The 141,745-nt window shown below is 38.9% G+C and overlaps 13 protein-coding genes and 1 long non-coding RNA gene across 35 annotated transcripts in view; 7 read left to right on the top strand and 7 right to left on the bottom strand.

Moving 5' to 3' along the window:
* LOC124407871 overlaps positions 1-10,060 on the top strand; it is a 12,704-nt gene extending 2,644 nt beyond the window's left edge. The window contains exons 2-3 of the long non-coding RNA XR_006929371.1: positions 8,836-8,866; positions 9,994-10,060. This is a non-coding gene — a long non-coding RNA (uncharacterized LOC124407871). The remainder of the gene's footprint in view (positions 1-8,835; positions 8,867-9,993) is intronic.
* The window catches only part of LOC124407870 (TOX high mobility group box family member 4-like), a 137,108-nt gene extending 99,230 nt beyond the window's left edge, over positions 1-37,878 (bottom strand). For 2 of the 4 annotated variants that reach the window (XM_046884424.1, XM_046884425.1), the window contains exon 1: positions 37,552-37,878. In XM_046884424.1, coding sequence (XP_046740380.1) covers positions 37,552-37,623 — 72 coding nt within the window. In that variant the 5' untranslated portion in view covers positions 37,624-37,878. The remainder of the gene's footprint in view (positions 1-37,551) is intronic. The other 2 variants (XM_046884426.1, XM_046884430.1) reach the window with 1 other exon arrangement.
* Positions 37,879-47,429: 9,551 nt separating this feature from the next.
* On the top strand, positions 47,430-50,021 carry LOC124408277 (organic cation transporter protein-like). The gene is made up of 4 exons (XM_046885115.1): positions 47,430-47,560; positions 47,994-48,219; positions 48,492-48,728; positions 48,798-50,021. The coding sequence occupies exons 1-4, from the start codon at positions 47,430-47,432 to the stop codon at positions 50,019-50,021; spliced, it is 1,818 nt and encodes a 605-aa protein (XP_046741071.1).
* A 19,826-nt stretch (positions 50,022-69,847) lies between these two features.
* Positions 69,848-73,226, bottom strand: LOC124408159 (FAD synthase-like). Of its 4 annotated transcripts, none has more exons than XM_046884896.1 (12): positions 73,049-73,226; positions 72,666-72,863; positions 72,483-72,577; positions 72,284-72,407; positions 72,094-72,206; positions 71,846-71,989; positions 71,635-71,777; positions 71,351-71,554; positions 71,100-71,285; positions 70,740-71,000; positions 70,438-70,627; positions 69,848-70,275 (listed from the first exon to the last, which is right to left on the bottom strand). In XM_046884896.1, the coding sequence occupies exons 2-11, from the start codon at positions 72,784-72,786 to the stop codon at positions 70,462-70,464; spliced, it is 1,557 nt and encodes a 518-aa protein (XP_046740852.1). In that variant the 5' UTR covers positions 72,787-72,863; positions 73,049-73,226; the 3' UTR covers positions 69,848-70,275; positions 70,438-70,461. The 4 variants fall into 4 exon arrangements, with proteins under 4 accessions (XP_046740852.1, XP_046740853.1, XP_046740851.1 ...); XM_046884897.1 differs by having other exon boundaries at positions 70,269-70,287; positions 70,450-70,627; XM_046884895.1 differs by lacking the exon at positions 69,848-70,275 and having other exon boundaries at positions 70,329-70,627.
* Positions 73,227-73,324: 98 nt separating this feature from the next.
* On the bottom strand, positions 73,325-74,947 carry LOC124408160 (probable glucosamine 6-phosphate N-acetyltransferase). The gene is made up of 5 exons (XM_046884899.1): positions 74,643-74,947; positions 74,282-74,402; positions 74,119-74,181; positions 73,826-73,953; positions 73,325-73,704 (listed from the first exon to the last, which is right to left on the bottom strand). Exons 1-5 carry the CDS (start codon positions 74,658-74,660, stop codon positions 73,468-73,470), a joined length of 567 nt encoding a protein of 188 aa, XP_046740855.1. The 5' UTR covers positions 74,661-74,947; the 3' UTR covers positions 73,325-73,467.
* Positions 74,948-75,575: 628 nt separating this feature from the next.
* LOC124407851 (voltage-dependent T-type calcium channel subunit alpha-1G-like) lies at positions 75,576-92,905 on the bottom strand. 3 transcript variants are annotated; one of them, XM_046884387.1, is made up of 34 exons: positions 92,471-92,905; positions 90,650-90,760; positions 90,407-90,540; positions 90,190-90,287; positions 89,449-89,620; positions 89,227-89,330; positions 88,987-89,162; positions 88,782-88,874; positions 88,489-88,667; positions 88,243-88,400; positions 87,869-88,122; positions 87,589-87,795; positions 87,332-87,461; positions 86,918-87,213; positions 86,676-86,827; positions 86,360-86,563; positions 85,028-85,148; positions 81,650-81,805; positions 81,428-81,562; positions 81,023-81,301; positions 80,767-80,906; positions 80,474-80,611; positions 80,159-80,333; positions 79,748-80,076; positions 79,450-79,642; positions 79,195-79,344; positions 78,693-79,073; positions 78,414-78,606; positions 78,029-78,290; positions 77,799-77,929; positions 77,567-77,716; positions 77,184-77,476; positions 76,929-77,115; positions 75,576-76,835 (listed from the first exon to the last, which is right to left on the bottom strand). In XM_046884387.1, the coding sequence occupies exons 1-34, from the start codon at positions 92,780-92,782 to the stop codon at positions 75,910-75,912; spliced, it is 7,119 nt and encodes a 2,372-aa protein (XP_046740343.1). In that variant the 5' UTR covers positions 92,783-92,905; the 3' UTR covers positions 75,576-75,909. The 3 variants fall into 3 exon arrangements, with proteins under 3 accessions (XP_046740343.1, XP_046740341.1, XP_046740342.1); XM_046884385.1 differs by lacking the exon at positions 85,028-85,148 and adding an exon at positions 82,133-82,289 and having other exon boundaries at positions 78,393-78,606; XM_046884386.1 differs by lacking the exon at positions 85,028-85,148 and adding an exon at positions 82,133-82,289.
* Positions 92,906-94,963: 2,058 nt separating this feature from the next.
* Positions 94,964-103,732, bottom strand: LOC124407854 (spermatogenesis-associated protein 20). 6 transcript variants are annotated; one of them, XM_046884398.1, is made up of 14 exons: positions 103,599-103,732; positions 98,899-99,037; positions 98,428-98,800; positions 98,186-98,329; positions 98,011-98,100; positions 97,703-97,945; positions 97,430-97,609; positions 97,139-97,348; positions 96,859-97,051; positions 96,626-96,794; positions 96,341-96,549; positions 96,077-96,276; positions 95,709-95,976; positions 94,964-95,572 (listed from the first exon to the last, which is right to left on the bottom strand). In XM_046884398.1, exons 2-13 carry the CDS (start codon positions 99,033-99,035, stop codon positions 95,716-95,718), a joined length of 2,409 nt encoding a protein of 802 aa, XP_046740354.1. In that variant the 5' UTR covers positions 99,036-99,037; positions 103,599-103,732; the 3' UTR covers positions 94,964-95,572; positions 95,709-95,715. The 6 variants fall into 6 exon arrangements, with proteins under 6 accessions (XP_046740354.1, XP_046740353.1, XP_046740357.1 ...); XM_046884397.1 differs by having other exon boundaries at positions 94,964-95,976; XM_046884401.1 differs by lacking the exon at positions 103,599-103,732 and adding an exon at positions 99,331-99,348 and having other exon boundaries at positions 94,964-95,976; positions 98,899-99,012.
* On the top strand, positions 99,726-101,547 carry LOC124407861 (SUMO-conjugating enzyme UBC9-B). Of its 2 annotated transcripts, XM_046884414.1 has the most exons (5): positions 99,726-99,857; positions 99,956-100,025; positions 100,462-100,545; positions 100,616-100,878; positions 100,965-101,547. In XM_046884414.1, exons 2-5 carry the CDS (start codon positions 99,960-99,962, stop codon positions 101,029-101,031), a joined length of 480 nt encoding a protein of 159 aa, XP_046740370.1. In that variant the 5' UTR covers positions 99,726-99,857; positions 99,956-99,959; the 3' UTR covers positions 101,032-101,547. The 2 variants fall into 2 exon arrangements, with proteins under 2 accessions (XP_046740370.1, XP_046740369.1); XM_046884413.1 differs by having other exon boundaries at positions 99,735-100,025.
* On the top strand, positions 102,105-104,028 carry LOC124407860 (vitamin K epoxide reductase complex subunit 1-like protein 1). Its single transcript, XM_046884411.1, has 3 exons — positions 102,105-102,377; positions 102,830-102,927; positions 103,052-104,028. The coding sequence occupies exons 1-3, from the start codon at positions 102,202-102,204 to the stop codon at positions 103,267-103,269; spliced, it is 492 nt and encodes a 163-aa protein (XP_046740367.1). The 5' UTR covers positions 102,105-102,201; the 3' UTR covers positions 103,270-104,028.
* Positions 103,338-114,445, bottom strand: LOC124407853. 5 transcript variants are annotated; one of them, XM_046884396.1, is made up of 12 exons: positions 114,414-114,445; positions 111,233-111,339; positions 110,489-110,525; positions 109,808-109,977; positions 109,528-109,713; positions 107,075-107,290; positions 106,740-106,989; positions 106,258-106,659; positions 105,962-106,182; positions 105,641-105,890; positions 105,145-105,550; positions 103,338-105,041 (listed from the first exon to the last, which is right to left on the bottom strand). In XM_046884396.1, exons 2-12 carry the CDS (start codon positions 111,296-111,298, stop codon positions 104,510-104,512), a joined length of 2,736 nt encoding a protein of 911 aa, XP_046740352.1. In that variant the 5' UTR covers positions 111,299-111,339; positions 114,414-114,445; the 3' UTR covers positions 103,338-104,509. The 5 variants fall into 5 exon arrangements, with proteins under 5 accessions (XP_046740352.1, XP_046740349.1, XP_046740348.1 ...); XM_046884393.1 differs by lacking the exon at positions 114,414-114,445 and adding an exon at positions 113,487-114,030; XM_046884392.1 differs by lacking the exon at positions 114,414-114,445 and adding an exon at positions 113,492-114,030.
* A 1,592-nt stretch (positions 114,446-116,037) lies between these two features.
* On the top strand, positions 116,038-126,863 carry LOC124407852 (atrophin-1). 3 transcript variants are annotated; one of them, XM_046884389.1, is made up of 16 exons: positions 116,038-117,230; positions 121,358-121,546; positions 121,659-121,772; positions 121,892-121,927; positions 122,023-122,049; positions 122,240-122,300; positions 122,427-122,629; positions 122,778-123,152; positions 123,265-123,503; positions 123,871-123,981; positions 124,090-124,310; positions 124,402-124,622; positions 124,721-124,885; positions 125,054-125,345; positions 125,455-125,599; positions 125,694-126,863. In XM_046884389.1, exons 1-16 carry the CDS (start codon positions 116,853-116,855, stop codon positions 126,652-126,654), a joined length of 3,738 nt encoding a protein of 1,245 aa, XP_046740345.1. In that variant the 5' UTR covers positions 116,038-116,852; the 3' UTR covers positions 126,655-126,863. The 3 variants fall into 3 exon arrangements, with proteins under 3 accessions (XP_046740345.1, XP_046740346.1, XP_046740344.1); XM_046884390.1 differs by having other exon boundaries at positions 123,868-123,981; positions 125,069-125,345; XM_046884388.1 differs by having other exon boundaries at positions 123,868-123,981.
* LOC124407857 (RNA-binding protein cabeza-like) lies at positions 118,300-140,849 on the top strand. Of its 2 annotated transcripts, none has more exons than XM_046884408.1 (9): positions 118,300-118,310; positions 134,316-134,397; positions 135,213-135,611; positions 135,764-135,872; positions 137,496-137,524; positions 139,490-139,623; positions 139,747-140,108; positions 140,218-140,475; positions 140,608-140,849. In XM_046884408.1, exons 2-9 carry the CDS (start codon positions 134,385-134,387, stop codon positions 140,645-140,647), a joined length of 1,344 nt encoding a protein of 447 aa, XP_046740364.1. In that variant the 5' UTR covers positions 118,300-118,310; positions 134,316-134,384; the 3' UTR covers positions 140,648-140,849. The 2 variants fall into 2 exon arrangements, with proteins under 2 accessions (XP_046740364.1, XP_046740363.1); XM_046884407.1 differs by having other exon boundaries at positions 137,493-137,524.
* Positions 128,854-130,921, bottom strand: LOC124407858 (RNA-binding protein with serine-rich domain 1-B-like). The gene is made up of 5 exons (XM_046884409.1): positions 130,622-130,921; positions 130,119-130,241; positions 129,777-130,043; positions 129,441-129,688; positions 128,854-129,347 (listed from the first exon to the last, which is right to left on the bottom strand). Coding segments are annotated over exons 1-5 (930 nt in total). The 5' UTR covers positions 130,624-130,921; the 3' UTR covers positions 128,854-129,057.
* Positions 131,101-133,509, top strand: LOC124407859 (mediator of RNA polymerase II transcription subunit 19). The gene is made up of 4 exons (XM_046884410.1): positions 131,101-131,716; positions 131,828-131,984; positions 132,067-132,166; positions 132,266-133,509. Exons 1-4 carry the CDS (start codon positions 131,530-131,532, stop codon positions 132,545-132,547), a joined length of 726 nt encoding a protein of 241 aa, XP_046740366.1. The 5' UTR covers positions 131,101-131,529; the 3' UTR covers positions 132,548-133,509.
* Positions 140,850-141,745: the final 896 nt, after the last annotated feature.

The following is a 141,745-nucleotide window of genomic DNA, read 5'->3' as shown; positions in this document are numbered from 1 at the left end:
GTGTTATAAGGAAAGAGAGAAAAAGAGAGAACGAAAAAGTGGAAGAATATTTATTACGGATCGACACGCTGTACTTAACTCGAAATCCCCCTCCGAAAAGAATTGAGGCCATAGCCACGTCGGATGTAGTGTCGTAATTTTAAAACACTTAACAACTACAACACAGAGCCAGCTTAACACTGGCCTCATGTATACGTTATTAAAGAAGAAGAAGAAGAAGAAGAAGGAGAAAAAAAAACCTGTTCGTAAGATGTTTACTTACACAGGTAAACATGCGCACACACGCACACACGCACACACACGTGAAGGTAGGTAGACAGAAATCTCTACACAATTATAAAATCTAAAACGGAAAACAGTTTCACCATCGAATTGTTGGTTGTACTGTTTAAAATATTATCGTGATAAAGAAAGTATTTTACGTAAAAATAAAAAAAAATGGTCGTTATGTTATTTACGCTGTGCGTTGTACCTGCGATACTTGAAATCAAAAGAAAAAGTAGAAAGTTCAATAGAACAAATTCTCGGTGTATAGCAAAAAGCTTACAACAACATACAAAGTTATAATAACTGTATACATATATAGGTAGCTATGTATAGTGTATTGAATACGAGAAATTAGAATTTATTTCACATTCCTCGCGTATAAAGCATTAAATTGCGCAAAAACACGTTCTATCGTGTATATACAATTTATTACCGAAATGATTAATCGTGCAATTTGTAAGGAAACAAAGAGAAGGGGGGCGGGAAAAAATATTTCCCCCGTTTTATCACTGTCTCTCTGATATTGCTTAACCGTATTACATTATAATGTTCCTATAGTTTTATGCATGTAAATGATTACTATCGTTGTTGTTAATATATCGTTATTATTATCGACGGATTTCAAACAGTCATCACTCAACAACAAATTATACCCGCGTAGAGAACATGACGTGCGGTTCTCGAGGCTTTGGTATTATGAAAATATAATCGCGAGATTATAATTCACGATTCAATCTCGTATGGCTTCAAATAGTTACCTCGAATCTATTGGCCGCAGAGACTTTGTTAATATTAAACTGTGCGATATGACCCAGTGCCATTAAGTCTCACGAATGCTCCAATTATATTCCTGTCGAAATAGGTCGGAATTTATGATATTCGAAATATGGCTACGATTTTGTTCACAAGGCTGTTCTCGATCATCGGAAACTCAAATCTGAACTCATTTTTTAACTGCATAACCGGCGTTTCGAAAAAATAGCAAAAAGTTTGACGTTTTTTTTTTTTTTTTTGCGTTTTCCTAAAGGAAAAACTGCTATCGATAAGTGAAAAATGACTTGTCCATCGTGCAGAGCGGAAAATTCTACATCGAATTATGTCCTCGTATGTTAGAAACGGAGTCGAATTAACAAATGAAGAGAAGAAAAAAAAATAAAATTCTACTTATCGACGTGATCTGGAGAATTTTTATGAAATAAATTCTTTTTCCGCTCTACACGATGGTCAAGTTATTTTCGATCCATCGATAGCAGTTTTTCTTAAGGAGAACGCTAAAAAAAAAAGGGTTGAAAACCCTTGTCGACACAAAACTGCAGCCACATCCGGAATATTTTAAACTCAAACCAACTTCAACTGGATCAATTAGGGTCCTTCGAAGAAGTGCATCGTCCCCGCATCACCCTGCACCAGGACCCTTAAATCCAAGTGCCCTTTTCACCCTTGACAGAGCTCTAGGAATATCGGATTTATCCGACCCCTTCAGGCATGGGGTAAGAAGCCGAAGGTGGAGTGTCTAATCGGCACGAGACTCCTTTGTTCAGCTAAGTGAAACGAGAATATCGAGAGCTGCTGATCGTCTTTCGGTTATATAGGTACATATAAGGTTTCGCGGCTGCAGAGAGCGTATGCATCGCTGTTAAATCGCATGGAAAATTGAAGCGATGCGCACAGGGAAATGCAATGCCAAGAAACTGGCGTCGAATGATCTCAGGTGACATCGCGTTGGCGTTCTAATAACGCGGTTCGGTGTTCCTTCTGCAGTCTGAATTCCTTAGAAATTTTTCTCGGTGTCACATAAAGTCAAAAATAAGAAGAAAAAGTGAACGTAAATCGACGTTTCGGCTCTAATGGGGAAGGGGGAAGGGGGGGGGGGGGGGGAGAATTTATAAAATATGCATCGAAGTACAACGAAAGTTCAAAATTAGCGCTGGCTCGTCATCTTGTTTAAAATTCTGATGGTGACGAAACGGCGCTCATTTTAATGGTTCTAGTTCTGAGGATCCCCCCCCCCCCCCCCCCCCCCCCACCCCGCTCCACGTCTTTAGGGTCGAAACGGCAGTTTACATTTAATTAGTCTTCTTTTTGACCACATATGACATCCAGAAGATTTTCTAAATACATTCTAAGATGTCTGTAAAGGTCCATTTTTTTAGTCTGAATTCTGACGTAGCCATTATATATGATTATCGGCATTTCGAAGGCACGTAACGAGAGGTGAACCACCATATCGCAGGTGCAGCATAGAAAAAGACTCCTTACTCCTTCAAGTCTGAGTGTGCGGATCGATAATGATTTTAATTGGCAAGTAACGTCCAATTAAAGAGATCAAAGATGGTAGAATGGGACTCCGCGAAACAGATCGCTGCACGTACTTTCACCGATTCATCATCATCGTTGGGCAATTTATAATACCTACACTATTTACATACATACGTACAAACACACACACACACATGCATCGGAAGTCTTGGTCGCGATACAGCATCGTTAATGTATAATCGTGAAAAATGATGAAAGTTTTTTGTACCTATAATAAGCGATATGCAGAAAAAAAAATGTCGGATGAAATGATGGAGGTTTTTTCATTTCTTATTTCTCAATTCCGATAAATTTGTGTCCATCGTGCATAAAATGTATGTATGTACAGTAAAATGCTTCAATACCTTCAACCTTCCAACCGTCTAACTTGTTTTCAATCCGAAACAAACTGCGAGTTCAATTCTATAGAAATTATGTGAAAATGACTGGCGATGCATTAGAAATGGGATCCATTATCGCCATGCATATTCCGTATAATAGAATTAAAAAGTCGCATTTTATTTCGGACTGAAAAACAAGTTAACCGTAAGCAAAATGCATTAAATTAACATTACACAGTACATAGATTTGTATCGTTACGGTACGGCGGCAGTAGAAACTGTATAGCAATTGCATTGATTGCAATTGCCTTTCGTTAGCTTAGCTTAACGATAAATCTGACTCCTCGAGAGTCAATGCTCGATTATATTGCTGTTGCTGTTACCTGATCTTCGATCGGTGGGAATAACAAATAGATCTTTAACACCACGCGCAGCGATAAATGGTTTTCAATAGTATAAATAAATAAATGACACATGGGAACGCAACGAAAAGTAACTCAACGCTAGAATGCTGTTCGATTAATTAAACAACCGTTTATCCCTCGGCTGTACCTTAAAATCGAGTATTTTACAACAACGAGAGATAAGAAAAGCGTACTAAAACGCATCGAGGAAAGCTCACTGTACGAGATAAGCTTTGGGGATGAATGAGAGTAAGTGCGAAGGGCTGCAGGATAGGAGGATGGTGATTCACTCTGCAGAGCGACACACGAAGGGATGAGAAGGTCGACTACAAAGGGTGCAGTATCGAACCCTCATTTTCCCTCGAGCCCCTTGGCGCACTTGGCGACTTTTCTACCACCATTACAGGTTATACACCCGAGTATTATTTATCATCGACAAATTGATCCACGTTTGGTGCGAAGCTAAGGTTTTGGGCGAGGGATGAAATCGAGGAAATGACATCGGTTACAAGGGTCGTGAAATTCTACAAAAAACAAGAACAACAACACACAATTGAAAGGACGATTGTGACGATTTGATGTGAAGAATTGCATACCTATACCTATATAGTGAAATATAATTTTCGCACCGAAGGTTCTTAGCTCCTCGTCTTGTCGATTTCCTTACACGGAACCGAGAGCTGTAGATTACTTTCCGAGGCTTAGGGTGGAGGTCGAGGTTGGTTAACGACGCTGCTGACCCACACCTTCTACATACATAGATACCTACATGCATACCTTGTATTCTGACGAACGACCATTTCTCAAGGCATGCCTGCGCAGACGCATTAATCAAGTTAATTGTTTTACCAGGAATCATGCGCTAATGTAGCACGTACGGCACGGATTGTTGAAAAAATTTAACTTTTAAAATCCGCGTAGGTATTTCGGGGTTTCATTTCTCAAACCTCACATGTACAAAGAATGCAGATTGAACAAGACCCTCATGCGTTAATAAAAGTCGAGTTTCGTAAGTTCAGCATCCGTTTCGTAAAATTTCTTTCAACTGCTTTTTCCGATTATATATTTTTCCGAAGTTATAATCAAAACTCGTTTGATTCCTGGTCTAACCACTTGCTTCTCATCAGAAGCTTAAAAATCAATATTTTAGTCTAGACAGTGGTCTCTAAATTTGAAATGAGAAAATACATAACATTACAATTAAGTTTTTAAAACAAGCCCATTTTGTAAAAAGAATGTATATTTTTCAATCCAATATTTTTTTGAAAGATGACCGTTCATACCCACGAATCTTTATTTTCCATTACAAAGAACATTTTCTATACTAAAATATGAATCAACTTAAAAACAATGAAAATTTTTTTTTTCTACCATTTAAAAACGGTTTACAAAAAATTCGCCTGTTCAACGCCCCCAAAAAAAAATCAAACATCGAACACATTTTACGTCGTTCGGTCCTACACGTTTAGCACAGTATTAGGTATAGTGAAAATCGGTGTAGTGGATATTATATCGGGCTCTAAATCATATTATGCGCTGGTGTTCCTGACAGGTGAAAGTTTCCCGAAGCAGTTTAAATGTGTATATAATAAATAAATACACACAAGCATAAGTACGATTGTGTACAACACACATACACACACCTCAAACAAAATCTATATCTTATCTCCCACTGCACTGTGTGCACCGCAGCAGCAGCAACAGCAGCTGCAAAATTTTACCTACTACTCAATTTATCTGCATTATCTTGGGTTCGATATTATTTAGCCATAGAATATACCGCGTGAATACCTGCAAGTATACCTTATCCGAAGCTAAAAGCAGGAGCCAAAGTGATCAGTCAAAACCTTGGAAACTTTTTTGACTTAGAAAAAAGCAGTTCTGATTTCTGTCCTCTTAATTCTATAAAAGTATTCAATGAAGTTCGAAGTACTTAAAAAAATTTTGATGTTCGTACTTAACTATATACCTCATCCGAGTGAAGATTAGAACGTATTATTGCATATCTGAAACAAATTGGTATTTAAATATTTGCTCAACAATAGCGTACGTAATAATTTTCCCACGGTAGATATCACACAGCGCGTTCTTTACGTCGAAGGAGGTGAAGGAGGTGGACGATGACGCGTGTACGACCCTCCAGGGCACGCGTGTACTTGGCCACATACGCACGGCACGGTGCAACAACATTTACATAGGCACACACATCGGAGGACGGAGCCGGAAATAAGCAGAGAAGGTTTCGAAGTTCAACGGTTGTACTTATACCGTTAGAGTCGCGGCTGGTGAAAGAGTTATTCGTTGCATGAGATAAGTAGGTACTCGCAGTGCACCTACTATTGGAATTGTCACTTTGCGATGCGTCGTCTGGCGGGAAAAGATCAAACTATTCCAACAAGGCTGACAAGCAGCTGACCGTATATTATCGATGATGTTTAATTAATTTATCCGCGTGACACGAGTAGTTTAAAAGATAAAGAATTACGATTTGCCTCCATTGAAAGTAAAAACTTATAGGTTATGTGGTGATAAAATGGCGCCGACGTTATTAGGCTCTGACGTCAAGAGGACATTTTTTACAGTATTTCGGGAATATCAGGCTTCACGTCCGTGAGTGGATACATAATATGGCTATACTGTCGAATCATCTGTAGAGTTTTTATTTCCGTGGTTACACCGAATGGGAAATGGAATAGTTAGAAGATCAGACGCTTCCGTCTTTCGTATCAAGGATGCAGACTGCATGCGGAGTAACAACGCAGTCCTGAAAGATCGAAAGAACGGAAAGAGCATCGATCAATAGTGGCAAAGGAGAGTTAGACGAGAATTGAACAACTCTTATTTTATTCCTGTTTTCCCTTCTCGTTTCTCTCTCTCTCTCTCTTCCACTCTCTTCGCAGCAGCCGAGAGAGCGAGTTCCTCCATCCAAGCATCCTGTGCCCCCCTCTTTCTCTTTCTCCTTCTCCTCCTCCACCTCTGGTCCCTTGATTTACGAGCATAATTTATAATATTTTCGCTACTATTGTATGGTAATACGAAAGGCAGCAAAAAATATGTTAATGGTCTCCATAAAGGAGATATACAGGCACGTATATACTTCATTCCGCTCCACGTACCCGGTGGCCTCGGAGAATTCAAGACTTACGACTTTTCGTCTGATGCCAATGCTTTCCAAGGCTGCGTACATTGCAGACATATTCGGTTTTAGAATTCTCATATATATACCTACTATACCGTGATACTGCAAAATACTATGTTTTTAACCATAGAATTAAAAAGAATGTAGGTAAGTGTACGAGTTATCGACCAGTTTAGATCCAATCATTAACCTTCTTTGATTGTGTCTGTTTGACTCTTAGTCCTAAAATTTCAAAAAAGTAAATTTCTAACGAAGTTCACAATTTGTACCGTAAATTTAATAATTTTGTAAATAAAAGGGTCAATAATTGGGTCGATAACTGGTCCACTTACCTTATAATTGTCCAAATCGTAAAAGAAATTTTCAACAAGGTTAGAATTATTGAGCTCCGAATTAGCCAGCGTCAAACACAGCTTCGCATGCCAGTTGGCAGAGCAACCCCTAGAGATTCTAGGGGGGTGGGGGGGAGGGGGGGGGGGGGGGGGGGGTATTGTGGAAATAAAACAAGAGCGACAGATGCTGGTTCGATTTATATCCACCCCCTAGGACTCTCCGAATGCTTCTGAAACGTTGATTGATAATTGGAAACACTAGATACTAATTTTGAATGGTAAGAATTTTCGAGAAGATGTTCAAATTTTTCTAACCCTTGTAAAAAATAGGTTATAAAAATAAAAAAAGTATGCAGAGTTTAGTTTCTGAGACAAAGTTGCGAGACCGGGATTCCGTTTCCATGCAGGGCCGAAAATGAAATCTCGCATTTGGTTGGTATCCACGAGTTCCCCAGGCACGGGCTATTAAACCTGAACGCGATGAAAACTTGATCAATAAATAGCGAACGAGGACAGGAAGAGAGAAGGTGTGGTGGGCGTACTGGAGCTGTATTATAGGATACAGTAACTGTTACAGAGTCGAAGGATATCGCAGCGATTGGATTGATTTACATCCGCGAGAAAATTCCACAATTTGTATTCACATCGTCGATAAACCGTAAATTGAAAGGACAATCTCGTCTCTCTCTCTCGAGAGAGAGAGAGAGAGAGAGTGTGTGTCTTTATACGAACTTCAAGTTATTGTTCCCTTTTACTTCTCCAAGTCAAGGTTGACGATTAGACTGTACCTCGCTCCATCGGAATCCACAACTCGATTGTTCCAAACCGGAATCAACTATTGCCTCACAGAGACCTAAATGGAATATGCGTTCAACAATATCCACATTATTTAGAGTATTGAAGTTATTAATGTCAACTAAAACTCGTTAATTTACTACCATTATCGAACGATTTTTTAAAAGTTAAGTCTGCACAATATGAGTATAAAGTTTTAAAAAAAATTTTTAATTATGAATCACCGAATTTCATACAATCCTATAAAATTGCAAAGTAATATTGTTGTTTTTGTCCTTTCGTTTTTTCTTCTTCTTAAATATGTATCGTTATATTATCATTACGAACTTCAATCTAGTTCTAGTAAACGCGGTGTAATTTTCATTTGATTTTGCGACTACAAGTATGTACAAGAATGAAGAAGGAATCACGCATCGAAGCACGCAAGTAAATGAAATTAAACTATGACATAGCTACGCCATCAATACCAACGCAGGTAGGCACTTTCTCGTCATTACTTATTTCGGTAAACTCTCTTTACATCCATGCACACGTGTGCGGTGTAGGTGTACATATATAGTATCATAATTATGCAGGTAAATGAAAAGTGGGAATAAGAGGACAGGACGGTCAATCAATTCGAAACACAAGCGACCTGCCTGCAGCCTGCAACCAACCAACCAACCAACCATCCAACCCACCAACCAGTCAGTCCCGTATTAGCAGAGTTATTGGAGCGTGGCTTGCAGCTGGTACAAGTAGGCCATCCCCTGAACCAGATCCCGGAGCCCATGGCAGTCACATCGAGTAGAGAGAAAGAGAGAGAGAGTTGAGCTCTTCTCTGCTTTGCTTTGGTCTCTCATCTTCCAGCAGATTCGCTAATTTTTTAAGTCACACCTTACCTGCCGACCTGGGTCAAGAAACGTTGGGTTAGGTGAAAATCTCAACAGAGGAAACCCGGGCGCAAGCTTCTAGCGCGTTTTTTAACCGCAGGTTCAACGTGGCCAGAATTTAACATCAGTTTTGTATAAGAGCCCAGAGTAAATCAGAGCGCACGTGCGTGCAGCTCTTCAATATATCCCCTAAGGGTATCGGATTGAGACGAAAGAACGTTTTAACGGAGGAGTGTTTTTACTTTTTCTTGCTTTTTTTTTTTTTATTCATTCTTTTTTGTTTCTTCCTTTCTTTTTCTTTAGGAGAATCTGTTCGAAGGTATGATTTTATTCGCGAAAAAGGATGCGTTGGATTTCACTGCACGAATTTTTTTTTACCGGGGTAAGATATTAGGTTTATATATATATATATATATTAGTAAGACTTTAGCCAATTGCGATATTACGTGATAATATTGAAAACTGTTGTTTGCAAAGGGTTGAAAATTTTTTTTTTATTTTTCTAAATGAAGAAATGAATAAATTAAAAAAAAAAAAAAGAAGAAAAAAAGTGGGAGAACGCTGAGTAATATTAACGTGCAGTAATGCCTGAATACCGAATCTAGTTTTAATATATACCTAAGGTATAAAAATCTGACGACACTTTCGTAATATTTGATTACCCGAATATTGTTGGTAGTTTCTTACTGTTCAGTTTATGCAATAAATTGTTACTACATGATGAAACATGAATAAAGGTCTTGGAAAAAAGAAGAAAAAAAAAAAAAAACGGATGGTGAAAATGTTTTTTATATCTTTTTTATCCAACTTCGAAAAATGTGACTAAAATTTAGACCTCTAGACCAGAATACCCCCCGCAAAAACGTCGAGCTATAAGTCCCTTTTCTTTCAGGAATTTATTTATGTATACCCTACTATTAACGTGTCTGAGACGAATATTGCACGATAAGTTGAAGAATATATATATATATATATATATATATATATATATATATCAGCAATAGTCGTTAATCTGTCTAAAAGTCTTGATATAAAAAAATTAAAAAAAAAGTTGCAGTTACTTGAGAGCAAAGTATTTCTTACACTATACGTTGTGCACCCATACAATAACACATTAAGCAACAAAGTTTCTTCTTCAAGATTACGCGTTTGTATATAGAAAATCTATTTCACGAGTAATTGTGTGATATGTAGTGTGTACGTAGGCGTATACGTGTGTGTGTGTGTGTCTGTAAGTTAAATAAACTTGTTTGGTTCGAAGGAAACTTTCCTCGGCCATTGTATTCCACTGAAGCAGCAGAGTTTACTGAAAGTTGAGAATATACGCGAAGAGTAGGTGGAGAGGAGGATAAGGAGGAGAAAGAGAAGAGACTACGTTCCCCATTACGCTTTATTCGCTTGTTTAGCACTTTCCTCATTCGGTTTTCAAGACTTTCAAAATTGCTCGTCATATATACATATACATATATACATGCACACTGCGATATAACGTATAAGGTTTAATGCTATGTATACATATATATATATATATATAATATATATTAGGGGTAGTTCTTAATAGGGTTGTTTTTGAACTTTTATGCTCCCAGGGGCTTAAACGCTTTTAAATTGACGAAACAAGAAGAAGAAGACTAAGAGAAGGAAAAAAAAAAAAAAAAAAATTCCCTCAAAATTTGACTTTTCTACATCAAGTCTCAAGATGGTTTGCTTTTCGCACATCGAAGTATTCTTTTATAGGAAAATGATACATGGGTAAAAACTTTTTTTTTTTCTTTATATAATTTTTGTAAATCGTTGACGAATATATCGAAAATAATGTGAAATACATACAATTTTAGTAGTAGTAGTAGTAGCATTAGTCAATTTTTTTGGCCCACCCCAAATACATTATACATATATTCAAGATGCACTGGCGTCACTATATTGATCGACAAATTACTACCAACGATGTACCGTTTGGCAGTAAATTATAATAATTTATTACCAAATGTATAAAAATCTTAACTTGAATTTACGATTAAAACTGCAGGCTATATATGTATATACGAATATAACAAGCGTATATAATTTTTCTCGTCAAGCATTGGTCATACTGACAATATAATAACGTAATATAATATAATATATTTAACAAAACCATTACACGGTAGGTAGAAACAAAAGGAGACTTTTTAATATTATTTTTATAATATCTTTTTTGTTCTCCTGAGAAACAGGAAGTCACCGCAGCACCGCGTGACACGATCATAATTAATAATTATCGTCGGCTGACTTTCGTTTCGACGAAATCAATGTTTTGCCTCTGCTTACACACATACATATACATAGCTGTTATATATATATATGTATGTATAATATACAGGTATACGTATACATATACATTAAAGCGCGCTAAGCGGAACCGTTGTTTTGTAATATTGCCTGACTTTTTTATTACACTCTGTTGCGAAGCCGGTGAAGAAATAAACCCGCCCGTCTAATTCAACCGAGAGCTGTGAGAAAAGAGATTGAGAGGGGGGGGGGGGGCAGGGGGGGAGGGGGGGAGGGAGAGCTCTGAGCTAAGAAACGAAGAAAAATCGAAATACCAGTTTCGTGCAGGTATTTGTTATATATACGCTCCGGATTCTTACAATCATCCGTACAATAATAATAAAGATAATAATAGTAACAATATTAGTTTGAAAAGAAAGCAAAATGAATCAGGAAATGGAGGAAAAAAAAAAAAAATTAAAATTTTTAATAAACACTGTGTGAGAAAATAGAAATTTTTAATGAAAAACTTTGATACCTGTATAGTACCTTTTATAGATTGTATAATAAGTGGTAAATAAAATTAAATAATTATTCGTTATAATATATGTAAATATTATTATAAGAATCGATGATCAGTTAATTTAGATAATTTTTATTTCAGGTTTATCAATCGTGACGCAGATGTGTGTGTGTGTGTGTGTGTGTGTGTGTATAAAATTACTCGCTCGGATGTAGATATTTTGTGTGTGCATACGACAAATAATAGGTCGGATGTAATAATTAAAGGCAAACAGGAACTAGAATTTCGATCCTGATCCGAAAGTCGTGAATTTCCGTCACTTTTATTGCATCAAGGTATAAAACCTGTAACCCGTGTCGTACCTACGTACGAACGTACGTATCTACATATATATATATATATATATATATATATATATATATATATATATCTGTACGGCACGTATGCGACACCGCAATGTTTCCAAGTATATAAATAAAGTTTAATATTTCAAGAAACGTTTTATTGCCGCGGCAGTTAATTTACGATCGACAGATAACATCCTCGATTATACCTGCGCATGCCTGCGGATGTAACAGCCATACACGTGTAAAACGTATATACACCCCCCATCCCCACCCCCGCCACCACCCTTTGCCGTTTTTAGTTATAAATATCTACGTTCGTGTACTGAATCACTGAGAAAAGAGAATTTATTCACTTTTAAAAAACGTACGTCTTGTCGATATTGAGAAATAAGTGTTTCCTTATTATTATGAAATTTTTTTTTGAGTTAAATATGATTTTTTAATTATTGAACAAAAAATTTTTATCGATCATTATTCGGTTCGATTAAAATTTTATATAATAATAACGAAATATTTATTTCACACATGTAATTTAAATATATATATATATATATATATACGTTTTTTAACGATAAATAAATTCTTTTCACAGAGAGAGAGAGAGAGAGAGAGAGAGAAATGAAGGAAAAATTTTCAGTTGATATATAATACACTTAAAAAAATTTACAGCATCGTGTAGATATAATTACCTAACGCCTCTATATAGTAACAAGCACATTATAACCTGCGAGAAACGCAGCTGATCATACTACTCGGCAAAGAAACAGCCCGTTTTTTTCCTTATCTAAACGTATCGCTTGTTTATGCGGAAGATAACACGCGGTAATATTATAAATATTGTTGTTGTTATTATTATTATTACTATTATTATTATAAAATAATTTTAGCTTTCAATTTTATCGCAAAACAATATCAAATATAACAGAATCGTGCTGAAAATCGTCTTTCGAATAATATTATTTACACAGTTTCGCGATGCTAAGGGTTGTTTACCTGCGTGTATTCATTTATAGAGAAACAAAAATAATTGAATCTATATATATATATATATATATATACATACAAGCCTGTGTGCTTGTATAAGTTTGTTTTTCTGCACATCGTTAGCAGACTTTGGAATGTACGGAAAAAATTTGCCAACTCGAAAAGCCGCGATTTTGCTCTCAAACAAATTCCGGCATGCAGTAGGTATACATATATATATATATATAAATATATATATGTATATACTATGTACGTATAATACGTACACACGAACGTGCAACATATATCGAGTAGTTGTACGGTGTTTTTTAATTATGCAATGTAAATATGCAACCGCGTTTCTGTTATTACGAATAGCGAATTGCACGCCGTCGCGCCGAGGGAGTAAATAAAAAGCGTGAATTTTTATGCGGGGATAAAAAAACAGTGAAAAATTACTTTTTTTCCTCCCTCTTGATTCTCTCCGATTCTACTCTACCCGAAAGACAAATATAAAGAACACCCAATCAATTCGCTATACACATATAAAATTTCGAGTTCATACATACAAGATAAACACGAATATTCGAGATAGATTGGAAATCGAATTTGCGTAAAAATTGCAGTGCAAAACCGATGGACGATCGCTATCCGATTTTTTTGCTAGTGGGCATTCCTGAAGTCACAATTTTTATCTTTAATCATTATTATTATTATTATTTTTTATTTTTTTTTTATTTGCGTTAACAACATATTTCCTTATAATGATTACAGATAAAAATTGTGACTTCAGGAATGCCCATTAGCAAAAAAATCGGATGGCGATCGTTCATGGACAGTATAGCTTCTAGCTCCAGTATTTTCGGCGGAAATGACTTGAAAAAATTACAAAGTAAACTTCCAAACATGAATAAAATATCCTCCAAGTTTCAACAAACTCGAATTATTCCTTCCCTGTTTAAAAAAAAAAGTCACGAAAAACACTAAAATTTCGCCCCCCCCCCCCAAAAAAAAAGCTGCCCGTTTATATAGGCGAGAAAAAGCACCGCCGGCCAAAACAATTTGCTCCACTTGAACGTTGCAGATCGTTGCAGACTGCTGACTGGCTATACCCTCAAGGCGCGTGTTGCGTATAATAATGCGCGTTTAAATTTTCTCGCATCACCATTTATTTTGCGCATGGATTTGACGAGGACTCGCGGCGCTTCCGTTGTTTGGTCCGAAAGTTAAAATTGCGGTTCGTTGATTAGGGGGAAAAAAAATTTGCGCCATTATTAAGAAAGTTATAAAGAAAAAAGCAAAAAAAGGAGTGATTTTTTTGAAAACTTGATATTTTTTCAATAAGTAATTAAAAAAATATCAAAATTTACCAGAAAGATTTTTTTGAGAGGTACTAGAAAATATCACAAGATTAAGGAAATCAAAATTTTTTAAGTCGTCGGATTTAGCGTGGAACGCCCCATAAACAGAAATACGAAATACACTGAATTTCATAATAAACACTATTTTTTTTTTTTTTCATTATCATATTGACGGGGTTAAATATAAAATTATTTCATCGATATTGATTGTATAATCAACAAACGTCGATACTGAATTGACTACTGAAAAAAAAAAATATATATTTAAATAAAAATCGTTCAAGTAAATTTGTCGAAAATAATCTTCTCAATAATATTACCGGAGATTTTCAACAATTTTGAAGTGTATACGACTGCCGTATTATATTACGTAGGTACCTATATATATACATAGTAATTGTTACGGAATAAAGAATCAAAGGGAAGGTAGATAGAGAGCGAGATTAAAAAGAGGAGAAAGGGCTTAATTGTGTTTTAACTTGCCTAATTGCACTCCTTCGATATTAATTATCCTCCATTTTCTCTCCACCGTCTAGCCTCCGCAAGCAAGCGCTTCCTCTTCGAAATAATGTTAAATTGTATTTTCATTTAATTACTTTGGGGACGTGAATTAATTAATTAATTGCAAATTTCGCATTACTGTTATTGTTGTTGTTGTTATTATTATTATCATTATTGTCATACGGGTGGGACGGAAATTGTTCATCGAGAAAATAGGCAAACTTTGAGGGATACATATGCATAATAATAATAATAATAATAATAATAGCTGTCATCCATTTGTACCAGGTGTATAGCTACAAAAATTTTTGCACGATTCTATTAGAATTCTTCGACAAAAAATAAATAGAGAAAAATATAATAACAGTACGCGAGTATTATATTATATCAGCTATATATTGTATAGTAAAGCTGATTATATTCGTGAACAGGAAGTCTTTCTTAGGTTGTTCTACTTTCGCCTATCTCAGGAGATTGCATAATAACAATAATTGTACAGTCATTTTGAATTTGCGATTGTATGCACATATATATTGTAAAGGTATACATACATAAATAAGTATTTATACATACAAGTATGCGCATAACAGGAAACACGTATCTCAACCGGAAGTAAGTAAAATATCAGCATCGTAGGTATACAAGACTTGGTTTGGCCAACATTTTCCCTCCCCGAGTAATCTTATCTTGCATTATATACATTATATATATATATATATATATATATATACATATACAATATACGTTTCGCTTTGCATTTTAAGTTTATGCGGCAGTGTTATTTTTTGTTATTACTACTAGATATACGTTTATAAATAAAAACTCGTCAAAGAACTTGAAGTTAATTTTATACTCACACAGATACACACACACGTTTTTAATGTAATTATGTTTCAGCGTGCCAGGAAGTGTGGTTTTTTTTTTTTTTTTTTTTTTTGTTTTTTTATCTTGCTTTTCTCCTCCTCAGAAAGTAAATAGCGACTTGAAAAAAAATTTCACCGAATTATACACCGTAGTTAATAACAAACGGAAAAATATCTTGGTTGTATAAATATTCCATACCGGATCAAGGAATCCCACGCATTACTTAAATATGATATAGGTTACGAGAACAGCTTTTACTTTGATCGTTGAAACGATATAAAGAGAGATCAGAATTTGTCCGATATTTGGTATTACTTGAAAAGAATATAATAATATTAACAATAATAATAATTGGGCACGTCAGAATATTTATTTAGTCCTATATTTATATTGTATGTATGTGTGGTTATGAGAAAGAAGAAAAGCATTAATTCTGTAAATACCCTGAAGCAATGAACAATCCTTTTTTATACGACGGGCATAAATGAGAAGAAGAGTAAAGAGAAGAAGTGAGACGATGAGGGGAGTGAGGAGTGAGGAGTGTAAAAGCGTGATCTTCGCGCCGTGTTCCTTGGGATGTCTACTTAACTTAGTTAGCAACGGTTTGGTGGATAGCGAGGCACGAAGAGCTGGACGAGGAGGAGAGCATAGGCGTGTAGCCGCCGTCTCTACAACAATGAGAAACGTTGGTGGTGAAGGAGTGACCTTGGTAGTCAGGAATCCGGTCTGGCAACATGAATCGACATGGCGCAGTGGCGTAAGTAGCGCCCTTTTCTACACGCGGCGACGTTTATTCATTCGGCTCTGCTTTGCTTGTGTGTAGTCGCGAGGGATAAGAAGAAGAAGAAGAAGAAGAAGAAGAAGAAGAAGAAGAAGACGAAGGACTGCATCGAGCTTTTTTAACCCAACGACGGGACATCGGATCGCAGGACCTTCTTTCTTGTGGGGCACGTGCAGGATACGCGTTGGATGCTTGAAATGCTCAGACAGAAAACGTATTTGGTACGATGATGTGAATATAGTTGAATTGTGAATTCCGGGGGTGCACTTTTATCACACATCGTAACCTGCGATCTGCACCCTTCCACTGAAGCGTTAAGGTGCTTATAAAGACCCGTTGTACACCTCGAAAACGCGGGGATGCAAAACTCCTTTACCGCTCAAACGATCAGAGTGAAACTTGGGCAGTCAATGCCTTAATCTGGCAAAAAGTGGAGCGTCTTTTTACTTTTTCAAAATTTTGAAACAAATTTTACAGATTGGTTATCACTCACAGAAATTGGCCAAATTATCACAGTTGCACTGAATGGATCCACCTATCCGGTATGATGCCACTCGGTGGTGATGAAGCACACATTTTGAGCCCAGTCCCATGAGATTTGATGGTGAGATAACGAAATGGCAGCTGATCTGGTTTTCGATTACGAAGTACACCAAAATCTCATTTTGGCGACATTTGTTACCGACATTACGCGTATGCCGGTAATGTATGCATGTAATGTCGGTAAAAAATTACCGGCAGGCATGAAAGGTCGGTAACAAATGTCGCCAAAATGAGATTTCAGTGTACTTCGTAATCGAAAACCAGATCAGCTGCCATTTCGTCATTTCACCATCAAATCTCATGGGACTGGGCTCAAAATGTGTGTTTTATCACCGCCGAGTGGCATCATACCGGATAGTTCGATCCATTGCGTGCAACTGTAAAAATTTGGCGAATTTCTGAGGGTGGTAACGAATCTGTAAATTTGTTTTTCAAATTTTGAAAAAGTAAAAAGACGCTTCACCTTTTGCCAAAATAAGGCATCAATTGCCCAAGTATCACTCTGATCGCTTGAGCGGTATAAGAGTTTTGCTTCGCCGCGTTTTTGAGGTGTACAACGCTTCTTTATAAGCACCTTAAAACATGTTTGCCGACCCAAGGCGTTAGTTATTCAACGCATCGAACCGGCAGTCAAGGTCGCGTAATACGACGACCTGTGGATAGGATGAGGTTCCGTCGCTTCCGGTTTCCTCTCGAATCTTCATCGTAGTTACAACTTGAAATCCTGATCCTCATTTTCTTCACACGGACGGTGAATGGGTCCAGTCAACTTTGCCATGCATGCCCGCTGGCAGAAAGCAGCGAGTCAATTTCATTCCGAAGAAGTGATTGGCTCTAGTCCAGCGATACAGCGACCCTCTTGATTAGGGCCATCAATTAGAATTCCGTAATGGGTTATTATGGTTGGTTTTTAGCCTCTGATTATAAATAATGGAACTGACTCATCCCGTGAGTGTGTGTTTGTGTGTACACAATACGGACATTACAGGTATAATATGATGTATCCCGTGATCTTTTAAGGCACTCCTAGAGCCGAGAACCGGAAAACAAATCGAAACTATTCTCGGTTCTCGTATAAATTACAAACCATTACTGTACGATTGTGAGCTAATGGAAGCGTCTTAATCAGCGCCAGGGGCCATTCGAATACCTGCATGGCATGCATGGAATCGTGCGTTGCGTCTGAGCTCACCATTAACCACTTTACAAATAAATTACACGTGCTTGTCCCGTAGAGTTGTTAAGAAAGATGATCACCGTCGATGATGATCCTCCTTCCTCTCCTCTTGGAATGCAAAGCCGTTCATACTTCACAGACCAAACTCGGCCGTCTCTCTCCTCCTCCTCCTATCTATACAATTTCCATTTTCAACTGAAAATGAAATTCATTTCGAGTGAAATGACGAAATGGCAGCTGATCTGGTTTTCGATTACGAAGATCACTGAAATCTCATTTTGGCGACATTTGTTACCGACATTACGCGCATGCCGTTAATGTACGCGTGTAATGTCGGTAAAAAATTACCATCAGACGTGAAAGATTGGTAAAAAGTGTCGCCAAAATGAGATTTCGGTGTACTTCGTAATCGAAAACCAGATCAGCTGCCATTTCGTCATTTCACCATCAAATCTCATGGGACTGGGCTTAAAATGTGTGTTTCATCACCGCCGAGTGGCATCATACCGGATAGTTCGATCCATTCAGTGCAACTGTGAAAATTTGGCCAATTTCTGTGGGTGGTAACGAATCTGTAAATTTTTTTTTCAAATTTTGAAAAAGTAAAAAGGCGCTCCACTTTTTGCTAAAATAAGGCATTAATTGCCCAAGTTTCACTCTGATCGCTTGAGCGGTATATGAGTTTTGCTTCCCCGCGTTTTCGAGGTGTAAAACGCTTCTTTATAAGCACCTTAACAAGAATTTGCGTCCCGTAAACGATTATCATCGTGTCTCTTGATAACAGTAACGAGAAAGAATTTCCTGCGGTTCGATGAGCTTCCCGCGGTTATAGGTAGGCCGACCATCGAACATTCCATCGCGTCATCCGATTCTCACATCGTCTGCATCATACCTCGAGAAGTTGGCAGGCTCTCGTGGTTCATGTTTTACGATCAAGCGTGAGTAAAGATCCGTGAATATCACTACAGCAGTCGCAGATTACAAGTTAGTGTTGGAAGGGGGGATGGATTGCGTCCCAAGTGCACATTCGCACACCGTTACTATACTACCCGGGGGAAGTAGAAGCTCGACCCTCGCCTCCGGCGGCGGTCCTCCAACCACATCATGTTTTTCGCACCGCACGTGCCTGGCGTCGATTCACACTCGGCGTGAGTTTCAATAGTACAAAAACTGAAAATGATCCTAAATCTATGGAATTCGAAGCTGAAGGTGTTCACGTTATGACGTAGATGCAGAACCACAATATGTTGTCACCTTCAAGACTGATAGATGAGACCCATATACTAGATAGAAAAGGGAAGAGCAGTTGAAGCAAATCTGTGCACACACCTGCCAAGTGCACCTGAGTCCCTCAGTCTCGAGGCCATTCAACCTGCGTTGGTCAGAGAAGAGGGGAAGAAGAGGATGGAAGAGGGGGAGGAGAACACGCACGAGTGTACGAGGATAGAAGGTGCAGGCAGTAGGTATTATGACGTACGACTCGCGTCTATAGATACTAGATATTACGTGGAGGATAGACCAAGACTAGATACCTCCTGTGATGGAGTATCGGAATGGAATGCTTATCTATAGGAAATTAGGGATGAAGTGTTGTGTGTTTGAGTCCACTCGCGTATTCGTGCGATAGATACCTAGACGCATCCCCCTATTTTTATGACCAATAGTTATTCCAACTTATGGACGAGATCACTGTACAGCCATAAGCATAATTCTCTCGACTTTGTATTCCGTCTATCTACTTCTCCTATTTCTTGGGGTGGAAAGATAAAGAAAATATTAAAAGGTCGCTAGCTCACCTACTTTTCACTTGTCGCATCCCACCTCCTCCAACATACCTTATACGTCTGGCTATACCTACCTACTTTGAAAGACAATATTTGGACAATCGTAAGAGAGCGGAAAGGTGCGAGCGAGTGCTGTTTTAGAAGTGAAGAATAAAAATGAGAAGAAACAAATTACTCAAAATGGTAAAATTCTCTCTTCCGATTCCCCTTCTATAGGCTATACTTTTGGTGAGTAAGCTTTTTCCCACCTCAAGTTCATTTTTTTTTCATTTTTCGTATCCGCTATCTTAACCTCATTTCATTTGTGATACTATATACTCATGTCAAAACTTGAAAGGATCAATATTACATTTGGAATGGCTGATATATCGAAATGTCAAACATGCGAAAATGGAATAACGAAAGATTAATTGCTCAAAATCTTGATCAGTGACACTTTCGGGAATCAAGATTCCGAACAATTAGTCTTATAATATTAATCTACCCAATTTTTTACCCTCATCCGTATTTGATCGACGAACAAAATAATGTTTTGCCCGATTTCGCCCCGTCTCTGTATCTCAATTTTTGGCTCTTTGACCAATTCTAACGTCTCGATTAGTTAGTTCACAAGTTTCTTATTGCCAAGCAGGGTGTATCGGGTATGATGGAAGTTCGCGCGGAAGTGTTTATAGCAGGTTCTCCTGCAGGTATAAGGTACCTGTGTGAAGTTAACCCCTTAACATTTGCGCTCGGTTGATTTGCGTTTACAACGAGTCATAAATCTGAAGGTACACTATAAACGACCGACGTGTTCGACCTGAGGTTTTCTCAAATCTTACCAGCATGCAATTTATATGCACGGAGGAATACGTTCTACTGAAACAAGAAATATTGTCAGGTGTATAAGGTGTATCTGCGCGTGTGTGTGTGCAGATCATATACACCTGATCATTCCTCCGAGGTAATTTAATTCAATCCTTACTTGAGACTCTGGGGTACAAACGACCCCACGCCTTTTCTTCGTTAACTTTAAAGTACCGAAATGTAAAAAAAATCTGGGATTACGATATTTTGTTATACAATAATCTATATAGTAAATCAAAAAGCATTCTTTTAGGAAGTTGCAAAAAAACATTCAAGTGAAAATATTCAATAATTCATTTATCTTAAATGTTTTTGTCACTGGATCGTACAAACAAACGATTCCGGTCTGTCAACTATGCATGGGATTCTACAAAAGTATGTCAAGCAAAGGTTAAGGTTCAAAATACAAAGAAGAAAAAAAATAAGATCGACAAAACAACCGTCAACGATTTGGTAAAAAAATAATATCTCACCTCGCGATGTTCGACAAGATTGTTTAAACAGAGGTTCACGGTGGTGAAAAAAAAAAAAAAAAATCTCACCAACGCATCTCATCATCACCATCTTCGTTACGTGAAAAGAAAATCCAAAGTTTATCCATGCATAAAATGAGCGAAAATTACAGACTAGAGTTCACTGCAGTGTTGCATAGCATGAAGAACGGCGAAAGAAGAACGATCGCGAAGCGTAAAGTGAGAGCATAAAAGTAAATTGGTGCGTAAAGATAATACGGTGATGAAAATTCAAAGAATCTAGGGAATAGAGCCTGGCCCTGAATTCCGAAGTATGCCAAGACGCGAAACGGTACCTCGAAACGATACGTGTGTAAAATATATTTCCGCGTATATACAGGTAAGATTTCCTCACTTTCATAACATCGAAGCTATATACTATAGGTGGAGCGAATTCGTCTGCTCGTATCGCGAGTTGCCATGGACTGTGACCCAGATACTCTAAGTAGTGACGTTTTTCGCATGACTGAACGAGTTACTCGGCTGATCCTCGAAGGTTGAAGATGCCCTGATAAGAAAAATATTACATACCTTGCGTAAAGCCTATGAATATAGAGATTTTCGTCCATCATCATCATTATGTTGAAAAATACATATTTTGTCAAACAACCTGAGTGACTTTATTGCCATCAGTGAGTTTGATTTACATAAAAAAAAAAAAAAAAAATTCGTAACGTTAATTGTAAGTAAGAAAGATCCAGAAAGGGGGACGGTGGGGGGGGGGGGTTCAGAGCCATAGAACAACGGCGAATACCTCGTGTATATATATATATATACGTATATATATATATATATATGTATGATAAGTTTTGCATTTAGTGTTGTATAGGTATAGTGTGTATCATAAAATATATGGTACATGTATGACAATACACTATAACGTTGCGATAATAACTCAGAGCAAGATTATTCTAGCAAACAGTGTAATAATTTTCTCTACGGTACCAACATTCACGTACTATTGTATGTATGTAACAAACTCTACCTACCTATCTACCTTATGCATATATATGTATATATACACACAGACTTAACTGACGGCGGTGACACAAGTGTAACGACAAGTGCTCTTAACTGGGATCAGCTTCAACCATTTGTCGCCATTAAAACCAATAAAACACGGTCACGGTCGCGAAGCGTTCATTTGTTTATTGCCAAATTAAGGTCACGTAGCGTATATAGTTTTAGTTTTATTACCGCATCTTAAAACGACACGTAATTAAAAACTTTAATAAAGAAAATTTATTTCAAATAATTCACGAACATACATATGTATATATATATATAATAGCTAAGTATGTAGATATTTGAGTGTAAATTGCGAGCTCCGCGAACCTCGGAAAAACGAACGAACGAATCCACGAAGCGTGAAAAGTGTTAAAAGTTGAAAGAAAAAAAAGTAATAAAAAAAAAAAAAAAAAAAAAAAAAAAAACCAACAAGAACAAGACCCGCAGATTTTCAATCGCTGTTTTTAAACATACAAGTGTATTCATCCGCGTGAGAATTCTCGCACCTATACCTATAAGTGCGGCTTCGACCTCTCAACCTTTCACCTCAGACCTCGGAGGCCCTTCGATCTTTCACTCTTGGAACAACAATCTCACCCTGCAGATCGAGGAAAATATAAAACAACGTGCATATATCTATGAATTTATGTAGGTATGTATACGTCAATACGTGTATAATTTAAAGATGAGTATAACAAGTTTTATATAAAAAAAAAAAAAGAAATTCACCGGCAAAGTTGTTAGGAAAATTACAAGCCATTTAAACACGTCAAAAGTTGAATAACAATCAATTCCGAACGAACCTCGGCGCGTGCTCCGAGCTCTTTCCTTGACCCCAACAATTGTTACACAATCACATTGTCCGCGATAGGAATGAAAGAGGAATAATCAAAATATCTAAAAAAACAAAAATAACAAAAAAGAAAGAGATACAGGTTCCCTCTTTTATTTTGACTGTATAACGAGGTGTTAACATGCGAACTGATATGTTCCTTATTTCCCTTGTACATTCCGAATGAATTTTATTTACACACGACACGTAGGTATACATATAAGGAACTTACGTACTTACCGAAGAAAAAAATATTCGAGTATCTCGGAAAAAAACGTTAACCAAAGGAAATGACTTGCATATGTGACAAAGAAACAATTAGACGAAAGATATAAATATACAAAATTCTTCGTGAAATATATTATATATATATATATATATATATATATATATATATTTATAAATCAGTTATTATGTGAACGACTAATTTCAGGTGCAGCATATAGTGTATAATTATCTTTACGACAGGATGTCGACGAAGGATTATAACAGGAAATATATTGGAAATTCCAATTTCTATAATCTTTACGACACGGCGGAGAGAAGACCGTTATTATGGGTCAGTCATGTTCACAATCAGCCACACTTAATGCATATATACATGCATACAGGCACGTAATAAGCTCGGTGAATGACAAAGACCCACGTAAATAGAAAGTGTGGAATAATACAGGCAGCTCACGGTGTTTGAGGAATGACATATAAAATAAAGAATGAATAAAGCACGATTTAGTGAGTATAGACACATCTATGCATTCATTATATACATGGAATATACGACGAAGCGTGGAAATTTCCGTCAACTGTGGATACATGGAAAGGAATGATTGAGAAAAATTAATCCCACCCCCCGGGAAAGATTCAAGTTAACGAAATAGCGAAAAACTTTTGTTTGCACTTCAAGGTAAGATGGAAAAATGAGAGAGAAATTTCGATGAAATTCATAAAATCAGAGAACTCGATTAAACGAACGAATACAACTCGAATCCTGTGTAACAGTAACGCGCGACAATCCTTCGATCTTAAATCCCCCGGGAAAATATAATGCCGACGGGTAAGAGGATTACGCCTGAGCTGTTACATATACACGTGTAAGCCGCGGACGATGGCGTGAATTTTTAACCCCCTTCTCCGTGTATAAAATTAAGGATTAATGCGGGACACACAGATGTTTGGATAAAAATTTTCAGGAGAAAAGGAAGGAGAAACGTTAGAAAATGAAAATTCTCCAGCAATTTTACACATTCGACATTCGAATAACGCGAATTCAGATTCATTGAGATGCTGTGCGATTAATCGATCAATCGTTTCATTTAATTGTTCGATTAATCATTTTTTCACTCGATCGATAAGTCGACCGTGTCGATTCACGTGTCGATTGGTTTGCAGAATTATCACAAGGTAAGTTCGATTAATCGAAGCTACCGTTCGATCGATTAATCGCACAGCACTAATTCGTATCAACAATTTTTGAGAATGAAGATTTTTTATTTATTCCTAATCGGATATCAAGGCTCGTTTTCTCATCCAACTTTCAATTCGATCCCCGTTAATCCTAAATCTAACCTACAAAGTGTCGAATCACCGTTGCGGAAAGTTATGCTCCGAGAATAAAAGAAAACCTCGTTGATAGTTCGCGATGACAATAAGCGAATCGCCCGAGGGTAAAAAATGTGAGACGGGCACTTTCCTCTCTCGCCGGGGGGCCGGAAGTGAACGTCGCGTGCCGGGTGCGCCGACCCTCGCGAAACCCGGATGGCGGATTACGTCACTCCGGGGAATCCCCTCGGCATTTGAGCCTGGTATAGGTATACATATATGTAGAAGTGCGATACCTACACGGAATTTGCTCTTGTCCTGGCACGCGCGAAGCTGCAGGATTACGCGTTTACACGATGATTGGAGAAAAGTGTCGATTAGTTAGGTGCTTCGTGATTTTTGGATTAATTTTTTTTTTTTTTTTTTTTTTTTTTTTCCCCAGCCAGCACGGGGATGATCGATGCGATAGAAAAAAGCTTGAAATTACAGGGAACTTGTAGGATTTTTTTTTACTACAGCTGTACTGAGAAAATAAGGGGTGAATGAATTTGCTTCGTAATATCGAAGCTACAGGAAAATTGAAGGATCAATCTATAAATGGTGACTAAATATATTTTAATCTCTTTCTATTTTTTCTACACTACATCACGCGGATTTTGAAAAATGTATAATAATAATAATAATAGCATGGGTTGAACAAAGTTTTAAACTACAAGGTGTAAGTTATAAGTTAAAGGTCAACGTAACGAATCGTCATCGGGATAAAAAATAATTATTCTTCAATTTCTGAATGATTATAGCAAATAGTTAAATTTTTCGAAATATATGAGTACGCTTTGTTTATCATGATTTATTAACTTCCATATAATCCTAAATCTGCGTAGTAACGCGATATGTTAACGTTACTAATTTAATCCTAATTTAAAACTAAGCGAAAACACATTAACAAATTCTAACAGCTATGGATAGATACCACATCGGACCGAGGCTGTAATCTACGTGGCGAGTCTAATTGAATACCAAAGTTATTACCTCGGCATATTCAGTATCAGTATATTAAATATCTCGGGGTTTGTGTTTTAGGCATGGTATAATACCCGTCGAAGCGATGTGTGTACAAGTTATTCGAAACGCGAGTGTATCATACGTGTAATAATACCAAAGTAGCCAGGCAGCCACTCCATAACCAACAATTTGCATAAATAGTCCAGTAATATGGCGGACGAAAGTTTTACATCCTTTGGTTGGATAATTAGTGATAATTACAAGGACAGGTACGTACAATAATGTATAAATGCATGTACATGCGTATATAAATATATACATATATACATATATATATATCGAAACTCATTGACAGAGCTGAAATTGTCTTTTGAATTATACTCGTATTAAACAGTTTATATTATAGGTATTATATAATATATATATAGGTAGGCTGATACGTGATCGTCGCACGGTATTATTCGGCTACATCGACACTCCGGCTATATATGTATAGATAATATCCACTAGGTGTAATCTTCAATTTGAAAAAAATTTCAATTCCATTACACGGATATCAATTATTGTACTTATAATAACCTATAGATGGTATATCTTCACGTATATCGTATACTAAGTATAAAATCTGTATCCACTTTGATAAAAACGTAATTAAAAAACATTTATTTTATAACCAGTCGGTATCTAATTTTCACCAATAATTATCACGAGAGTAATTAAATTTAAGTTTGTTAAATCGTTTAAGTTTGAAACAACTACCTCCCCCTCCTCCCCCTCTCCACGCGAAGATTTTTTAAACTCGTGTTTAATCTATCGTTCCTTCTCTCCGTATATCGCGATGTGTATAATAAAACAAAAAAAAAAAAACAAAAAAAAATCTCAAGGAAGACAACAACAACAAAAACAATAATAATAATAATAATAGAATGCCTGTCCGGCGGAATGGTAAGAAGGTAAAAAGGTAAAAAGGTAAGTATAGAAGCAATGCTATTATATACCTCATATACACACGCATATACCGGACCGTATAGATCGAGAGATATATTTATTCGTTTATAATTATAGGTCCTTCCTTTTTTCCTTCCTTCCTTCCTTCTTTCCCCCTGGTTTATCCCTAGTCCCGATCTTATTTTTACCTCTGCAGGTTTATACCTGTTAGACCTATTATACCTATACGTAGAGTGAGTCGTGTAAGAGACTTAAAGCGGGTATTTGATTGAGCGTTTCACTAGATATAGAAACATGAATCGTACTGTACTGTAATTAGAGAAATCATGGTAATTTGTGTGTGCGGTAGAAGCAAATATTTGCTACGACTAACGCTGAGGCATGCGTGCAAGCTGTGTGGGGAAATAAAAAACTACCTCACCGTTGTTAGAAAAAAAAAAAAAAAAAAAAGAAAGAAAAATTCTCCCGCGCAGACAGCGAAATTTTATTTCAAATATAACTTCCATTATTTTTGCACAACTTTTTCATTCCGCGATAAAGAAAAATATAGAAATAAGAACAAACTTTACGCGAACATTCAGAATGCAAATTGGTGTCAAACTTTTTCCTCTAACTCGAGACACAAAGAAGAAAAAAAGGAAATAAGAAGGAGAAATATATAAACACAAGGTACTTGCAAAAGTGTATTGCACGTATACACATACACATACACATATATATAACACATAAAATCAAGTAATTTATTTAGTATTTTTTAGCTCCGGAAACGCGTCACGCGTCGATGCACAGAGATAGGGAAATCTAGTTTCATGTATGTAACATATATATATGTAAATTGAATGTAAATTTATGCAAAAACGAACACATAAAATATCGGCAACAAGATTGAAAAGGAGTATAAAAAAATACCTGGACGCTTGTCGGGGGGGGGAGAAGGGGGGGGGGATGCTAAAACTAATGATAGTGCAAAAATTGAAATCCAGGTATACTTATACATAATATATATACATATAGAATGTACAAACCGCAGAATCTACTCTCCTGCGGCAACTTCTTAATATTAATAATAATTATAATGATAATGATAATGATAATGCTGCAGCTGCATTAGTTTCTGCTGATTGCACTGCTGCACCGTGTAGTGATTATAGTACAAACATACGGATTGCATGCAAGTACAGGTACATATATATAATAATTATATATGTATATTATATATGTATAACGTATTTTCCTGTAAAACGTATGCATATAATTGCTAACCAGCTTGAGCTTCGAGGATCAATCGGCGATGCATGTTGGAGGCAAATAAGAAGGAGACGAGGACAAGGGGAAGGGGGGGGGGGGGGGGAGGGGGGGGGGAGGGTATCGTTCGTTAACTTTCTAACAGCTTAAACGTATAATATACGTTCTACGGTTAATTAATGAAACGTCAAGATTTCTCGACGTCGAACAGGAATATACACAACGTATAATAATTAATGTATAATATGCGCACATATCACAGGTGTCCATTATAATTTATGTAAATGAAAGCCGATATCATATAAATATGCAAGGCCTGCAAATGCATGCAGCATTGCGGCACCGTGAAGATAAGAGAAACGGTTTTTAAAAATTTGTAAAACACGAAGATAAAAGAAGAGAAAAAAAAAAAAGGAAGAAAAAAACTTGACGCTCCAACTTGAAAAATCTTGAGTTCACGTTGAGAGTAAAAAAAAATAATAAATAAATAAATAAATCTGGGATGAAAAATACTTTCGAAAAATTGAAAATAAAAAATTGATAACACTTGAATGAAAAGTATTTTTAATTCCAGATTTATTATTTATATAACCTTTATTCATTTATCCATTTTTTTTTCCTCCCTCAAAAAGCTATTGTGAAAAATATATATACTGGACCTGAATCGAGCTGAATGATGAAGTAACCAAAGTTTAGTAGAACTTTTAAATTCTTCCCCCACGTTTGTTGGTAACACAATTTGCGCGCAGCGCATTCTCCAGATGGAAAAGCAGCCAAATTTCCATTGTTTGTTATTGTTATTATAATCAATGCTGCCACTCTTGTTAGTCAATTTTCTTTACTCAACAAACATATACTTTTGTCGCTGTGCTAATAGAATCTCATTCAAGTTCTCAAATCAGAAAATGGAAGTGGAAACTTGTGTCATCCCGACGAAACACTCGAAAGATGTTGGCAAACCTGATTATACAGTTAAAGTTTGATACTTAATTGTGTTTAAAAAAAAAAGTCTATCATATGAATCGATGATCTTCAAGAAGAAAAGAAGTCGATAAATCCGGCGCGAAAGAAAATACAAATTTTACGTATTTGTAAGAAAAAAAAATTTCCGTTCATTCTGCGACCGGATTATTTTTTTTTTTTCTTTTCTTTTCTCGAAATATACACAATATCAACAATTGTCGTTTGTTTTTCTTTGCTTTTTTTTTTTTAACTTTTCTTCTCGTTCGAATTCGCGTCGCAAATCGTCGTCGGGAAAACAAAAAAAAAAAAAAAAAAAAAAAAGAAAAAAGAAAAGAAAAGGAAAGAAAAAAACTGGCAAATATCCGACGTTGAGAAAAAAGTGTCCAAACATCAATGAATCGAATGGTAAAAAACATGGAGAGAAAATGATCGATTAATCGTTAGAAAAAATCGGTGTTTTCGATCAAACGGAAAAGTGTCAGTTGTGCCTATAAAGTGGAAGGGAGGATTACCGGGGGAGACTTTGGAAAAGCGGGATCATCGTGTTGGAACGACGACTCAACAAGTGGCGGCCACCCCTTGTGATTTTGTCAGCGGACAGCCGGCCGCCCCTCTCGGCCTGCCTGCCTATAAAGCCGACCTGCAACGGCTAACCCGACCCACCGCTAAAACAACCCTCGGTCAACCAGCCCGCAAGCTTAAGCTCAACCTTCGTCCACGTTTGTCTCTCGTTTTTAGGTTGGGGCTGTGACGGCTTGAAGCAGCAAAAATTGGGAAGCTATATATGTAGGTAGAAGCCGTTTGTGAATTTTTTGAAGTTGTCAATTTAAAATTTGGAAATAAAATTGAAAAGACAGGTGAAAAAGTGTAACGGGAATTACGTGACGGTGGCGTCGAGGAAATCGTTTAATTCCTTAGTTTTCACAGTTTATTTTCATTTTTATTCCGTCGAATAATTTGCAATGATTTTCCCCGGGAATGCGAAGCATGTGATATTGGAATTAGTGTAAATTAATCGGTTAAGGGTGAAAATTAATGGAAATCGTATGGTAAGGTAGGAATCAATATAAATTAATACGAGAAATTATTCATTTGTTCTTCGAGTGAAGATCCGTTCAATGATAAGCTATAGCCTAATTCCAGTGTCTATACTATGAGGCCCGAGTGTACTCTCCATTCCTTACGGAAAAACCCTCAACTTGGGTGTTAATTCGCACCCTCAACTTTTTTTTCTTATAGGAATTTAGCATTATCTATGAGTTAGGGATACGAATATACATCAAAGTTGAAGGTTTTTTGAAAGTGGGGGACACATTTTGTAGGTACGCGATTGATTTTGTTATTAAAAATGATATTATTGATTACTTATATTGCTTAAATTGCATCATCAAAATACAGGAACTAAGTGAGGCTGTTGAAACGTTTACTAAAACACTGGAGGTGAAAATATCGTCACGTTAAACACTGCGTGAATCACGCGAGGTCATCGAGCAACAAGTGTCATGATCAGCGAGGGCCGTTTGCTCGTGTGGCAGGACACAAAAACAAGGAGAGAAAGAGAGAGAGAGAGAGAGAAAGCTGGATTGCCTGCGTTTGCAGGTGGTGGGCTAATAACGAATTGCTCGTCGATAACAGAAAGCGAAGGGGCCGGAATCATTGAGAGTGAAAATCCGCGAGGCGCGAAGTGATTTTCGATTTTCCACCACCGCAGTACTTCCTAAAAAGTTTGTTAGGTTGAAAAAAGATTGCGTGTAAAAGTGAGCGAAATGATAATTATTTCATGAGATTAAATTAATAGCGATAAAGTCGTCAGATCCACTGAAATTACGAGTCTGGGTTTTCTTTGAGGGTAAATTGATTTTGTGATTGACGTGAGGAATGACAAAAAAAAAATATTCACGCTACTTTTTAAATTTGAAAAAAAAATTTATAAAAGTGTAAAATCACCTGAACGCGATCTTCCACGTAACCTGGAACACCAATCTTTTCACGAAACCTTTCTTTTAGTCTAAAAAAAAAAAATACTTTTTAGGGGATGCGACGATGGAAAATCTCAAATTATTTTCTTCTCAAACATCCTAGTACAGTATATAGATATCTAATTACTAGGTACTACATAACGTCGTGGGGGATAAAAAAAAATTCTCATTAAACCAGTAACGAAGAGCCACAGAGATCTTCCGGGAATCGAGTACATTATACGTTGATTGAAATTTTAATTATACTCACAAGGAGCAAAGGACTCACCCAATGTAACACAGATTTTGATGAAATTGAAGGAGGGTGGGTGGCTCGGGGTGATGTCAGAAGAAATTTAGCCCCGAGACTCGAAAACAAGGCTCAAGTGGCGCATGTTTGGGGGTCTAAAATTCTTCCGACATCACCCCGAGCCACCCACCCTCCTTCAATTTCATCAAAATCCATGTTACACTGGGTGAGTCCTTTGCTCCTTGACAGATGGCTGCCGCGTTTAGTCGTGTTCGACGACACCCTTTGTCGCGAATGCTTATTACAAGCAACACCTTTAAGGTGCTTATAAAGAAGCGTTGTACACCTCGAAAACGCGGGGAAGCAAAACTCCTATATCGTTCAAGCGATCAGAGTGAAACTTGGGCAATTAATGCCTTATTTTGGCAAAAAGTGGAGCGTCTTTTTACTTTTTCAAAATTTGGAAAAAAAATTTACAGATTCGTTACCACCCACAGAAATTGGCCAAATTTTCACAATTGCACTGAATGGATCGACCTATCAGGTATGATGCCACTCGGCGGTGATGAAACACACATTTTGAGCCCAGTCCCATGAGATTTGATGGTGAAATGACGAAATGGCAGCTGATCTAGTTTCCGATTACAAAGTACACCGAAATCTCATTTTGGCGACATTTGTTACCGACATTACGCGCATGCCGGTAATGTATGCGTGTAATGTCGGTAAAAAATTACCGGCATGCATGAAAAGTCGGTAACAAATGTCGACAAAATGAGATTTCGGTGTACTTTGTAATCGGAAACTAGATCAGCTGCCATTTCGTAATTTCACCATCAAATCTCATGGGACTGGGCTCAAAATGTGTGTTTCATCACCGCCGAGTGGCATCATACCTGATAGGTCGATCCATTCAGTGCAATTGTGAAAATTTGGCTAATTTCTGTGGGTGGTAACGAATCTGTAAATTTTTTTTCCAAATTTTGAAAAAGTAAAAAGACGCTCCAACGTCCGTGTACTTACGCGACTTCGACAGCTGAGATTCTGCACCTGAAGCGAGAAAATCTATCCAACGATATATACATATATTTAAAGGATTCCATTCATCTTTCCTCTCCCCTTGACGCGGAATGGCGTTACCTTAACTCCGTCTTTTCTTCTTCCCTTTCCCTCAAGAAATAGTTGGCTCCAAAGTTTAATGCAGGACTGACAAAGTTTCAAACTTTCCACCATATATCACCCCTCGGAGTGTACCCACTACATTATGTGCCTGAGTGTGATATATAGCGCTACGCTACGCTATGCTATACACACACACACACACACACACACGCGCACACACACACCAACTTGCAATCGGTATTCTCTGAACACTTCTGTAAATAAATTAATAACTTTCCCACATATTTTTTACAATTTTTATAATTCAACAATTTCCTTCCACCTCGCGTTATAATTAATTAATGCATGTTGAATTAATCCGATACAGCTGATCGACGACGAGGAACGATAAAAGATCGAACTAGATAGATAAAGTATATTTTTAATAATATCTGCATCTATTATATCCGCAGTGACGGATGAACTTGCAAAAATATTATTATATCGTGCAAACTAATTGAACTTTCTTGTCGAAGGAGGAGTTGCTCTATATAATTTACCTTACGCCGCAGGTGGATACATATACATTATACATCTATAGCTGTGTGCGTGTATATATATATATATGTATACATGTATAAACATACACACGTAAATCGGCAGCAAACGAGACACGGGTTTTGCGTAATCTGGGTTAATATCAGTCCGGAATTTTATACAACTTCCATCGTGGGAATTCATTCGACGTTATTTCTACATTTAGCATCGAGTTACAAAGTATATATTACATATATACATACATACATATACCGACTATAATCGTACGAAGAAAAACCTGTTTAAATCCGTATATTTTCGTTTATTTTCCATCGTTTATATATAATTTGTGCGATTAATTTCTCGAACAGATATTATGAATAACGTTAAATTATAAACTTTGATTAGAAAAAAAAAAAAAAAAAAAAAAAAAAGAACGGTTCGAAAAAGACGAAAACACTGAAATTTATGTGTAATAATACGAACAGAGTAAAAAAAGATTCGTGGCATCATCATCGTGATCATCATGATAATAATAATAATAATAATAATAATAATAATAATAATCATCTATCGACTAACATGTGAATTATGAAGATAGATAAAAATAGAGATGACGCAGCCTGGCACCATTTCTGTTTTATTGTACGGTAAATAATGTTAGCTCAGCATTTACACACACCTTGGCTTGCACAGGAAGACTTATCAGTTATACGATCGGCGATGTTGCCACGGCAACAGTTCTGCACCGCCATCACCTGCCGGATTATATAGTCTATAACTCATGGGTATAAAATACCCAGGAACAACCTATGACGTTGCCTACAATTCACATAGTATTAAATACAAGATACGCGTGTACGTATATAGGTATATATAGACACACGCGTAAAACGTCCTAGCAGGTTAAAAATCGATTTCAATTTCACCTATAATCACAGCGAGTACGTATATAATCACGATAATAAATGTCAAGTGCATTAAAACAACGTGTCGACAGTAACGAATTTATACGATCCATTTTAACACGAGATTATCATTGTTTTCATTCAAATCTTACCAACAGTTCCAAATTTACACAATAATAATTGCTTGTATGCCGCTTCGTTATCGTTTACATATTCTTTATTAGCATCGAAAGAAATTAAATTTAATTTAAAAGAAAGGAAAAAAAAAACAAATTCTTTTTTTAAACAACTGAAACGAGAGAGAATAAATAATAGGTATGGATATACGTCATCGCGAGTGAAAATAAATTCTTTCAACTTTAGCCGGGTAAGATACGTGGGAGGGTGGGGGGGGGGGGGGGGGGGGGGAGACCTCCTCTCCCCTCCCCTCCCCTCTTCTCCTATATAACCTGGAAGTTGGTCTTGCTTGCTACTTTCCTCACCGCCGTCGTCTCAACCTCCATTTCTCAGACGAAAAGTTGAAATGAATTTCAAGATTTAATCATAATAAAAACTTTTCGGAAAGTAAAATATATGTTATACATTATATATATACATATATATTTTATATATATATATGTATAGTATATAGATATACATTTCCCTTACACACACATTCACCGCTCTCCTATATATATGTATTATTGTTCCTCGACAACTTTTTATTTTTTTCATCTTTGCTGATACTTTACGGTGTTTTATTTTATCCTCCCCCCCCTCCCCCCTGCGCGGTGCCATTTTTACAACACAATATCCGAGCAATACTTACTAGGCGAATTCCGTAATATCTTTGTTGGATAGATACCGGCAAAGGGAATGATAAAAAAAAAAAAAAAAATGAATGAATTATATAAATCTGTGATATATACGTTGCATGATACAAATAATATTATATATGTATATACGTATGTACATATTCTATATAATATGAGAAGAAACGGGTCTCCTATAATATACAACGTCACGTTGATAAAACGTTAAATTTATGAATTGCCAAGATATGGATATTCCCTTGTTTTATACACATACTTGCGTATACATACATATACGAATATATATATATGTATATATGTATATATATATATATACGTTCAGCGTTATCGTGTATGTATCCGGCGGTTTATAACGAATCGTCGACAGTCAGGTTGAGCGATGTGCGGGAGAGAGACATGACCAGATATGTACATACATACATGTGTACATGGACATGTGCAGGAGTTGGTATACCTGACACATGTGTACCTACGTAAAATCTCCACCTTATACGTATATATATATATATATATATATATATATGGGGTATGATATTCATACATGTGATATATACATATATAATATAAGAACATCGGACGATATGTATTATATGTGTGTATATATATGTAGGTGAATCCGTGTTATTTATTACCACATCTGTTATCCTTATCTGTTTGCACTGATTTAACCGTCAGTCCTAACGATTGATCTATGTACTCCATATACATAGATATACGTATGATAAAGAAGGGAAAAGAATAAAAATGAAAGAGAAGGGAATAAAAAGAAGAAGAAAAAACATGAGAACAATGAAATGTTACGTTTACAGATAACCATTGCCGGGATTTGTAACATTTTACGATTGAAAATCTATCGCAAGCGTTGACTTTCGTTTAATAAAAATCGAATCGAAATCTGAATTGTTACTTAACGATTTGCACAACCCGCGTGATAAATAGAATTTGATTTTTACTTGAAATAAAAAAAAAAAAAAAACGAAACCCGTGGCTTTCGACATATTTTTGTTTCTCTTTCTATTTTCATTAAAACTATAGGTGTTATTGTTGTTATTATCAACACCATTATTATTCAATACGCGAGATATGCATGCAAGATCAAAATTTGTACGTAATCAACATTTTCAAGCAGTGCGATGATGAAAAAAAAAAATGTCGAAACAACCAGTACTGAAAACGGTGAAATTTCATAATACAACAAACGATGTATTTTAACTATAGTAGATACGCGCGTAATAATCAACAATTATATAATTGTAAAAATTCACTTTGAATTTCCTTTCTGCAAACTCATTCGCAATAAATGGATTAGAGATTAAAAAATATAGTATACAGACGATCCTTGATATTATATTACATAATTTCTTTCTACACTTTCAATTTGTTTGTTTTTTTTTTATTTCTTTTTTTTATTTCTTTTTTTTATCCTTTTCTTTCACGAGTGCAACGGGATGAAGGAAGGAGGCAGGGAGGAAGGGAAAAAGTGTGGGAGGGGGGGAGAGAGCATCGGGCTTTCATTTTGCTTCAACGAAAGGTACGAGGAGAGTAAAAAGCGTATTATTATTATACACGTGTGTACCGTGCCTAGGATGAATGGCTTCGTGTTACACACGTTCTCATCCCGTGTATGCATGTATACAACGGTCGACCGAGTGCAGAGGACAAAAGAAGCGAGAGAGAGAGAGAGGAAATAAACCTGAAGAAATGCATTAGGGAGGCAATATTACGTACTGCTGCAGCGTGTAAATGTTGGTTGGTTGGTTGGTTGGTTGGTTGGTACGTGTACAGAAATATTAGAGGGACCAAAATCTCGGGTAAAAACTCGTCTCTCTATCTCTCTCTCTTGTTCTCTTTCTCTCTTTATCTATCTCTCTATCACTCAGTTTCTCTATTTGCTTCTCCTTTTATCTCATCCTCCCTCACCTCGCGACGACGAGTCTACGACAAATCGATATTGCAATGCTGCTTCAGGCGGGCCAAGTAGGTATATACCTACATATATATGTATACAATATCTAGTCAGATATGCGCGACGATGCAAGATCAGTCATAGTGCTTGACACAAAACCGAAATGTTCCATGAAGTGATCGTTTGAATAATAATGATAATAATTTTAATAATAATCATAACAACAACAACAACAACAACAACGATGATGATCACTGGCGTGAAGAGAGAGAATTAAGAATACGATGATACGGCGATCTATCTCGTTTGTCGGAGAAAAATTAGAAAAAAAAGAAGATGGAAAAAAAAAACAGCAAAAATGGGGAAAAAAAAGAACAAAAACTGGAGGAAGAGGACGAGAAAGAAATTTGAAAATCGTACAACGAGGCGCGAATAAGTAGTAAGTCAGTAAGTAAGTAAGTAAGTAAGTTTTATATAGAAATCTGTATAATCCAAAGCACGTGTATAATAACATCCGTATAGTTTTAAAACATCAATTCGTGTATGTTTGCCCGCTGACAAACTTGCGTTCCTCGCGAGGGGCTTTGAAGTTATAAATATGACTCGGAGGAAGAATTTCAATTTATACACCGGGCAGCTAGAGAGCTGTTGCTGCTGCTGCTGCTGCTGTTGGTGGTGGTGGTGGTGGTGGTGGTGGTGGTGGTAGTACTGTCATAGTATCAGTATCGTAAGCATGACGATGTGTGCGAGCTGACACAGCGACTAACAGTATAGTGAGCAGAGTATAAGCAAGCAAAGAGAGATATTATACGTACGTGTGATACTCCACAATACATAAGACAGAGACGAGAGGTAGAAATTCCAATTCGCTGCCAAGATAATTAAATTACTGTTACTGTTACAGTCTTATTGGCAGCTGTTGCTGCAGTAAGCAGCGCTACTTCAACGAAATACGGAGATAAATAGAAGAAGAAGAAGAAGAAGAAGAGAAGGAAGAACGAAACGCGGGGGGTGGGAGGGGAGGGGGAGGATGAGGAGGGCGCCTTTAATTCTAATAATTAATTCTGAGGCCAGGAAATTGCAAATTTCCTTTTGCGAAGAAGCGGACGTCGCTACGTGTATATATATATATATATATATATATACACACAACTACACTAGGCATACGTATATGTATACCTGAAATTCCTGGAACAGCGGAGAGATTTCTCCGTGTATAGGCACGCAGCAGCCAACACTAATTTTGAATTTGATCCAAGCATTAGTCTCTCTAATTCGTGTAATAAAACCAGTGGCGCGGAACTACATACACATACATTTCGAACCATTCAAAGTAGACGACAACAACAACAACAAACAACGCAATTACTCATCAACGACTACTATAATAAAACCTCTTCTTCTTCCCTCAGATCCATATACATGTAAAACGAGTACCTACATAATATGTAGGAATCTACAAAAACTTGAACAAGTTCCCGATCAGCATGTAAAGTATATCGTAGAAGGGACTTAAAGAGCAGTACAATTAAACCATAGACCTTGTAACGATATATTGCAAACTCGAAAACAATCCAAAGATCAATGATCGATAGTGGCTTATCGGATCGGATTCGGATAACAGGGTCGACTTACTAACCTTGTACAAGTACTGGTCGAACATTCGGCAAACGTCGAGGTCGGTGCTTAGCATGGAGTATCCAGCCTCCATCTCGCTCCCTCCTCGTCTTCTGCAATGGGTATATATCCTGGTATCGGGCAGGCAGGGAGGCAGGATCAAGTCCCGCGATAAATACTCGCCTGGCACACTGCACCGAGACGCTACACTGCTTGAACGCGAAGATACTCTTCTACACTTGTATCTAATTCACGTCCGCACTGCTGCAGATTGATCGCGGCTTCAGCACCTGTGACACAGTCGTTCATCTTATGCCAAGATTGCCGAGAGTGCTTTCTCTCTCTCTTTCTCTCTCCCGCCACTCACTGATATAATATATTAGTATACTAGTATTATACTGTCGTTATACAACTATGTATTCACGTGTAAATATTTTACCGTAATAAAAGCAAGTGTTCCCTAAAACATCGGATCGCGTTTAATAATCTCACTAGGATTAATTCACGCACAAACCCCACATGCGAAAAAGAAACTTCTTAGCGTGCAGTTCATTCATTTGATCACAAGGATTATTCTGATCTATAACCTACGATCTATCCACTCGTCGTTTGTGAGGATAACGACGACACGTATCCTAGAATTCTTTTCGCGAATGCACGTGTACGCGGACAGTGCAATACTGCCAAGTAGTCAATGAAACGAGTGTTACGTGTCAATGGAAACGCGAAAGCTCTACACAAGTACACCAACTTCTCACTTTCGCGACGACGATATAAATTTGAAGAATTTATTCGAGCACGTTGAGTAAACCCGAGTCGAAAGTCACAAGTGTACAATCAAGCCGACGACGTGCAATGGTCACCTTGAACTGTTCCAAGCTCGAGGGTTCGACACAATCTAAGTTTTCTCTACAAAACCACGCAACGAGTACCACTTGAGCTCCTCCGTAGTCCTCATACAATACGGAACAATCAGGCGTTTATCGTCGCAGAGGAATCTCACTCGCACGTATATAATAATAACATCATCAGCGAGAAACGAGAATCCAAAATGAGGAACGGAAGCGATCTTCGCTTCTTCCGGAATCTTTTTTTATTTTTTTTTTCCTTCTTTCTTTCTTTCTTTTTTATCGTCTCCTTCCTTCCCTCGTCACTGTTAATTCTCACTGAACCGAGAACGCGGATCTGTGGTGGGTGGTTGGGTGGGTGGAAAGGGGGGTGGAAAGGGGGGCCGGCAAGGTCAGGATCGCGATAACAACGTTACACCTCCTACACCTCTACACATCCGGCGTATGCAGGGCTGATCGGTTGTGCGCGATGCGTGCTGCCGCGATAGTCGCCGACGGTGCAGTGCAGCGGCGCCGGCGGGTGGATGCTCGTCCTCGTCCCCCCCCCACCCTCCTCCCCCCCCCCCCCCCCCACCCCCCTTGAGAAGTTCCCTTCTCCACCTGCCACGACGCCCGCCAACCCCCACCCCGCCCCCGGCCCGGCGCAGCGCTCGCCCTCGGCTTCAGGTTCCTCGTGCGCAGTCGGCGAACCAACTTGTCCGTCCCGCGTCGATCTGGCTGCTTGTACTTTACTTATGGTATGATCGACGGCTAACTCGCAACCAACATTTTGGGGTTACACTGTAGCTGGAATATTGGCGAATTTGGAAGTGGAAGTGGGATGATTTTCTTTATTTTTTTTTTCTTTTTTTTTACTAGGCAGGAATGGATCTAGAGGGGGGAGGATGCTCAAGGATCACCGAAATGGCACTTGTACTTTGAAAGAAAAAAAATTATGATTTGAAGGATCTTTTAAAACGCGTTATAATTGTATATGAGCTTGATTTTTTTAAATCGCTTGTGAAAGCGAAACCGTTTTTTTGTGGAACATAGATTTTTGTTGAGATAATTTATTTGAGAATGATAATCGATAAGGATTTGATATCTCTTTTTTTAAAGCGTTTATTACTCTTAAGATTATATTTGTAAAATTTTTCATTGAAAATTGTAAATTCGGAATTTTCATTTTCGAAAATCGGTTTTATGAAAAATAAATGCAGAGCTTGATGACGGAATGATAGACTATTGAGACTATTTATTTACTGCATCGAAAGTGCTGTTCTATCAGAACAGTATCAATCACGCTCAAAATCGTTGTGAAATTTGTCAAAGAAAAAATTCAGAAGAAAATCTTGTAGGCAACTAATTTTTAATTTTCCTAACAGTGGTGGATAGTTTTATCGTTATTTTTATAATCTTTGGGTTCACTCGAATACTATTATATATAATACAAAGTAATGTATAAATAAACATGCGTGAATAGTACTATCTAACAAATACTTTCCATCCTTTCAATGTTTATCGTACCATGTTTAATTCTTACATGACGTTGAAAACGTCGAGTTTTTCAAATGAAGCTTCTTTAGCGGGGGTAACGTTAGAATGTTGCAAAACGTTCCGTTACGAACCTCAATATTATTATAGAACCCCCAAACGACTTCTATTATCAGTATTTCGTATACCATGTAAGAATAAAATTTATTCAATATTTCAAATATAATAATAAAAAAATTTCTAATTCTCCCTATCCTTCGTTGCCTTACTCTCGTCCTTCTTTTCTTATTCCCTCAGCCTCGGGGTTTGAATATATATAAACTATTCAGAGAGGCATTTTTTTGAGTGGTAAAAATCACGGTAAATCACTCGTATTATAAATTCAAAAACTTCACTTTTGTCCTGCATGATTCCCAAGAGACGCAATTACTTTTTTTCAAACATACGAGTACCTACAATCCGTTTCACTTTGTTTTCACGATTTATCAAATTTTCGACAATCTTATCAGATCAACGTTAAAATAACTTCTACCTCCTACGTTACAGGTACATCAGAATATACCTACATGACAAACGCACACGCGTCATAACTTACAGCTAATCGCGTGTGGTTTCCATACCGACACTCGAAATTGACGCGGGTCAAGTGCGGAGCTGTGCAGCCGCTTGAGGCAAACGTACCTCGTGAGAGGCTGTCCGAGATGGATGAGATGAGACGAGACGAGCATCGCGACTCCTCGTCGGCACACTTGGCGGTCCGTAGTTGATACATGTATATAGACTCGTAGACACGGTGCACGTTAATGCGTGCAAGTGTGAGTTGGGTGTATCTTGGAAAGGCGGGAGGTTGCGTGGATCAGCTCTGCACGTGGCCGGCACGTGGGTTCCGCGTTCATTCATAGACACGTGGGTGAGGAGGAGGAGGAGGAGGAAAGGAAGGAAGGAAGGAAGGAAGGAAGGAAGGAAGGAAGCAACGAAGGGAGTTAGAAAAGGGGCTTGGTGAGGGTGGGAAGAGAAGGCAGCCGGGCGGCCGGCTTTGCCCCGAGGAAACGGCGTCGAGCGACCGCGAGGTCAGGCGTGATATCTAAATTGGACGTCTTCGTCCTACTCGCAGATTCCCTCCGTCTACACCCTGCTTCTCTTTCTCGCACCAACGCGGCGAAACACCATCCTTGTTTCTCTCATTCTCGTACAGTCGACAAGGCCAACGACGCTGCTCAATGACCTTCTTCAACGACCCTCTGACGCCCCCCAAAATACCCGTTTGACCTTCCGGCTTCGGACAACCGCTGTCATTTCCTTTTATCACGATGGTTCTCTGCACTAGGTATAACAGATCATCGAAATTCCGAGCGATCGGCTCGTTTGGGGTAGAAGAGTTTCTCCCTCCATCCATCCTAAAATTGTATAATCTATTTGCAAATTTTATGATACGTTTTCGTCGATGATCGTTGCGAGGAGCAAAAACTATTCATTGACAAGGAGGAATAAAATCCCAGGTCGATGTCTCCGATTTGATTTTTTTTTAATACCTTATAGTAGACTGAAAACTAAGCGAAACAAATTTTTCTTTTTTTGTCTAGAGTGAGGCATGTCAAGGAACGATTTAGCAGTTTCACCCACAAGAACGTAATATTTTTCAACCAATCCAACTGGAAAAGTTTTCTCATAACGAGAAATGAAAAATGTTATTTTCTCAATTACCAAAAAAAAAAAAAAAAAACTGTCTCATCGCTCCTTGACATGCCTTACCTGCTAGGGTGGTTTCACCCTCTCAAACTCTTTAACGGCAGATAAAAAAGAGAAAATACGTGTCATTGGTTTTTAGTCTACTTAATTATACTAAAACATATTACAAAAGAAATGAAATCCGAGAGATCGACCTAGGCTTATACCTTCCTTGTGAGACATCATCATCCTCCGCGACATTCGGAGGATCATCGCACGCGTAACCGACCAACACCCCCGCAATTCCCGACCGAAAGTGTCACCAGATTTAACACCTACAGGAGCGTGCGGTGAACCGCCAAGTGCCAGCCGACAGCGCACGCCGTGCCGTCCGGACTATTCCGACCTCGCTGCAGGCGCGGTGGCGACTCTAGAATTTCAGTCATTATCAAAATTTCGGATAAAGTTGATTTGCTTTACCGTTGCGTTTGGGAATTCAGCACAGTTCACCCCAATGCTTCGGACTCCTGGACGGTCATCATTCGAATATCCTTTCTGGATCAACTTTCGGGTCAGATTATACCAGGAGAAGAAATCCCGAACCGCGCCCTAATCCTGGAGCGAAACGAGCGCCGGCGGGGAATCCCCTGGCAATAGAATTCCGAGGCAGCACAGTAGTAACGGCACTGTGAGGTCAGCCGACCACCACCGCATAGACGACCCGAGTGTAAAGAGCTGCGCACTGATCTCCGACCACTTGTGGCAGAGTGCAGCGAAAGGGTTTTTCTTACTAAAAGTAGGAAAGGTAAGTCTGAGACACGAGGTTACTTGAGTATGTAAAGTGAACGCCATTTTATTGTAAAGGTATGATGTAAACGCGTTTTGGGAGTCAGTCAGGAATACGATAACTGCCAATAATGGGTGGCATCATGTGATGGCAACTCATTGCACCGAGGTTTGATTATTTTTTCCCCCAAAATCTCTCGGAACACCGGCAACAAAGCAAATGTTACTTTATGATTATGTTACGAAAATTAAGACAATTTTGAAAATAACGAAGGCTTAAGAAGGGTGGAGATGAGGGAAACGCTCCGACTCGCGTATTTCATAAACGTATCCGCGTTATAACTCTCTGCCTAACGACCCGGACTTGACGTTTTTATTTCACTACGGTAAACAACGGAAATTACGCAAATCACATTACCAGACAAGACGCTGAAGTATGACGAAGACATTGAGAGCAGACACGGAACAGACTTAGCTGACTGGATTACGTGAGACCAAAATGCGGAGCCCATTAGTTGCGGAAAGGAGCTTTGAAGAATTTTCGAATCAGCAGTAAACTGTGAGTAAAACAAGTCCGTTCTCTCGTCCTCGGCCTTAAAGGTCACAGGAATTAAACGCCATTATACTACCCCCAGTTCACGATCATCGCTTTGCTTAAAGTACGATATCGAACGAGAGGGATTTACATGTAAATTTGAAAATTTCATGCCTACAGTCTTCAAGTACGAGGCAGGCAGCTCTCAAAGCTATGCTTTTAGCCCTGAGGAACGAGCCATTGATTTGAAGAACGCCTGCCTCCCAGACCTGCAACGAAGAGGCTAGAGACTGAAACGGAGTACGGAAAGAGAGACTTTGAGAAATCCGCAAAGAGGCCCGACTTCCGATCGCCATACATCGAAAGAACGCTTGCGCGCCCTTCTCTGTGCAGTTTCTCATGTAAAAAAGAGGAAAAATGGTGGGATGTGTAACTGTAGATGGTATACAACATTCAAAATGGATTCCATAAGACTTTAGAATGGCTTATAGTTATTACAGATGAATTTTAGTAGAGAAAGAGAAGAAGAAGGAAATCCGGTTCCAACTTTTCTCGATGCTTATTCAAGCTTCCAAGTACAAGTTGAACCGTAACATTGGTGCTTAAGCTCTTCCGGGTGCATGACTCGAGCTCGATAGAACATATCTTCAGACCCAACCGGGTTGAATTCTTGCTGAGGGTTGCTAACAGACGTAGATATTATACACCCTCCAGGTGTAACACCATCGCGTTTCGATCGTCTCGGAATCCCGATCCCTCGTACGCAGGCATACCTTTGAAAGCATGAAACTCCCGGCGCCCATATCCAGTAAATCCAAATTAACAAAAGGCAATTTTCTAGTTACAGCTAAGCTGGCTAATGGGTTCAATTTTAAAGCTCATAAAAACCCACCCACCTGCCCAACCAGGGAGCCCACGTTACTCGTAACCTCGCGAGTTGCGCGCGCGTCTCATGGGAATCAATATCCGCGAGTTGCTCCTCCGCGCGTCCTCTCCACCGGCCCCGCGGTGCTCCTCCGGGAGGCCGACGGCACCGGCGCTACCCTCCGATAAACGTGATTTAGAGGAAGGTGGAGGGGAAGGTAGGGGCGGCACCCCGGCGTCCGTCCCAACCGCCCCGAACCCCGCCGCAACTACAAAACATTCAATTTGAACGTCAGGTTAAAACGAAATGGATTTTCCTCCCGGCGTAGTATCTATATATATTATATATATATGCAGTAAAGCAGAAATTTTCTTGTCAGGTAGGTATAACCGCTAGGACGTCATCTCAGACACTCTTCAGGGGTCGGTGCCTCTATCACTAGTTTCTTCTCGATCGCTTTCTAATCGGTGTTTCTTATCAAATATCAGGATGAGGTAGGAAACTTTACTGACTGACATCCTTAAGGAGTAATGTAGGGATGATATCCGAGCGCTAACTAACGTCGGAAGATATATGTATAACTAACCTAACTGATCCTACTGGAGTTGGAGACGCTGAACGAATCAGCAAAAACGCGCTGACGTGCATTATTTTAATTACCGGAACGTTGACGATCGGAAAAGCTTACAATTATCCCTCTCTAATCCTCCTACCAAAGACCGCAGGATTAATTATAAATTCACTTTACCACTCGAGGGTTCATTCTGCCTCATATAAGTATAAAGAAATCACAGACAAACTGCGAGCAACGCTTTATTATACGTATAATAAGAGCTCAAAAACGGACTCGGAGGGAGAAAAATGACAAGTTTTTATTCTTATTCTTTTTTTTTTTTTAAACGTCTTTTTTGAATCTCCAGTATTTCACACGCCATTGTATATAATATATATATATATATATATATATATATATATATCTATCTATAATGTAAATTATAACTTTGGACGGGATGCGCGGCTCGTGCGCGCGCCTTGAAATCCGTGCTTTCATGTTCTTCTCCAGCTGGTATTTGTGCGCGCGTGTCGAAGGGGAGGTAAAAGGGGTGCAGAGAGTCGGGAGACGTGAAGAAGTGGGGAAGGAAGAGCGTCGGGATGGGTGTCGTTTGGTGGGGCTGAAGCTGAAGGAGGAGGAGGAGGAGAGGAAGAGAGCGAGAGGGGGGGGGGGAGGAAAAGGGGGAACCGAGAGGGAGAATACGGCGAATGCGATTTGTATTTGAAATTTCGTTTCACTCGCGCGCTGTTTCTTTCCGCCCGGAGCTATCGATCCTACGGGAATGTTCAAAAGTCGTTCTTATTGGGTCTTTCTCTCTTTGAACGGGCCGCAACAACGGCATCCCTATCCCTCCTCCGCTTCGCGTCGCCCTTTGCCCGTCTATCCAGCTCCTCTTCCGCCGTTACCCCTCATCCTTGTGCCTTTCAGCCAGTGGCTCGGAAAAATTCAAAGTATGCGTACACCGGGTATTTGCTTATACTCGCGTATATACATACGAAATTTTCTTTTCTTCTTCTTCTTTTTCTTTTTCTTCTTATTTTTAATCTCAACTTTTTCAATGCACCGTATACGATAAATCCTTGCCTCTTTTTTTACCTTCATTTTACTATTATACGAATATTATTACAGGGATTGTAATTTTTTTGGTAACACGTATATTTTCTCTTACGTACAATTTCATCAACATTTACGATGATTCCAAATTACGGGACTCTCTATCTTAGCACTAACATTTATGTACGGTTAAACTACTGTGTGTACATAACAAACGGATCGTCGCGTTCGTTCTACGGCTGTAGATCTAACTACGCCTCCACCACTCTTGCAGGACAGGTATTTTATGAGTAAAAATGCGAAACACTCGCAATAAAAAAGAATTTATTAGTTCGTACCTCTGTCGGATTACTTCCGTTCCGACGTACATATCTCTCCGAGCATATATGTATACACATGGGATATATTTCAAACATGGACGACTACTGCAGGCGGAGCGTACTCTGTTCAATTTCTTTTCACTTCAGGATTTTTTTTTTTTTTAGTATTATCCTTACAGCGTCAGGTTTTCTTCCTAAATCTCTATCTCGTCATTTCTTTTCTTCTTTATGTACAGCTACTCGATGATATAGTTTTTTATTTCTCTAATAATTCAATTGAAATTTTTATTATTTTTTATGTATATATATATGTACATACAAATATTTAAGTCACACGCACATCACGCAGGACCGTTTAATATTTTTACGATAGTTGTAAACGCATTGTATACTCATCCTAGCTGGGGAACCATGCTGCCATCCCATTAAAATCCCTGGGCACAAGCATCACCCGCCAATCGTATGATCCACGGTTTATTTCGATTTTCATACAGGGCCACTTTTTACGACCAATAATTATAACAATAACAATAAAAAATATTTCCAAAATATCAACACGGTGCGGAATACTGTAACATATTGCCCAATCATCACGACCACTTCAATGTATATCTATATAATGGATAAACCTCCCCCCCCCCCCCCCCACCTTCCACCCACGCGTGTCATTGGAACTCCGACGAGTGAAGGCAAAATATTGCAACCAACGTGACGATTTGCGTGGAAAACCAGATGATAATTAATTCAGGTAATGTTACAACGAAGATCTAAACCTACGATGCATTATGATGTAACCTACGATACATTATATGCATGAGGTGTGCTCGGAGATCCGCGAGTATGGGTAACATGGTGCATCGAGGGCGCTGCAAGGGGGGAATTTATGCACAATATATTTACCTATAACGTAAAGAGCACGTGGAAATATATACTGCATATTCCGAAAGCAATGCAATATCTTTCGCTCTTTTGAGAGTTCCAAATAGGGTTTAAAAGCTCTTTGCAGAAATATGCTGCTGAAGTCTGGAATAGAGTGTATGGAAGAAACATCCGAGAAGGTAGATGTGCTTGGAGATAAATTTATGTATCCATATGCAGGTATTTACTATATGCACTATACGCGTAATGCGAGTATATAAGCATAAAAATAATGAAAAACATTTGAGCCGAAAAGAATTGAAAATTCGTATATTGGATAATAATGTTTAAAAATAAAGTGTAATAGTTATGAAACAATAACTGCTAGCTGATTTGGTCAAAGTGGATCATTTTGCCAGTTTTCACTGAGAAAAGTTTCTTTCTGAAAGAGTGTAAGAAAAAAGTGTTGGAACGACGCAGTCTCGTCTCGTCGTAAATTCGCGACAAAGTTTTTTGCGGAATAATCGTCACATAAATAACAAGGTATATAAACTTTTCTCTATAATAACAAAACTAAGTGTAAAGTAGAATAAAGAGAGATTGGAGTGTGGAGGCGTCGGGGGGAGAGAAGAGGAAAGGTGCGACGAACGGAGGTTACAGGGGCGAGGAAAAAAGTATGAATTATGCATTTGCATGGCCGACTCTATTCCCGGTACTTCACGCCATCTTCGGCACTTCGGGACGCGGTACCTTTTATTTTATTATTCCTTACTTTCCGCACTTTTCACCTTCTTGTCACATTATTTTCTTTCCACGATTTCCTCAATCAACGAATGACAAAAAAGCACTGTCATGTCGGCAAGACTGGCAATAATTCCGTATTATATACATCTGCAGAATTCCTGACCTACACCACGCGGCCCCGAGGAGGATATTCCACGATGGGCAAACCGGAGGCGAAGGGAGCGACCCTTTGGATCGACCATTTATCCCTGCAGGGTCGGCTCGGAATCCCGGCAACTGTCGCAGCCAGCCGGCCAGCCGGTCCAACCCCTATCACAGACGCTTTGGGGTAGGTCTTTCCCAAGGCTGCGTGAGCCATCCTCGTCGTCGAGTTGACCCGTCCCGTCTGCCCGAGCTAAGCCCCCGGATATTCCGGCAACTTGAAAAGGGCTGTGGAAGATGGGTCGAATTACGCCGTGAAATTAATGAGCTTCAGAGTTGTTAAGACCAGGGAAAAACAGGGACGATCGCCTCCGGCCTCCGAGAATAGGCTCGTTAAACATTCATAACACCAGCAATCCACCAACGTTCGACTGTCATCGAAGAGCGTCTTGACAGTTCAAGATCTGGACACGATCATGCGATTTCATCGTGAATCCTGCGGTCGTGAACCGTGTTCATCGCGATGAGGGCTTCTGCAGTGGAAGTCGAAAGAGCGTAAGTCGGGGCCTGATCGGGAAGACTCGTTTACCTAACCCTGAGGACGCGTATCGTATTTCCAGGGACCGGGACGTCGTCGTGCCGTCCGAGGAGCTGATAGTAGCTGCGGCCGGATTCGGCATCTGGCAGATAATGATAATCGCGATTTTGGGTGTAATGATCATGACTCATATGCTGAACGGGAGTTTGGAACCGGTGCAGAACTTCGCTGGATGGTGGTGCGAAAAGCCCCCGATTCTTAGGAGCTGGACAAATCAGGAATGGATTGCGTTCAGTCACGCAGACGCGGTATGCCCATTAACCCGCTGGGTTACGCATCTATAGATGCTTCTCTCAATGTCTTGGAGTGAGAATTCACTCCAATGTCAGTGAAAGATCACCGAGCGAGAGGGAAAACTACTCAACTCCAAATCGAATGAAATTTAGTGTGATTTTATTGAATCCAAACGTTTGGAGTGGAAAAGTTCTCTCTTAAATAGTGAATATTCACTCCTTCGTGCAAGTTGCGCAGTTTTCACTCCAAGTAACGTTTTCACCGTTTTTCTTCGCGCCTTGAGCAGCCCAAACCAGAAGTCGAGGGCGCAGGAATTGCCGGGACAAGAAGAGCTATAAGCCTCACTCCTGAACTATGGAATGGACGATTCAGGGGCTGCAACATCTTCAGATATAACTTCGCCGCTTTAAGGAATATTCCATTCGAACGGAGTCCAATGATGAATCGACGTTACGAAGCTGGTACAGTAAAGTGCAAGAGGTTTCAATACAGTAGAAAATTCGGACAGACTATCGCCGAGAAGGTTCGTGGCAAATATTTATGTAGCCATTGATAGAGGTAACTTCTCGTCTATCTCTTCATCTTCCTACAGTATCGCATGGCGTGCAATCCGGAGTACGAGAGAGCGATGTGGGAAGGACTGATGATATTCGGTAAGATCACGGGCTACCTGACCTTCGGATGTTTGAGCGACCGTACGGGCCGTCGTCCCGTTCTCCTAATCGCGAGCGGAGTGACTCCGTTAACAGCAATCGGTCTCGTCTTCTCTCCAAATTACATTACGTACGTGGCAGTCCGGACTTGTCACAGTTTTTTCCACGGTGGCTTCATCGTCAACTTCGTTATGGTAGCTGAGCTGAGCAGCAACGTCGCACGGAATCGGATCATGGCGTTCGCGTGTCTCGCCTACGGCCTTGGCGTTGGAATGACGCCGACGCTCTTGTCAGCGATGGGCTCGATGGACCATTTGTTACTAGCGATCAACCTTCCAGCCGTTGCATTCTTCTTGGCCCTGGTGTTCTTCGTTCCGGAGTCACCTTGCTGGCTCTTTTGCACCCGGAGGTCGGTGCAACTTGCTAAGGTGATCCAAAAAGCCGGCAAGACGAACGGCACCCCGATTCCCGCAGACTTCCACGTGGTCTACGTCGAATACAACGACGTGGAGAAGCAGCTGCCCAGAAAACCACCGAGTTTCTGGAGTCTTCTGAAAGCCTCCGGGGTAACCTGTGAGATGATCGGTATCGGGTTCCTCGTCTGTCTGTCCGGCGTGATCAACGGAGGCGCTCAGGCGAAGCTGATATACAACCAAAAACGGGTTCAGACTTGGTACGCCATCATCGGGGACGTAGAAATGGCTGGGATCATCGCCAGCCAGTTTTGCCTCTTGATGATGGGCCACAAGAGACTCCTCCACCTCACCATCTTCCTCTTCCTCCTCACCACCTTTGCCCTGATGTCCAATCTCCGCGATGACTACTTCACCACGACAGGACCCGCCACTACTCTTCTTGCGGCCAACGTCTTTGCCGTCGGACTCAGCTACGGCACCTTGCTCAACTACGGTGCGAGGACCGTGCCTACTCTACTTCGTGGCACTTATACCGGGATATGGAACGCCCTTTGGGTTGCTATCACTTGGGCAGGAACTCGTCACTACTATGATTACCCCGGGTTCAGCAGCGTCGCCGGCCTTTCTATCCTCCTTGCCGCCCTATTCACTTTCAACATGCACCATTTACTCTGGCGTGAGATGCCTGACACGATCTTCGATGCCGTCAACTTCAAGGAGTTAGTTACACTAAGCTTCGTACCGTGAATACGTTAGTGGGATGTTTGGCTGATCTTCAAAAAACTGACCTAATTATCGAGCATCTTACTTTCTACGTTCGAGAATTGGCTCAACATCCCACGTAGATATATGTGCCGATATTTTTTGACAAGAGACAAATTCATCCCTTAGTACACCGAAGCCGAAGAGATGGTCGTTGACAGATCCACAGTTCATCGCTGGTCACTGAGGTTAACGTCCCGAATAGAAATAATTGTCGAGAAAAGATGGGGTGAACATCCCTGCATTGAAGAGGAAAGCTCTTTTCCTTAGAAAATACGTTTTGTGTGATAAATGAGAATTGTCGCGAACAATGGCCGGGCTATCGTCTTTTATAATGAACAGTTTGCTCTCTGCAAAATGATAAAAAAGTATTGTGCCGCTGATGGTGGTGCTGCAATGCCTTTGAAATCAGGAGAATAAATTTAACAAGAAATTCGATTACAGTGGTCCTGTACCTCTCCTGTCCTGTGACCAACTTTTCCTAAACATTTTTCAGCTCATTTTTGTACGAGACGTGGCAACACTGTGTTTGGCCAATCGATTTACATAGACGCTGTGAATGTTGGGGATGTATGTCTCTCTCTCTCTCTCTCCTCCTCGTCTGGGTATATACACACAGAGTTGTCAGTGCTTCGTTCTGTCGGCAAATATTCCATGAATTTATAACGCGAGAGAGCTCTTTTTCATCGGTCGAGTCAGTGGAGGGTAAGGCTAGGTTCACATTTTAACATCGCCCTGTTGTATGTACCTACGTATACGTTCCAACGTCCTGGAATCGACGCTTCTCAACTCTGAATCTGATGATCCAAATGTGAAATAATCACATAAGATATCGGAGGATGACCAGCGATGAATTTTTTGCGTCTTGCTTCGACTGACTATCGGTAGATAAATTGGATATAATAAAAGGAAACGGAAGAGAGGTAATTCTTGTAGAATGCAAATTGGCTCTTCCTCTCGACATCAAAGATGTGCTGACAAGAGAGACGGAGAGAGAGAGAATTCGTTTTTTGCCGCAGGATCTGAGGATTGCATTTATGGTATTACCAGAAGAATGAATCCCATGAGAGAGGGAGTCTTCTGTATATACGGCACTTTCATTTACTATGCATTTAATACATCACCTGCGCACTGTTGCATAATGGATTATATTCTCAACGGCGACGACGACAAGCTTTATCTTATACCTTTTATCAACGTTTCTCCACTTCGAGAGAAGTAGCTAGTTGAAAGGACACGTCGAATAACTTCGAATAACGATAGTAGCAATTAAAGTAATGATGATGACGTTAACGACGATCGTAACAAACAGCATCAAACTAAAAGCAGCCACGATAATAATAACAACAACAACAACATCGGCAATTGTACCGAACCAAGAATGATGTCCCATAGCTCTGCACGTTAGGGACAAAGAAGAGACGGGTCTTCTTCTTATTGCATTATTTCAGCTTTGTCCTTCGTCCCCTCTTTTCCTTCCCCATCCTCCTCACCCCCTCTGCATTGCTCTCGGCCTCTTCTCCTTCATATATATATATATGATCATTTCAGTGCCACGTTATACATTTCAGCCGAGTCTCTCGTTCAGAGATACATCCTTCGGATCAAATTGATGACTTTTAGATTAAGTTACAAATCGACTTCTTTCGAACTTTCTCGAGACTGCAGTAAAGGTCCAACACTATTTTCCGTCCTTCTTTGAGGGGGCAAGAGAACAAAGCATTGCCGAAAAACAGAGATGAAGCAAATTGCACGAAGTCTTGCATGGGGCGAATTTTTCATAACAAGTGAAAGAATTCTAATTCTCAGATACAACAATATAGCGAGATGAAATTCAACTCACTCTCAAACCGCTGGAGTATATAAAAGTCCCTTTTACCATGTGCCGTGTTTTTATGCCATTTCGAGCCATTCAATCATAGAGGCCACCTCTGTTTTATGGACTCCAGTGAACGACTGGGTATAACTGATACTCCTTTATACCCCTTACAGCATTCCATCGCGTAAATATTTTATTTCACGCGTGGCCTGCGAATGTTAAGGTTTGGTTTGGTTTGGTCCGTTCCGATCTCGTTGAAATAGCCAAGGTATAACTAAGTATCGGCATGTCTCCTCGTCAAAGTGCAGCCAACCAGTCACTGTCGCCATACCCGTCGTCGTCGTCGTCGTCGTCGTCTTCGAACTTTCAGAATTTATGGGCACCAGTTTTTGCATGATTTATAAGGCTAAATTACACTTGTAAATATCGATAAAGCGATCAGATAGCGGACAGTCAGTCGAGCGCTGTGGACTAACTGATTTATATGTATTCGTTTGTCCACCTTATCCCAAGGATGTCAAAACGCATAACCGACATAGCCATACTAAGGATCGTTCCAGAAGAACGGATTCAAAAGAATTAGTCAAGGAAAAAGACTCGGCGAAAAGAGGAAGTGAATAAATTTACTCGGAATATTTCATCTATACTAAGCAAGAACCGATTACTTAATAATTAATGAAACATTGTCAACCGTAACTATTTCGATTCAATAATGGTAATTATCAATTCCAGCAGCATCTTGAATTGAGTTTTTTTATCTTTTTTTTCCTACTGTAACCAAGATCGAATCAATCCAAGCGTGAGAATTCTATTTATAAGACGTCTACCAACCAGATTCAACCAACTGAGCATAATCACAAAGAAAATATAGTAACTTAGCAGTGCTCTTTTGTTGCTGATTTGCTCTTCTTTCAATTTCATAAAAATATGTTGTTCATAAAAATATATGCAGCAACAAAATTGGCGATAAAGTAATTATTTAACAACAAAAGAGGACTAAATTACTACACATGTTTGTAGTGATAATTGTGGTAAATTGATTTTGTCAACTGAATAGACGTAATTAAATATTAAAAGCATACACTAACAGATTAATGTCACTTTCTTTCATCAGACTTTAGACGAAGTAAGTACGCGGAGTTTTTTTAGCCTGCAACAGCTTGGCACAAGCAGCTGCGCAGCTGGTTCGTTTTCTGAAGAAGAATTCCTCGATACCGAGACGAGATCAAGCAGCTGAATCTAGGTCTGAAGAAAGAGGAAAATCCGCATGATTTCGTATTACCATAACATCTCCGAACATTCGTGACTCGAATAAAAATACATAATGAAAAATATGAATCCGTTGACATCGTGCCACATTAATTAATACATACGGTGAAAGTACATATGTATAGCTATAAACTCCGTTAGGTGTATAAAAATCACGGATACGACGTGTGAAAAAATAGTCGACGAGCATTTTTTTGAACGCATGAAGAAGAAGGGATCTCTCTATTTATCGTAGGATTGAAGAAGAAGAAGAAGTTCGCTGGTGTAAAATGGCTCCTGGGTAACAGGTGGTGGCCACCAACGCGGGCGGGGAGAATATCGAGATGGGCTAAAGGCATCGAGTACCTGCCGGCCACCTGACGGTCTCGTGCCCGGAACTCGAAACCCGGCGTAGAGATTCGGTTGCTTATATTTTGGGTATCGCGTTCTACCGCGGCTACCTGATCATTATCGCGTGAATTGGTGGTGGTTACCTCATCAAAGTGCTGAGGAGAAGGTGGAGAAGGTGGAGGAGGAGGAACGGGGTGCTGAGAGACGCGATGAAAGGGTTAAAAAAATCTGAAGACTCCTGCAGACCGGGATTGGTTTACCCTCGAGAAACTTTTTTCATATATTCAACGATCACGGTATAGGAGTTACGGTTATCTCTATGTCACACACATAGACAAGTCTGTTGGATGTTGGAGAGTCGGAGTGCTGCGAGGTCAGCAGAGCTGGATCGGATTGAACGGTGGTGAAAATTTATGTGTTTACCAAAAGAGTTGAAACATGACACGTTGCAAGTTTTGCTCAACATCGTATATTGCCTTCAACTTTTTTCATAGTCACACGATGCAGAAGCTGATCGATGCAATCTAGTCCATCGAAAAATATTCACAAGTGACGTCTCTTTCGCGACGTAATTATTACAGTTTCTAAGAGTTTGTAACTATGTACTATGCTTTTACCAGACTCTCGTTTATGGATGCAATACACACATATGTGATATGGTGTGATAGTATGTAAGTAAGTAGATATAGAAACGCCCATCCTTGGCTTACACGAGAGCAAATATATTATTCATTTACTTCGTACCTTTTGAATAATTCACTCGAAAAGAGAATCTGGATTTTAGCGCCTTATTTTTTTCCCTCCCGCGATGAAAATTCACCGAGTTTTCTTTTCAACGTAAACCCTGTACATATATATATATATGTATACGTAAGTATATACCTGTAGAAAGGAATACAATTATCGACAAAAAAAAAAAAAATCAATTCAGAAACCTCGCTCTCTAAAAGCACACCTAAAATGGCGAGCATGGGAATCACCTGATGTGCAAATACCGTAACAATTATATATTATAAGAAGATGCACGGGGCGAGAATTTTGTTCACTCTTTAACGTATGGATGGGAGATTCTTCGAATGGGAGAAAAAAAAAGAGAAAGAGCTCGATTAATTCGAGATTAATTTGTTTGGTGAACGAATTGCCGAATAGAAGCGGCAGCGCGATGCAATCGTCTAGCAGCAGTGCAGCAGGAGTTTGAACTAGCTATACGGATATTGATGATTTACGAGAGCTGGGTAGAATAATCCATATTTGTCATTCGTTTGAAACTTATTTACTTTTGTTATTTTCCAAGTATTGATCCACAGCGAGGGTGGAGAGGAGAGCGAATTCTGAAGAGCAACTTCGTCCCGGGGCTGCAGATGCGAACGGCGGAAAGTGGAAAGGAGAGGGTGCGAGGGGTGCAGGGGAGTTTGGAAAGTTTCAAGAGAGCCTCTCAATCTGAGGAGCTTGTGCTTGTGTAAATATAAAGTTGGAGAACCGGATAATGTCTGGGGATAAATCAAGGAAATTTGATAAATCCACAATTCTACAGGATCCGCTAATTAAATATCGCGCGACGTGTATAAGCTCACTCAGAGGTATTCCTTTATTTCAACGGATCGCAGTTTCACCCCGTCGTCGCCTCCGACAAGTTCAAAATTAACATGAAATCCAAAAACTAGATACCCACCGACTCGCCTAGCCAAGAGTCGAGGACAAAAGTCGTTTGGGGATGAAAACGAAGCTGGGGGAGCTGAAGAGTCGAAAATAAACACGATCGTCGACCCTCGGTAATTGGCTGCCTAGGACTGTCTGTCTGTTTGCCTTTCCGTTGTCCAAACTCGAAAAGCTCATAAATTCAGGCTCGCCGGTACACGTATACAAGAGAAGTTTGTAGAAGTCCGTAGTCAACGACGTACCCTGATAAACGCCAGGGTTGATTGATTTCTCATTTTCCAAATTCGTCCCTTCGGTTCTTCGAGATTAAAGAAAAAAAACTTACACCAAGATTAGACGAGGCACGAATGCACCATTTTTAATCACTGTACCGTTAATTGTAAATCTCATTGTGAATAACTGTACCTTCATAAAATTCTCAGCCTAACTTTTCTTGATCTCTTCTAACTAAATTTTTCGTTCGACAAAAGCGGCAAAACGTTTCGAAAGCTATAATTAAATTAAACAGAGTCACGGTAATGTGGTTTGAAAATTAGTGTTTGCACGGAGGTAGATCAAAAGCAAGCATCTCTCTACGAATAAATATATTCACAAGTGGATGAAACGATGGACAAAACCGCTGGTACCATAAGGTGACCAAATCCAGCGAACCTCGTACCCTCCGGTAATTATTTCCACGTGTTAAAACTGACAATTAGCTGTGATAGCTGATGAATCAATCCCAAGAAATTGGCCATCGCAGTGGCCGGAGTGTAGAAGAAGTGAATTGAAAATTTAGTCCGTCCGTGGGCCACCGGAGGACGAACGAAGAATCGGTAGAGATTTTTTGGCTGAATCCTTATTTCATGAGCGAGTGGAGACAGAGCATCGAGTATAATACACCAATGGCGAATAAGAACGCGGAGAGACCGGCACTAATGACGACGTTTATATCGGGTGTGCATTGAATACCGACTGACTGATCTAAAGATGAAGAAGAAGAAGAAGAAGAAGGAGGAGGAGGATGAGGCGAAGAGGAGAAAAAGTCGCCCGTTCGTTACCGGAGCCAACTCACGTCGTTCCCGCTGCGAGAAAGACGTCAACTGCAGCAGGGATAGAGCTGGTTGAAACCGCTTTGCCGAAATATCGAGAAAAACGTAGGTACGACATATATATGTATCGATAAATCAGCATTTATTGGAGAACGCGTCGCGGGTGACTCGGCACTAGTTTCATTTCGCTTTTAATACTGCAGAATCCTTGTAGAAACTTGTCCTAGCCGAGTTTCAAACTTTAAATTTCTCCCGTTTTACGGTGTCTTGTCTTTTACGATCCGCCATAACGCTTCGTTCGGAGATCTCAACTGCACGCTGGATACCTGCTTACACCGCATTTACCACCCTCTACACCCACCCCGCATTCTATATCCTTCGCTGCATTACCTTTCATTTCGAAACTAGAATTTCTACAATGACTTAAGGTGCTTATAAAGACCCGTTGTACACATCGAAAACGCGGGGATGCAAAACTCCTATACTGCTCAAGCGATCAGAGTGAAACTTGGGTAATTAATGCCTTATTTTGGCAAAAAGTGGAGCGTCTTTTTACTTTTTCAAAATTTGGAAAAAAATTTTACAGCTTGGTTACCACCCACAGAAATTGACCAAATTTTCAGTTACACTGAATGGATCGACCTATCCGGTATGATGCCACTCGGTGGTGATGAAACACACATTTTGAGCCCAGTCCCATGATATTTGATGGTGAAATGACGAAATGGCAGCTGATCTGGTTTTCGATTACAAAGAACACCGAAATCTCATTTTGGCGACATTTGATACTGACATTACGCGCATGCCGGTAATGTATGCGTGTAATGTCGGTAAAAAATTACCGGCATGCATGAAAAGTCGGTAACAAATGTCGACAAAATGAGATTTCGGTGTACTTCGTAATCGAAAACCAGATCAGCTGCCATTTCGTCATTTCACCATCAAATCTCATGGGACTGGGCTCAAAATGTGTGTTTCATCACCGCCGAGTGGCATCATACCGTATAGTTGGATCCATTCAGTGCAACTGTGAAAATTTGGCCAATATCTGTGGGTGGTAACTAATCTATACATTTTTTTTTACAAATTTTGAAAAAGTAAAAAGATACTCCACTTTTTGGCAAAATAAGGCATTAATTGTCCAAGTTTCACTCTGATCGCTTGAGCGGTATAGGAGGTTTGCTTCCCCGCGTTTTCGAGGTGTGCAATGCTTCTTTATAAGCACCTTAAGCGTTTATTCTTCCGAAGTAGAATGAGGTGTGCGTGTGTATGTGTTTTTTCTTCTTCTTTCGCGCTTTCAACTAATATTCTATCTCGATTATTTAACGATACCAAAAATCCGATTGCGTACTTTAGAGGAACAAAGTTTTTCAATTTATTAAGTTAAAAATTTCATGGTCTAAACCCGATTTAGACTCTTAGTAGTAGTATTTCTACTCTGACCGTGTGTTAGTTTCACGTGGTTTGTGCGTATAAAAGTACATTAAAATCGCGAGTAGGTGAGTAAAAGTACTGCAGGGGTGTAAATATCCATCAGTTTTAATTGGCCGAACGGCATTAAACGGAAACATGCGAAATCCATATAGTATATTAATAACGAAGCCCGGACGTTCGTGAGCGCGCGCGTGATGAGAGCGCCGCGGCGCGATGTGTGTAAAATCGGAGTGCAAGGCTAACTAACGGCCTCAACTCGGAAGATCCAACCCGCAGAGTAAATCCCCGGGTCCAGTCTAACCATTTGCGGGGTGGTAAAACGGAGAGGGTTGAAACTGCTACGAACGGTGAATATAATGGAATGGAACGAAGCAAAATGAAATGAAATGAAACGAAATGAAATGAAAAAGGGTTACTTCCTATAAATCTAATACACATATGCCACCATCGTGCAGGCAGAAATACTGGAGGTCGTACAAGAGACACAAACATCTCATCCGCGACGAATGAACTGTATAATGTTATACCTACCAGCGATCTGAAGGGGCGAACAAATCAACCTTTTCCAAACATGGCATCGCACTTCTACCTCCCCCCCCCCTCCCTCCCCCCCACATCCACACACCCAAAGGTACTGCTTATGCGAAGTTATGGCACCGACCTTATTACTTTAAAAGGTTTTTTCGGTTTCCGCGACTCGTTACTCGTGCCTGAATATTTTTATGTTCACGTACAGCGATGCAACCGTGTGCGTATTGTTAACTTGACATTAAGAATTAAGATCGTGTCCAGTTTTCATCGCATGTAATATTGATGAGTACCGATCGACGTGATTTTTACTGCGCATGCAGAGTAACGCATAGTTTAATTGTCATTTCTCTATTCACCTCGAAAACGAAAAAATTATTCTATACATTTATTTAAATAAGAAAAATTTGTACCCTTATTTCGATCATTGCAATGACAAAGTTTGGATTATACATTATTCAGATTTTTCTGACTACGTATTATGTAAGAATAAAGAAAATACCATTCGTAATTATTATACTATAAAATCATGAAAAATTAACCCCTTATCGCATGAATTATAAACGTGGGGGAACAAAAATTTTACATTTACTCAAACAGTTTGACACTTTCCACTTATACTTACACGAAAGTAAAAAATACGTTTCGTTACGCGAAGAAATTTACAACAAATATGGCTTGATATGCGGTAAAGGGTTAAGAAAAAGAAATAAAACAAATGAATAACGACCGTGTGCTCATATTGTAATATTTTTCGATGTGATATCCGTAAAATAACTGCGACGTTACTCTTCGTATTCATAACGTCAGACTAAATTCACTCGTTTATTTTTCATCCCCCCCCCCCCCCCCCCAACCCTTCGTCCACCTTTTTCGCGGCACTTGCGAAACGCTTTTTCTGCCTCCCTATCTATACATCTATCTATTCTATTCGCTTCGCCCTTATACCTTGAACCAACCGCCCCATTCCGCTCATCTCGGCTCACTTTTCTCCTTCTTCTTTCTCTTACCTCCCTCAGTCCGTGTTGCGCTTTCCTCTGGACAGATTTATGAATCTTCCTCGCAACCTACTTTTCACTATCGGATATTAGATTCTCGTGAGAGAGTAGAGACAGATGTAAAGAGATCGAGAGCGTACGTGTGCTGTACGAGACTTGATCTGTTTATTGCACGGAAGTTATTACCGATAACCTGCAGATCTTCCGAGAAGGGTAGTTATGAGGTGACGAATCTGAAGAAGAAATGTTTCTATGACTTTAAGAATCACATCGAATTGTGGAACCAAACGATTTGCCCAAAGTGAAATCTCGATTTCACGTTGGACAAAATGCGGTCAGCTGTTCGGAAAATTTAGTTTATTCAGAATTCAATATGGTGAATGAAAATTTCAAATTCGATGGAATCCGGAGAAGAAACCCTTTGCAGGAGTTTTCGGTGTCACTGATTACGAATCTGAAATCGGATTTCAAAAATTCGGTATAGCGAATCCGATCAGCGACCCCAAAAACCCCTGCACAAAGTTTTTTGACCGTGTTCGATGAAATTTGAAATTTTTCTCCACCCATCGGATCCGCCATCTTAAATTTTGAAATCTCATTTAGGATTCGTGATCAGCAGCCCCAAAAACCACGGAATAATATCTCGTTATAAAAGTCGTCCGAGCACAATAATGTGTGACTCAAGGGTTAATAGGCCACTCGGGATCCGACCGAACGACGCGACGGGAACGAAGGAGTCGGGACTTCCGTCCTCGCGAAGGGTTTGAGGGTAGCGACTCGGATCGATCGGTGTCTGCGCGCGCGAGTCTGGCACGCGCCATCCGGCCTCACCGCAATCTTCCCACCTGCAGACGCTGGTTTCCTTACGCGAACCACTTTGCGCCGACACGTAAATGGGCACAAGTATTGTGGGTATATACGGGGCATTCCACGCCAACTTGACAGACGTCGGACCCTCACCATTTTTAATTTTCTTGAAAAAATGTTAATCCAATTGTCCCAAGTCGAAAACAGTATAGGTGAGAGGGGGGGGGGGGGGGGGGGGGGCAAAGTGGGCACCTTAAAAATTTTGATATCTCAACCAACATGACTTTTAGACCGTAATTTCAAAATCTGGCAAAAATTCTCAATAATCTTGTGTCTGATGTGAGAATTTTCAAAAGACCTATGGACCAATTTTTGAACTTTTGAAAAACAAATTTGTAAAAAATAGAAGCGATTGACAGTACTTTGTGGGCTGCTGTTTTTTCTCAATCTGAAAAAATTCTTAAATAACCGGTGTTGCGTATAAAAAAAAAAAAAAAATGTGTGAGCAGCCGCCCAGAGTAAAGTGACTCTTCCTTCTAATTATCTTTAATCTTTCTTCCGAAGAAATACTCAAAACAAATAAAACGGAAACGCTGGCGCACTTTAGGTGTAGGGTTGAAAATTTTGATACCTGATACAAGATTATTCAGAATTTTTGTCAGATTTTTAAATAACGGCCGAAGACATGTCGGCTATCAAAAACCGTAAATAATACAAAATTTGGTGAAAAAAAATTGAAAAAATTCAGGGCACTGTTTCAGAATTGGGCCAAAAGCGTAAAAGATTTTTAACGAAATAAAAAATGGTGATGGTCCGACGTTGCTTGAGTTGGGGTGGAATGCCCCATACGTATACATGCCATACACCCCCGACTTTAATACACAACAGACTTGCCGCAGGGTGAAAATGGTAGAAAAAGTCCAGACACAAGGAAATAAACCCGTTAAGTATAAAGTATATATATAGTGTAGAGTATCAGAAGTATATAATCGACTGTCTATAACAATTATTATATTGCACAAAGGTTTGTTGGCAAGAAAATATATGGGAAAAGGGTGATAAGCGAAGTGGTGGTTCTTCGGAACCGTGAACAGAGTTTACAAAAAGGCTGGTGAAAAGTACTCTGAGATGAGAAAAATTTATACATTTGGTTACTCATGTACCATCCTTAACTGTACGAGATCATCATTCTTAACTACGAGTGTAAAGTATGGTTCTGGGTACGACATTGCCCATTATAATCATACCAAACGTATGTAATTGCATGTTCAAGATTTTCTGTTAAGCAATTACTGCTGTCTACTCGCTGTTGCAAATTTAATTTTTCTCTTGTAACCACAAAAGAAATAAAAATAAAAAAAAGTAGTTGATAACCACCTTTTACTCACTCCCTTATAACTGGACTGCAGCAGTACGGACTACAAGTGTAAATTTTTTTTACGATACGAACGGTGTAACAGAACCAGAATTATCCTGCAGGTACAATCATCCCTGTCATACGACAGACGACAGTCCCGTGGTCGGGGGGTGGAGGGTGGAGGGTGGAGGGTGGAGGGTGGAGGGTGGAGGGTGGAGGGAGAACCGGGTCGTCGCGAGGTAAGGAAGGAGCAGGGGTTGCTGGCACCCCTTCGCCCGGTCGCGTGCTGGTCGCGTGCCGTGGGCGTGGCAATCCCCACCCTCGCGGTCGGCCTCGGGCTCGGGGCTCGAGCTCTTGTCGGTTATTGATTCCCCGGGGGTGGTTGGATGGTTGGTTACCCTGCCCGTTGCCCCGCGGCGACGGCGGCGACGGCGTCGGGAGGAAGTTGAGTGGGATGTCTTTGGTCGACAGCCACTGAAGTGATTATTTCTCGAGGCACCTGGGACGCCGCCGATCGACGACGAGGAAACCCGCGAGGACGGCAAGGGGGGCGAGGGATTCAACCCTTAGCTTTTTGACCCACACTTACGTTAGTCCGGCCGTCCAAGCATGATGCATGATGCACAGAGAATGCAAGGAATTTCGTTCTTCTGAAGTTTTTTTTTTCAATTCTGAAGATGCAAAATACAGTCGATTTTGTCACAACGACTCGTTACGACGTTAATTTTATTTAAGAAATTCATAGTGTCAAAATTTAGCGCATTTTTTTAACCCTACGTAGGGCTTAAAAAAGTTAAGTAAGTTTTATTTCAATGCAATATTAGACTCCATTTTGACGATAAAAATGTTCGAAATTTACTGATTTGCCAACTTTAGGCTTAAGGTAGGGTCTGTTTGGAACCCCCTTTACTCTTCCAGAGATAGTAAAGTTCAATGTTTTAATAAATTTTGGAATTTTGTATCCGTATTAATAACTCGAAGCTCGTATTTCGTATTCGCAAGAACTTTGAATAAGTACAGTCGAAATACAATACTTAATTTTCCAAATCTTATTCAAACTTATCAAATTTATGTCGAAATACCCCTTTATTGGGGCGTTAGGCATTATTCATCGCGTGAACACTTAATGTCGCTGAAATAATATATCTGTAGAGATGGAGTCACAGGTCCAACGGAGGAGATGTAGACTGAATAGTGTCAAAATAGATTCAATTCTCTACATTAATTTTTAGGAGTTAGAGGTTCAATGTAGAATTTCCAGCTTCATCTACCTTCAAAGTCAAATATGGGTGCTAAATTTCGAACTTTTCAAAATACATTTTCAAAATCAAGGTGAAAAATTCGTTAATGAAGTATTAAATTGTCGGTTCAAACATGAGGAACTATTATCAAAACACTGATTGATTGATTAGACTCTTTCATGTTTGCGGACGCTTTCGAAGGAGGGATCAGACATAGATAAAGATAAGACGGTGATCGTGCGAGAGGAATCTAGCCTGAAGCGAACGGGGTGAATTTATGCATAGGGAAAAGCTCGTCTTGACGTATGACGAGGAATATCACAACAGCTTTACGACAGCTGCTTCGAGGATATAGAGAGATGCTTTTACGATTATTAATCCCATCTTCTCCGGCGACGTAACATGATAACAAAGCTCATCATCCCCACTGCATAAAAACTCTTCACAATTTCTACGCAGTTCTTTTCCATTCCGCTAATTTCAGACCATCGAAAAGTTTGGAAAACTCGTTCATAATACATTTTACACACCGTCTTGAAAATCTTTGAATTAATAATACAAGAAATTTTCCTCGGGTTCTGCAAATTTCGAGCGCGAATGAATGAATGAATGAATGAATGAATGAACAAACGTATTTAATCAAATGAACACCACTGATATACAGATTGTCAACATTTTTTTTTTTAATGTCAAATCTTTTTTCTTCTGGTCACGCGCCAGAAACGGACCACCTCGACCGACGCCGTAGCGCCGCGACGTCGTGACGCCGGCTGAAGAAGACGAGAGAATCCCGACGACGACGACGACGACGACGGCGGGACAAGCTGACGTCACGCGACGTTTCCCGACCTTTTTTCTTTCCAATCCACTCCTTTCGGGCGAAACGTTACAACGCGAATAATCACCAAAGCATTCGAGATGCAGTGAACCCGAAATTTCAACTCCAACGGAATATAATTTCCCGTCAATCTGACGCTTAAGGTGATGCCGAAAATTCTGATCATCCATAGCCGTGCGTAGCTGAAAATTTTTACACCATGTTTTTCACAGCGTAATACGTTTTACGCATATATAATCATTGTTTATCACAATTGATATAATTGCCCTCCATTTATCCCAGTATATATATGTATACTATATATTAGGGTGACGCAAAAAAGCCGACTATTTTTTTTTTTTTTTGAGTCTCGTGTGAGAAAATGTTAGTTTTCGATGTTTTAAGAGCCCGCTCCAAAGGACAGCTCAAAAAAAAAATTTCAAGAGGTCGCTCCAAATTTTTTAAAGTGTCAAAAATCGTCAAAAAATTAAATTAAACAAATTATATTTTCATTATTTTGTTTGATTTTTAATTCATGTCGTGGTGTATTGTTATCGATTCTTTCTTATTAAATTAAAGAAAAAAAATGTATGAAATTTTAATATGAATATTAAAAGGACGCTGAAAAAGATCTAAAGAAATGCACCAAAAAATTGAAAAAAAATTACGAACGACCTTTCAAAATTCAAATTTTGAACTGAAACTTTCGGAAACTTATTTTTTTGTCTATAAAATTATATCGCAACGAGAAAAAAAATAAAAAAAGAAATCGATTTTTGACGATTTCTGACGATTTAAAAAATGTGGAGCGACCTCTTAAAATTTTTTTTTTTGAACTGTCCCTTAGTGTGGGCTCTTAAAACATCAAAAACTAACATTTTGTCACACGAGACTCAAGAAAAAAAAATAGTCGGTTTTTTTGTGCCACCCTACTATATATGTATACACAAACGCCTGTCATTCACGGATGACCATTTCGGATTTGATAACGTTCGGACCAATTGGCACACCGCACATCTATAATGTACATATATATCTATTATCCCCGCTCGATGTGCGTCATATTCCTCCGAGGGGTAGCGAGGAGGGACGGATTTACTGCCTGCGGATGATTTACGTCGACATTGTGTATTAACCGTATACCCTGCACCTACCTTATACCTCCACGCCATTCCGTAACCATCGGGGCTACACGATTAAGCCCATTATCTGCGTATAAACTACGTATATTACCCTGTATACCGCATTGCATGCCTCTCTCTCTCTCTCTCTCTCTCTCTCTCTCATTCGGGAGAGAAATATTAATATAACTCAACTATAACACGGTATATAGATACACACCTAGAAACGATCGGTGATTAAACATCCGGATAGTCGATTGAACGGATCGCATTCATTGGATAAAGTAATAAACAACCGGAGCTTTGCCGATAGCAACAAGTTTCGGGTACATTATACCTTCCAGACTTACAATTACAATCAGTTTAATTACATTGCCACAAGATTCGATTCGTCACAACGATATACTACGTACTACACATGTATAGGTATAAAATTTCAATTACAGTCCGAATTGTTTCACGCAACCAAAATCGATTCTCCCCCCTCCGCCCCTCCATCATTGTTAATCGGATTAATTTAACGTGGTTATGTATATATATATATATATATACGTTAATACGTGTGCATGGAAAGAGTTCGTTACGCGGTACCAAAAGCTTTTCTCTAACGTTTACGTACCTACAACGTAAGTATAACGATTGTAATTAGTGCTTACACATATAACGTCAAGAGAGTAAACCTTGAGAATGAGAGTAACAAACATCAGCAAAGGACCTCAAATAACTTTTGAAGGAGTAGACTTATCGTAAAATGACAAGAGACCTTTTTTGTAGAACGTTCAATTTCCTACAAAAATATGTTTATGAATTTTCTCTACGACGCGTCGTTATCTAGTTATAAAAATCGCAAGGAGCAAGAACCATTTTTGCCATGTTATTCTTGTGGAAAGTAGAAAATCGCGATGAGGCACATCTAAATATCAATATTAAAATCTGAAATTTTTATGGTATTTCTTTTTCGTCATCTTGAACAATATTTTCAGTATACCATTAAAAAAAAAAAAAAATAGTCAATTTTTTTTATACAGTCTAATATACATATATATATATATATATATATATATATATATATATATATATATATATATGTGTGTGTATTATTTTATTTTATTTGTTATTTTGTTTTTTTTTTTGCTCTTCCTCTTGGTGTATTTTCGTTTTAGAGGGAAATTTACTCATGAATAAGCAAAAAGCCTCTACCTTCACCCCTCCCCCCTCCCGCCCTCCTTTCCTCCTGCGTTTCATCCAACCAGCCGCTCCATCCCTCCCTCCCTCCCTCACTTCCTCTCCCTTCCGCCCTACGTCTCTTCATTCTCGCAATTTTCTCACTGCGCCAATTTTACTTTGATTATGTTGCCGAAACTTGCCAACGTTCCGCGTAACGACTTTTCACCGGCCGTCGAAAGGGAAGAAACGAGTAGGTAATAACAATAAAAATTCAACACGTGTATTACATTATATGCAATACCTACGTATGAGCGTAAATACTTCTTTTATATGTATATATATGCACTAATATTATACTCGTGTCTACGATATTTGATTTCACGAATACAATATCATATCTATCTATATACTCGACTCAAAGTTAAATAAGTTAAATAAATATAAAGAACAAAGAAATACTGAAAATAATAATATTCATGCTTCTAACGAAAAATGGACCACGATGAAAATGATTATTTTTTTTTTACTTTTTTCACTCTTCTAGTAAAATACATTAGAGCGCACAATATGATGGTGGGGTAAAAAAAAAAAAAAAAAACAACAAAAACGTATGTATATATATATATCCTAAGAGCTTTTCTACCAGAGTATTGAAACAACCCTCTCCTCTCTTTCTCACCGGCAGGGCGGGAGTATAAAAGCTTGACGGACTGGAAATAAAAATATAGTCGCAAATCAAACAGAAAACACATTTTCACTCTTTTTATTCCTCTTTTATGTAAATATTTGTTCTGGAAATATACGTTCGTTTCGTTCGATGTATTACCTTGCGCGCCCTCTTCTTTTCACTCCCCCTTCGGTTCTCACCCCTCCCCCCTCTTCCCCTCTCGCCAACCATCCTCTCTCTCTCTCTCTCTCTCTCTCTCTCTCTCTCTCGAGCTTTCCCTCCTTATTTCCCCTTCTAGCTCGCCCGGTTCAATCTCTCTCTCTCTCTTTCTTCCTCTCTCTCTCTCTCTTCACCCCGACGGCAATCAATTTCAAACTCAAATGAAATACTGGATTGAAATATGAGATTGCTTGTCTACCATTTCGCAAGATGTTCTTCGTGCTTGGAATATATATTATACATCCGCACGTCGACCTGCATTTTATATATATTCGACGCCACCCGGTTAAAGGAATTCTTGTTGCTTAACTCCTCGGACTCATTGAATAATTGAAACGCGTCTCCGATGCCCAATCAGAACCTAGTCGAGAACGTTCTGCCGGGTATACCCGGATAAACTAACAATATAAGGAAGAACCTTGCGGTGGAACCTAAGTTGAGATAAATATGACACGATCTCAACTTATTAATACTAATAGAAACCTGTAACACCGATCAATTATGTATAGCGGGATTGAGACCTGGCTCTATTATTATACGTGTGAAGCAAACAGCTAGAAGAAGTGTGTTGGTGAGGGGGAAATCAATAGTTCGAGGTTTGAAAGTTCAAGGAAAAACTGTACGTCGTGAAATCGTGTACGTACTTAGCAAGCTACGCCGAATATATATGTATATATATATATATATAAGCTATTATGTATAATATTAATAATAATATTACGGTATATTTATGTATTATACGCTTTTCACGCTGGTCCAACGAACTCGATGAAACGCAGGCAAAAACGAAATGAAGCGCGAAAAACCTTCTCGGGAAATTATAACGGAGCATATATTATACATTTATACAATATTGGCAAGAATCGAACCGAGGATATAGCTAAAGAGCAATTTCATTAATGTCAATATATTTATGCGACTCACCTTTGCTGGCTCACTGCTGTCTCTGCACAAGATTTATCCCGTGGAATGGTCGTCTTAATCCTAAGATGAAGCAGCCAGTCTCGACGTTCTTCTCAAAGTTCTTCGGAATAAGTTTCGATCCGCTTTAATGACGAGAAGAGAAAATTTTTATTACACAATTGAATATCACCTAATATTATAGAAAGAACGTCGATCCGCCTGTGCATAGGCAACTGTGCTGGTTTTTATTGTGCTAAAGTTGCCTATCTACAGTCGGGTTCTACGAACGAGCATTTAATTAACCTATTAATTAAACATTTAATTAATATTTAGAGAACTTTTCAAGATAATTTTTGCGGATTTTTTTGCTAGTTTCGACAGTATATTAATAACTTTTCAACGCGAATCCATTCAGCGATCCCGAAAACCGTTGAATAGAGTCTTTTGACCTGATTCGATCTAATTTCAAATTTTTGTCCACCATATTACATCCACCATCTTGAACTTTGAAAACCTGATTTCAGTTTCGGAATCAATGATCCAAAAACTCATAGAATACTATCTAATTGTTATAAAATTTGAATTCAATGTGTGCCTCAAACCTTACACTTGATCGTTCTGAAAGGAAAAATTTCCGAACTAATTTTTCTCGAAAATTCCTCACCTGCTTGTACTTTATAATGACGAATGATGTGTTCCGACGATATCCGCTGAAATAACCGTGAGACTGTTTGTTGTTGACACGATGAAGGACCGACGTACGATTTTGTCGGTGACGTGATCCGATAACTTATCGCTTACGAGAATTGGGCAAACGTCCTAGCTTTTTTCTTGTGAAACAATGAATGAAAATAAACCTCCGTTATGCGTATAAATTAAAACCATCACACGCGATCACTCGAAGATACGCGACGAATTGTCGTCACGGGAATTGAATGAAACTTAATTGTTCGACAAGCATACTTAAATTCTATTCAAATTATTTTTCCGATCGGAAATCTACGTTCGTATTTCGAGCGAGTAGAACGGGGATCGAATAAACAAATAACGTCTGACCGGTACGGCATTGAATTTTACTTATTTTGTTCAACTTCAATCGCAACACGCGAAAATATATTGTTATATCGACTCTTCACACATCACTTTATTTAAAAATCACCTGAATACCAGCAAATTAAACGATTCACACGCGAGACAAATTCGAGAAATTCACCCCGTACACTGAAATTCAATTCTAATATGACGGCTCGATCGTACGTCACGTGATCTTCATGGCGTCACGTGATGCCGCCAAAAAACCGTTGAACATTCGGCAAACTTCACATCGTCAAATTGACCCACGAAATTTAAGGATATTTAAATAACTTGTACGGAAATGTAAATCCGAATACCGTGGGAAGAGATTATTCTTTTCTTATTTTCAAATCGAGACGGTATTTGTAACCGTTTTTTGGTTACCCGACTTCTAGATCGAATTGATGAATCTTTTTACGCAGTATTATAAATCACTAGCGGTGGTAATAGACACTAGAGTTAATTAGGTAACTTCAGAAACATTTATTAAGATGCAACAGCATTGTTGCACAATTTTCTTGCGTTTTCGTCGAGAATCAAATTTGCAAGAACGCGAACGGCCGAGAGTCGAAACCGAAACTGAACATGTTCAGACTGCTGATCGAATATGAGGTTGATCGTCTTTTGTTTGCCCGCAAGTTTCAAACCACTAGCATCCGGGAATTTCTATTCCCAACTTCTTCGGAATTACATTCTTAGTTTATGATTTGTAAATACTGCGAAACTAAAAAACTACGCAATGACAATGAATAAATTGAACATCATGAATGCACTAACATACATATATCATAATCGCGCTTTGAAGGAATTATCTACTGCGGAAACAATCTGTCGCAGTTGTCAAGAACACTTTTCACCTGATGTAGTATTCGTATTAAAAAAAAAATCCATTTCTAAGCGTTATTGTTACGTATATTTCTCAAGAAATGGCCTGTCACACGAAGAGAGATGGGTAAAGAAAACATGAAAAATAGTCTCCCGTGAAATTCCCGGTTGGATGGCAGTATAGGGTGGTAGAGGGTTGCTTTCCCCAACCCAGCACCACCCGCAGTCTCATTCAAAGTTTTAAAGAGTAGGAACAGCGGAGGGAGGGGAAGTGAAAATACTTCAACGAAATGAAATTTTGAAGAAAAAAGTTTTCCTGAAAAAAACTTTTATACGATTTCACGTTTGCTATTCTTGCTCGAAAGCACTCAGACATACATGTAATTACAAAAGTACTCTTGCCCACGATCTTTATCCGTTCATATCACATATATTCATTATTGCCTTGCTCATATAATATGCCAAATTCCAATTTGGTACAATGTATAAAAAAACATTAAGCAAATTTCGTTTATTCACACTTACGAACGTCTCCACAGATCCAGGCATTATGTTTGATGCCCGATTTCATCATCTAATTTTCATTTCAAACAAAACATAACGTATAAAGAAATACACTGTTCTTTAGTATTCATCTTACGTGAATGGTAAAAGAATCAGCGCTTGAAAAGTTAGCATTATGAATATGTGATGAAGCGGTGTAGGATGAAAAAGGTACTTGGAGAGGAAGATGGTCGTAGAGAGAAACGGAATTTGAAGTTGAGGAATCGATACGTCATTTAGACTGTTACCATGGTAGCGCCCATCCCACTAAAGTAAACTCTTTGAGACAAAAGTGCACTCTGTATGATTCGCGGGCAAAGAACGAACGAAACGGAAACTTACTTTTCCGTGCGATGTTCTTATTTTAACCACTGCCAAGCATCTCACACATGACTGGGGATCTCATGAAACTCAGAACCCAAAACTGGAAACATTCAAAAAAATGTTCATTTTTTATTTTCATCATTACTCAAATTTAAATACATATACATATAGCTTTACTTTGCAGCGACACAACGCGCGAATTGTTTCGGAATAAATACCAGACGTTATAACAACAAATATATCAGACTAAAAAATGAAAAACTGACTTCAAAAGAATAAATGTCGGACGACATTAGATCCTTTGCGGTTCGAAATGATCTTGTGAGATCCTACCGGCTCTTTCCAACTTCACGTCTGCCAGCATGTGAGCGGGATGATACACCATCTGTGCCCCAATCTTCGCTTTCAACAAATTCGGATTTGGTTCTGTGTCTGTCTGACTACCCAGCGATGTGTAACTATGATCAGGAGTCAGATCTTATCAGATTATAATAATTTATGCTAATTCTAGTCGTGCTACTCGTCATATGCTCGTAACTCATAACAATTCAAATTTCAAGGCCGGATTACCCTCTGTCATAAAGTTTGCAGTAAGGCAAACTCAGAGATCGAGCGAAATTCCACACGTCTTTATAGGTCCACTTTGTCAGTGGGGAGCTCAAGCGAATCTGACCGATACTTCCGCTTTTGGCAAATCCGTGCCACAGCCCTCCTTCCAGCTTGTCTTCTTTCAAGCCGAGCAGCAGAGTTTTGATTTCTGGTCTTAGTGCAGCAAGGTTTTCAATTGCTGCCTTTGCTGAGCCATCCAAATGATGTAAATCAACATCATACCTTTAACAGACGATGTTCAGGGAATTATTAGACTGACTTTTTTCAAAAACATTCTCTGGGAGAAGTATAAAATACTTTTCTTGTTTGCTAATCATATACCTGGCTACAGTCTCTTTAATGAATTCGTCAACATCCGTCAAGGGTTTTTCGAGTTTCAAATGAACGGCCCGGAGCTTGGCCTTTGATCCGAGTAGATTATTGACGTGTATGAGATGGAGCAACACTGTGCATTCTATGCTACCATCGAAGCAGATAGCTACATTTGAGGGATTGCTGTATATTTCCCTAAAAAAATAACATCAACATGTACACCCAACATTTTATCAAGACAGAAAGGTAAAAGATGTTACTTGAGAGTTGTTAAGGTTGCTTCGTAGATTGAACCTTGCTTGTCAACAGCGACAAGTGCCTTGAATTTTCTTACAGCATCTTTCAACGGATCATTGTCGTAATTCACGATTGCATACTCAGGGGCCAAATCTCTAAACCTTGCCACTGCTTTGTTGATATCATCTTCGCTGTTGCCTTCCACAGTAACCCGTGCATGATAGTAGCTGAATACGTTTTTCATTGCATTAGCTTTACATATTTGTATTTATTTAAGTAGATCATTAAAAATACGTATCAAATGTACCTGTGATTTGAGGTCGGGTAAGAGCCAAATGTTAAATTGGAAAATTCTTTAGAGACAGTAGACAGAGCATCGGCAAACAGCTCTTCTCTAATTCCGAGGTATATTTCCTTGGTAACGAAATTTCTACCAGTTGCGAATAAATCCTGTGAAATTAAATTAATATCTTCAGTTTGAAGTACACACCGATTTATTTTCTGCTTCAGAAAACTACCTTGTACACGTTTCCAAACGATTTATGCAAGAAAATCGGAGAGCCAGGAAAAACATGTACATTTTTCATGCTGACACATGGGTAAAATAATTTTTCACCAGTTTCTTGGCTTTTACCAAACGTCAGTGAGGCAGAAATAGGTATCTATTGGAGAAGATGAAATCGCTCAATTATTTTCCGTGGCACAGATTTGCAACCGGTGTACAGCCCTTGGGAACTTAATAAACAAGTAAATCGCAGGGACTTACATAAGCCAGTTTATACCCAGGAGAAGAGACGTCTTGGGATGAAGAAAACGTTTTCACAACTTCGACAAGTTTCGGATGATGGTGAAGTGAGTCGTTGAACGCCTTTGCAAGTGCTGCAAAAATGGAATGAAATATAATCCTTGTGAAGATTTAATTGCATAGATATACCATTATGGTCTACTGTTATGACCTTCAAAGGTAACATCGTCGTGTGTCGGCCCGATTCCACCAGACGTTATGACGTAGGTGTATTTCTGGGAAAAATTAACCATCTCCTCTGCTATCTGGTCAACCTCGTCGCTAACTACTGAAATCTGAACGAAGAACCCTGTCCTTAACTAAACGAATCTTCAAATAAGTATTGAATAAAAGTATACTTTTCCACTAACTTTTTTCACTTTAACTCCACAGTTATACAATAATCTACATATGTAATTAGAGTTGGTGTCTTTGACTTGGGCTTTCAATATCTCATCTCCGATAACTGAAAAGACATCAAGTTCAGATTAAAATTCAATGGCAATAAACTATCGCAGCTAATATGTAACAAGTTTGCAAAGTATTCTCATTACTGATGATTCCTGCCGTTGGATTCTCGCTTAGATGACCATATTTAGCGACTAAAACTTGGCTGTAACGATTCAAGTTCTTGATCGAATGTCTGCTGAGTATATTCCTGCACGTAGCGGCCATTTCAACACTTCATAATTTTCTTTTGGACAATAAATACCGCTTCGTTTACATACCACTCATTAATTTTGAATCGCAATCTGCAATAATATCATTTCATTGTTCAATGCTAATTGCTTTGCAAATCACTCTACAAATGGTGAATGGTAAATTAAAAAATCTGTGTACAAGTGATACGTACACTTGACAAAACGCCAAAAAATTCAGCTATCAAAACCCATCACAGAAAATAGCGAATGCCAGTATCTAGTTGGGAAAAAAAAACCTTTATTGCAAGCAGAACTGGGAAGGATGGACACTCGCCGTATGACAGCCAGCTTCAAGTCAGGTTAGGTTAGGTTAGGATCAGGCTAGGTGCGCAGCAGCTGGTCAAAGCATTGCATCATTCAAACAGTCGGATCAAGTCTGGAATTTACGATAGGAGATTTAGTAGAGTGTTGATAAATACAGTTGAAAATTCATTTAATTAATAGTAATGGAAAACTGTAAAGTTGAAATATTGATGAAAAATTATTTGGAATCGTTAAATGTATTATATACATATATACAATTAACTTTTTTAGTTTCTGTCCAATTAATGGACGTATTGATCGTCGGTAATTTAGAATAAATTCGCACAAGGCGTCTATCTATCATAACTAGGCAGGAAAATGTACATCATGAATTATAAGTATGGGGCTAATCTCATAAGTTGCTCGTTGGGCTCTCGTAGTCGAATCTAGCGTTGAGATGGTTTCCATTAGCTGGCTCTTTGACGAAACCCAATCTTTCATAGAATTTTACAATCGTATCCTTACAGTCTAAGGATAGCTTGTAACACCGCAGTCGTTGAGCAAGCAGGGTAACTGTCCTCACCATCAACTGGCCCAAGGATTTACCCCTGTATTTATCATTCACAACCACGTCTTCTAGTCGCCCCCTCTGAAAAATTTGAAATTTCTAGTTAATTCGTCATATATTGATTACGAGAAAATCTTACTCCACCATTATGGAAATTTCAAGAAGTAGAAATAAGTCATGGATACGTAAATGATACACCTACCAGTGCACAATTATGGATGAACTTTTGCTCCGTAAGAAGTGACGCAGAAGCTATGACCTCTCCTACATTTTTATCCTCTGCTACGATGACGTAGTAATCACCAGATGCTTTCATCTTCCTGAACCTTTCTGTTGATAAAATATTATAATTATGAAGTTTTGCACTTGCGTAAAAAAAGTGCAGAAATATTTCAGTTTAAGTTGATTAGAACTAACATAAGTTTTCACAAATTACACAATGAACGATTTGATACCTACTACATAGGATTAAAGAGATAAAAATGTAAATCTTACCAGAAAATTGCTCTTTACTCATGTCTCCCACTTTTGTAAGTTGTCCCAAGACTTGAATGAATCCTGCAATTTATCGATAGGATGATTTACCTTTTATTTCAATCCATTTTCACTATGATACAATCCTGAATAATTAATGCAACTTGAGAGGCTTGATTCATACCTTTATCGTAATCTTCAATCGACAAAGGTCTAACCCATATGTCATCTTTGAGGTCTACGATCCTTTCCAGCAGACGTGGGTCGAACAGGTACTCGTCTACGTCGCTTCCGGGCTGTATTCCCTTTAAACAGTAGAACTCTGATTAAAAACAATGGAATGAATGCGCACACTGTGTTTTCACCCTTAAAAAATAACTGATAAATCGAGCCTTTTTCGTATTGTCAGTAAAATTCATGATGACCTTAGATTTCTAACAAAAAAAAACTATTAGAGAAGCAGGAACCTATAAAAAGGCACGCGTTTGTCAGGCAAGAATTTTTCGAAAAAATGACAAAGACATTAATAGAACATATGGACTTACTCGTGGTGGCTCGCTCATTTCAAAAGCTAGCGTGCGTCAACGTCGTAACCTTTGACAAATACAAAACTCTCGAGAACACAAATTGAGGAATTCCTTCACGTGGCATGCGGCACTTTCCTTTCATACGCTGACCCCTCGCCTTCCTCTTCTTTTTGGTCTTAAACTTGTCGTCCTTCTGGCTGTAGCCGCGCTTGGATCCTTCCCGCTGAACCACTGCTTGCTGCTGAGCTGAGTTCTCCTTGGTTCTCCTCCTCAATCCGGACCCGCCGCAAGGGATTTACGAAATCTCTCACTTCAAGTTGATTCGTAGGCTAGAGTCGCGTGGTGCGAGCTGGGTTGCCTATTGGCAGGCGGTTAGATACCTGCACCTCGTCGCCGATATACTCTGCAAAGATAATCTATTGCCACTTGTAAGAATGACTTAATGACTATTACAACAATGATACACGATATTGATATTCGTAACGTTAAAGTAACGGGATATTGAAACTAAAATGATTGCTTTGAAAATTTAGAACGGCCTTAAAAGAGTTTTATTTCCAAACTCTGAATACACTTAATTGCTTTTTAAAAATAGATTATACTCAATTTGAGACAATCATCCTACAGTCGCGAAATAATTATTTTTTCGAAAAATGAATCGTTGCATTAACGTTATGAACTTCACTTTTCTTATATACAGTTGGTTTTGCATTAAACAGCGTTCGAGAGTGCATAATGATTGAGTATACAAAATATGCAGAAACTTTGTTTATTGCAATAAAATCTCTTTTATACTTAATGATTGTATATAGTTTACAATTGACATTATAATATATATTACTAAATTATCTAATAAACACTCTGTCATAACAAATAAAGTACTTTGATTTACAATAATTAGCTTAGTAAAGAAAGTGTAATTGCTAAATCGTCACATAATACACTTTTTTCAACCGCTAAGAAATTTTCATAAATACATTCTCTAATAGAGCTCTGAATACGTAGGTATAATATCTCACACCCTTTTTACGTTTTCACCAAGAAAACAGAGTTTCAATAAATGTTACAGGTTTATCTTTCGCAAAGCAAAGAATATCCTGACTGTCTTTAAATGATATAACAATCTTACAATAACATTTTAGTATACTTTTCACCTACAAATGCACAATAGACACAGTAGTTCAGGTTTCGGATTGATTGATTGCAGGAATAAGCTTCATAATCCGAAGCTTAACGGAAGTAGAAATTCTTTGTTTCAGAAAAGTACAGGTACAACGAAATGCTATTACGGACTATTATTGGTCTGTGAATTTCTCAGATCTTCTGTGGAGCTTGAAACAACGTCTGTATCACTTTTTTTGATCAGAGAAATATTCGATACTGCCCCTAACGATCTTTTCCTACAATCTCTACCCTCTTCCTCATTAGTCACTTTATCCTTTTCGCTACTTTGTGAATCGGTGTCGTCGACGTAAATCCTAATATCGTTTTCGACATTGGAGACAGCTTTGTTCTCGATCTCCTCCCTTGCATAAATGTGATTGAAACTGTTGGTCTTTGATACATACCCTCCTTTACCATTGACATTACTGCATTTCAATTTGGACGGCCTCCTCTCATTTATTACAGACTGTACATCCAAATCGTGATCCAGAGGCAGTTTTTCCTCTTTCGTACCCGTTTCTCCCTTATTTTTTACTAAATTATTACCATACGCGTTCGGTGCTGACAGATTTGGCAACTTGCAGCTTAGACTTGCATCTAGAGAAGATTGCGAATCGTTCGATTTTCTGTGCTTCGAAAGATACTCACTATTACGTAAAAGGTAACTAGAACACTTAGGTATGAGATGAGCATTTACGTCTCCGGAACTAGATTTGATAGGTGGCCTCCTCTGAGAGGATTCGTGCGATGCACTATTAACTGTAAGGTAGCACTTGTCTTCAGCCACGTCGGATATAGCAGGTGGATGAAGGTACTTTGTGCTACCAAAGTTTGAAATATGATGTTGTGATATGATGCGTGGGACGCTGAGATTGCTCGCAGGCTTTATCACTTCGGCAACCTCAAAATGTATTGGCGTAGACACGATTGGAAATAATGAACTCCGCTGATGGGTATGGAACGTCTGCCTGCGTTTCATTCTATACTTAAATGGTTTGTTGGAGCGACAGCTTGATCCTCTTCGTTCATTGAAAGTTATCGATAAGTCTGCAAATACAATAGTAATAGCACAAACCAAATTATGCACTGGTAACTGATGATGTACTACTATAAATAACTACAATGAAACTAAATTCTCACCTTCTTTATTACTGTAGTTTTCATTAGGTGGGTTGTACGTGAAATTAGCAGGCAGTGAGCGAACTTTAGATAATCCTGGCCTGGTATTCAAACTTTCATCGTTCATGTCTTCCTCGTCCAATAGCTCTTCTTGCTCAGCAGCTAATTCTCTTTCGAGTTGAGTTTCCATATCGAGCTCATCTTCCATCTGTAATGAATTTTTGGGATGTAAAATTTGCCACTGCTGAGCACAATGGTGGAAAATAGTTTGCGTACCTGTTTGTGACTCTCTTCCAAATGCTTCATTAATACGGCGACAACGACATTTACAAGAACGAACTGTGCCATGAGAACGAAAATAACGAAAAATATTGGTGCAATAATTGTGCTGACGCAACAATTCTTAACGCAATCTGTTGCATCGTCGCAATCGTCTCTGAGAGTGTCTTTCATAATGCCGTTCCAATTGTCGCCAGTTGCTACCCTGAAGAGAGTGAGAAAGGCCATTCCAAAATTGCTGAAGTGAGCGTGTTCTCCCAATCCTTGGCAAGGTATGTCATCACTGCATTCTATTGGAACAGGTCGCAAGTTGTTAATCACCGCATTACATGAAAGTTGAATAAATTCATGTATTCGATGTTTCCGATTTCACACTTTACCTAATCGACCAAAGAGCTCAACTCCCAATGCTGCGAATATGAAAAAAAGAAGGAAAAAAAGTAAACCTAGATTTCCGACTTGGGGCAATGCTTGCATAACTGTGTCCAGGAGGGCACGTATACCCTTTGCCATTTTAAGGAGTTTCAGAACTGTAGAGAAACAATAATTAGTTAGTGATAATCAATGTGTTTCGATGTCACATTCCCGGGAAAGCAATTGATTCTTTTTTACCTCTTGCAATCCGTAGTACTCGCATCACACGAATTATAGTTGGATTTATCGGTATTATTTTGGATTCCACTTCTTCAAGAACTATTCCTACTATCGATAGTATGACTATCCCAACATCCAGCTGATTCCACCTACAATATTTAATCATAGAAATTTATTTGCCACGCTACGTGTTGAAACATATTAAGCAAAACAAGCTAGCTTGATAATATAAGAAATTAATACTTTACTTGTCTTTCAAATACAGGTGCAGTCCGAGAGCTAAGAGTTTCATAAAAGATTCTAGGATGAAAACGGCGGTGAAGAAGTAGTTGAATATTTTCAAGGCATAAGTCAGAGCTTTGGGCATCATATAGAATTCCATTGCCATTGTTACAACATTGAGACCAATTACAGCTGCTATTGCCAAATCGAAATACTTTGAAGTTACAACATTGTGAACAAATAGTCGAGACTTTGAATAATTTGTGTAATATGGTGGCTCGTGCATTTCTGAAAAAATCAGATATGATCAGATATGACAACTTATTGGACTTCCAAAGTAATTTTACTAAAGAATAAATATCTCTCAAAATAAAATAAAAATTACTAAACCTTGAAACCCAAAGTGCTTACTGCGTCTTTTCTTCTCCATTTGAAGAGCTCGCTTCGCAGCTCTTCTGACACGCTCTTCTTTTTCTTGTTCCTCCCGACATCTGTGAAAATTCTCAACGACTACCCCAACAAACATATTCAGCACAAAGAAACCAACTAACAAAATGAATGCAATAAAGTAGAGTAGTCTCCATTCAGAAAAGTTTTCTACAGGCTGAAATTAGAGAAAAATATTTTCGTGTAATACTAACACAATTCATTTATTTATAATAATGAATAGATCAATCAAGCCACACTTACCTGTTGGTCAACACCAACGGCATCCAGGCCAGTGTACATTATATTAACCCATCCATCACGAGAAGATAATACGAAAAGTGACATTAGTGCTTTTCCTAGATCGTCAAAATTGTATTTGCGATTGACCCATTGGTTTCGTTTGTCGGCTAGACAATCTGTCTTATTGCGAACATTTTTTAAATCTGGTCCTTCGCAATAGTAGAATGCGCCCTTGAAGAGTTGTACGCCCAATATTCCAAATATCATAAAGAACGTGCAGCATATTAGCACGATGTTTCCGATAGGTCTCAACGATGATAATAACGTTTGAACTACTAATTTCAATCCTGGAGCTCGATTTATTACTCGGAGAGGCCTTAGAGATCTCAGTAACCGAAATACCTAGAATGCAGATGGCGTTTAGTTAATGTTAAGTAATAAATCACCTATTGTTTGAAAAATACTTGATGAATGAATTATTGAAAAACAACCGAATACGAAGCTTAAAGTATGATTTACCCACCCTCAAAATTCCAAAGATCTTTGGACTGCTTTCAGATATCAAAGACATTAGTAAATCTACTATGGATATTATAACCAGTGAACCATCCATGATATTCCAGCCTGATGTGAAGTAAGCATCATACCCATACAGCATACCAGATGCTACGACCTAGAAATCCATAAAATTTATAAATATATTTCGAGATTATTTGTAAAGTGACATGGCGCATAGCGTCATAGTTATGTTAAGCCGGCGGTTTTTAAATTAACTTGCCTTCACAAACATCTCTGCTGCAAAGACAGCTGTAAAAACGTAATTGGCGGAAGATAAAAAGATTCGCTCGCCACTGTTGGGAGGTATATTCGGTCTTTCCATTGCTAATGTTATGCAATTTAATCCTATGAAAAGAAGGACCATGTTATCAAACCATTTTTGTCCGACAAACCAGCGGCAGAGCTCTCGGAACCTAAAGCATATAAAATGGTAAATTTTATAACGTAATTCTAAGCTTGTCGACTGATCCACCAGTGATAAACATTTTTTTTCAAAGCTAGATTAAAACTTTGAATACCTATTATGTGGTGCGAAAAGATATAAAGAGAAATCGTCCCTTTCTTTCAGACATCCCTTCGGTTCAAAAAACATGAATATTTTTTTTATTTTCTCAACACTAGATATGCTGCCATTGCCATTAGATTGTGCAGCTTGCTCGTCAAGTTGAGAATCCATTTCTTCGGAAAGTTGTTTGATCTGTGGTAAAGGTCTAGCTTCGATGGACAAATTGTTTATGGTTCTAGCAGCTGAATTCAATGCATTTTCATCTAACGCCGTTTTTTGAACGTGCATCTGGTCGTAACTGCTCAACGAATTCTGACGTGATAAATCACCGATCCACCTCATCTGGTATTAGAACATGTAGTATTATAACTACTGAATTGAGCAGTAGGTAACAAACAAAATGAACCAAATACTGTTGTCTTACATTTGAAGCTGTGTAATGCGCAATCGAAGAACTTCGACTTTTGGTAGAATTATTTGGGCTAATACTGCGATTATTAGCAATGTGCATCCGATTATTTGGGGTATCGCAGTGCGTATCATTTCTTATTGACCCGTAAAGGTATCCTCCATTGCAATTAGTATAGTCGCCATAATTTCTATAACAGAAAAACGATTATCCTCAAATATACCTGGTCATAATTGGACTAAATTACGCCACAAAATTGATTAAGCAATTTAAAAATAACGGATTTGTATATTAAAAAAAGTAACACTGAACATGCAGTAAAATACTCACATAGAATTTGATCGCATCGTGTTACGTCCGTTATTAAGAACAATAGTCTGTCGACTATCGTCGTCGCACTGACTTTTCTTACGTCTCAGGGATGGTCGAGACAATCGCCAAGAATACCCTCTTTGTATTCGTTGATTGCTATAATTAGTGATTAGCACAATTTATGACAATATTATTATGCGCCTGTTAGTTACAATGCGATTTATCACACTCAACCAAAGATTTTATGAATCCGCCATTGAAATGAGTGTAACTAATATGATATGGTACCAACTTTTTCAAATTACTCGTACCTTGGATTAGAATCCCGAGTCGGTGACGGGTTAATAACGGCCACAAGACTGATCCGCCTTGAAAGTTGATTTGGAGCCAGATTGTTAGTTGCGAATTTGTTATCCATTGGCTTAAGTAAGCCAGGTATGCTGCATTGACTCTGCAAATAAAAAGCCAGGATGAATGCTCAAGACGCCATCAATCATAAAGTCATTAAAATTTTCCACTTTCTCAGATTTATATCATGAACGATGTACGAATGAAAACAATACATACAGCGGATCGATCGATTGATTCAATTGAAAGACTTGGATTTGTGGAACGGCAACTAAACTCTCTGTATCCAGTATCTAGCGTTGTATTAGGAGAGTCTTGAGGAGTAGCAGCTGTATGGGTGATTACAGGCGGCTGTATGCCCATCATTTTACTTTCTTTTTGGATGTTGCATTTAGGCTCATTTATTGGATGTCTCCATATCGTGTTCTGCTTGTCCTTGCTACAGTTGTCTTTGCACTTACGTAATTCCTCTACACTTTGCCAAGAGTTCTTTTGATCCTATGAAATTTTTTTTTAAACAGAACACGATATGATTATAGAAATTGTAAGAACAATTATGAATGGCTTCTATCTGATAATTATTATGATAATTATAGATATTATGATACATATGATGCTGTTCACCTGTGTATAGGTATCACTGTCAGATACTGAATGTGATTGAGAAACTCTTGATGAATCTCCATCACTGCTGATTCCAGCTTCCTTTGCAGCCAGCCGTGCCATTTCTCGTTGTTCTCTCTCCCGCCGTTCATTTCTCTGAAATGTATGAAAAATAAGTCAGTGTTAAATTTTCTTCTCACAATCGGTGACTGAAAAAATTAATAAGAAAATCGAATAATCTACCTCGGAAGAAAAGCCTTCAACCAGAATCGCGACCAACAGATTAAAGAGAACGTAGTTACCAAATGTCATCAATGCTACAAAGTATAATGCTGCCCAGTGAGATGTTTTCTGCATTCCATTGAACAACACTACGTTCCAATCTTCTTGGGTAAGAATCTGTGTGAAAGGAGAAAATTTTTAGATATCGAATGGTTTTTACACCAGTGCAAATTGAAGGGTACTGTGGCTAAAGTTCAATGGGAACAACCAACTATGTTTTATATGATACTGGTCATCGTAGCATGCACTCTTGTACTTAATCAATTGTACATGGAACGCTACAATGACGGAAACAAAAAATAAAAAATTCAGTATTCTTTCGGCCAAAAACGAACCTCGACTGGAAATATTCCACATCAATTGTAATACCGGCAATACCTTGGATGCAAAAATTACAAAAATAATATACCTTTAACGTCAATAAATCTTATGAAACAGTGGTACCTGGAAAACGGTAACAGTGGCCCACAGGATGTCGTTGAAGTGTTTGCGATCACAGCGACACTTTGGGTCGTGCGAGACCACTTCGATACAGGTGCAGGGCCGACTCCGGTCCACCCACATGCAAAACTTACCCCCGAACAGGTACATCCCTAGGATGCTGCAACCGAGACAATCCCATGGCCTAAAGTTCCGTCAATATTGGCAAATTCACAAGAAGAATGTCCCCAGATTTTTGCCCTTGTTGCAATTTAAAATTTTACATGTACGTATATTCACCGATCTCCTCGATAAAGCGTGTGATATTCATGGAGTACATAGATAACTGACGAATTGCAAATAAGAAAGTTACGGTACGTTGTTAATGAATAATTGAAATCAGGTCCAATATATGGAGACACTCCATTCTGTATTAAGCGAAATATCTAGTAAATAGCATAATGATTTCACTTGAAGCTGCATATTTGTGATTTCAGAGTCACATTCTGGATATTGATGATTTGTGGAAGAAAAGCAAGACAGTTTGCAATTAGAAATACATAGATGGTTTTAGTACAAGTAATATTAACATTACTGCAGGAATTGAGCCGCTAAGTCACCCTACGATTACGACCTAGGTATACCTAATACGTACAATTTTAATATTACGTGCACATAAAGAATGACCAAGATTTTTTTTTTTTGTTGTATTAGATACGTAATTACTTTTCCCAGCTGGAAGAATTCTACTATGTAGGTGAATTATAATGTTTTGCCCAGTTAATATGGCAGAAAGGAGTTGTGGCTCAAGTTGCGCAATCGACACAAATTACCATTGTTGTCTAACGAACAACAAGTGTTATTAGTTCGGCTTGTATCTTCAGTTTTCTCTATTACTATTCTAATCTTTTCTTGCAGTAATCCTTAGAACTAAATTCAGGGAGTGTATATATTACGTAAGATTTGTACAAACAGCTTGATGTCACTTGCTTCTATTTTTTTTTTTCTTCTGTCTCAAGTCATTTTCCGCCAAGAAAAGCTGATTCTGCACGTTTCTGAATATGTAAATCATTACGCTATAGTTTATAGATTTTTTTTCATTTCATCGCAATGCCAGTAGGTGTACAACATTTTTATTTCAAAGAGAGTTTTTTTTACTGTGATTCATTTCTAATAACGTTCACTTATTTCGCCAATCATGCTAATTCAGGGAAAAAATATTCACATCTTTATAATCATTATTTTTTTTTTTTTTTCAACAATATGGTCAATACTCGTTGGTATAATGTATGTATTCAATTGGGATGGGATTATATGCTTTAAAATATGTATACCATGAGGAGGTTTTACACTATAAGAGATAAAAACAAAAATTAGACAGGAAGAGAGTATGTGAATTTACTCATTCTCTAAAATAAACAAGATGATACTCTACAGATTGAGATAGAAGAAGTATAAATAAAATGACAACATAGTAAGATTAGAATATTACGTTCAAGATTGAGCTTGCATGCTTGAGAACTAAACAACAGATACTATGATACTTTCTTTATTAAACACTTGGAAGAATCTACGGTTTAACTATCTATGGAACTGTATCATAGAAGACTAAATCTATAACTAGAAATTCAGATGAGATTCCCACTACCAAATATAACAGAAAATTCCAACTAATGCACAATAAAACGTGGTAAATTATAGTGCGATACACGGTTGAAATCAATAAAAAATTTCATACGCTTATGCGTCAAATGAATTTCAATCTATTTCTGAAGCCGCACTGCCGTAAGAAATTCTCATGCTATCGTAAATTATAATATGCCTAAGAAATTCAAGAAATCGACAGATTTGGAATCAAGACGATATTGCAATCTATGAAATATCTGTACCTGTATCTCAATCATGACAAGGATTTATGAATATTTTATTGAACCGGTCCAACGTAAAAAGTCAGAAATTTTTTTTGTTCAACTCTGTCTTTCCCTCGCATAGCAGAGTTTCTACTTGTCATCAAACCAAACTCGACTTTTCACGTAACGTTGCTTAACTATGTATTCCATTTTGCATTCAATGTGAGTCTAGCATGAACAGTGAAGACTAACATGGGTTTATAGCAATTGCTAAATTGACACGTGGCATAATAAATAACGTAAGTAGCAATATAAAAGCAAGATGAATTCCGATGCAGCTTTTTACTGCTTAAAATGCATATGGCAACATGCTCCATACTATCAAAATGACTAAATTTGAAAAATATTTGTAAAAAATAGTATATGAAAACTAGATGGAGATACTACCTGAATAGGTGAAAGGAATTGAAAATAAAAAAGATGCTAAAATAAATGTGTACTCACCATTCAGGAGTGCACAATAAATCACATGAAAGTCAGAACGCTATTTAAGAAAATTTCCATTCAAGATTTTAAAAGCAGCGGTGCATCATTCTCGTAATGAAAAATGTAAAATATTTGATACATGGAAAAATTCTATCGAAATAGGAATTTTAAAGTTACAATGCATTTACTCATTCAATTTCAAAGATGTTTACCTATATTATATGATTTCTAGTAGCGTAATTTCAACTTTATTGTAAAATTTGCATCCGATTGAACATCCATATGTACGTTTGATTGATTAATTCTTAATAATTAAACCGTGAAAAAATTTAGATCAGTATTGAGAGACATTGAAAAATTATGTATAAACATTGGTAGCTCAAAATACTTCAGCTATTAAATACTACAGCATGCAGAATAAGAGCAGATAAGAAGAAAGCGAAAAAAGATATATTTAGTGCCGAAAACATGCTAAACGTATACATTACCTTATTCTTTGAAATCATAAGTATATGCAGTGCTGTACCGAGTTTAGCTTTTAAAATCAAATTATGCTAGCCCTAAGCTGAAAAATATCCTGTACCTGAAATACTGTGACAATAGCCCAGAGTAATGAGTCAAAGTTTTTCCTATCACATTCGACTTCGGTGGTGCCTTTCATGGTTTCACAGAATTTGCAACCGAACAGGTTCATCCCAAGAATACTATAACACAGTGAAATGTGTGATATATTTCCGCCTTAATAAAGCGTATATTCGTTGATCAGTTAAAAAATGAAACGTACGGATTATATCCTTTAGGAATGATCTACATAAGTAAAAGTTTTATCGTGTGTATTTACAAGCCATTGTGGCACCGTGGTTTATAAATGTAACGTGCAGTTTCTATAATATTCCACATTTTACCTTGCATACTTTGTATAATACAATATTGACAGAACAACTCTCTTTGATAATTGATTCATTCAATGTTGTTTCTTTTCCTACGCGTAACAATTCGTTCCATTCTAATTCCTGAAGTTGTAAAATTGCAAAATTACATACGTGCCCAAACTTCAAGTTAAACGTTTGAATCAGCATGAATAAAAACCTTGCAGTGAATATTGTTAATTGACGTGTGTTGTGTTTGAAAAAATGTGTAGTGTGTGTTTAAAGGAAAATTCGTATCAGGCTCTATAGCAGCTAGTATTTTCTTCGATCGTATTCCGGCAAATGACAAACGATACGATAACAGGCCCTGAATCGGTGACCATATAGGCACGCACTGAGGCGTTTAGATAGCAAGAGTGACAGAGGAAGGTTGAAACTTAGAGTATAGCAGTTTTCAAACTTGTCACTAGACATTTCCAGCATAAAAGCACCATGCATACATGTAATATTGAAAAAAAAAAATATATATATATTATATTTGATGCCTTAAGCCGCGAATAGCAAGAGCCACCGCAGATGTGCCAACAACACCGTCATTACCAGTACATCATGTCAAAGTAGCAGTAATTAGGCACTGCAATAAAATAACTGCCCACACCAGAGAACTGTGGTTGAAATTATTTGCATCTCTATTAGTTTCTAAGTAGTATAATCACTTCATACGACATTTAAATAATCACTTTGCACTCGTCATTATAATATAGTGAAAAAAATAGCAGAGAGAGTAAATGTATAAATAAAGAGAAAATAATGATTTAAGAAGTTTAACAAAGTATACTCTTTGATCAGCAACAGGAATTGGGATGAACGGAAGGTATTGAAGATTGGAATATACCAGATATCACTAACGACAGCTAACATGACTGGACGCACTCCCCTGATACATACGTAGAAGATTGGGTCACATTATTTATAAATAATATGCACATTTTATGAATTATCATTTGCCCTGTTCTAAAAATTGAAGTCAATATTATATGACTTACCTGAATATAAAGATGAAAAGGATTAAAAGGGAAAAAAATATCGCGACGTTATCCATCGTCCTAAGCATGACGAACAGCTGCCGGCGAAGATTGGGCAAGAAGCGCACAAGCTTCAAAATGCGCAGAAGGCGGAACGTCCGAAGGACACTCAAGCCGGAATTTCCTTCACGCTCCCCGTAATAGGTTTGGCAGAGTTCTATAACACTGTTTTCAAAACCAAGAATTATTTCGAGGAACTTTTTCAAAAACTATGGCCGCACCAACATTTCAATACTACAGAAAAATATAAGTTAGCAAAGAAGTTATCACTAATCACCTTAGTACAACAACGACACCGTCAAATACATTAAATCCATTACTGATATATCCGAAAGGTCCTTCTGCTATCATTTTTAAGAGCATTTCAACGGCAAAAACGGCGGAAAATACGATGTTACTTATTTCCACAATTATCGTCAACTCGTCTGGCTGAAATTCAAGAACGTTAGGTAATCATCTTTCGTCCAAACTCTACGTAGATTCGAACATGATGCCGAATTGTAAAATGTCTAGAAATACCTGATTATGGTATTCAATGCCCATACTGAGGGTATTTATCAAAATAGCCACAAGGATACCCTGTTGAAAATACTTGTTCACCACAAGTTTCTTGACCCAGCGCTGAATGCATCGAATCACACAAACGCAGCAACTCCCTGTTGCTTCGAGAACTTTTCTAGCCTGTGACTTTTGCCATTTATCATTATCTTCTGCCCAGGGCTGATCATTTTGTACTTCACAACAAGAACAGTTGTCTGCATCAGGGTTCAGCCATTGCGTCGGGTCGGTCATAACTATACGTCGGTCCGAAATACCTACAAAATAATCAAACATTTTTGACAATTTTCATTTATATTTGCAGGTACGTGTGCTTTTTCGCAATATTTAAGAATCAATTTCGCCGATCAACTTTAGACCGTGAACAACGATTACCTTTGGTCAATGAATTTAGAAAAGAATCCAGAGCTAATTGACCGGTTGGAAGAGCAGCACTGAGAGCACCACTAAGAGCAAGTAGTTCTTGGCAAGTCATCGCTTCGTTTTGTTCCAAGTCAGTTTGTATCTACGATCGATTAAATAATAGTGAAAATTGTGTTAGCAATATAGTGTATTCAACATAATCTGTTTAAAACGTTTTACTTTATACACCCTTAGCTGTTTCAAGTAACTATTTAGCAAGGTGAACTTACTTGCAAAGTTGACTGCGGTGTCGACCAAACGTTTCCATCTCCTGTCTGTGTCATCTTTTCACTCGAGCATATATTTCGCTCTCCCACGGCTACAGAGCCTGGCAATGTATTAGCGCTGCCACCATGAAGTAATACAACGTCGTTGAACATGACGCTACTTCGTCGCCTAAAGTTGGGTAATATCGGACTAGCGAGAGTGTTGTGCGTCTGAAACGCGTAAGGGCATTCAACAGTTGCACTAAATGTATGCTTGTGTAATCAGTAAACATATATAAGTCACCTCCGTTGGAACAATGTTGCCATCACCAGGAGTTGAGATAGATGAAGGCGGATGATGAAGACTTGGGTGGCAGGGATTCGCAGAAATTTCCACTTCGGAGGTTTCTGGACTCGCATGAGGTGCTAGCATTAAACTACCAGTTGGATCTAGAACTACTCTTACACTGCTTGTCACTCCCAATTCACCACCATTTTGTTCTTCATCTTCAGCGAGCGGTCTGTGGTACGGACATCGTCTGTGATGTTGTCTCTTATCTGGAGGAATAGAAAGCTTAGAAAATGCGTACTTTTATTTTCAATGAATCACGTTTAAATTTAGAATCGGTAGATTCATTTTACTCAACGTCTTTATAGATCAGGATTGTGTGTACTTGCCAGATGATCTGTTCATTTGAATCGCTACTGTGCGCGAGAGACTTGGGCTTTGCTCTCTCAGTAGCTTCTGTTCCCGTTTTTGTTGTCTAGTGTACAAGTAAAGTCGATATTTCTTCATTAATCTACGTTTACTTCTACGCCACAAATGGCCAATGTATCTGTAAGAAGAATAAATTATTTATAAGCGAATTGGAGCAGTTCTAAGTTGACTTATTATCATTTTTTTTTTTTTTTAAATTCTCTTACTTTACAATCTCTGCATAGCATGTAGTCGGTTCAGAAGTATTTATCGAAGAAGCTAGTGTGCTAGTAGAGTGAAAGCGGGCACGTTCGAGTCTCATACGTTCCAGTTCTCTTTTTTTTGTTTCCGAAAACTGTGTCGCTATTACGACTAAGCAAAGGTTGATCATGAAAAATGATCCAATCTGCAAAAAATAAAGACACATGTGTAGGAATATTCAAGTGCACTGTGACGTAGATTTTAAAACATGACACAGGTTACTTGGTCACCCATGTCTCAAGTTACGATTCATACTCACGACAATCAGTAGGACAAAGTATATCCAATCCCAAAACGAATGTGCATCCTGTACATAATACATTATGTCTGTCCAACCCTCCAGGCTGATTACCTGAAATTTTCAGTTCAACACCTTTTACACCAACGTATTGAGTTTGCACAGTTATTGCTAGATTATTTGAACTTGAACAATATTCTGAAACCTCTGCGAATACAATACTTACGAGGAAAATCGCAACCCAGGCGAGTCCGATGTTGTCAAAAGATATGGTACCTTGAAAAGGATTGTTACCTTGCCCTTTGCACTCTGTGTAATAGAAATTCCAATTCACACAAGAATCATTACTTATAAATGTAATATTACTGTTTGGTAAGGCTGTGTTATTGCATATCAGGTCCCCTGTAACAAGAACTTATGATTAGTATTGAAAGTTTTCATCAATACCATGTCTTTGTGTACCCACCAATTTTATGCGGTGGAAGATTGCTGCACGAGTGCATACCACTTTCATCTGGACGTGAACAAATGTAATCCTGGTCTTGATATTCAAAGTATTTGGATAAATTGCTGAAAATGAGATAGCAAAATGTAACTAACTTTACAACAGTAATTATTGAAGAACTTTTTACTGTTTATTATACTTGTTTACTATATACTGTTTATTAACGACAACATTTTTACATACTCAGGGTATTTAACATTGGGAAGAGCTCTGAGAAAACATCGTTGTCTCAGGATTCCTTCCCACAATTGAACGCCTACAATACCAAATATGAAGAACACAAAGAAGCATAAAAGAAGAACATTTCCGAGCATCGGTAGCGTGTCCAACAGCAGCATAACAAGTATCCTCATACCTGCAATGAAGAAATATCATTTAGAAAATAGCCGTCATATTTCAAATTTCTTCAGACTCAATTGTGTTCATGTCGAGGATGAAGCTACGTTAGCGAGTGATTACATGCAAACAGCTAGAATATTTTTTGTATAGAAAGATATATATCTGTGTCTGTTCAGATACGTGATGTGGTGTAAAAATACATAGGTAGTACGAGTTTGCAGGGAACAGCAGCCTGCCGCAAGCTAGTAAATATGAAAAGTTTAAAGCAACAGAAGTCAGTCAGTACTGAACAGGCGACGTATAAAGGCCAGAGCACTTTCTTTCGCGTTGTATATACAGAGGTAAAAATATTTATAAACTTGTTTTAAATATTACAGAAGAGATGAAACGCCTGCAAGGCAAGAATTTGCAATTAAGACAAGGCCAGCTGAGGGCTTATAGTCACAGATTCTACCGGGCCTGGTCTTCAAGGACAATCGCTATATCAGTAATAAACTTTACAGGCCGAAAAATTCCATTAAAGAAAAACACGTGTTGGTTGTTTCAGCAAGACGATTCTGAATAATTCACAACCGATATACTTACTGGGTATCCTGTTGATTGCACGCAATGGTCTCAGTACCCTTATCGTCCTTATTGCGGATAGACTCATATTTTCCACGTTCAAACAGTATTCTAAGGCTCTGTAAAGAGAGACGAAAATCACGATAACGCTCAGATGAATCAAAATATGAATACTCGTAGAATTATACTTCGAACTTGTTTTAGACTTGATACATTTTTCATTGTAAATGAGGCTTACCCAGCTGCTACTATAAAGAAGTCTAATCTATTCCACGAATCGGCCAAGTAAGTTCCCTTGCCGTAAACCCCCATTGCAACAATTTTAATCGTCATTTCCAACGAGAAGAAAGCGAAGATGATATCGTCGAACATCTATAAGGATAAGAAGCGATGCAAGTGTGAATATACATATCACTTGTCTCATGAGTACATATCAATAAAATTGTCGAATTGTTATACATTTTATCATTTCAATTCATACTTGTAATATTTTGCAGCGATTCGTAACACACTCGTCGTCGACGCAAGGCTGGTACATTCCCAAAGTGATGCAATTTAGAAGGATCACCATCATGCTTATTCTTTCAAACCACGTGATTTTTTTAATAAGAAAAATATTATAGTATTCAAATTGTCCTAGCTCCGTTCGAAATGAGTTTTTACTGCCACAACGATAATTAAATTATCCTAATTTCACCCTAAATCTATATTTTCTAGCTGTAAATATCCCAATTGTAATAGGGATCTAATATATTCTTCACCAATTTAGATACCGTAGGAGAGAACGAGCTGCGTTTAGGGGTAAACAGTTTTCGTAATTGCGTTACCACAAACGCATCTATAATTATAAATTTAAATGCTCAGGGGGTGAGTTGACGACTTGACACGCGGGGAATCCCCGCCGGATATAAGTCAAGTGGCACAACGACGCTCGCTGCCTTGAAACACGCTTTGCACGAGTAAGAAACGATTATATTCGCGTTCTCCTGAATTATTAACATCGTTCGATTCGGCATCATTTTAACTATGTCGAATCGCCCATTTTTACCCTTTCTTTCTTCGTTCCTTCAATACCTGTACAAAGTTTTGAAAATATTTAAAAAATATACGATATGAAGCAAAAAATTTCGTAGAAAGATTAATTCCTTGGACATTTTCAAGATACAGCAGTATATTAAATAAGACGCGCGGTTTCGTGATCTTTAAATGCCTGCTTGAGCATATCTGCGGTGGATGAAACGCAGGTATAGTGCGAATTAACGTGCCCGCGAATGAGATCGAAATTTCAAGCCATGCACGTATACGTATAACGTCCACATATGACGTGAGCACGTCGTATATACGTCAGATAGCCGATATTAGTTCGGAAATAAAACTAGTATATCTGTATGCACGACACAGGTATGTGAGTATGTATATGTGTTACATATAGATATATACACATGATTCTACATACATATATACGTGTATACTGCACAGCCATCGCGCAAATACGGAATATCGAACTAGCATGCCAGAAGCACGCGCGCTCTTCACAATTCACCTAGATTATTATCATATCTACACATAAAATTCACAGGTCCGGGAAATATGAACATTTGCTGTGCTGGATATTATTTCCAGTTTACAGATCACCAAAGCTTCCCTATAACCGAAACTATACGTAATATGTACCTTTTGTAACGAGAATTGAACATCATCTTGAAGTTAGTAACGTTACCGTAACGATTTGTGCTAAGGAAAAACCGTTATTTCGCGATTTTGGAACTGTTTAAACTGTTCAGTAAACCTTAATAAAAAAAAAAAATATTTTTATTTTACAATCTGAGTTCCTGCAAAATCATTTTAATAACAAGAAAATAGTGATCTTTCCCAACGTTTCGTTGCGATAACGTTACTTGCTTCAACCTCGTAATTGAACGAAACGTTTTTACCCCCCACAGCTATAATAATCGGGAGATCAGATGCAACGGTTCTAATATCGCTGTAACATGACGAACGCGTTTCGTTTGTAAAATCGTTTCGCGCGTTCTGCAGCATTCCTTGTTGCATGCATGCACGCGAACACGAGATATATAAGTATAGAATCAACAGCTTGATCAGTTTCACGATAAATTCATTCGTGGGGCGCTTACAAGTAAAGTGGGAAGAAGTCGCAATGCTCAAGAGTCACGCGACGTGTAATACCCCTTGCTCAGCACTTGTTCAACCAGGAAAAGGATCGTTAGCTCCTTTTCCCATAATCAAGCGTTAATCGGCGTGATTGCCTCGAGTTAAATGATGGTATTTCGTGAAAAGGATATGGATTTGTGATGAGAGCTAGACACCAATTGCGCGGGCGTGTCGTTTGGTCCAGATAACGTAAGGCGATCGGAGCGAATCCTGGATATGGTAGATTATTCCTCTCGTCGTCATCATCTTCGCCATCCTCGTCCTCGTCGTCCTCGTCATCCTCGTCCTCGTCCTCGTCCTCGTCCTCGTCCTCCCCGTCCTCGAGATCACTCAACTCGGCAACATCACTGTCCGAATTATCCTGACCAACACTCTCGTTGACACAGCTGCCTTTTGCGGCGGAACGATATCGATACCCTTGAGGGTAATGGTGCACCGACATTATTCAAGCCCTGCAGGTATCGCGGGTTTCACCAACTTTCGCAGACCCGTCGGACCTCGTTAAAACGCTAAGTTTCGCTCCCCGGCTGAAGCACCCTTCATCAATACCCGACGGTTTGAAAATTCGCAAGGATGTCGTGCCGTGCGATTGTTACGCTCGCCACTTCGGTTATATTATCATGTACATGCGGTACAAAAATTTTTTAAAAACGGTACAACTGAAACCGTGAAACCTCCCGCACTGATCGGTATAAAACTGCCACCGTCTTATTCGACTTATCCAAACGAAAGTTCTAATTACATTTCAATCGGCAAGTATATAATGTATTTATAGAAGTTAAACCTCGAGAGTGTAGTTTCCGATTGATGAAGAAAATTTCTCTGTTCAATAGTGCAAAGTAGTTAGTTAATTGATAATGCTCTTCTTGTTGCGTGACGAACGTTTATTCTTTTCGTTTCTTTTCCTCTTGTTTTTGTTTTTCTTCTTACGCAGGGATGAAATTGATTGATTTTTAGTCCAATGTTCCGAGATGATTAACTGCCATTGGATACACGCGCATCCCCGTCTCTCATCCTTTGCGTACTAACTATATCGACGCCTCGACGCTGCGGAACGACGTCGTCAACCAGCGAGCGAAAGAAGAAACGTCGAACGTCGAGAGGGTCGGCGGGCAACGCATGCGCCCCTTAATTCCTTCTCTACGTACATACGTACCTACATACATGCATATATGTATAAATGCGTTAGGATACGTTGACCGACATATCCACCCTGCATAAACACATACCATTTCACGATATTCCACGGCCGCTTTTATATCCCCAGCTGTGAACGTACGTGTGTAATATGTATGCATGCGTGTATAAGCGTACATTTCACCCGAGGTCTCTGGAGCTACGCGCCGCATCCTCTACGAGTAAAGCTTTTACCCTTTCCTCCCCCCTCATGCATCTAGCTTCACGGATTTTGTATACAATGTCGCTTATCCCATTTACCTACTTTTGGAGAAAATTCTGACTCATATGCAGATTATAATGCTGGAGAATCAAGCTGTATATTAAACACGGATTCTAATCTCAAGCTTGTATAAAAGGAGAGTGTACGCGATAATGCATTTTGCTGATTACAAAAAGAAGGAGAGTACGCGATCGATTTTAGCTAAAGGTTTACCAAAAATCATTTATATAGGTGATTGTAGGTGAAGTAAAGGGGGCCGGAGACTCTGAAATGTGTTTTTCCCGCTTTAATATTACAGGGGTAGTTTCTACCTAAACTCCATTGTTAAAGTGTATTTATAGAACGCTAAAATACCTGGATATACATAAAAACGCGTTTCACGGTCGAAAAGTCAAGCTTTTTACAATAAGTCCCAGTTTACACACCGTATTGTTGATGTGAAAATAATTTATTCCGCAATAAAACGTGTCTAAGAACAGTTTCTGCATTACGTCACCCTAGAAATTAAGTCGCGGTGGTATTTCTTTTATAGAGTTAATCCGATCGTTTGGAGAGAATTTTTATCACGCGCTTTGATAATAATATTTAACATTAAGCTCAAATTTCGTTAGTTTCAGGGCCTCGGCTTTTGGAGAAAAATTTCTTTCGTACACTCTGATCTGAAACGACTTCTCGAAGCGACGGACGTTGCATTCCGCGACTCGAGGAATGCTATTCATATCCTGTACCGGAATCGTCGTCCATCACAGAAAATTCTAACTTCTCATCGTTTCCACGTAATTCTCAAAAGCATTTTCTTCCGTTAGACGTAATGTTATTGCGAGGATCGGCAGCGGCATCAGCCAGCAGCAATCCATAAGATGATACGAAGCCCAAAATATTTTCCTAGAGGCAGTCATATAAACAAAATTGTAGCGCATCGCAACGGCGCCCGTTGAAGCACCCTAATTTTAGAACCGTATAAACCACCACGTCTTGACCATGTTCTAATCGGAAACGCTATACGCATATGTATACACGAAGTTTAAGTCTTTAAACGCTCAAACGTTAGCCGCTTTGAATTTCCGCACGTGCAGAACTACCGAGCATGCAATGTAATCCGCAAATTCTTGAACTAACAAAGGATTTCGTAATCAATTGCTGATACCTTAGGATTTGCACGTACAAAATAAGGAATGAAAATGGAGAAAATTTGCATTATAATACGCCTAAATATTTGAACTGTAACCGTTAAAATATCAAATTCTTTATTTTGGCGCAGATATACATGATATACGCAGATATAAGTTATTCTTGCGTCTGAATTATATACATACATTTCTGGTCTTCTACATGTAACGCTTATTTATAGTAAACTTTGATTAGCATCGGCGGATTAATGTGGCTGTAGACTCCACGATAAAAAAAAGTTGGAAATAAAACACATTAGACGTGCAGGGATCCATTAAGCGTTCATGTTCAGAATAACAATTTGTCTGATCACTGAATCTCGTGAAAAAGTTGCAAATTATAAAATTCATTCGAGTTTTTGTATTTTAAATAACGAATTTGCCATAAAAAGAATCTGAAATATCACATAAGGATGTAATAAATAATTTAAAAAACTTCTAACACCTTATTCCAGTTGGTTATTTGATTAAAAATTATTTGAAATCACATTAGTATTTAGCTGTAAATCAGCAAAGAATTTAACAAGATATCAAAATGTGATTATCAATTAAACCATCAGCTATTGAACAGTCTCAATGTTATTATTTTTAAACTGTTAATTCCTGTGGTCAAGGTTAGACGTAAATTACATAATTGAGTTTCGTGATTCACCTATTTTTAGTTCTGAAAGCGAAAGTAACAAAAAACCAAATACTTTTCAAAATACTTTTATATACCATACGAATACGTAAATATATATTCACAACAGTAACAACATTATTCATTTATAAATATGCATAAATTTCAGGTAATAACTTACTGTTGATCTACGGTTTTGCGTCAAGAAGCCTGGCAAGCTGGTCCGGTTCTGTAACTGGTAGCGAACAAACGTGACGATGACATACATAGACCGTTGCTCTATTGTTGAGAGACTTCATGTTGAGGATAACTTTGCTCTTGCGAAATAAAATATTGTTAGGATCTTCGTGGTCAACCAAGAGCAGGATGCGTCCAAGAACAAATTTCTCACGAATAACATTGAGTAGCTCGATTGTATCTGCAGCATCCTTTTTACCAACCACGTAGATCTTGAAGAAACAGAGAGTCGGGCATGAAATGTCTGGTTTGCGTTCGTTCAGTGACAAAGAACTTTGCCAACATCTTATGACTCAAACGTTATGCACTCACCTGCGTCATTGAATCATGGTAATGTAGCAGGGCAGACACGAGTTCCGGTAGAGCAGCGGGAACACGTGTAAGAGATTCTCTGGATGCAATTAGTAATTTGGAAGCTTTATCGTTGAACTCCGCATGATCGAGGTAGGCGTTCAATCGTAACAAATTTCCGCACGCTATGGAATTACTCGACGGTTCGGCTCCGTCGTGATCTGTAAGGATGTAATATTATTCATTAGCATCTAGTCGCCAATTAACATGCAATCTTGATCTAACCATCTTTAAGCCTTAGAATTGCTGTGCGATCTTCCTCGGTTGTAGCAAAATAACCGCCAGCTACAGGATCCCAGAACAAATTGTCCTGTATATCCTGCAATTTTTCAGCAAATTCAAGCCAGTGCGTGTCCAGCGTCGCTTCGTATAAATCAAGCAATCCTTGGACCATGAAAGCGTAATCACCGTGAAATCCATTTATCGGTACACTCCTAAATATTTATTTTTCATCAGGTGATAGTTGGTGTTTTCTCTATTGCAAAGAACATTTTTGACAGACTGACTCACGTTTGAGTAATTGTACCTCCTCCCCCGTTGTAACAGCTACGTAATAACAAGCCTTTCTCTGCATCGAATAAGTAACGTTCAACAAAAATAGCCGCCTTCACAGCAAAGTCTATGTAATTCTTGTTATTCAATGCAAAACCAGCTCGTGACAATCCGCTAATCATTAATCCTGTATGTATATATATTTTTATTTTTTGCCGTAATGTAGGTATTGGATATTCTTCAATATTTACCGTTCCATGATGTAACTATCTTGTCATCCAGATGAGGCCTGGGCCTCTTCAATCTAGCTTGGTACAATATTTCACGAGCCTCTTGCAAATATTTATTCACATCTTCTAAACTTAAATCAAAATGTTCAGCAGTCTCGGCCAAACTGCCGTAGACTATCAGTACATTTTGTCCCTTCAACTCTCCGTGAGGATCCTAGAAAAACGATTCACTTTTCAAGTCCTCGTACAATAATAGGAAGGAGACGTAATGATAGCAAGTTCAAAAATCGATTTTACGAACTTGCGAATGACCAACGTTCCCCTCAGGCTTAACATTGTAGTGAAAAGAAAACACATCCGATAATTCCAAGTCTTCTTTTCCTGGAATGGGTTTGCCAAGGAGACTTTTTATATCTCCATGAGTCCACACGTAAAATGCACCTTCTTTTTTTTCCTGAGAATCGTGAGAAGGTAAGGAATCTGCATCCTCTGCATTGTAGAATCCGCCTGCCTGAAAATAATGTATCATATGGTTGAAAAAAAGAACGGAGATAGTACCATTTTATTTTTATTCCGTTCAGTAGCTACTGACCTGGTGATGCAGATCTCGTGTTACATATGTGACGATGTCGTCGACAATATCAGCAAAGATAGCATCTTTTGTTATAACAAAAGCATCTGTGTAGGATCGTAGAAGCTGAGCTTGATCATATAACATTTTCTCAAAATGTGGTACATGCCATTTACCATCTACAGAGTATCGTGAGAACCCCTGAAGATTATTATTCCCAAAGTTAAAAAAAATAATTCTTTTTTATTAATAAGCGATAAATTTTTAATTAGAAATAGCTTTGGTTAGCTGTACCTGACCAACGTGATCGTGAATCCCTCCATTAGCCATTTTGGTAAGAGTAGTTAGACACATATTCAAGCATTCTTTGCCAGATTCGCTTGACGGATCCCTCGAGTATGCGTGAAATAGAAAGTTCAAATTAACCGGCTGGGGAAACTTTGGGGCGTCTGTAAATCCGCCAAATTCATTATCATAGCTGCCTGCCAATTGTTGCACGCAATTTAACCCACAATCAACTGTTGGCTCAGCTGCTTCCTGTTTATAGAAAATAAACTTGACTCAGCAAAAATTTCCAAGTTGCTACCTTAGAGCAAACATACTTTATGTAGACTTTCCGCACCAACGGATTGCTTCAATACTTCAAGGATTCTGTTGCCAGAATTTAATACATCACTCCTGCTTTCGATCCACTGTAAACAAGAAATATTAACACTTAGGAATAAATTGGTGAAAAAATAGAATATTTCACAAATAAATAACACGCTAAATATGTACTTTGTGTGCAACAGTGGTCAATACAGTTTTAAAACCAGGTTGACCATACTTGTCAACAGGCGGAAAATAGGTTCCACCTGTAACAGGGGTCAATTCAGGGGTCAAAAATACGCTCATTGGCCATCCACCGTGTCCAGAAATAGCCTGAAAAAAATTAATGCAGAAAATGAGTTATTTCTCTTAGATATTTTCGTTAACATAACTTATAGAGTGACTTCTTAAATGAACTTGTGTATATTTACTTGAATAAAAGTCATATATATTTTGTCAATGTCGGGCCTTTCTTCGCGATCAACTTTCACATTGACAAAAAACTGATTCATAACTTTCGCAATGTCAGGATTTTCAAATGATTCCCGCTCCATGACATGGCACCAATGACAGGTGGAATATCCGACTGACAGAAATATAAGCTTATCTTCACGCCGAGCCTTTTCGATCGCCTCGTCACCCCAAGGAAACCAATGGACAGGATTTGATGCATGTTGCAAAAGGTAAGGAGACTTCTCAAATGCCAATTTATTTTGGATTTTTCTTCCAGAAGGTTCACCTTTCACTGTTGTCGAGGTCATTCTTACACTGTAAGGAATGAATAACCGTTCGCTATAAATATATCTGGAAATAAATGAAAACCAAATACCATTATTAGACCACTTGAGATCAATTGTTAGCGATATCATATTTACGAATTTTCTCTATATAAATGTACGAACCTTTTGCTATGACACTTGTTGACTACAACCTGGAGAAGTTTAATGTCCTTGGTGGAGAATTTTTTGATTTGATGTTCATAAGAAAAGCGTCGAATTGATGTCCATATTGAACATCTTCGCGGAATCATAACATACATAAGTGTTAAAATATAATATTATAAATAATAATTATCGAGTGATTTTCACTTGAATAATTATATAACTAGTTTCAAATTAACCTTATCGCAAAGTGAGAAAACGATAATAACGTTCATAGGTATACGTGTTGTTGTATGCACAATTTTATGTATACATGATTATGTACGAGCGCGTATCCTTGTACCAAAGCCTATACCAATCCGCACGCATGTTAGTGCGTATAAATATTTATCACATACACTATTTTGCATTCGGCTTGACAGTTTTGACGATAGTTTTTGACGTTTGACCTACCTTTTCCCCGTGGGTATGCAATCAGTAGAGAACCACAACCTGGTGTTAAACGCTCCTCATCCAAAGTAGTTTACACACGGTCGAAGGATCTGCATCACCGTTCAGGATTCCTAGAGATAATTTGTCAACGGCCATGGGTGCGTTTTATATCCCAACTTTCGGAAAGGAACGGTTCGGACAAAGCTGCCGATCAAATGATTCTTCAATACTGATCAATCGGATCTTTAATTTTCAAAATGTGGCAAACAAAACACATACGTTTTTAACTGGCTACCCTGAGTGCGCTCTGCGTCAGGTTCCCTAGTTTTCAACCAATAGCAAAGGTGTAAGCCTAGGGAAAACGCACTCAGTGCAGCCAATTGAAAACGCTTTGAAAGCGGCTAAAATGTGCACACTGCACGTCGAAAATCGGAACGCGGTGCGTTGTCCATGGTTCATCGTATCTGTCGTTGCCGCTAAAAAGCGTAAAGAGTCGTTGCGAAATTCGGATTTCGGGCATAGGAAGTGCCAAGGCATTCGAACCTACGGTGTTGTGTACCAAAGTGCTAATATTACAACAAAATAACCACGTGCCGAGGCGATTAAGCTCACGGAGAGCCTTGCTAAGCTTGGACTAATTTCGCAGATTAATGTCAGGCATCGCGATCGCTAGACTCGCTGAGGAGAGAAAAGCATGGAGGAAAGACCATCCATTTGTAAGTATTATCTTGTCACTTTTGTTACTGCATTGGACTTTCGGACCAAACCGGGACGCTCGGATAATCCCAAGTTAACTACTTTACCTAGTCAACGATTCCTCTCGTTGTTACCTGGCCACAAGGGAATAATAAACCTGCCGAATACATAAATCATGTCATTAAATATTGTCTTCAACATAGACACGCACACACATGCACAAAGTGCACAAGTCGATCTCACAGTTTTCACCTTAAGTGTTTAAAATTTTTTTATTTTCCAAGAGGAAAATTTTCCTCTTGAAACCAGATAACCTAACCTAACTATTATTCCTTTTGGGTATCTTCAGTTGTCCAATTACCTGCGCTGAGATCCAAGGATGTGCGTCACATGCTCAAAATTTGTTACAAGCATCCAGAATCGACCAGATTTTGAATTTTATTTGTTTACTTGCAGGGCTTTGTAGCTCGGCCTACAAAAAATCCAGATGGAACGCTTAATTTGATGAGCTGGGAATGTGCTATACCTGGAAAGAAAACTGTAAGATATTGAGAATCTCCTAAAAATCTGCCATGAATTTATTAAAATCTGACGGTAATTTTCTTTGTAGACTCCATGGGAAGGCGGGCTATACAAGTTGCGCATGATATTCAAAGATGACTATCCTTCCAGTCCACCAAAATGCAAATTTGAGCCCCCACTATTTCATCCTAATGTTTACCCTTCTGGTACTGTATGCCTATCTCTCCTAGATGAAGAAAAGGACTGGCGACCAGCGATAACAATCAAGCAAATCTTGCTAGGCATCCAAGATTTACTCAATGAACCAAACGTTAAAGATCCCGCCCAAGCAGAAGCTTACACTATTTACTGGTGAGTACTCAATGAGAGATTAATAGAGTTTTTTTTTTTTCAAGTCTACAATGATAACATCATTTATTGAAACTCAATTATTACAGCCAAAATCGTTTGGAATATGAAAAACGAGTGAAGGCGCAGGCGAGAGCAATGGCACCACAAGAATAAAAACACCAACTTTCCACCTAACACAAAGCAAAACTTTATTTTCTAAGCCTGCAACAAATATAATATAACATAATGCAAACTATATACAAAAATTTTTTTTTTCCTACATTCAATTTACATGACCATAAATGTTGCATAAATATAGTTAAGAAAAAACAGAAATATCATTCTACTTTCTTCTAAATATAACCATCAATGAACTTGTTTACTATCAATGAATCTGCTCGTTATCAGTGAGGTCATCTTCTCTCTGATAAAGTAATAATTATCCTATTCAAAATCCATGCCAAGGACAATTATCCTTCATTGTATAATGTACATGTAAAAAAAAAAATGAAAAAATGTTACACATCGTTAAGACTTATAATGACTGTACGGACAAACCGAAGATCTGGTTATGGAAATGTAAATCTAACCGTGATTATAGTATAAAATTATTCTAGGAAGCTGAGTCGATTGATGTATGTCTCTAAGTATTTATACTCGATGTATTCAATAAAATTTGTGTAAAAATAGGAGCTTTGACAGTTTAGTCTGAAAAAAGGACATCAGTGAAGAGTGTAAATCGCATTTTTTTTTTTTTTTTTTTTCATCTCAATATTCCACTTATCATTTTACATTGTTCTGTTAATTAAAATCAATAATAATAAAAAAAAAAGGACTAATGTGAATTTTAAATCATTATTACTTCAAGTTTTTTATAAATAGCCTCTTCATTCACGTCAATATACATACCTAAAATGAAGTGATCACATTCACCTTGAAATAATGTCACTACGATTTCGGGGTGATGTTCATTGAGCATGTAATAAATTGCTCAGTGCGCTGTCTCGAGTAAACTCTAATAGTTTAAAATATTCAATAGTCGCCCATGCGGCGAGTAGGTTGAAGTTATATTGACTCATATATTGATCAATGAAATCCGCTATTACATATGACACTGTGTCCATTGCTTTAATCTTCTTAATCCACGTCAAAGTCGGCGCATGTGTCCAACAGATCTGAGAAGCAACCTGTAGCTGCGTGGCAAATGCGAATCGCGATGGTGGGGCGCATTTCATATCTCGCCGCATTTCGTCGACGTACTTTGCTCACAGCGACGGCGGCGGTTTGTGTAGACGGTCAACTGTCGATACACTCGTGTAGTGTACATACGTTCGAAATTCAAACATGGTGTTCAACTCGGCGGGTAAAATAAATGCGGGGATAGTGTCATCGTGCGTTGTTGGATTTGCATTATCCTATTATGCGTACGTCGTTGAGACATCGAAGGAACACGACAGTTCATACGAAGCCATGTGTGATATCAGCGAACATATCAGTTGCACCAAAGCCTTCATGTCTGAGTGAGTATTTTCACGTCATTCGTCTGAGAATCATCGCATCAAAATTCATGACTCGCCTAGGTTTTAACTTGCTTCACAGAGATCAAGGTGATTATCGCGTTGTCGAATTGAAGTTGGCTGCAGGTTGCTATTCCAAAAATTTTTTATTCTTCTCAACTGTTTTTTCCATTTGTCTGGTGATAGACAGTTCACACAGAATTATCGCATCAAAGTTCATGACCCAACGTGTAGTTATAACTTTCCCCACAGAAATCATTGTCATTATCGCATTGCTGAACTGAAGTTGACTGCATATTGCTATTTTGAAAAATGTTTCATTCTCCTCAACTGTTTCTTTTATCTGTCTATAGTGATAACCAACCCACGTTGCAATTAATATTAACGATTAGTAAAATTTCGACAATGTGTATTAACCTTTAAGCACATTTGTAAAATTTTTCATGGTTTTTCAGATATGGAAAAGGATTTGGCATCATTCCAAAGAGTTCGCCGCTCTATTTTCCCAACAGTGTCTATGGACTGGTCTTTTTCGTGAATTTCGCAGTACTAAGTATGCTTTTTTTCAAATCTGTTTTTTCGGTCTAAAAACGAGACGCATTGGCATTTCTATATCATTCAAACTTATTGCAAATCAGTAGATGCTGAAAATTATTATGCGCTTTCCTTCTTCACAGGTGTTTCCAATACGCTGGCTGCAACTACAATGCTCTTGATTTTGGGGGTCCTGGCAAACATGGGATCAGTTTATCTCGCCGTTATCCTCTACAAGTTGCAGGACATATGCGTCGTCTGCGTTAGTACTTACTTGGTCAATGCCGCTAATTTAACTCTTGCGATCCGTAAATTTAATCTTTTGTCTGGAGGCAGTCCAAAGAAAAAAAAGGCCACCTAATGAGCTACTATACTGCCTTAAACCAACACGTTCAGGTGTAAGATGATTACAAGTTTGAGAAAAGATTGAAGGTAAAAAAAATATTGAATATTTTATTGACTTATTATGTTGTACATATACTCGGTCTGTACATAGATACATATTTCTCTTCAAAAACCTATCAAACCACTTCATATTAATTGCATTTAGTCATTTCAATTGAAAGATATTGAAACTGGAATTATTAGAGAATAACTTCACCAATAATTCGTTACTCTCACTTTTATTTTACTATTACGCCAAGAAATATTCAATGAATCATGAAATTGGATGTCTACAACTAAACGTAATATAGAGTAGCCTTTGATATTGCAATTTGATATGACATATATTACGAGTATTAAACACAGTACATGATTAATAATTTAAAAATTTGGTTAGTACACAATTGATATATCTAAAGATATCCGAGTATGTATCGATATTGGGTGAATATATCTATACACAATGACGGTCGTTACATTTCTTGCTATTATTAATTGAGTATTGGCTTGGTCATGAAATACAGTTCTTACTAAAAACGAATATCGACTAATGTGAAGATACAACAAAGTAGAAATAATTTATCGTGCATGCATTGATACTGTTCATTTACTAAAGAGACTTGGATTCAGAACAAAAGCTATTGTTACAGTACCCAATTTCTCCACACATCTTTTATGTAAATTATTCAGCAACTATGTTAATCCTTCAATTCTAAATACTTTAAACATTATTATTGTGTAACAAAAAAATATTACATTATTGTCGCTTGACTATACTTACGAACTTACAATTATCTAAATCTGTGGCGTTACTTCTGTAATTGATCAGTTGCAAAGCGTAAATTTAATCCTATTAGAATGATCTTTCAAGCCAAATTGCATCAATCATTTGCCTGAGCTATTGTTCTGATCGAGAGCTAAAAATACTAATGATGTAGCGAGAACCATGGTGCCAAATCGTAATATAAAAAATTACTCTGGCATACACAATTAAAACGAAACTCATTTCTTACAGTAGCAATATTTATCTACAGTTTTCTTACAAATTGTATATGTTTACATATATTTTGGTTATATAACAGTCACTACATTACGCATGAAATTTCATTCATCTCTGGGATATATAGAGAGACAGTAATTTGTTTTTAATGGCAAATAAATCGTCATTGGAAGTTAATCTTTCGGCAGTCAAAGTATCATCTTGTAACTGCAAAATATCAGTATTCATATTTTGCTGCCTTGAATAAATCTCGATTACTACGACTTATGCTTGCCAAAATTCCAGGACTTTTTAGTGGTGGAGTTTCGTCCAGACGATTAAGTTGTAAATTCGATTTGTAGGGAACAGAAGGATCGTTTGCTTCTCGATTTGCTTCGACATTGAAGCTTTTGCTTCTCAATAATGACGATTTATAAGTTCTTTCAGGTTTACTTGGCACTGGGCTTGCATTATTTGCTGCTAACTTCGACGAAGTCACTGTGTTCTTGATAGAAATATTTATCATACTTCCATATTGCCGATTATTATTTATTGAGTGTGTTATCGCTGGTGGAGATTGAGATTTCTGCTGTCTTTGATTGGGGCGGGGCCGCGTCAGTGTTGAGGACGATGCATATGGTTGCCTACTTTGAGTATGCAACTTCCGTGGCAGAGTCTGTGTGCTCCGGAACTGTTCATTTCTGTCATACTCATTTGCCAATCGACTTGTAGACTTGCTGAATCGACCAATAGAACTTGCAGGCTCGGCTCTACACAATATGTAATTCTCAAGTCATCGCATACGCTAAATATTTTCCTCAAATGTTTCTGGCTTGATGCACAAATTACGAAAAATATCAGAGTGATGCTTACCTTGGCTCAGTATCTTGTCGACTTGACTGTTGATGATGTCTGCTTGTAGGTTTGGAACCGCTGTATCCCATTTCACGTCCATAAATGCTTCCTCCGAATGGATCCTCACCCAAGTAATATCTTTGGACAGGTGGACCTCCTTCATTCGATTGCTGCCAATGAGCTTTAGCTGCTTTTGGGGATCGCGGTGGTCGTTCCGGTGGTTTGTTTTCTAAATCTGATTCAGTCACCAGAGGTATATTTTTATCAATAACATTATACTGAAGATAGGTTGATGTGTGGTCAGTCTGTGTTACAGACGAAGCTGTATTGTTTCGTTTGTTTTTCCTCTCCGAGCTCGCTGATCGTAGTTTGCCTACCAGCTTTCGAAAAGACTCGCCAATCTTGTATTTCGAATTGCTTGATGCTAAGAACAGAGATTCTTTCTTTAGACATGAGTTCTGTAAGTACATTTACAAAATAACTTTTCTTCTAATCAACTCGATTCAAACATCACCTTTTGGCGTCCGAGTGTTGACTGGTGGAGGTATGGCTTTCTTCACTTGATTTGGTGGAGGCTGAACTGGAATTGGTGATGTAGAACGAGACCCACTGGAGATTTTAGGGCTCGGGATCTTGTCGCTGTGGGTTGCAAATTCTTCTTTTTGTATGGCACGGCTCCGGTTTTCCCATGTTCGTTGTACAACATTAACTGGACTCCCTACTCGTCCTATATTCTGATTTTTTTCTTCTTGTCTGGCCAAGAGCTAGAAAATACGCGCTGTTATTTTGTTTTCTTGAAACTCATCAGGGAGAAATTTATTGACGAGCTGATTACTTGTTCTCTAGCTCTCCGACGCAATGGAGGTGAAGGAGCTTCCGGTGTATCCTGCAGCTCAATTTTATTCCTCGATTCTTGATGCTGGTGACGCGACGATCCGTAGCTGTTTGAATATGTCCAATCAACCGGATTTCTACCAGTTTCTTGATATCCGTTGCTTCGGCCATTATCCGGATAAGAGTTCATTGACGTATTGGATACCTGCAAGTTGTGCTTTTCTAAAAACAAAATCAACAATGTATCGTTAACATGTGCACAAAAATCGAAAAATTTAAATTATCGTATTCACCAACCTGATATGTTTTGGTTCTGATATCTTTCAGACCATTCGCTAATCCCATGATAGTATCCAGCTGAAGAATTCGAGTCTCGCCTATCCGCCTTCTTGGTCGGAGTCTGCTGATGATTAGAGTACGATGTGTTTAGGTGATTTCTGTCCCAGCCATTGTCCCGATCTCTCGATGGAGACATCGGTAGAGATTTCATGGTTACATTAATGAAGCTCGTATTGGTTCCAGTTTGAACAGGCGGATCGTCCAAGTCGAGGGAGCCATGAGAGGAGCGAGATTCGCTTCCAAAGTGGCTCTCAAGCCACTTTGATGTCTCCACCTTCCTCGCTTCATCCTCCTCTTCCAAGTCCAGAGGCTTTTTGGTCAGCGCATCTTTACGGTTGATAGGCATATTTTCTGGAAGACCTGGAAACTTCTTATTTCAATTCCGAGAAAAATTTAAGCTCTGTAATTTCGAATACCAAGAGTGTAATTTTTGTGAGTACCAGAGTGTTTGTGGAGGCGTGTGGTCCGCATCGTTGTAGGAACCGGAGGCCAATCTCCTGTCCTTTCTCCCTCAGTGTTTTCAGAGACGTATCGCATCTCACGAGCGACTCTTTCTCCACCTGAGACGTAGTCAACCAGCTCTTCGTCTTTCTGTTTTAAAAACCTGTGAGAGCCTTCTTTCCTCACTTCCGTTTCATCATCCCCATAATCTTCTGCCCCTTTATCATCCGGCACCTCGTCGTCATTTACCTGTAACCGAGATATTAATCATTTCTAGAGATCGAAAAAACTTGCTGCAAGTTATCAAATTGCAATATATTAACTGGTCGCATACCTCCTCGTGTTCTACGGTACGTTTAGTTTCAGTAACGATACGACCATCGGCTTGAATTTGACTCTTCTGTAGTTTGTTCTCTGTGTCCGTTACTTTATTACTCCTCGTCGTGTGCTGAACCACACGTGGTCCAGTTACAGGTACAATTTGCTTTGATGATTCCGCTAAAGCAACCCTCAAGTCTCCTTTGTTGTTTTGAACCGCTTTCAAATAAACCTGGGGGTACAAAATACAAAGAAATTGGTAAAACTTCAAGCAAACAATAATTGCATCTCAATTCACACTAAAAGCATATAACTATGATGATAAATACTATGAATAAATACAATCACGGTATCATAGAAAAATAATTCATTTAATGTTCTAATCCCGCAATACTGTCGATAGACACGAGCGTTCACTTCGGCGAAAATATTTGCATCTGCAGAAAGGTGAGCCGCAAAAGAAAGGTCATTCGTTAAGCCGCGCACCTGCTTTCGATTCGCATAGAAATATAAGTATGCTGTGCAGTAGTAGTAGATCGGATACATGCATCACGTTATACAATCTATGAATTCGATAGCTATTAAGGTGTATCTACTAATTATTCCTCGGCTATAGACTTTCTTACTTTTTTAAATTTATAACGACAGAGTAATTGAGGACAATTCATGCTGTAAACAACGATTGTAGCAATATAAGATGTGCATATAAATTCACTCGCGTAAACGAACGGCCTCTCAAGAGTTATAATGAATATACCGTTACAAATTACCACTTACAAACGTTTGTTTAAATTCTTTTAGTTCACACGGATTCAGGACTTTTTCCAAACGTACTACTCCGACCCACGCCAGAAAATCGGAGTATAATTTCATGCAGATTACGATTTTTCGGAGATGAACTGCAGGCTTCTCTGGGCGCAATAAGCACCAAATTTATTATCATTCGAATCAGCCTGTGCACTTGGCATCGTTCAAGAATCGTGTATTTCGGATAAAATCGAACACGGAGTAGAATCTATACGCGGAACGTGACCGCGAGGTGATGAGGTGATCGGACCGTGCAACAGGGTAATATATATACTGCGAGCAGTTCAAGACGAGAGAATCGCCTGCAGAATCGGGGGCGATGACATCGGAGCTACGCCTCGGACCAGCTCGACTACAGCTGGCGATCAACCGCGTCCTTGAACTCCTAAAAACCGGCAGAGATGATCAGGAGACAAGAATCTGGACCACTCGTGCGGGGAAAAATGATGATGATCACCCGCACAGCGATGAACGAGCCCTCTTCTAATTGTAAATCAAATTCGTCACATCTTGCGCGCAGTTCTTGTTAAACAGAGCTGGCATATTATATACACGAACGCGTACACCGATCTGTATTTATGAATCTACAAGTACGAGTGTCCGCAAATATACGACGATATAGAAGAAGAGACCGATCGTAATAAGCGCTTCAACGAATATTGCATATTTAAAGAATAATTGCCTCCAATTTTACAATCGATTCATTGATCAGACCAGATACCTAGGATTCTGCGAATCACTTTTTATTGGAAAATCGTTTCGATGTGATGTTTCTTGGTGGGCAGCTGGTGCCAGTCGCAGGTCATGCTCCACCGGTGAATGGCTTGGTTTTGTACACGAATGTAGAGATGCTGGAGCCGGCGAACCAGTCCCACCGTCGGTCCGATTTTCGGAGGAAGTTGTATCGTCTACGTAATATCGCGATAAGGTCGTAATCTAAACTCACAGTTAATATATCAGTTTTGGTCAGTACGCGACCCCACGGAACAACTAACGCGTTGTTGACTCTCGGCGCCTTCGCAGACTCGCGAGACTGATCCCGAGACTACCGCGAAGAATCAAGTGAAGGGAGAGAGAGAACGAGAGAGAGAGGGAGAAAAACGGAGAGAAAAAGATCCAGAGTTCCTTGTACGTGTTTCGTTCCTCACATATACATACTAGGTATATATGTGGCGTGTCACCGATTCCACACGATGATTATACCAGCAGCGCTGTAATAACTGATGATACGAATGTCGACGGTGAAAACTTGCGAGAAAAAGACAGATATTTTATTGCACGGAAATCTGCGTCGATCGACGTATAATTGTTAAATATCAACGTATAATAGATGCCGCGTTCAAGTTTTCAAATTGCTTCAAGCTTTATGTTGGCTGTTATTATAGACAAGAGCTTTCACTTTGCACTGTGACAATTCGATACCGGGTATTATATTCCTATATTATACTTATACAGACTAGCTACCATATGTGGATCGAGAAACAATAATGCTTTGGTTAATCAATTGGCCAAAGAATATGTAATTGTTTAATTTTTAATTGCTGTTGCCATCTCGCGTAGGATTCATTTATTCATTCATTCATTCATTCATTCTCATCATACATACCTGGTAACTCTAAAATCTACAAAGCAACGAATAGTCGTTGGTGGTGTATGTGTTACCTCGTCGGAGATGTCGCCTAGCTGTTGACGGTCCTCGGTCTCGAGGCGTTCCTCGATCTCTTCCCTACTCCTGACCACCGTCTCGTTAGATTCCTTTTGCAATATACTCGGAGCTCCGGACGATTCGTGACCTGCACGATCCTCGGACCACTCGATCTCTTTCGGCTCATCACCGGCAGTCTTGCGCTGAAATTACACGCGTTGAATGGTCATCCACTTGTTGTTCCCCCTCCCCCAGGGGTAGTTCACGGATTTCTGTAAAGCGTATAAAACCACCCACCTCGTGGGTCGTGTGCTCCTGCTGTTCCACGTCCTCGGTGGTATTCGTAGTTACGACCGGTCCCGAGTCGACGACCACCTCGCCGTCCTCGAGGACAACCTGCCGTTTCACCCGGGTCTCGATCTGCCGCGTGGTCGTGATCTCCTTCTTTTTTCTCGTCTCCCATTCCTCTGTAATTATCATCAATTTCTAATTCTTGCAGTTTGTAAAATACACTTAATCGTCTCACGACGACACGGCTCGTGCCTATTCGCGGTGAAACGCTGCTGCGTTTGTAAGTATAATGTGCAAACATTCGAATGTAGGTATTATATGTATAGATATAGGTATAGATGCAATATCTGCACCGGGTCTAAAATCATATATGTCCACAAATCAATCAAACGGTACCCGCGACCGGCTTTCAATGATACATATATACATATATAGATATAACAGAACCACACGGCTTGGCTTTCTCCTTAAGGAAAGGGCCGCAAGAAATCAGATGTTTACATATATAGCTGCTGCGCGTGTAGTTCTGGAGAAATGGTGAAAATCCAAACATCATTGAGTTATTTTCCTACCAAGTATAGAAATATATGTATAATGTCATATCAGTGGGTTTTTCCTATATACCGTTTAGTTACAAGAATAGTATAATTAAATCTATATAAATTTCACTTAAAACATAAAACCCACCTTCTTTGACTGTCGCAACTGCATTTTCATGATCGATCTGAAAAAAATAATTATACGATTATATAATTCAGAACGAAAATAATTATGATTCATATTTTTTTTTCATACGCCTCACGAGTAATATACAGAAAATAAAAATTATTGCTTTTACGATTAATTTTCGATAAATATGAAACGTGCGTCATGTCATGTAACTTGCAGGTATTTTACAACTCGAATTCTGATTACAAATAGCCTGCAGCCCTGTGTAGATGATCTAAGTCTAAACGTTTCACCTATAACCAGGCATAATATTCAGAGTGACATCATCGTCGATGAATGTCCCAAGAGTTAATATATCCGTGTAGAAAAGCTGGTTATATATATATATATATATATATATATATATATATATATATATATATATATATATATATATATATATGTATATAAAACACATGTTGTGAATGTAATATATATTAAAACGTGAGTCGCATAATTTATTCTCTATAAAAAAAATTTCCAGATGTATTACAATTGTTTATCAACTTTAAAAACTTTACTGCAAATCAAACTTATAAAATGTCATTCAATCTGTGCTTCCTTCTTCATGGGACATAACGCACCTCAATCCCCATAAATATCGATACGACCTTGTCATAATTTTAAATATTTTGATACACAATTGTGATTTTTTTCCACCTTGATGACTGTAGAGCAGGTATAGAATTATGGGAAAAGTCATCTGTGTACGAGAAAACTCACGTTTGCAGTGACTGACGCCACGGCTGCGGGCCGGGCTTCGTATCGCCGCGTTGAAATCACCTCCATAGCATTTGATACTGTAGAGCTGCGAGCTGCAAAGCCCGTGCCTATAATACAAAACAATTTCATTACGATTATAAAACTAGTTTTTACCATCACAATGATGCGCGTATACCCATATATTATATATATATATATGTATACATCTATCTGTGTATTCAAATATGGACAGACCTTATGTACGTATAATATGATAGTCCGCCTACACGGAAGAAATTTTTTATTTTAATACATGTATATGGAAGAAGAGGAAAAAATGCAGAGCGATAAGATAAGCTGGGTATTATTATTGTATATAGTTAGCGCGATGTTTCGAAAAATTCGAATCCCAGTGTATAATGTATACGTCTGTCATTGTCAAGTAACGCACAGTCTCTACGAGTAGGAGTAAAAAAAAAACTATTCCTACCGATTGGTCGAAGGACCAGAATAATATCGAATTTTCATGGCATCATGGAATTTTCATCTAGAGTAGAATTACTCTCATTAGAAATCATAAGTAGAATTTTAAAATGTGGAAAGTCCAAGTATAGAAAATTGAAGAATATAGAAAGTCGAAATATAGAAAGACAAGATCGGGAATCTGTATACGATTCTATATTATCGAGATGAATTCTGATGATTCTACAGTTCGGCATTTTATCTTCTGACCTTTCTATACTTTTGTTGCTTCATACTTCGGTTTAAAAATTTTTTTAAACTATAAATTCAGTTCGATTACCCCCACCATTCTCTACGATAACCACAGCTATGCGTACAATACATGATTTGTGAATTCATATTTTATAGGCGTGCGATCATTGCTTATTCGCGTCATTATGGGCGAGTGCGGGGATCCTCGCACGGAAGTCGAAGGACGAGCTACATGAGTGTATGTATATGTATAATATATATACATATATGTAAGCGTGAAAACATTGGTCCTATATAGGCACGATGATGCGAAGTGGTGATCGCTAAAACGGGCGTGCACGACTCTACAAGTGTTTCCAATGCAAACACGCGTATAAGAATCCACGTGCGTGTGCTTGACGTATGCACGCATACCTACATACACATGTAGGTAGGTATATATCTATTTAATCTATATGCGCGCAGACGCAATATTTGCGTAAGCCTGTCATAGGAAAAGCTAGACCTCCTATGTATAGGCAGGTGACAAATTTGTTGTTGACCTCCGCGAGGTTTCTGATGCTGCGTATAATTGACTATGTGGGATTGTATTTGGACAGGAATATTATAATGCAATACGTTTCTTGTCTTGCGTCAAAGAATATACTATAATATTATGTATATATAGGAATATGAATTTATATTTGAAACTTGCCGATTTAGTGCTCGTTTTTTTTTTTTTTTTTTTTTTTTGTTTCGCCTTGGTTCTCCTTTATTTTCTACACACGCGACGTTATATGAAGAAATAATTGTTCCCTACGAAGGCAATGAAATTATATATAATTACCTTATTGTTTTTACTGTATAATGAGAGATTTGAACGCTTTATGACACGAGACTTATAGGCGCAATCGTGGGTGGCTATACGAGGATACCACGTGACGCTTGTTCGCCAAGGCTGTGTGACCATTTTGAATGAAAATCGGTGGGAGCGGCACGATCATTTGACGTTCCTCGGGTATTTTCCGCGGCAAATAATACGGCTGATATAAGCGTGGTGCGAATTGTGCGCAAGTGTGAAATGCAGAATCGTTGATGTAAAGATTGTATACCGAACGGGAGAAACGGAAAAACTTGCAAAAATCGAATACGGGAATTAACGCATCTCGTTACGATATATAGACATGATATGCCTGCAGGTATATACCTATAAATGCGCGCGCGTGCACGCTTGCAAAATTTCATTCCTTGGGTCTGCGGGCGAAAATTGACACCGCGAACACTGAGCTGCCTCTGCGGTACACCTTATGTATGCATAATACCTGTGACATGTGTATACCGCATTATAATATGCACTGTGCAAATTCTTAGCCTGCCACTTCCCACGTTCCCATCGCACTCGCGCTCCGTTATATAATATTACTGGTTCGCGGTATATACCGCCTGCCGAGTGCAATTTAAACTATTCGCGCGTGTCTACGAAGGAAATGAAAAACAAGTGTTATACGTAAGTACGGTGAAAAATACGAGTATAATGATTAAAAAACCGTATGCGTATTATTGATGTTTAAAAAGTATAAAACTCACGGGTGATCTCTGAGCGAGATTTTGACGCGAATCGGTTACCGGTCGAATCTCTTCTTCCTTTTCTTCCTCCTAATACGATAACTATTATAATAACGTCGTAGATGCTGGAATCCGATCAGTCATCTTGAGTACGATCCTCGCATAAAGTAGGTGAGCGAAGGTGCGAAGTAAAAAGTGGCGAGACGTTTTACGGGAGAAATTTCTTGAAACTGCACTGCACCGCGGATATATTCACTGCAGGTAGGTATGGTATTCAATCAGGGCGAATATCTCAACGCGATATCGAAAACACCTCCGAAGGGGCTGCGTGTCGTGCGGTATAAACTGCCACTGCGATACTTTGACCGCGAACCACGAAGCGCTGCAGAAACGACGATCTACCGCGCAGGTCGGTCTGTTCGAACAATTTGAATGAAACCGCAGACGTTAAGAGTGACTTGGCGCGCACCTGCAGCGTATATAAAAAAACAGTGAACAGTGCATCAGGTATGAGGCATGTGCGACTCGGATGTGACACTGGGAACTACTGACTCGGAGATTTGAGATCGAGCCTCGTCGACAACGGTGCTGGCGGATGGCGGTCGCGTGGTGGTGGTCAGCGTTCGGGTACACAGGTAAACTCATGTCAGTTATACTAGCTGCTGCAGCCTGAGCCTCCGTATCAAACGGCGACAAGTCCGAATGTTGCGGATATATCGGGGTCGGCAAAGGCCGTCTACAGTATATCCCACGTATGCCTATATGTATAGTGTGTACCTTATACGTGTATGTAATACGGTACCAAGTTCCGCTCGGATTCAACAGTCAGGAATTAAGAGTTGAGAGTTAAGAGTCAAGAGTCGAGGCCCGCGTAGGTATCTTGTGCTCAGGCTGTGGCACCGATGACGAGGAGGTAAAATGGGTCAAGAGGTCAGGAATGTACCTTGAGATCTGAGGATATATTCTGCGTCGCGAGACTCGGCCACGTTTTATTTTATATACACATGTATAATACTGCGGTTGTGTATGTAACTTCTATATACAAAACTTATACAATTGTAGTATAGCTGTAGTGCCTACGTTAGTTCAAGTACAACGAAGACATATGTTAATTGTTTTGTCTCCGGTGCTTGTATCGTGGGCATATATACATATAATTACAATACAGTGACATGCGTTATGCGTTATGATACTTCCGTAAAATTTTGAAATCATTTGTTCTGTGCTCTACCGAAATATGCCGTGATCTGGAAAAAAAAACAGACACACCTGAGAGTTGGATATGTACTTCGGTTATGGACTCGCTGCCTTATTTTTCCAACACGAATCGCGTAGTGTAAGCGTAGGTAGGCTAGTCAGTGCGACCCACGCGGATTGCCGGGAGACAAGCTCACCTATATGGTCCCAGAAATGTGCAGATCTCCAAAGACGGTCTGGTCTGACTAAATACAACAAGATAGTAAGATATTTATGGACCCGTATATCCGCCTGCGTGTGTCTTTCTATACGAACGTATTATACAGTCTATGTATGCAAAAATGTACACAAAAGATGTTTGTGTATAAGTGGATATACGTGTGTACACGCATAATGATATCACACCGTGGAACCGCGCGTAAAATTCCTGGTGGGAGATGTGGTTTCGCGGAATACGCTGCCGCGAGAGACCTGTCGGATGCTGGGGGATATCTGGACCTTGCCAAATCCGACTCGATCGGAGAAAACTGTGACGACGAAAGCCTGCAGCTATGCATATACCTACAACATAAATACAGCCTTGAAACTACTGATAATTTATTTAGTACTTATTGCTGTCTCGGTTCAAGTCGCGAAACGCGACCTACAGGAATATGGAGCGCCAGCAAGGAATCTGAAGGAACTTTCTTCAAGTGGTCTAATCATTTGCTAATAACAATGTCAACGATAGTTGATTTCTATATAGCGATATCCTTAGTTTCGGTTGAAAGTATACATGTACGATTTGATAGAAAAAATTCCATGCAATTGAATAATTACCGTTTAGAAATACATATAATTTCCATAATTTCGAAGCATAAAATGCTTCTATATCTATTGGTTTTCGCAGTCAAAATTTGCGACGTTTGCGTCATACGAAGAGTATAGAGTCACATGCACAAAGGTCGATTTCCAGTGATTTCCGATATGGGAACTGCAAGGCGAAGTTTGAATCACATCGTGCGTCATTGACCGCGAAAAATAGAGCGTGAAGTACGCGACGAACATAGACTTATAATAGAGATAGATTGCGCACTGTGTGCATCGAGCTGAAGCCGTAATTAGACACAATTAGACAGAGAGACCACAGCTGGAGCCGGGTCTCTCTGTTACACGATCGAAAAAGTGGGAAGCAGTCGCCAGACGAGGAAAGCAACAGGGCAAGCGGGGAAGTATACTTGGATGAGACTACGTGTTTCCCCACATCAGTTACCGATTAAAGTGAGAGGTCCGACTCTAGCTGTTCTCTCCTTTTCGAATTGCGGTTTCAAGCCGCGCATTCTATCTATAAGTCTATGGCGACGAGCCGGTAGTGGCGCCATCCGGTGTTATTTTTGCGAACTGAGTTAGTGACGTTCACTCGGTTGGCAACAGTGGCGCAGGGTGATACGCACGTACCTAAGGAAGTAACTAGACGGAGGTTAATCGAAATCCACGACATTCGGCACGTCTTCTGCACGCCATGTTCCTGCTCTTTATATCGACTAGTGACAGAATGCGTGGTGCAACGATCGAATATTGTGTACTGACGGGAAGTTCGATGTACGGTTTGAGCCATTAGTAGTTTATAAATAAGCGAAATGATATATTGTGGTATACGTCAGGTGGTATAATGTGACACGACGAGCGAAATGCGGGCAAGTCGCGGCCATTTTACACTACAATGCGGCAACCGTGTGTGTATATTCAATCCGCCATTCCAAACAATCAGTGTTTCCTCAGGTGCATCTGGAACGACGGTCTTTAGCGATCCTACGGTTTGACATAATAATGAATTAAATTATAGGCGGTTTTTACAAGTCCGAGTGGTGCGGTGTTGCGGACACAAACGGGTGCGGATCAATGCGCGCGAGTGCATAACACCAAGGGAAGATTAGTTGTTCCCCCCGATCATCTTCTGTCTCCTTTCCCACCCCCCACCCATTACTCCCTCGGCCCTCCCCCTGCCGCCCCGTCTCTTTCCTCTCTTTCTCGCCCTCCCTCCCTCCCTCCCTCCCTCTTGATGTATTTTCTTGGTGGTCAGACCGCGAGAATGCGAATGAACGTGTGATATGTGTGTGCGAGGAAGAGACAACGACGACGACGACGACGTGCGTGCGTGTGCGACGACGACGACGATTGCGAATAAACGAAGCAGAAGTAAATAATGGAGATCGAAGTTAAGCAAAGAAATCAACGAAATCGGCGCAGGGAGCGAGCGCAACGGATGCTGGCCCAAAGGGAGAGTATCGCGAACGCCAAGCAACAGCAGCAGCAGCAGCAGCAGGGTTTAGCAGGATTGGGACTCGGGGGTGATCCGAGCGATCCTCGTACCACGGGAGACGACAGTCACAGCGGCGAGGACGAGCCTGGACCGCCTCACGGACTGGCTCGAGGACGGGGCAGAGTGCGAGCCCGTGAAAAACACCCCCGACCACCTCGTCCGCGGAAAAAGTCATCCCTCAATCACAAGGAGCCCCCCTTCGAGGAGGACATCGTCGACGGTTTTGCCATCCTTGCATTTCGCACCTACGAGGAACTCGAGGTAAACCAAATTCCCCTATCCTCTCTCTCTTTCTTTCTCTCTGCCTCCCCGTCTGTCATTCTCTCTCTCTCTCTTTCCTTTCCGAACCCCCCCTCCATCCCCTTCTACTCCCCCCCCCCCTCTCTACAGCTTGCCCACCACCAGGCTTTCGTGTCTCTTTCTTCGTGCATTGCACATCGAACGTATAGGGATATTTTCGTCCGCCGTTCGCTGATCTTATGCATTTCGCGTAATTTAAAGCCGTTTCTCAGGGGCTCCTTTTATTTCCCTTTTTCATTCTTTTCCCCGCTCTCCCTCACCCCCTCCGTCCTTTTCTTACTTCGCTTCGTGAAAATCTCTCGCGAGATAAACTGGCACTAGGTACGCGCTAGGTTATATCTACGTCTACCTACCGGACTCGATTCAATGAACAAAAGAATCCCCGTCTTGTCTGTTTGTAGGAGGAAAATCGTGCTTTGTTGATTTTTCTTTTTTCCCTAACGAATACTTGAATATGTGAGACATCCTTTGCCACATACTGTACAGAATATACTACCGTTCTATTATTTGCTGAGGGTTTACATTCGAGTTCAGCTATCTAAAATTGGGCAAATAAACATTGAGCGCTATTCTTGTTCTCTCTGACAATGTCTTTTAATTGTTTACTGTCGGAATTGCTACCATGTCTCCGTATCTTACCTACTTGTGTTCTCCGACTGACAGATTTTCTTATCACTATTTGGTGAGATTATTAATGGCGATGATATAATCACATGGAGGAAAAAAAAAAAAACTTGATAACCACACTTGATGCAGACTGAACGTATTAAATGATATACTTACATGATGTCAACCGAAATATGCAGTTGACATGGTTTCCAACGTATCTCGTCGACGATCTAAGGCCAAATTGACTGATAGACTTACGCAAAGTTACGAGTAGCACAGGACTTTGGGATTTTTCTCATTCTTCTTAACCAACCGGATAGTAAATTTTGCGATAACTTGGGAATACATAAGTTAATATTCAAACGACAGGGATCATTGGTCAGATTTATAAATTTCCTGTAAAATCCCTACGACACACATCGCGTATACTTTGTGCAAATAATTTGTATTTACTCAACTCATAGACAAACAGAGGAATTCGAATAATTCACACAGAGCTATCTTGAAAGCTTTTCATGCTTATTTGCAAATATTTTTCTTCTTTACTCCACCAACTTGGAGGAGTTGGATTTGTTTTGCCCAATTTTACCTTTTTTATTCGAATTGCTTAACTATACCAATCAAATGACCCGAGAAAAAAATTTATATCATGTTATTTACCAATAACTAATAAAATACTCTTTCCATATAAAATCACTGGCCATTAGTTGTTTTATTCACCAATAATCGTTGACCATCAAAAATGATTGATATCTTTCTCGCATCTTGAGTGGTTGTTGATAACTAGACATTTTTTATGAATCATCATGGTATGTAGCACTTCTTGCAGAGAGTTGATTCTCTTTTCAAGAAGCTTTTGCATTATCACCAATAATAAAACGACTAATACCTGTAGAATTGAACATATGTCTCGTACAAGTTTTCTTTCGTCTATCTATAATTCAAGTACAGAGCTAACTATGTACTTCATAAAGAAATTATATGGTATGATTACACTAACGGATAATCGTAATGAATTCCGTGTTTTTTTTTTTATTTCGTTTCTCATTTTTCCCCCTGTCAAATTTTGAGATAATCGCGATTGTCGGTCTAATTTCAGCTGATTGAATTAAAAATTGCATAACGTTGTAAAGCAGTGACTGGGTAGAAGCCGCGGATCTGAAGTCAAGTTTTCCCCCCATTGTGTAACGACCTTTACATCTCTGTTGTGTGTACCAACATTCATACGTGACACTTGGAGAAATGTGGCAACAGCGCAACAGTCCAGCGCCGAGCCGCGAGCCGAGCACAAGGCGCAAGTTGTAAAAGCGAGACACTCCGCACTTGGCTGTGGCTCTGGCTGTTCGTTCGTGTCTCTATCCGTCTGTTTGTCTGGCTCCCTGTCTGTCTGTCTGTTTGTCTGCTTGCCCGTTATTTATTTCGTTCGCCAGCTCTTAGTTACCGTTTTTAATACGACGATTAGCGTAATGCAAAATAAATAAAGAAGTAAAGAAATAACGAGATTCCGACGGAGCCTCGTTTTCATCTGAAAATAATCCCTCGAACCGAACGGGTGAATCTTAATTAGAGTATAGAGACGTGAGACGGGCAAGAGAGACACGCGCGCGCGGACCGCCTAACCGTCGTCGTATAATAATGAAAGCCTTCTTCAATGATAGTGAGTCAGTTCTTATTGTTGTACCCGGTGAAAACGGGCTGAACGAGCATCTTACTTCGTCTACAATCCGGTAGCCGTTCGCATTTGTTGATATACAAACCGCCAACGCTTCGATTGAAAATATTTTACTCTGAAAGAAAAACGCTGGGAAATCGGAAACAAAAAAAAAGAAACAGAAAACAAAAAAAAAAAAAAAAAAAAAAAAGACACTAAAGGGCATTCTAAGAGAAAGAAAACGAGAACGTGTCATAAACGCGGTACGTAAAAAATAATTGCCTCTTTTTAACGCTCTCACACACCCCTTGTTGTAACTAATTAACTCCTCTATTATCCCTCTTCTATTCTCTGTTTGTGTTAATGTGTGTGTCTGTGTATAATTCATGGATTTAAAAATCAGACTATGTGACGTATGCGTTGTCGATGAAGAAGTTTATGATATAAACAACGAAATACATATTTTCATTTCATCGACATCGCCCCTTTCGTTTATTTATTCAATAGAAGAAGAAGTAGTAAGCGAGAATATCACAGTCGCGTCCAATAAAGAGGAATGCGATTAGCTATAGGCGATATTGTAATTGCGCGGTTAAACGCGTCGCCTCCTCCTGGAGAAATTCGACGAAATGTGTTTGCACGTATTTAAGCCACGTATGTACCTCGTTACGCGCGAGACTCAGACCCGCTACGCGTTACGTTATAAGTAGGTATTCCTTCTTCGGCTGAGTACATACAAGCCAGCAGCAGCAGCAACAGCAGCAGCAGCAGCTCTCGACCAAAGCCGCGAAGGCCTCGACGGACGGCCACCGATCCACGGGGCGCACTGCCGCCGTTCGTTCGGTCAATGTCTTCTTTCTTTCTCCCTTCCTCACGACGCTCTCTCTCTCTCGCTCTCCCTCGCACACTCGACCGTCTCTCTGTGTAGTGCCTCCCCTTTCAATCTCTCGCCCTCTCCTCACCGCCTCCTCGTCGCAACTCTTCTCGCCGCTTTCTTCCTCTCTCCTCCCTCCCTCCTTCCCTCCCTCCCTCATCTCTCAGCCAGCCATTCCCGTCCATCCGTTTCGTTGCGTTCTTTTTCAGCCCCGTTCACCTCAGCATCGTTATCGCACCTTGTACATACGTACCGAATATCTCGTCGCTGTCACCTGTGAGACTTTTACCTACGTGTACAATGTACTCGCTACCGAAAACCATGCCGCAAACTTGGCAAACTGGCGTCAGATGTTTTAACACCACGAATATGAACTTTCAGGGTTTTTTTTTTTATATACTTTATGATGATTATTATTATTATTATTTTTTTTTTTTTTCCATCTATTCCAAATGCTACCACTGTATCAGATTTTTTTTTACCCTCTGTTGTCGATGGAAAAATATTGCATATTTATGAAAAAAATATTTTTTACAAGCTTACCTACGGTCGATGACTTTTTTTTATATATTCATTCCAGTCAGCAGATGAATTGTTGTTTTATCAATTTTTCGTATGACAATCTGTCTTCTTTATACATAGATAATCGGAAAACGTCGGTCAACTGTATAGATTTGAAGATGTAATCTAAGCATTTAATAATGATCCGTGATAAGACCTGATAATTTCTTTTTTAGAAGTGTACCAGATAATATTAATTATACCAATGTAATCAGGGCTATTAATGAAATATGATAACCATTGACTGCTATCGTACAAATTATTGAATAGTAAAATGCTGCCGACAGAAATGGTTGTAATAAAAGTTTACACCACATTGGTAGACTATCAGACTCATGTGTCATAGATATATAAAGATCATCAATTGATTTTGATTTTTTTTTCTCTTTTCAGAGTGCGATTAAGCTTGCTGGGAAAAATAATGTAAAGAAATTGCACACGCTGTTATCGATAGCTGATGAAAAACCCAAGATAGATACCGGTCAGCACAACCGACACAGTGGTGAACACCACATCAAAAATCATTTCAAACACAACCATTATACCCATAATTCCATTCTGACACCATCTACACTTACCCAGGTAATGAATTGATTAGTCAATTATAAATTTTTATTAATTTACTACTTGTAGCTCAGTATTTATTTTGCGATTTTTAACTCTTTGGTTCTAATTTATATTTTTCGTTTTTTAGGGCCTCGATGCAGGTACAAGCGACGATAGCGGTAGAGCATCTGAGCAGCTGCATGGACCTAGTATACCGAGGGATTGCCAAGACCCTGACAGTTCAAGGGACCATCTTAGCGACGTAAGTTTTTGCTTTGCATACCTGCAAAAAAAAATGAGAACTTATTTTCCGAATTCTAATTTCATAAGAATTAATTATTATTCGTAAATGATGTTAAACCTGCAATGTTTGAATTCCAGGCTAGCAGTCATTGCAGTTCGGGTAAAGGCTATATCGTGAGTATGATTTTAATTGAACTTAATACAATTTCGTTTATTTATCTTGCTGAATTGATATGCCGTAACAGTTTCGTCTATTTAATTTGTTACAGTGTGATAGTGAAGGAGAGGACGATAAGGTGAGTTATCATGGATAATACACTATCAAATTTTCCCAATTTTAAACTAATCTACGATCAACTTTAGATACTAAATACATGTATATGGATTGAGAACGGTGAACAGTTCAATCTGTTTGTTTCTAAAGACTTTATTTCAATGACCCTGGTAACACCTGTTATAAGATTAGATTATTTATACTTGTTTCAGGGATCAGATGCTGAGTCGATACTCTTTGAATCTTCTACCCCATCTCCTCTTGCACGTAAATGTGAGTAATAAAACACGCTTTTTTCACCTGTGTGCACAACGCACATGTTAATTTTTGAGTCACTGCAGATGCAAAATCGTCATTACATAAAGGAGAAAGATCAGTAAGAGTATTGTTGACTTGCAGTTGAGTTGCCATCTTCTTCACCTCATGTACTGCCTCCGACAAATGGGGCAGGAGGAACACCTCCAGATACCGGTGGACAAATTTCAAATCCAGCAACAGACGCACCAGCCCCTATACCACCCCCAGTGCCTGCCACTGCACCAGCACCTACGGTGCCCAGCCCTCCTAGCCCTACGCTACCTCCTCACATATCCCAGCCACCCGTAAGTACATTCGTTATAGCATATAGTTATATTTTCGTTTGGAATTGGAAAATTCAATTGATGCTGTGACCATCGACATTTTATCCAAGTCTTCCATTGAGTCTTAACCGAAAAGATAACAATTGTACTTATTTGGTAATTTTTTCAGATGACCAGTCCGCTAGCAGCGAATCCACGTGCAATAGCTCCGCAGCAGCGGCCTGCATCTCCAGCCCTTCCGCCTCCATCTCTGCCTCAACAACCGCACACCGCTATACCAGTGTTACATCCACCAAACGTACCAATCGTGTCCTCCAGTCACACTACCAGTCCTGCAGTGGCTAGTCTAGGAGTGACTCCCGCAGCCCCATCAAACGGGGCAGCAACTACGAGCTATCCACCTCCGTTACCAATGGCAGCTTATCCCCAAACACAGCCATCGTATCCTCCGCTTTACACACCGTACACCGCTCTGAATCACAGTCCGTATCTTCCCCCCACAGTGCCGTCACCCTCTCATTCAGCTTCTTCTAGAGCCGATGTGGTGAGTTTTGTTTTGTTTTCTTTCTTTTTTTTTTCCTAAGATCCTTGGCAATTCTTTAATTTATGTCTTTCACCTGAGCAGGTTACAAGATTTTTTGTTCTTTTTATTACAGAGAGGAAGCAGGGCATCGCCTTGCACAAATATAAACAAACAAGTTGCTGGAAACAACATGATGAACCACAGTAATACTCCGCTCAGTGCCGCGACAACGACATGTGTATCTACCATAACTAATACAGTTACGACAGCCAATACAATTGCACACAGAGATATTATGGCATGCAGCTTAGCTGGACGAAATAATAATTCACCTCGCGGCCACAGTCCTAACCGAGAACGAGACAGTTATAGGTATGTGATTCGGTATACATTGGCTACTTTGTATCATAATTTGTAGATTATTTATTAAGATGATGATTACTTCAATAACCAAGACATAGTACTGGAGAGTAATAGTATATCCTACATGTGAGCACATTATCGTAAAGCAGAAGCATTCTTAAGTTTAGCTGGTCTTGTGTTTCTATAACTAGAAGTCGCCTTTATATTCAAGAGTTGAATCTCTGTTGCAATGAACACGTGTGAAAGTGATTTACCTCATGTGTATAATAACTGTAACATTTACTCAAGATCGACCATGGATTGTTCATATTATTTTTCAATGTTTTAGAATTATTGAAAAGATTGTGATAATATAGATTACTACTCGTTACAGCAGCAACGTGAGTAGCCTAAGTCGGGGCAGTATAACACCTGTCAGTGTGCCAAACACATCCTCCCCAGCCAATTCTAGTCTACCTGCTTATTCCAAGGCTCAAGGATGGATCAGGTATGGACTTATTTACAAATAATTCCCAGACATTTCCGGATGAATTTCAATCGACATTATTCCTCTCCTTGGAAATTACCCAACTACAAGCGTATTTATAAATTACAGTAGCGGTACAACATCCCAGTTATCGCCAGCCACGGCAACTTCGGTGCCCAGACCTACGCCACCCCCTGTATCGTTAGGAATGCATTCTTTTCCACCACCTATGTTCGCGGCTCCGCTGCCGCCACCGGTGTCTACCTCGAGTCCACATACTTCGATGCCATCGCTTCCACCATCCACGTCAAATCCAAATCCATTTTCTGCAGAATCGCTTTTTCAATCCAGTAAGTTTCACACTAATATTTTACAGTACTTGACAATGTTATTAAATTATTAGTATTCGTGAAATTATATCAGACGCTAATTGAGGAAAAGGGGTGAGTCATGTTGCAGGTCAGACTGACATGTTACGGAGAGAATTGGATAGCAGGTTTCTCGCCTCTCAAGAACGTGGTGTAGGTGTTGGAAATCTGGGTCCTCCGCCATATCTTCGTACTGAAATGCATCATCATCAACACCAGCACACTCATGTACACCAACATACTACGCCGATGCTTCCGCCTCCAACAGCAACGTCACTTTTTCCTCCCCCAATTGTTAGTGTGAACTTTTGAAAGTTGATTTCTATTTTAATTTAAATTCAAAGTTGGGTTGAATGATTTCACGGTCTTGTGAATTTATTTTCAAATTACAGTTTAAGGACATTCCAAAAATCGGAGGTGTTGACTCTCCCTTTTTTCGTGGCAACCTCAACATGTCCAGTTACTCTGGTTTTAATGCTGGACTTATGCATCCTGGAATGGGTCCACCTTCAACGCCATTTGTTCCTCCGAACCATATAACTTCGTTCGCACCAAAGGTAAGACGATTCGTCGGTTATTCGTTTGCATCATCCAACTTAAGTTGTTCGTCAACCTAAATGATCTGTAAACAAAAATTAGGTTTGCAGAACATTGGTTTGAACTTACTTATAAAATTTCGCCATGATAAAATTTGCCGAAGTTCAATATATTTACATTAATTTAAGAATTTAAAATTTCAGAAGACGGGAAAATGGAATGCAATGCACGTACGCATTGCTTGGGAAATTTATCACCATCAGCAGAAGCAGCAAGCTGATGCAAAGGCTGGTGGTGTTGTCAGCGGAAAGACGGAGCTCCTAAGGCCACCCGGTCATTTATATCCAGGTGGACCAGGAACTGGTCTAGGAATGGGTAGTCCAATGGCACCCCCGTTTTCAGCAAATCTACCACCTACACATGCACCACATCCACCGCCCCATCCAGTTACATTTCTTTCAAATCCTGGATCTCATATGGGTAAATTTATTCAGGAAAATCTACTAAACCATGTCGGCTTTGTTGCCATCGTCCACGTCGACATTTTATGATTCTAATCGAAATAATGATATACCGATATTCATCATAGGAGCGGGGATGTCGCCTTTCGGAAGGTATCCGACAACGTTTGGTGCACCTAATCCAAACTTCCCTGGACTGTCAGGATTTCCACCTCCCCCGCGAGAGATGTCGTCGCTGGGAGGTTTGGGATCCGTTCACGATCAGTGGCGAGGGTGAGCATTGAATATTGCGATTCTTCAGCATTAACTATACGAGCAACAATTCAATCGATAACTGATGAATATTGTGCATGTAAACCTTCGGCAGGTTACAACGCACCAATCCTGGATATCCTCCAACGACAGTGTCGTGGAATTTGAAGCCAGAACCTCCTGTGATAGACAGACGAGCTGAGATAGAAGAAAGAGAACGTGAAAGGGAACGCGAACGGGAGCGGGAACGTGAACGTGAAAGAGTACGACGAGAGCGGGAAAGGGAGGAGCAACGCGAGCGGGAGAGGCGAGAGCGTGAAAAAGAGGAAAAGCGAAAACAGGAAGCGGCCGAGCGTGAGAGGGAGCGTGAAAGGAGAGACAAAGAGCGGAGAGAAATGGAAAGAAGAGAAATGGAGCGAGAACGATTGCTTCATCACAGTCGCATACCGGTAAACAGCGGCAGAGATCGCTCACCTTTGCGAAATGGCTCGACTCCGATCGACGCGGGTGAAGTGAGGGTGAAGGAAGAACCACGCAGCAAAGACGACGACGTCGTTATGCTTTCCAGGCCGCCTCCACAAGGACCCGGCCCTCTTTCCGACGCGAGGTATCATCCGCATCCCCACTCACATTCGCATCCGCCGCATCCGCACTCGTACCTTGCCAGACATTCTCACAGTATGCCTCATTCTTTGTCCCGAACTATGATGCCGACGCTAACTTCTCATCCGATGCAACATTTTCCACCACCTCCGAGTGCGACGCAGGGTGCGCCGTGGCCCGGTGATCCGTTTAGAGATCCGTATCGGTATGATCCTTTGCAGCAGCTTCGTTACAATCCGTTGATGGCCGCTGCTGCGTTTAGGGCTGAAGAAGAAGAGAGGGCGAAACTTTATGCCGGTTATGCTCCCCCAGTGAACCCTATGCGAAGCAAAGGTCCGAGTCCGGGTCCTCTGAGTAATCTTCACATGCATCACAGAGCTGGTCCTGGACCAGGAGTATCTGTCCGACCCTTAGAGCCGTCGCTTATGCATAATGATATTCATAAAAAAGAAGATGCTTCACAGTCTCGATGATATCATACGTTTCCAGCTTTGAGTAAGAAGGGAGAAAAAGGAAGGAGAGAAGAAGAACAGTGCAAACTAGAAGGACGTGAACTGCATTGATGTCAGAGCATTATTGATATTTTATATATTAAAAAAAAGCGTTATTTAAAGTTGTACATAAATTATTATATGATATTTATAGATATAAATAGAACGATTAATTGATGAAACCTTGTCTATAGATCGGAGGCGTGGAAACAAGGTATTCGTGAAATTGTGTCATACGCACCTAAAATATGGTGTCCGCAGTTTCGGGGATCTGACTGTCTATAGTGATAACTGATAACTTTATTATTACAACATTATGCGTACAGTTAAATACAATGTGTAATATTATATAGTAGGATGCGAGATGATGCTACGTAAATCGAAGCTAGGAATTTAAACAGATATAGCATTACTCAAAAATTATTTAATTATTTATTTATTATTGCGACGTATAAAAGAATTTGAATCTCTGTTACTCCATGGATATAATGTCGAAAATTCGTCTCTTCATTTAGTAGGTGTATTATCACGTTATGTGTATAAATTTAAATCTATCTTTATTTTTTATTTTTTCCTTTCAATATAACTTCAACGTTTAACCAATAGAGCTTAATTTCTAAATGATATAAATACTAAGTAGTATCATTCATACCTTCGGTAAAGATAGTATCGGCTCTGAGTTTTTTTTTTAACAATAGAGATGGTAAATGAAGCCTTGATGGCTTGATAAGCATTGTCAGTACTTTCCTGTGATATAATAATGGTATATGGATCACCGCTGGTGTTGCAAATGTGAGTTGCGCATGGACATATTTCGGACATAATCCATGGCTGCAATAACAAAATAGTAAATACTATGTCTTCAAAATTAGGTTATTCATATTTCAAATAAAAGACCTCCAAAGAAGGCAAAAGGGGGTGGGGGGAGGGGGGAACAAAAAAAAATGGAGTGAAATCCTCATGTCTTATAAATAGGAAGTAACAACGGAATTGAGACACTTTTATTCTATAAATTATACAGAACCATGGTTTGGCTGTTTCATTTGTATTATTTTACATCAAATGTACAATTCAATGAAACTGTGTATGCTAGATTCTAATCAAATTTTGACCCTCGGCAATAGACATGGTAATGTACACCTCACTAGTTTTATCTTTTAGTTTCACATTGTAGGCTAACGACCATCACAATATATTATGTGTGCATGTAATAATTTTTATAGATTCGTCTTTTTGAAGCTTTGTAAAAACTCTGTACAAATTTGACGATAATTTAGCGAAAATGTATTTCTCAAATCCAAGCACGTATCTGAGGACGCAGGTTCAAGATAATAGGGGGCGTACATTACAAAATGTTGATAATCCGTATGTATGTACTATATAAAAAGTAAAAATTCGTTCCAGTCACCGTTGTAATGCGTTAGAACTACTGCGATAGAACATTGTTGTTATGTTGCAGTACCAGAGATTCAATAGGAAATCCGTTAAAACAATTCTCCGTGCCATGGGCTACGTTAATTCTGTTCGGGACCCTTTCCATTATGGTTTTTGTTTTCAAATGAATTGTAAGGCTCCCACGATTTATTGACATTGTAAAGCCATTATAAAATTGTATATTATATAATTGATAATTACATACTATTTAAAGATTGTAGATATTTTTCATCAGTGCAAATTGCAATGCGATGCAATGATTCTGTTTTGTAGATATCGCGAGCATAGAACATTTTGTGTGAATAGATTTTTTCTAAAATTGATTCTTTGTAAAAGGGTCTAATAATCATAGTTTCTATCAAAGTAACCATGACTTCAATATTTCCCAGCCCTACATTTTATCCTGCGTTGTGTGTAATGATGACTGTAATCTTTAGATGAAAGCATCAATGCAAGTTCTGCATTGAAATTTTCTCGTATTCCTAAATACGTTCCAGTTTGAATTCGGGTAGAATGAAAATTTGTCAAAATTATATTCTATTTCTGTACTCATACCACTTACTGTACTTATTACCACTTGGTAATACTTCATCTTTGTGTATGTTGCGTTATTCGATAGATTCATTCAAATCTTGTCTTATCACGTGTTCTTAACCTTTGTTTACATGTATCAAGTAAAACTAACTTCGATGAAAGTTTTGTTGTACATTATGTTCGGTATATAAGGAGGGAATTTAAAGTTTTTTGAACTATTACATCGACCTTTATTTGAAATATGTCACCTGGCAACATTGATCAAGAGTTGATCAATGAAGCTGGTTACTCAGGCCCGTCAGAGAAATTACAATACTCAATTTCATTCCTTATCCATAATTATTTGATTACACCAGATGTTACAATAATTCCAATGTAAAAAATTATGCAAAATCAAGTTACACGGTCAATTGACATTTATCGAGAGCTACTTGAACTGGATCTTGTATAACGACGATGACGATGACGGGGATTGGACGGAGGGCTTCGGGAGCGCGTTCTTGGTCTGCGGCGAGGAGGTGGGGGACTTCTGCGACGATTCAATGGTGGAGAACGTCTTCGGTAACGTGGTGGCGAGTTACGACCTCCACCGCCCCATCTTATAGGGGGACGCCGTCCCATGGGAGGAGACATCCTGCGCATGGGAAGCGGCCTTGGCTTTGGCAGCAATACTGGCGCTGCGGTTATTTCCTGTCCGTCTATTTGGCCTGAAATTGAGAAGTGGTATGTTTGAAAAATCTTTCAATTAACAATCAAGTTAATAGATTATTATTAGTACACCTTATATCCAACATGTTTACCTCCATCCATGTGTTTCATAGCATTTTCCGCTTCGTCTGCAGTTTCAAATTCCACATAAGCAAAACCCTTGCCACTTGGAGGATGTAATCTATCTAGTGGAAAATCTACCATTTTTATGACTCCATAAGTAGAGAATATTTCAACAATGTGCTCCTTGGTAACATTGCGTGTCAGCCTTCCAATATGAATTTTTGTCGGCCTTGGGGTTGGAGAACGTTCTCTGCGTTTTCGCCGGGGTGAATGCGACCTGCAACAGGTGTTATAAGTTTTTTTTTCTCTGCCTTAAAAACAAACTATATATTTTGACAAACAAATTGCAAAAGCGATAGTTTCACCTGGAACGAGCTTTCGGCTTCGGCTTTTCGGCCACTGCATTACCAGACTTCTTCTTATCTTTGTCTCTTTCCTTTTCTCGTTCTTTCTCCTTATTGTCATGTTTTCTTGAGACATCCGCGCTCTTACTTCGGCTTCTTTTGCGACCTCTGTCTCGGGAACTTGCTGATGAACTCCCAGAGCTACTAGACGACGAACTAGACGAGGAGCTCGATCTGGAACTGCTGCCACTAGATGAACTTGAAGAAGCTGAGCTACTGTCTGATGAACTGCAAAATCAATAATGCGTAGATGAGTTCAATGTCGATACGATGAAACTATATTTATGGTTCTTTAGAATATACCTAGAACCACTACTCGACGAAGAAGCAGCACGCTTCTTCTTTTCTCGCCCTCTTTCTTTCTTGTTTTCCTTGTCGGTGGCTTCTGAATCACTCTTGCCAGCGCTGTCCTTGCGGCTACGTGCCCTGGAAAAATAATGTTATAATAAGAAATCAAATATTTCGATACAATGTAATTTGTACGGTACAGTGACTGTATACGAGTCACGTAGTAGGGGTTAGAAATTAGAAATTCTACTCCATTGTGCCGCTGCTGAAGGTTTCACGAATTATCATATTTTGTGGGTATCCAAATTCACATGGGAATGCGACATAGTAACCACCCTGCCGATGTTTGTTGTCCACAAAATGTTCAAATACGTACGCCAAGTGATACTCTTTTAATCACCCCAGCGTTAAAAAAAAAAAAAAAAGTACGTTACAGTTTGCTGATCATGAGCATACGAACGAGTACGGTGAATTTTTAATCATAAAAGTAGTTTTAAAATTGCACAATTATTACGTACATGGTTACCGGTGGTTGAACAGAAGATATGTTTTACTGCCTATATTTCCTATCATAAAATGGACGTGACGATCTGCTGTCCACTTTCCAGTTGTGAGCGAAATACTCGTGGTAAAGGTATCGCGAACGCGATATTGCGTAGATATCGTAAATTTATAGTTCAGATAACATTAACACCAGAAGTGATAACCACTATATTTATTATTTAACCCTTCAGTTTTTTCCATGCGAAAAAGTATTCGTATTTATTTCACTATGCAAAAAGCGTCACTTGCCGGCAGCACACAGTTAAGCTATGGGTCACAGTCATGGTGTAGTCGCAGTGATGTAAACGGTATAGAATGTTAAACATTACGGTTTAACCATAATGCGTTCATCCTGTGTTCCGCAAGCGAGCGTGTGTGACTCCCGTCAGTTTCATTCGGGTGTGCGCATCTAAGTTACCCGAATAATCATGGGCCAGGAATCATTAGTTTCCAATCGCAGTTTCTTGTCTGCGTTGAGTCACGTTGAGTGCGGCTGAGCGAGTCTGTCGCGATTATGGATGTTATGTATGTCACTTTTCGTCGCGTTATTTATTGTTTTTAAACAATGTGATAAGGTGGCTGAGAACCTGCGGGCATCCAAGTTCTTCAGCGAGGCTGCAATCCTCGCGTTTAATCTAGCGAGATTATTAAAGTAGCCGACATATGCACTAGACGGTGTAAAGTATCGTTGGTTCTCTGGGCATAGTTGCATCACACGAGGATCATCGCTGCAGTGAAATAACGTCCGGGTGGAGTATCGGCGGAGCGCACAGTTCCCATCGGTCTTTACCCTATTGTTAATTTCGCTGCAGTGTTTGTGCCAAAATAGGAAGAAAACAACATTGTTACTGTAGCGAAAGGGCGATGAAGTAAAGCCAGGAGAATGATGATGGGTGATCAGTTTCGTAGTAAAGTGGAACAATACTCACCAAAATCATCACCGAGGGGAGCCCGTTCCCCTGTAGTTTCACGTCAGGACTCGACCGGGACCCTCAAAACGACGATTTCCCTCGGCAAGAACCCCTCAATCGTCCACAGCGGGCCTTTCTACTTAATGAAGGAGCCCCCTGGTGAGATTATCACTTGTCAATTTAAAACCTCGAATTACGCATAACTAAATACACGTTGCCAGCTCTTAGTTATTTCAAGCTTAGTTCAAATGTCATATAAATATTTTCCAGGGCAAAGTGAACTCACGGGGGCTACAAATTTGATGGCCTATTATGGCCTCGAGCATTCCTATAGTAAATTCAGTGGTAAAAAGCTCAAGGAACAACTCTCGTCATTTTTGCCAAATCTACCTGGTATCATTGACGCGCCTGGTCACCAAGATAACAGGTACAAACTTGAAACATTATTATTTTGTATTGCAACGCGTTTAGACTGTTATTTTGATTAACATGTTGCTTTTTTCTTGCAGTTCTCTAAGGTCTGTGATAGAGAAGCCTCCAATCTGTGGAAAAGAACTTCTCCCGCTCAACAGTGTGCAACTTGCTGGATTTAGACTACATCCCGGACCTGTGAGTTCCTTCATTTCATTACATTCGCATTTTTCCGTTGAAAAGATTTATTTTATTGTTGACCCAAAACTGTCTGATATCCGTCTCTTAATTTTACAGCTCCCAGAGCAGTATCGTTATGTAAATCAGGCACCGCAACGAAAGCACAAGAATAAAAACAAAAAGCATAAACATAAGCCTGGAGAAACTCTGAGTGGTCAAGAGGCTACTACCACTGATACAGGGGGACCTGATCCCCATGAAAAGAAGCATAAGAAACAAAGGAAACATGATGAGGAGAAAGAGCGGAAGAAACGGAAGAAAGAGAAAAAACGAAAAAAACAAAAACACAGCCCCGAACATCCCGGAGGTCTCACACCCTCACAGCATTCCAATACGTGATCTCCATCCTTTCCATTTTTATTCATCTAATCGATTATACATACCTGTGTTGTTCGTACACAAAGTGAAACGAGACGACGAGTTTAATTCACTTATTCAGAAATCATAGAACTGCCCATGTGCCTTGCTCAATTCAACGCGATGTATGAAATTTAAGCTCTTTCTTAGCTAAAGGATATCTCATGTTATTTCTAAACTGCAGCCAATACATATGACATATAATGTATTGGCGTGATGCTTCGGTTACTGTACAGGTGAAATAAAATCTCATTGCAATTATAGTAATTTTAGATAGGACGTTTATTGGTGAACTCGGCCTGTCTATCACTCTGTTTACTTACACCGTTTTAGTCCTGTAATCGGCCAAAGTGTATCCCGGAATTCATGCAGTTCTGTGAAACCTAATTTCATCGTCTCAGTTTCAAAAAAAGGCTGTGTGTCCAGTAGTATAGTCTAATGTCTATAGAGATTGTTTTGACTATTGAATACTAAAAAAAAAAAACGATCATGAAAAAACATTGTTTGTATTGATGACAATTTGTTAACATCACCAGTTGTTGGCATACTGATATTAGGAATTGAAAATCGAAGTGGAACCATTTCAAAAATTTATAACTGGCTACGAGAGGTACTTTGCTAATCATCGATACCTGAGCGAAGTTTCGTGTGCAAACAATTGTTACTTACTACCCTTATAATTTGATATTAAACAAGAGAAAAGTCAATGAGACGAATGATGTGTTCACAAAACAACTAGTTAATTATAAAAGAATGAATTGATTAAGAATATTTATGCCAAGTAGTAAAATAAATGCAAAATTTATTATTTACCAAATTTCAAACGCAAGCCAATTTTTGATCTAAAGTATGGTATAACGAATTTGTAGATTGATTGAAACGTGGATTATCCTATTCTATTTGTACATATTACCTACAATATAACAAACCCTGTAACATTTAAACCGAAGATTTGAATAATTTAATATCTAACAATAAGAAACAATGCCAAAAAGTTAAAAAAAGCCAACTGACAGTGACACGTTTTAATCTTATTTTATCAGTATCACAGGCAAGTATTTTAAATGATATCCACACTGACTTGCAGTTAGTGAACGCTTGGAAAACCAACGGCAATCCCAAGTGTGTGGTCAAACTGAAGCAAAATAAATGAAAATCATTAAATGCCCATCGCTTTAATCCAAAAACATGCATTACGGTTAAACGTAAATTTGAAAGAGAAATACCAAATGCGCAAGATTATCGTGATGTTGATTATTACATTTTTCATATGTTCGATGTAGTTATAATTTATTTAACATATAATCGCAACAATTGTATTTCATCATATGTGTTTCATTATTCTGACGCGTGTCTGGTATCGATCCCTAATTATCTTTCAAATAAAGTAAGAATAGTTTTCTTGAGAACTCGGGGCACAGAAAGTGTAGCGGAGGAGTGAGAGAAAGAGGTATTTGTAGGTTATAGTCTGTTTCTCTCGCTGTACACCTGATTGGCTGACACGATCCCACTCAGCGAATCAGATGCAGAGTGAGAGAGACAGACTAGCTCTATAATATGCATTTTCGCGCGGTCGATGGATGGGTTGAAAAGCATGAGTGGCTGTGGCTGGTTGGGCTGGTGTAAAAGGCGGCCATTGCCGGCACTAGGAGTCTCCGTGGGTGTAACTCGTAGGTTATAACTTCACGATATCGCCGGTAGTCCCCAAGTGGCCGATCCGTTCCCGCCATTACGTGTGCCCACAGCCCAGGCGTGTGCGGTGTGCCTTGAGCAGATAGAGCGTCGCAATTCGCATTTGTGAAGGACGCTACCGGCCACGATGACCGATAATCGTAAGTATTATTTATTCGTTGTACCGCCAAGCTCGTTTGTAGATAATATTATAGACTGTCCCTTATCGGATTACTGTAATATTTGTGCATAAGAGTCAGTAATGGATCAGCATCTCCTGGGGCGTTTTTACTAATAGCCGTCCATGCTATTTTCCGTCGGTCTTGATTCTGCCACGCCACTAATTTTATCGAATTAAACTTGATGATACCTACATTTAGACGGTAATACTAAGTTTCTTTCCTTTCAATCGATACCATGATTCTTTTCTTTCCTACCCAAGCCGCATAGTTAATTCAGAACATTACATTTTCGGGAAGAAAATGTGATTTTGCTGCCTGATCAATAATCACAACTACAAATCACGCGTTTCGTGCTTACGCGTTGCTAATTGTAACATGGAGTCTTATCAATCGTGATGTTGACATGGTTTATCATAAATTGTATACTTTCCAAAATCACACACGGTGTGTTTTTAAGTTGAAATTGGATTGTGTATCTCAGTTCATTAAGCTTCTCTCAATTTATGAAATTTTATTACTATCACTGTTTGTAAAATATGTAAATATGTACTCCATGCTCAAAAATTTAACTACCCTTCCATGCTACCATGGACACCAACTGGAACTGGGATTCTATTATTTTTTATAAGTCATGTAACAGATATTCAATGATTCTCATGAAATGTTACTTTTGGTAAACAAACAGCTGGATTATATTTCATAATTTCACTACTTCGTCAATATGATTCTATACGGAGATAAAAAGAGACTTGAAAATTAGTTGTTGAATTGCGATTCGTTATTATCTTTGACAGAATACAGCGCCTATCAGCAGCAGGGTTATGGCCAATATACCCAACCTCCACCCTCTGGGGGGCAAGATACATCGTATCCGCCACCTTCCGGTGGTAGTACCAACTACAGCCAATATAGTCAACCACCGCCGAGCAGTAACACTTATGGAAATTATAGCAACTATAACCAAACTAGCGGAACTGATTATACCCAAACCCCGAGCCAAGGAGGCTACAGTCAAAACAGCTATGGGGGTGGAAATTCTGGATCTGGTGGTGGTAGTAATTATAGCTCTGGCTACAACCAAGGAGGAGGAGGAGGTGGGGGAGGAGGAGGAGGTGGTGGTGGTGGTACTGGAGTAAGCGGAGGAGGTAGCGGTGGTTACAATCGAGGCGGAAGTGGAGGCGGTTACGGAGGAGGTGAGAAACTGAATTTAACTCATAAGAACTCGGAAACTCATTTACAATTTCGGTCCAAATAGACTTTAGTGGATACGAGTTGTGTTTATTACATGTAAGCTCGTGTCTGAAGCTTGGAAATTGCATACGTTATTGTGGAAATTAATGTACAGGTCAAGGAGGAGGCAGTGGAGGTGGAGGTGGAGGTGGAGGAGGTAGATTTGGTGGAGATCGCGGTGGATATGGGGACCGCTCAGGCAGTGGTGGAGGGGGAGGATACAAGTAAGTTTCTGAATTAAAATTGTTCCGTTATCGAGAGAAGGATTATCTGAAAAGAGCTGAATGTAAGCCACCCTGAAACTAATTTTATGCATACATCTACATATATACGATATAAATAAATATATATATATATATATATATAATGTATATATATATATATAAACATTCATCAAAGGAAAATGAAAACAGAAGAAATTATGAATGTATGGAAAAAATGAAAAAAAATTGCCGAAACTGTACGACAAAGGTAATGAAATTGAAAGGTTCTATTACACTATTAATAGTACTGTTAGCAGTATTACTATGTACAGTAACGTTGATTGTAACGAACACTGAATGCTTTATATCCAATGGTCTTATGCCCAATTGGGCGTTAATGTGTTTGAAGTGTGTCTACAGGTTTAACACACAGGTTTAACTGGTATAAAGGTAACTGCAGGTTGTATATGACAAATGACGAAATAAGGTTGATTGTGTATGTTTCGCAAAAGTACCCCGGCATTCATGTTCACTATGTAAATGCCAATGTGTTTCTGCATCATCGTGAAACGGTTGTAAAGGTTCTTTTAAGTAATGTGAAAATATTCAGCAGGCGCGTGTCATTGACGTAAATGACACATTGCAGCTATTTAGAACTACCAAACTTGACCTGACACTTTTTTAAAGGGCATTTGTAAGAGATTACATCCACTCTTAAGTATTTTCAGGGTCTCTAGCAAACTCAATTTTTCAGTTTTAACAATGAATTACTGCTGCGTTCGTAAATGTATGTGTGTGAAATTTTCTTGTCTTACAAAAAATGACTGAACAAATCTGTCGCTTTTTCTCTTAGTCTTGTTCACAACACACTAACTTGCATTACACAAGCGTGTAATTAAGTATCATCTGATGAAAAACAATAACTGCAAATTTGGCATGAAAAACTTTGAATAAGAGCTATTTCATTTGTTTGGCGAATCTTTGCAGATTCATCTATTTTCAGTATAAATGACAGTTTTCCTTTATGCGTGATTGCACTACCAATGTAATCTAGTAGTAGAAAACGAAAACAAAGACATTCGTCAATTTCGACACTACAAGAATTATCGTACCTGCTGATTTAGAAGATAAATAATTTCACCTAAGAAAGCAAGTCCAATTTTGGCCGTGTATTTGGGGCATGGTAAAAAAAATATGCTGCTTAATTATATACGATGCTTAACGACAGATTGAGGTTTACTTCAAACTGACTATTTTCAACTACAAACCAATGTTTATTTTATGTAATCTCTTACTATGCTAAAGTATATCAATTCATTGAGACGTTTGATTTTTGAGCTCAACAACAGTTGGTGTACCTTGAATTTATTCATCTTACATTGCTATTCATCACACGAAAGTATATGTTTATATATTTCCAAAAAGCCACGAGGACAAACTGCCAAACCCAAACTGACAGACATGACTTGTTTGTGTATTGTGATAGTTGAAGAAATAATCTAGACTTCAAAGACATTTAGACAGTAGGTGCATCAAGAAGAAAGAGCAGTGGCGACCAGCATTTGAATCGCCATGCAACAATCGATCGATCAGTCTCTGTCCATGAGTCGACTCATTGGTATATCTGCTTCTGTGTTTTAGCAGTGGCGGTGGCCGTGGTGGTTATAACAAAGGTAAATGCACCAGGCTGCCTGTACTAGCCTGGTGCTATTCACGCATTCACTCTAATTACTTAAAACTTAAATACTTGGTTACTTTGTAAAATATGAAAGGGCTGCCATGCAACAGTTTCAGACTCCGGATACAATGATATGCGTATGTTTATTTACGGAGGGTCTTTAGAGATATTAAGTAGCTGTGGATATGTTGAGAAACAAGGAAGTTCAAAACTGTCAGTACTAATTTGTACTTCCGCTCTTTTTGTTTTCTATGTTATCATCGGAATCACCTTAAACTTATACTGATAATAATTATAATCCGCTGACATCTGTCGTGACAACCTATCCATACTACAATGCGTTAAATAATAACATGCGATGCAATTTCTTTCATCATTTGAGGTGTTCATAAATTATTATTGTGGTACATTTATGGTTCGGTTGATTCAATGCGGTAGAATTTGAATCAATTATCAATTATCCATGTGCGTGTGGCTAGGCATGAATGAAAAATGAACCAGAACAGCCTCCAAGTTGAGTTACGAAGTGCACTATACTAATTTCTATATTGCTCTTTGTTATAAGCTGTTTTTTAAATCATAAGTATAACTGTGCTAAGTTTTAATCAGCATACCTACTCTTTATTGAGTGAAATTTTAGTTCGTTCTTTTTCCAATTCTTCCAACCAATGGTTTATTATAATTAATTTTAATCCAGAATATTTTCCTCATGGTAAATCAGACAATAATACAACGCACAAGTCTGAACAACAAGCGTTTACTTGATAATTGTATGTCAACTGGTGAAGTCATTAGCCATAACAAACTAGCGATTGATAATGTGACTATGATGCCTCACTAAAATGAATTGATTGATATATTCATCGACCTCAGGGATGTTAGAAGGGTTGAAATAATGTCGCAGCCCTTTTGTATAAAGATCTGCAACCTTGTGTTAATATTTGTACTTTATTGAGTATTGTCATTCATGCTAGATTATTGCGTGATTGTAAGCAAAATTTTGACGACGTATTTAGAGGCGTGAATTAAAAAAATTTAAATATCAGCTTGTAAAATGTGGTGAATTACGTTTTTCGTTAATATCTATGGTATAGGTGTTTGAAGCGACGCTTCTCAGGTCTTCATTTACAATGTGTAAGAAGCAGTCTATGGTTAATAATGTATTGGTATTGAATTCCTATATTACCAATGCAGTTTTCTTTGGAGTAATTTTAAATAATATACGTCATTTTAAAATACCTCGATGTATCAGGTGATGAACAAAATATGCTTGTGCATTTTATAAAATGCAAGATCTTCACTTTAATATAAGTTACAAGTATACTTAAGGAAGGGGACATGATTTTTTATATTTATCAATTGTAGGGTCAGTTCTTTTGATAAGATGTTTAAAAATTGGCGTCAAATTACCAATTTGTAATGGATTGTCGACCACTAATTAGATTAGCTAATAACTCAAATATAAATAATGTATAAATTAATTGGTATGCTCAAATTACTACATGGGAACAAGTATTGACTGTTTAAACGACATGGATGTGTTAGATAACAAATGAGAGTAAAGTGAGAACAGAAATGAAAATATTAGGGTTCGACATTGGGTAAAAATTGAGAAACAGCATTTTAAAAGTTACGAACGTATTTGCCCCTGTGACAACTGTTTGCTCTCGTTTCATCATTAGTACTACACAGCAGTACTACATGACAAATAATACTTATTGTAAATAAATCAAAGTTGCTTTAGTTGTCTTCCTCTTTTTTCATCAGGCAAACTATTTTTAATGTCATAAGGCAATACACAGTGAAGCAGCATTTTATTCGTACAAGTTTTACATCCTAGGATTGCAGTTTGAATTAGCTTACTAGAACTAGGGATTGGACTAGGGGTAGTTGATGCGTTGGCAATTCAGTTAGGGTTTTTGAGTTTGAAGATCAGTGACTAATATTGGATGTGTTGCAGGGGGCTATGGTGATCGCGGCAGTGGCGGCGAGGGGATGGTTGTTCAAGAAGACACAATATTTGTTTCTGGGATGGATCCTACCGTGACGGAAGATGAAATATGCGAACACTTTGGTGCAATCGGAATTATCAAGGTTTGTTCAGTATTCATAACTAAATTTATAGTGTAGATAATTTGTTTTATCATTCTCTTGAAACGTTAGACCTTCAATACCATTATTAACTAATCTTTGAATTTGTAATTGACATTTTTGTAGAACGATAAACGAACTGGAAAGCCAAAGATCTGGATGTATAAAGACAAAAATACAGGTAAACCAAAGGGTGAGGCAACAGTGACATACGACGATCAGAATGCCGCTCGCTCAGCAATAGATTGGTTTGACGGCAAAGAGTTCAAGGGTTTTACCATAAAGGTGCAAATCGCACAGCACAAAAGTAATTGGCAAGGTGGTCGTGGAGGAAGTGGCGGAGGTATGGGCGGTGGCGGAGGTCGAGGAGGAGGTCGAGGCCGTGGAGGTGGTTTTGGCAGCCGTGGGGGAGGAGGTGACAGAGACGACCATTCGCGTGGAGGTGGTGATGATCGGCGTGATGGTGGAGGCCGGGGAGGAGATTGGAGGTATGTCAATTATGAAAAAGAATTCAAATAATTGGTACCGGGAATTCTGGCAAAAACTGGCAGTTGTTCTTGGAAATTTCGCAAAATACGTCAAATGTAATTTTTACAGGTGTCCCAATCCGGATTGCGGAAATACAAATTTCGCTTGGCGTGATCAATGCAACTTGTGCAAAAGTTCGAAGCCTGAGGGCGCTGGTGGGGGTGGTGGTCGCGGGGGTGGTGACCGTGGAGGTCGTGGCGGCGGTGGCTTTCGAGGAGGAGATAGAGGAGGCCGCGGCGGAGACAGGGGCGGTCGAGGTGGAGGTTTCCGGGGAGACAGGGGTGGTGGACGTGGAGGCCGAGGGGGACCAATGCGAGGTTCCGGCGGGTTAGTACAAACGAAATTTTCTAACTGCTGTGCGATCTATTTTGATTGCAAAATTTGACGCTCTTCAGAATTATGCAGTTCAATGATAAACGTTAATTTTGGATTAAAGGCAAATTTCTTGTGTTCTTTCAGTCGTGGGGACAGAGATAGAGATCGTCAACGTCCGTATTAGATGTATGCATGTACAAAAGAAGAGCGTCTCAAACAAAGTTGCATACATTCGACGCACTTGTGTGCATTCTTCACAAGATAAAGATCGTGTATTAACCTGTGGAACATGCATTTTATTTACTAACACTTTTGTACTCATGTTAAAAATGGTACCCGATGTGCAGTGAATTTTAATAAATCATAAGCCTAGTTTGTAAATGTCAGACAAACTGTTTGATTCCGTGTAATATTGTATCTTTTATATGTAAAAACCATGTAATGTAGAAGACCAAAGATTGAGCAAGCTTTATTTAGATAGTATGTTTAAGAGCTATGGGATTTATTAATGGACAAGAACCACCTTCGTTACGAATGTCTCTGTTGCAATAGACGAGCAACTAACGGAACATGACTCGAAAGAAACCAACGATTTTTGGGCAAAAATTTATTCATCTCGGAATGGTGTTTCGACTCTATTCTTTAATCCGAACAAATTCACTTTATTCTTTTTTACATTCGCGATTGTTTGAGGCGATAGTAAGGTTGATAATTTTTTAATTTTTGATCAGAATATACGAAATGCAATTCGAAGAACAAACGCCATTTTGGGTAATAATATAATTAATAGAGATCAGTGGCTCATCATATTTCCATAGACGCCTTGTGAGATGAAAGGAAATATTTTGTGCCCAAATGACCATATCTTTATAATCTGGAGCAAGACAGAACTCAGACTACGAATAGCTACGGCGTTAATCGAAACCTGAGTATGTACTGAGCGTGTTTCGAGTGGGAGTGATAAATTTACGGCGAGATCAAGAAACCATGCAACGGCTTTGTTTTCTCACCGTCGAAACAGACAGAGGTGATCACAATTTTATTACTGACATTTTGACGGAAGTATAAAAATGTGAACGAATCCCAGCAGTGCTGATTTGGGATTGATAGAATCGCCCATCGCCGATCAGGATCAGTCGCGTCTCGAATGTCGGAGGTGAAGGAAACCCGCGATGCATCAACTTACCAAAAACTTCCACCACCTAAGTCACTCCTGGGCGAAGAGGACGCCGAGGTTACATGGGACATAATTTTAAAACGGTACCCAAACGCCGCTCCCCTT

This window comes from Diprion similis, chromosome 7 (genome assembly GCF_021155765.1).
Source record: "Diprion similis isolate iyDipSimi1 chromosome 7, iyDipSimi1.1, whole genome shotgun sequence".
NCBI classification, from domain to species: domain Eukaryota; kingdom Metazoa; phylum Arthropoda; class Insecta; order Hymenoptera; family Diprionidae; genus Diprion; species Diprion similis.
This window is presented reverse-complemented; position numbering and strand designations above follow the sequence as displayed.

Bases quoted from the DNA above. Each gene is read 5' to 3' on its own strand.
- LOC124407852 (XM_046884388.1), top strand. From the start codon at position 116,853: ATGGAGATCGAAGTTAAGCAAAGAAATCAACGAAATCGGCGCAGGGAG. The intron at 123,504-123,867 runs GTATGTGATTCG...TACTCGTTACAG, and splicing joins CGAGAACGAGACAGTTATAG to CAGCAACGTGAGTAGCCTAA. The intron at 123,982-124,089 runs GTATGGACTTAT...TATAAATTACAG, and splicing joins AAGGCTCAAGGATGGATCAG to TAGCGGTACAACATCCCAGT.
- LOC124407851 (XM_046884385.1), bottom strand. From the start codon at position 92,782: ATGTCGGTGCACCATTACCCTCAAGGGTATCGATATCGTTCCGCCGCA. The intron at 80,907-81,022 runs GTATGTATTGTT...TTTTATTTGCAG, and splicing joins AATCAATCGATCGATCCGCT to AGTCAATGCAGCATACCTGG. The intron at 79,345-79,449 runs GCAAGTTAATTT...ATGGATTTCTAG, and splicing joins CAGCAGAGATGTTTGTGAAG to GTCGTAGCATCTGGTATGCT.
- LOC124407854 (XM_046884397.1), bottom strand. From the start codon at position 99,035: ATGTATGTTATGATTCCGCGAAGATGTTCAATATGGACATCAATTCGA. The intron at 98,801-98,898 runs GTTCGTACATTT...ATTTATTTCCAG, and splicing joins AACAAGTGTCATAGCAAAAG to ATATATTTATAGCGAACGGT. The intron at 96,277-96,340 runs GTTAGATCAAGA...ACATCCTTACAG, and splicing joins AATTCTAAGGCTTAAAGATG to ATCACGACGGAGCCGAACCG.
- LOC124407859 (XM_046884410.1), top strand. From the start codon at position 131,530: ATGATGATGGGTGATCAGTTTCGTAGTAAAGTGGAACAATACTCACCA. The intron at 131,717-131,827 runs GTGAGATTATCA...AATATTTTCCAG, and splicing joins CTTAATGAAGGAGCCCCCTG to GGCAAAGTGAACTCACGGGG. The intron at 131,985-132,066 runs GTACAAACTTGA...TTTTTCTTGCAG, and splicing joins CCTGGTCACCAAGATAACAG to TTCTCTAAGGTCTGTGATAG.
- LOC124407860 (XM_046884411.1), top strand. From the start codon at position 102,202: ATGGTGTTCAACTCGGCGGGTAAAATAAATGCGGGGATAGTGTCATCG. The intron at 102,378-102,829 runs GTGAGTATTTTC...ATGGTTTTTCAG, and splicing joins ACCAAAGCCTTCATGTCTGA to ATATGGAAAAGGATTTGGCA. The intron at 102,928-103,051 runs GTATGCTTTTTT...CCTTCTTCACAG, and splicing joins CGTGAATTTCGCAGTACTAA to GTGTTTCCAATACGCTGGCT.
- LOC124408277 (XM_046885115.1), top strand. From the start codon at position 47,430: ATGGGCAAACCGGAGGCGAAGGGAGCGACCCTTTGGATCGACCATTTA. The intron at 48,220-48,491 runs GTATGCCCATTA...CGCCTTGAGCAG, and splicing joins CGTTCAGTCACGCAGACGCG to CCCAAACCAGAAGTCGAGGG. The intron at 48,729-48,797 runs GTTCGTGGCAAA...ATCTTCCTACAG, and splicing joins GACAGACTATCGCCGAGAAG to TATCGCATGGCGTGCAATCC.
- LOC124407857 (XM_046884407.1), top strand. The intron at 135,873-137,492 runs GTAAGTTTCTGA...TCTGTGTTTTAG, and splicing joins GGTGGAGGGGGAGGATACAA to CAGTGGCGGTGGCCGTGGTG. The intron at 139,624-139,746 runs GTTTGTTCAGTA...ACATTTTTGTAG, and splicing joins GTGCAATCGGAATTATCAAG to AACGATAAACGAACTGGAAA.
- LOC124408159 (XM_046884896.1), bottom strand. From the start codon at position 72,786: ATGGCCGCTACGTGCAGGAATATACTCAGCAGACATTCGATCAAGAAC. The intron at 72,578-72,665 runs GTAATGAGAATA...ATGTCTTTTCAG, and splicing joins TCCAACGGCAGGAATCATCA to TTATCGGAGATGAGATATTG. The intron at 72,207-72,283 runs GTCATAACAGTA...CCATTTTTGCAG, and splicing joins CGACGATGTTACCTTTGAAG to CACTTGCAAAGGCGTTCAAC.
- LOC124407861 (XM_046884414.1), top strand. From the start codon at position 99,960: ATGTCAGGCATCGCGATCGCTAGACTCGCTGAGGAGAGAAAAGCATGG. The intron at 100,546-100,615 runs GTAAGATATTGA...TTTTCTTTGTAG, and splicing joins CTATACCTGGAAAGAAAACT to ACTCCATGGGAAGGCGGGCT. The intron at 100,879-100,964 runs GTGAGTACTCAA...CAATTATTACAG, and splicing joins GAAGCTTACACTATTTACTG to CCAAAATCGTTTGGAATATG.
- LOC124407858 (XM_046884409.1), bottom strand. The intron at 130,044-130,118 runs GTATATTCTAAA...TTGATTTTGCAG, and splicing joins TCGTCGAGTAGTGGTTCTAG to TTCATCAGACAGTAGCTCAG. The intron at 129,348-129,440 runs GTAAACATGTTG...TCTCAATTTCAG, and splicing joins TATGAAACACATGGATGGAG to GCCAAATAGACGGACAGGAA.
- LOC124408160 (XM_046884899.1), bottom strand. The intron at 74,182-74,281 runs GTATGAATCAAG...GATAAATTGCAG, and splicing joins GATTGAAGATTACGATAAAG to GATTCATTCAAGTCTTGGGA. The intron at 73,705-73,825 runs GTAGGTGTATCA...CAAATTTTTCAG, and splicing joins TCATCCATAATTGTGCACTG to AGGGGGCGACTAGAAGACGT.
- LOC124407853 (XM_046884391.1), bottom strand. From the start codon at position 113,248: ATGCGGTATACACATGTCACAG. The intron at 107,291-109,527 runs GTAACACATACA...TTGTACCCCCAG, and splicing joins TAGGCGACATCTCCGACGAG to GTTTATTTGAAAGCGGTTCA. The intron at 106,660-106,739 runs GTACTCACAAAA...AGAAGTTTCCAG, and splicing joins ACGCCTCCACAAACACTCTG to GTCTTCCAGAAAATATGCCT.